The following is a 144,179-nucleotide window of genomic DNA, read 5'->3' as shown; positions in this document are numbered from 1 at the left end:
CATGGGTCTGCACTGAAGTCAGTTTCCATCTTGGCCTCCTGGAGAAAAGAAAGCTCCTCGAAGACAGGCATTATGAGGAGGGTGTGTTCTGGCGCTGGCAGCAGAAACAAGGAAAGCAGACAGTGCATCTTCCTATTAAAAATGCTATTTTTCACTTATGGGCAGATGCTTCTCCTATATTCTAGCAAACACGTTCAAAAGCACCGAAGGAAGTAAGGGTGGAGAGGACACAGGGGTCCACGGAGAGTTTTGGGGGAGATCATGTGTATGATTTGCCCATTGCTCCTAGAAATCACTATGAAATGGAACACACTTTTGGAACTTGATTGAAGACAAAAGGTGCGTGGCAGATGCAGGTTGGATGCTTCAGTTGTGTGCCGTTGTTATTTAAAGAACTGCGTATTGTCTTGAAATTCAAATGTCCTTTAACAGGGAAATTGTATCAAGGTCAGACAAAGCAGAAGGGTAAATTTAAATGTCACAGAAGTATCTAATGCTTGTAAGATCTCTGTGCAGAAATTTCCAGAAAGCTAAAGGAAATCTTAAAGAATTCCTAATTGAAGGCTGTATGTTTAAAGTGTCATTTATCCGTGAGCCTGTGGGAAAGCCTTTCACATTTTCAGCAGTTTTAGTTGAGACTAAAACCACACAATTAGGCTTCGCTTAGTTATCAGTGAGAACACTAGCTATTTACTTTATAGTCTTAATGATATAACAAGTGTAAAGAAAACACAGGGCAGAGTTAAGACTTAAGTCTCGGCTTTGTGCTCTGGGATTTTGCCACGTGAACTATTCACATTAATCGGGGTTTTTATAGTAAAATTTCAGAATATGGTTCTGAAACTACCATTTCCTGCTGACCAGTCTGCCACACTGCAGCTTTCAAGCAACAATTTCTCTTTTTAAAAGGTTATTTCTCACTGTAAATATAATGCAGTCTTATTAAACAGAATCTGAAAAAAATCACCAACATACACCACACACACAAACATTGTTCCTGTCTTTGTGGATTTCTTTTAACCTTTTCCCTGTTATTAATCAGTTTATTTACGATTTGTGTCATTGTAATTACAGTATTTATGCAATTTTATATCCTGCCTTTTTCACGGAATATAGTGTAACCTTTATCCATGTTATTTTATGGTATTTGTAAACATAATGTTTAATGGCCTCATAATACTTTATTAAGTGAATATATTATAGTTTGCTGAATCAGTCCTCTTTAAGACCCATTTGTTGTTTCCCGTTTTTTTGGAGACGTTACACAGCTAGCCAGAGGAGAAACCCTTCTCTAAATTCTGGCTTGAAACTCTTCTCTAAATCTGTGTTTTTCTGCCATTCCAGACTGCAGATATGCAGTGTATGAGTGTGTTTTATACACTCCACCCACCATGAGTCTTGCTTCATATTTGAAAAGCCTTGACTAATTTGATAGATCACAAATGGGATTTTAGATTAACTTGCATTTCTTCTGATTACTACTCAGACTCTTTTTTCTTTTCATATTTTGTCAACTAGTTGTACTTCCTTAATTATGCAAATTTATTTCTCAGTTTACGTCTTTATTTCAGTTATTTTACCTTATTATATACAGAAGCTTAAAATTTGTATGTAGTTTAATCTACACAGTTTCTCGTTTTGGCTTTTTCTAAGCTTTTAAGCTTAGAAATTTCTTTTTACTCTAGGAGTTTGACAGATATTCAGTTTGATTGCCTTTTAGTTTCTTTCTATGGCTTAATCCTTTTATATTTTACTCTTTAGTGCATCTGGCATGTGTTTTGGTGTATGGTGTGAGAAATGGATATGAATTGTTCTTGTTTCCAAATTGTGAATCTATTTTGTTGATTGAATTCCTCTTCTTTTCTGATTTGTGATGTCTTCTTTATTATATATCAAAAATTTTAAATTGCATGTTTTCACAAGATATATACCAAAAGCCATTGGGATTACTTTTATTTATGGCTTTTTAATTTTTTTGTATCATGGCAGGTTATTTTGACTAGACAATTATGTGACTTGCTCTGGAGTAAAAGAAATTGGGTAATTCTGGACAACAGCCTGAAGTATGTAGGGAGCCCCAGGAACGTATAGAGAGAGCAAAATCTGGAGCACCCTGTCTAAATTAGGGGTGCTTATCGGAATCATCTATGGAACTTAAAAAAAAATTATAATCTTGGATTCTGCCACCAGAAATTTTCATTCTGTAGGTTTTAGGAGATGTCTGAGCATCCCTGTTTTTAAAAAGCTGCACAGATGATTCTGATGTGTATCTCAATTGAGAACTATGGTCTAGAACAGGGGTCAGTAAACTATGGACCACATACCAAATCCAGCCTGCCATATGTTTTTATACGGCCCATGAGCCAACCATTTACATTTTTAAATGGTTGAAAAAAATTTTTTAGAGAATATTTCATGGCATATGAAATTAATATGAAATTCAAACTCGTGTCCAAAAATGAAGTTTTATTGGAATCCACCCATGCTCATGGGTTTATGTATTATCTGTAACTGTTTTACCACTACAGTGGCAAAGATGAGCAATTATAACAGACTGTAGGGCCCACAAAGCCAAAAATATTTACCATCTGGCATGTTACAGGAAAAGTTTGTGACCCCTGGCCTAGAGTAGTGAAATGAGACTCAGAATTCCTTGGTTCTAGGGTATTACTGAAGTGCTGTCCCAGAATGATTTGTTGTCCATTTCGGAAGCAAAATTACTATAGTTATATTAAGGTTCTAAAGACAACAAACAGAGCTGAAAGAGATTATAAACTGTAGATCTTCCATTTATGGCAATAAGGTGAATTCTATATCCTGAAATCCTGCTACAATATAGCCCAAATTGCTGTGTGGAATAGAAATAAATCACTCTTTAAATGCATGGCTGAACTGGAAATAAAGTAAGGGTAAATTTCAGATGCATCAAACAAAGAAGAAAAACAAACTATATATATGTATAACTGAGTCACTTTGCTGTACAGAAGAAATTAACATAACACTGTAAATCAACTATACTTCAATAAAATTTTTTTTAAAATTTAAAAAGAAGGAGAAGGAGAAGAAAACAAACCCAGGCAGCTGAGAGTGCTCTGAAGCTGGCAGCTGCCTTAAGGGAATCTTCTGATCTCTGGCGACTACTGGGAGGGAATAGGACACAAAGCCTTGGGCCAAGGCAAAGTAGAGAGTTGAATTGTACTGTTCCCCACACCCCTTACCTCCCATGACACTGGGACTCTTGAGGACAACATCGTTACTGAGAGGGTGACCTAGAAAAACAAGGCACGCAAAGGAAGACAACAAAGAAACTTGCTCTCTCAGTCTTTGGTTCAGGGTAAGGAAAAAAATTCTCCCCTGCAGATTCATAACACAAATCTAGCTCCCATGCAGATTTGGGGCCTGGATTCACACAATGTGCAAGGTATGAAGATTCCAAGAATTTATTTTCAAGTTGGTAGTGCCCCAGGTACCTGGCAGCAGTAAATCTCTATCTTCTCTGAAAGAAGAAAGACTCACCACGTGCCTCCTATAACTACCACGTATAAAGTTCCAAAAGACGTGAACTCACACAACAATAGATATACAAATACCAAAACACGTGAGGGACTAAAGCACCATGAGTGAGAGTCAGAACAAACAACAAATAGCAGAAGGGGTCCCCGAAAGACTTCGGATAAAGGAACTACTGGATACAGAATGTAAAGTAGCCATGTTTGATCAGTTTCAAGAATTAAAAGACTAAATCAAAAGTCTGAGTAAGGAGCAAGAGATCATTCAAAATGACCAGCAGACTGGGAGAAGAATGAGGTAGAACTTCTAGAAATAAAAAAACATAATACTTAAAATAGTATACAATGTCAATTTAATCCACTGTCCCACCTTTCAGGAGAACAATTGACTACCCGACATGGGTGGTGTAGGTAAAGATAAGATAGAGTTGGGGGCTTCCCTGGTGGCGCAGTGGTTGAGAGTCCACCTGCCGATGCAGGGGACACGGGTTCGTGCCCCAGTCCGGGAAGATCCCACATGCCGCGGAGCAGCTGGGCCTGTGAGCCATGGCCACTGAGCCTGCGCGTCTGGAGCCTGTGCTCCGCAACTGGAGAGGCCACAACAGTGAGAGGCCCGCGTACCGCAAAAAAAAAAAAAAGAAAAAAAGATAGAGTTGGAATGAACTATAGAGAGCTCTGAAAGACAGGCTGAAGAGTTTGGAATTTATTCTGTGTGCCGTGAAGAACCACTGACATTTTTTGAGCAGGAGTGGTGGCGGTGGTCATGGGGGGATTCAGGGTCCCATCATATTGAACCCCAAGCCTACCATCTTTCAGAGCACACAAATATGACCCTTCTTAAGAGACTCAGGGACCTTAAATATTGCAGCTAATTTTCAGGGTGAAAATAAGTGGCCATGTGGGGTAAGTGGCAGGTCTAGCCTATCACCAAAGGGACAAAATAGAAATTAATGGATGTAAGCATGGCCATGAAGAGGCAGGAAAAGGAAGAGCAGAAACCCAAAGGAAAGACACAGCGGGCTAAGAGAGTGGAGAAGTTTTGTAGGCAAAGGTGGATTGTGGCAAGGTGAATAGGGACGTCAGTTAATAATGGTTGAAGGTGAAGGTGGGAGGGAAAATAGTAGAGTGAATACGTAGGTAAGTGGTTGCTGACTGAACTTAAGGACACGTAGTATCAGCACCAGGGAGTTACCAGTAAAGCAATGTTTTGTGGCTCTGGGAACTTAAGTGGCTGGGAGGGGAGAGAGTTTCTCATTCGTTCTCTTCATTCTGAAGATCAAAGCCTTGATTTTATGATCATTTCTAAACTTTGTTAGTATCATTTCTCTAACGTTTCTTATTTTTCAAAGTCCCTCATGAACCTCTTTTTGTACATTCATTGCTCTAATTGATGTTGTTACAATTAGACGCTGCAGCTCCCCTGCCCCTAAGTTTCTGCCCCACCTTCTGAAGTCTAATTTTTTAAAAATTTGCCCAGGCAGCTCCAGAGAGGTTCTCTGATTCTTCTTACATCCTGTGTTTTCTGCCTGATCTTTGTAGGTTAATTTCATTGTGAGATGGCATGCAATTAATGAGACTTATTATGTTAATGAGCACAGAAGTTATTATTTAATAATTATGTTAGCGATGAAAACAGTTTTGGGTTAATTGTTACATTTACTATTAAAATAACAAGCTGAGGGTTGAATTTATGTCTATAGTTCAATTAAAAAGAAATTTAAACATAGAATTGTGAGCAAGTGACTGGTATGTAGAAGACAAAAAATGTGTTTATACATGTAAAAGTTAACAGCTATCAACCTCACCAGTAAATGTGGTACAAGAAAGATTTTGACACAAAGAGACTTTGTACAGGGTGATCTTAGGTATTTTTTAAGAAAAGCAAAACTGTGAAAAAAACACTCCAGTTTGGAAGGACACCAATGGATAAGATATTGGGACCTTATGATAGACTCTAACGTCAAGGTCAAGAAAATATCAAATATCAACATAGAACAAAAGCCATAACCAGATCAGGTGACTTGCTTTTTTGGTCACTGAATAGCCATTGCCTTTTTTTTTTGGGGTACGCGGGCCTCTCACTGTTGCGGCCTCTCCAGTTGCGGAGCACAGGCTCCGGATGTGCAGGCTCAGTGGCCATGGCTCATGGGCCTAGCCGCTCCGCAGCATGTGGGATCTTCCCGGACTGGGGCACGAACCCGTGTCCCCTGCATCGGCAGGCGGACTCTCAACTGCTGCGCCACCAGGGAAGCCCAGCCATTGACTTTTGACAGTTCGTTTTACGCTCTTAGTATCTCAGTTTCCTAATCTATCAAAAGAGGCTTTAAGGTCTATGGAAATGAATATTTGTAGAGGCATTGACACCCACACACCAAAGCAACCAAGGCTATTCTCTAGAGTTGGTCTAAGTATCAATGAAGAGTGTGTGTGTATATGTGTATGCATGCTTGCCCATAGACACATGCAGACATGAGACTAGGCAAAATTCTATAATTAGTCTGTTTGCAATGAGAAATCTTTGTCTGTAAATGATTTGTCTTAAAATCTCCTTCTTAAGACATTTGCATTGTGCCTTGCAAAAACTATTTGTCGTTAATGGCAAAGCAGGCTATGAGGGCATGTCTGAGTTCTGGGAAAGAGTGTCATGATCAATAAACCATGTCTGCCATGGCCAGCCCTTTACAATCACTTCTGATTTCTTGCATTTTCTTTATTACTATTATTTTAAAATTTGGTCTAAAATCTTTTTTGGACACATATCCATTTTACATCAGTTTTCTTCTCTTTGTTTTGCTTGGACTCATAGACTTTTGACCTGGGAGGGACCCTAGAGCTCATCTAAGCCAACTGTATCATTTTACAGATGACAAAGCTGAGGACCAGAGAGGGGAACGTATTTGTCCAGACTTACAGGGGCAATTCGTAGCAGATTTGGAACTAGAATTCCAGTCTGTGACTCCTTGTAAAATGGTTTCTCTGCTCTAAGCTTTCCAGGACTCATTATAAGGTATGTCATAATAGTATATCGTTTTATCCTGGTAAAGCATTTTACAATTTTTAAAGCACTTTCATATATATCATCTCACTGGACCCTTATAACATCTAATAAGACACACTCAGGCAGTTTTGTCTATATGTTAGCTGGATGAGAATCCTGAAATTCCCTTGTTCAAGGTCACATGATGAGTAAAAGTTAGCAGTGCTATTAGAAGCCAGTCTCTCCAGTTCTGGCTTACTGCTCTTGCATTGCTCCATGATATAGGAAAAATGGGATGAGATGATTGGGATTTATTTCAAAAACTCAAAAGCTGCTTTAAATTTACCCTGTAAATATTTTTTCAAAATATCAATTCATCACATCTAAGAATTTCCCTTTGGCATATTTTGCACTGACCCTGCTCAATCTCTGCAGTAGCAGGAAGAAGCAGACTAACACTTGGGTTGTAAACAGCCCCACTCTATAAGAACCGTTTCGTGCACTGTTCATGGATCAGAAATCTCAGCCTTGTGATACTGAGCAATGCCACTAAAGAAGCCTTAAGACCTGTAGAGGTAGTAAAAGGCCTGTAGAGGTATTAAAATAAAGGTAAGAATTAGGAAGAATAAAAATGGAGCAAGTGACCCAGGACACAGACGTAAAAGCAGAGGACCCCAAGGTAGGGATGGTTGTGCCACCAGCCAGTGCCTTAAAGGGCTCATGGAGTGTGGGGCTGGGAGGTAACTGGTGTCAGAGGCTCAGAGTTGACATTTAGAATTACTCCTTTTCCCAGGCCTTTATTGACCGATTTCCTGCTCTGTTTGATATGGCCTAGGGTAGTAGCCAAACTGAATGAACCTTCATTTAGGTTTTTCCAGGTCCTGGTGGACATGGCCAGAATTAATAAAAACAGCTAACAGCTACTAAGATTAGCTTATAATGACAAAGCTAACATTTATTGAGCTAATAGTTATTAAAGTTAGCTTTTATATAATGATAAGTAACAGGTATTGAACATTTAGTAAGTGCCAGACCTTTTCTAAATACTCTGGGGGTATTAACACATTGAATTCTCACAATTCTATGAGTAGTTCCCTTTGACAGTTGAGAAAATTGATGTGCAGAGAGGTGACCTATCTTGCTCAAGGTCACACAGCTAGTAAGTGGTACAGTTAGGATTCAAAGCAGAGTCCTTGGGATTAATTACCAGGCTACGCAAGTAAATGTCAAGTAAATAGTGATAGCAGAAAGGATTGATTACTTGGGCCCTCTAATGCCATCGTTGCTTGGTAGGCATGTTGTTGCTTGAGGTGCAGACGGTGTGCCCAAGTGCAAAGTCAGCCACCAAGGGTGACTGTGCAGGCTGGCCATTCCACACCCAATATGTCAGTTTCCTGTACAACTGTGAAAACCACTTAGCTGAGAGGTGTGCAAATCACAGCCTCACGAGTGAGTGGTTCCCTGAGAGAATTAGAATATACCAATCTCAACGGAAGTGTGCAGACAAGTGGGGGTGTGGCATTTTCAAGCCCTCCTTCACTGCTAGCTTCCAGCTATATACATTATCATGCCCTTTCAAAGTGAGAGGGAGAATTAGTCATGATAGGTGTTAGAATCAGGTCAGGGTTATTGGCAGCTTGCTGTGAGGGAGGAAAAAGGGATTAGGAACAAAGTAATTCTCTGTCTTCATTGATTTCAGAGGCTGTTTACCTGCAAGTGTTTTCTACAACTTTCTTTCTCCTTTTCGGCAAATTCACGGTGCAGGGAAGAGATTTGCTCAATGGTGGCTCTGAGAGAGTCCTGCAGAGCTTAGAGCTGCCAAGGTCAGGAAATGGAACACATGCTTTTTGCCAAGGCAACTTTTTTTCTCATCAGATTAGCGGTCATGCAGGGAAAAGGGCGATTGATAGGTCCAGAGGCAAGTGCAGTGGGGAAGAAACAGCCACAAGCCTGTGTCATAGCTTAGGGTGAGAGCAGCGTAAAATTGTCTCTTTAGTTAAAACAGGGGCCTACCTTGGAGTGCTGGCTTCTGAGTGCCTGGCTTGAGGAAGGCCAGGTAGAACCTATGCCATTGCTTCCGTTGCACCTTTTGGAAGCCTTCAGAGGAATCATGAATTCAGTTAAAGCAGAGCCATAGGATTCAAAATAAGTAGAAACGATCTGCTTTCAGGGTGAGGACATGCAAGATTTCCTTTGTTCTCCCAAGATAATTTGCTATTTTATAGATTACAGCTCTGTGATGAGGCTGAGTGTTGTTTGAACCTGTCTAGCTGCCCGGCTCTTTTAGGAGACGGCTGAGGAGAAAATACTCTTTTATTCATCCCTGTGAAACATTTCCCAATTAAAAACCAAACAAGCAAAGAAACAACCCAATAAACCTACATTTAAAGAATCTGAACGTCTCTATGAGCAAAATCCCAATATGTGGGAACATGAGTTTGGAAATGCAGCTGTCCCTCAGTATCTTTGGGGGTTGGTTCCACGATCTCCCCCTGCACCCGGTGGATGCGAACATCTGCAGATGCTAAGTCCCGTACGTAAGACAGCTTAGCATTTGCATATAAACTATGCACATCCTCCCATGTACTTTAAAATCTCTAGATTACTTATAATACTGAAGACAATGCAAATGCTATGCAAATAGCTGTGAATACAACATAAATATTATGTAAATATTTGCCAGCAAATTCAAGTTTTGTTTCTTGGAACTTTCTGGAATATTTTTCCCAACGATATCTGATCCCAGGTTGGTTGAATCTGAGGGTGTGGAACCCATGACAGAGGGCCGGCTGTACTTGTTTTTCAAATCCAAAGAGAGTAGAAAGTGTGACTATCATCTGGCAAATCCAGGGCATTGTTATTAGCTGTAAATATGAAAAACATTTAATAAGTTAACTTTCCCCTTTGAGTACAGCTAGGCATAAAGGGGCAGAGCGGCTGCCCCCAGGGTGCTGTTTATGAGTAACTTCAGCAAAGGAGGGGCTCCTTGCTGCTAAAGCCTAATGGGGTGCTGGGGAGAGGGTTTGCTCTGCTGCTTTCAAGTCAGCGTGACATAAGGACATAACGCAGCTGGATGGCAGCTCACGCGTGTGGCTGGGTCTCCACTCAGTCATAGCCCCTGGCTCTTCCTTTGAAGTGTCTACTTTGGGAAGTGCTAATAAGAGCTGTTACAACCACTGTGGTGCAGAGGAGCATGTGAAAATCTAAGTATCTGTGTGGTAGCTCAGTGCTAAAAAGAAATGGAAACATAACTGACCCTGGACAAGGACCAGTAATCCTTGCTGACTGTTGGGACTCCAGAGTGAGATGTGTTTCTGTTTGAATAAAGTTCTCTGCCCCAGCCTAAAGGTGGATATCTCTCTCCACTAGAGGAAGAGGAGGAGTCTGCAGGGTTCGCTGCTGTGATAGAACCAATGCAAGGGGAGTTTCTCCAGGTGGTTTGTGGAACAGAATGTCTTGAAGTTATTGCTATTTGGAGAGTGTCTCCATGGAGACATTGGCTTTCTGTAATATTGGATGCTGGAGTCTTGTTCAGGGACAGCTGGGCACCAGAATGGCTTTGTCTGCTCTGACAAGGATAAGGCATAAAGCCTTGGCTGACAATGCATTTGGTTTAAGATCTGGGAGGACTTGAGTCTCCTAGGCATTCTCCAAATGGAAACTCACAGATTGGTAGTGTCACGGTGATGTAAGCCTGAGCATAAATGGGGAGGAATTTGTGTTCTCTCCCAACTCTGGTGGAGGGAGAAGCTGGGGCAGAGTCTCTGCACCTGCTCCTGGGCCAGGAAGCCTCCTTGCTGCCTCCTCCGCATCCTTGGTTACATAGTATGGAAAACTATAGCTGTGCATGGATGTGGCCTCTTCTCACCATTTGTAATGCAAATAATTTCTCCATTTTACTCTGTTTAAAGTGTGTGTGTGTGTGTGTGTGTGTGTGTGTGTGGTGGGCGGGGGAGGAGGCTTAAATTAAACCAAATATAGAAATAAAGAGTACAAAATTTTCCAAAATTTGAGTTTGACCGAAGTATTACATAATGACTAAACTGTAAATGAACCACATTAAAAAAATCTGACGAATTAATTTGAATCAGAACGAAAGTAGTACTGTTTTTAACTTTTTATTTTTTTACGTTATTTCAGACTTATAGCAAAATTGCAAGACTAATACAAAGTCTTTGCAGATACCTTTCATCTAGATTCCCCCAACATTAACATTTTACCATTTTTGTTTTATCTCTGTCTCTGTCACTTTTTGACTATTTAAGAAAAAAGTTGCAGACATGATGCCTCTTTGCCTATAAATTCTTCAGAGTGTGTTTTCTAAAAATAAGGAAATTCCCTTACATAACCAGAGTATAGTTATCAAAATCAGAATGTTAATATTAACACAATACCATTATTTGATCTATAAACCTCACTCAGATTTTGCCAGTTGTCCTAATAATATCCTTTATAGCAGAATAAACCCCCAAATCATGAGTTGCGTTCAGTTGTCATGTCTTCTTAGCTCCCTTAATTTTGGAACTGATTCCTAGTCTTCCTTCAAAGCAATATATATTTAAAAGTATCTAGAGTAGATTAAAGGAGGGAATCAAAATATTGTGGAGCCTGTCAATTTTCCTTTAATCTTTGTAATGGAATTACACAGTCATAGAATTTTTTAGTTGGATACATGATCACCCACTTAAAGACTACATTTTCCAAATGATGTCTAGTTGTGACCCTGTAACTAAAATCTTGGGCAAAAGGAAGTGAGTAGTAGTAATGTGTACAACTTCTAGATCAAGCCCTTTATTAAAGGGAAAAAATGTGTCTTATTTATTTATTATTTTTGCAAGGTGGGATAAAGATGTGATGGTGATAGCAGGACGGCTCTCTTGGACCATGAGGCTCATCAACAGGCTGATAGTTGTGAAGCAGCCATACCAGCTGTCTAGATGATTACCCCCACCCTGCCATTCCTCCAAAAAATTTAAAGACTTTAAAAAAACCCCACCATTCTATTTTGTATGAGTCATTATTATTTTGGGTCTCTTTCTTATAATATTTGTACCAGTATGCAATTGTCTAAACCACTATTTATGGAATTGTTCAAATCTCTGGAATATTTCTGCCAAAGGAGGAAAAAAAAAGACACACAAAATTTTACAGTGTAACAGTGTAAGATGAGGTGAACTTGTGTAGAAAATTTTTTATTGGTAATTTTATCAAGACTGGAAAATGATGCCCCTTATGCTTTTATTAATTCTTTTAGTAATTACATTTTCTCATTTGCATTGGTGTCAGTCAAAGCTGTATTCTCTGTGAACTTACAAGACTGTCTTTGTTATGCAAATTTGAAGTCTTACACTTAGAGGAATCTTGGGTTGAATGCTCTGCCCCTGCAATTTCTGTATGTTGGCATCAGGTGGCAGTAGAGTTATATTTGTTCTGAGCAGTTTAGTGTAACAGGACATTCACTGATGATGTCAGCATGAGTTCCTGAGCTAAAACGTTGGATAAAATATGATCTATTGATTTAAAAAAATGCAATACAAACTGAAGAAAGTTATTTCATAGAAAATACAAACAAATCTCACATACATTTTTCATGTGTTCTTTAGCATAACCAAGCTAAAACATGGTCTTGATAGTAAACCTGCACAAGGCCTTATTTCCCATTTTCTGTTTCTCATAGAACCACTATTGTGAACACCCCTTTCTCTTAATTGCTTTTTCAAGGAAGGTAGTTCTCTCTATCTCATAATCTAGACAGAAGGGTAGCCTTTCTGATCAACTAAAAGGGTCTACAATTAAACTTTTCTCTTTAGCTTCTTGCTAAAACCCTCTCTTATTCCTACAAATTTAGGAAGAGGGAGGAAATTGTAAATGGTAGCTCTTTAAGCCTATTAAAATCTTGTATTCATCATGGGTTAAACTACATATGGTATTTTTTTAAAAAATTATTTTTGGCTGCATTGGGCCTTCGTTGCTGCGTGTGAGCTTTCTCTAGTTACAGCGAGCGGGGGCTACTCTTCGTTGTGGTGTGTGGGCTTCTCATTGCGGTGGCTTCTCTTGTTGCGGAGCACAGGCTCTAGGCACGTGGGCTTCAGTAGTTATGGCGTGTGGGCTCAGCAGTTGTGGCTCGTGGGCTCTAGAGCACAGGCTCAGTAGTTGTGGCACACGGGCTTAGTTGCTCTGCAGTTTGTGGGATCTTCCCGTACCAGGGCTCGAAAACCATGTCCCCTGCATTGGAAGGCAGATTCATAACCACTTAGCCACCAGGGAAGCCCCTACATATGGTATTTTGCCATTTAGAATTCTTTCCAAAATTTTCCCTGCCAAGTTAACATACCTTGGAAACCTACTTGACCTAAAATGCATACAATAGTTTCTTTTTTTAAAAAACTTAATTAACAGCCTTGTTTGGTACCTGGGTTACCAAGGTAACACCCAGAAGATAAAAGGAGAGTTGAACCAAAGTGAACAATATTTGGACTATTTTAATAATCTCACGTGATTTCCTCTTTCCCACCAACAGGGGCTATAGGAGAGAACGGGAAAGGATTTTTCTATGTCTCCAAGCAAAGATGTGAAGAAGCCAGAAGTTGTCTTGGTCATAAGGGAGGGTAAGTCTCATGTAATGATGTCACTTGATCTCTTTCCTGTGGCTGTTACGTCATTGTAGATGGGATTGGGGCATCTGCTCCCAGATGCATTTTATTTGGAATTATCAGTGTCAATTGGGCTAGAAATAGTATAAATGTTAGGTGCACAATGCATAAGTTTGGGTTCTGAAATCATTGCAGGAAATTAGAAATTAACATATGCAGCTCTTTGTCCAACCCAGGGGCAAAAACATCCCCGAAAAGTTGCTTCCTTTTTTAGATGGATTTGGGCCTACAGCTCTGTCCAGTCTCAATTATGATTCTTTTTTTTTTTTTTAACATCTTTATTGGAGTATAATTGCTTTACAGTGGTGTGTTAGTTTCTGCTGTATAACAAAGTGAATCAGCTATACGTATACATATATCTCCATATCCCCTCCCTCTTGTGTCTCTCTCCCACCCTCCCTATCCCACCCCTCTAGGTGGTCAAAAAGCACCGAGCTGATCTCCCTGTGCTATGCGGCTGCTTCCCACTAGCTATCTGTTTTACATTTGGTAGTGTATATATGTCCATGCTACTCTCTCACTTCATCGCAGCTTACTCTTCTCCCTCCCCGTGTCCTCAAGTCCATTCTGTACATCTGTGTCTTTATTCCTGTCCTGCCCCTAGGTTCTTCAGAACCATTATTGTTTTTAGGTTCCATATGTATGTGTTAGCATACGGTATTTGTTTTTCTGTTTCTGACTTACTTCACCCTGTATGACAGTCTCTAGGTCCATCCACCTCACTACAAATAACTCAATTTCGTTTCTTTTTATGGCTGAGTAATATTCCATTGTATATATGTGCCACATCTTCTTTATACATTCACCTGTCAGTGGACACTTAGGTTGCTTCCATGTCCTGGCTATTGTAAATAGAGCTGAAATGAACATTGTGGTACATGACTCTTTTTGAATTACGGTTTTCTCAGGGTATATGCCCAGTAGTGGGATTGCTGGGTCATATGGTAGTTCTATTTTTAGTTTTTTAAGGAACCTCCATACTGTTCTCCATAGTGGCTGTATCAATTTACATTCCCACCAACAGTGCAAGAGGGTTCCCTTTTCTCCACACCCTCTCCAGAATTTATTGTTTGTAGATTTTTTGATGATGGCCATTCTGACCAGTGTGAGGTGATACCTTATCGTAGTTTTGATTTGCATTTCTCTGACGATTAGTGATGTTGAGCATCCTTTCATGTGTTTGTTGGCAATCTGTATATCTTCTTTGGAGAAATGTCTGTTTAGGTCTTCTGCCCACTTTTGGATTGGGTTGTTTGTTTTTTTGATATTGGGCTGCATGAGCTACTTGTATATTTTGGAGATTAATCCTTTGTCAGTTCCTTCGTTTGCAAGTATTTTCTCCCATTCTGAGGGTTGTCTTGTTTATGGTTTCCTTTGCTGTGCAAAGCTTTTAAGTTTCATTAGGTTCCATTTGTTTATTTTTGTTTTTATTTCCATTTCTCTAGGAGATGGGTCAAAAAGCATCTTGCTGTGATTTATGTCACAGAGTGTTCTGCCTGTGTTTTCCTCTAAGAGTTTTAGAGTGTCTGGCCTTACATTTAGGTCTTTGATCCATTCTGAGTTTATTTTTGTGTATGGTGGTACGGAGTGTTCTAATTTCATTCTTTTACATGTAGCTGTCCAGTTTTCCCAGCACCACTTGTTGAAGAGGCTGTCTTTTCTCCATTGTATATTCTTGCCTCCTTTATCAAAGATAAGGTGACCGTATGTGCATGGATTTATCTCTGGACTTTCTGTCATGTTCCATTGATCTATATTTCTGTTTTTGTGCCAGTACCATACTGTCTTGATTACTGTAGCTTTGTAGTATAGTCTGATGTCAGGGAGCCTGATTCCTCCAGCTCCGTTTTTCTTTATCAAGATTGCTTTGGCTATTCGGGGTCTTTTGTGTTTCCATACAAATTGTGAAATTTTTTATTATAGTTCTGTGAAAAATGCCATTGGTAATTTGATAGGGATTGCATTGAATCTGTAGATTGCTTTGGGTAGTATAGTCATTTTCACAATATTGATTCTTCCAATCCAGGAACATGGTATATCTCTCCATTTGTTTGTATCATCTTTAATTTCTTTCATCAGTATCTTATAGTTTTCTGCATACAGGTCTTTTGTCTCCTTAGGTAGATTTATTCCTGTGTATTTTATTCTTTTTGTTGCAAAAATGGTAAATGGGAGTATTTCCTTAATTTCTCTTTCATATTTTTCATCATTAATGTGTGGGAATGCAAGGGATTTCTGTGCATTAATTTTGTATCCTGCTACTTTATATGGTCCCTTTTGAGTCTTTTTCTTTCTTTCTCTACAGACTTCCATAAAATGGAAAGGAATTACACACACACACACACACACACACACACGTGTGTATATATGCATCAGTGTAATTCATAGCCTCATTTATATCAAGGAACTCTATTAAAAATATGAGCCAAGATAATAAAATGAGCTATTCATTCATGAAACATTTGTGGAACACCTACTATGTGTCTGACCCTGTATTAGGTGATGTGACATCAAACATAAAAAAGATATGGTTTTTACTTCCACAGCATCCTCCATGCGATACTTCTAAAAAAATGTAGAAAGTAGTCTAATGAGAGACTCAAAATATTATTGATGTGTCAGTTTTCCTTTAATTCCTATTTTTTAAAGATATGAATCACTGAGCTCTTTAGCAACTGCTTAGTCTTTGTTAGAGTTTCCCTTTAATACAAAAACGTTAAGGGAAAAACTTTTAAAGCATGGGACTGAGCTACCATGTGGCTCAGACCCCAAAGTGGGCAACATTCTGGAAATGGTAAATCCACTATAATAGGAAGCAGTTTTCCTGGGACATTTTTGCCCCTGGGGAGCACAGATTTGGCAGAATTTCCCCACTCTCTGTTTTTCTAAATTCTTTTCTTTATATTGAATACGTTTAGAGCTCACAACAATGCTAGGAGGTATTATTTCTGTCCTCATTTTATAAATGAGAAAACTGGTGCATAGCGTGGATTAGTAACTTGTCCCAAGGTTATACAGTTAGAGTGTGTCAGCCAGGAACCAAACACAGACAGCCGGGCTCTAGGATCTGCACTTTTAACCACTTCTCTATACATTTTATGATCTTAAGTGAAGGGGGAAGGGAGTTCATAACGAGAAATACATCCCCCATTTTGGAATTTTATTTCCACTCAACTGTCGAGAAATCAACATAACCAGTCAGTGGTTTAGGCACCAGGGACCCAGAATTCTCAAGAACTTACTATGGAGCAGGGGAGATGGGCGTATCTGCAGATAGGTATGGTGAAAGGCAGAAAGCAACTAGTACTGTAAGAGGCTGAGAGAATACTTGGTCAGCACAAAGGAGGAAGCAACCTGTTATGATTTCAGTGCTTGGAAAATCTCACCTGGAGAGAATTGTTGGTTCTGTGTTAAATAGAACTTTGTTGCCCCTCTTATTTAGAATGGGCAATTCTTGGTTCTTTCCTTGTTGGATAGATTTTCTTTTCTGCCTCATTTTTGGGGTAATGTCTATCAACGATCAGCAAATTCATCGAAATGTGCGCAGGTTGATGTTTCTGTCCTCAACGTAAAGGCCACCACCTTAATCAACTGTCGTCATTCAACTCACAGTCTCAGGGTACTCATCTCATTGTTGGGTAACTGTGAACTGGTTTATTTGGCTTAACCACTGAGCTTGAGCTCTTTTGGGGTAGAGGGAGAGCCTTTAGGCCAGTGGCCTTAAACCTAGCCTGGAGCCAGGCACTCACATACTGAAAAACAAATGTATGTGAAATGAATGAAATGCAAACAATTGATCCTGGGAAAGAGGGAAAAAAACCCACCACCTATTTATCACATTGCCCCATCCAATACACTTTTGACCCTGTTACTGAGGACAAAAGCTATTCATTAAATAAATTAACCAGTAAGTTGAGAACACGAATGTCAGTATAGACACAGGCTGTTAATTTGTTGGTCACTGATGCATCCAGTGCTCGGAGGACCTCAGCCACTGCACGTCCGTTAAACAGCAGGTGACTGAAACATGGCTGAAAGGGACAAGGCCAACACAGAGCTCGCACAATTTGATAGAATTATCCGAAATGAGATCCTCTTGCCCTTTGAAAAATGGATGCTCCTTGGCATCAAACTTTGAAACTATCTAAGTGATTAGGCCTATCCGTTCCCTTTTAACTGTTTTATTTCCATTTTAAAATAGATTGTACCATTTCTTACTTGTAATTTGGCCTAATGCTGTCTTGAAATAAGAGGGTGATAAAGAAAGGGAGAAGAAATCTTTGATCATTTGTCATACTGTGGAAAATCTGACAGTGGCTTCAATTAACAGATGGGACCGCAGAGAATTTCTCAGGCTGATCATCCCCCCAGCACTCCGTCTAATTGAGTAGAGGAAAACAGCCTTAGCAGGGACCTGGATAGCTGCCCAATGAAGCCATTGCCATTTCAGTGAGGCTAAAATCTCTGTCATACTCTGGGCTTTTAAAAAATTTTGCATGCTGATCTGACAGGCTGCTGAAGCATAGTGGTCAAAGGATGATGGCATTAGTGAGATGCGGTGGAAAGAGCACTGGAATGGAACCTGGGAGACTCAACCAGCCTTGAGATCTTAGAGGGGCTCCTTCCCCTGTGTGGCCTCAGTTTCCACGTTTGTAGCATGCATCGGTTGGAGTAGATGATCTCCGGGGTCTTTCTCTATTCTGACATTTAGTAAGCCCTTCTTGCCTTTTCTCCAAAAGGAGCTTAAAAGGATAGGTTTGGAAAATCCTTGCTTGGGGCACACACAACTCTTATCCTAGAAACGGAATTTTTATAAGTGTGTTTGGCAAATATGAAGGCAGGCTGAGACCAGTGGGGAGGATGGAATATGAGGATGTCTTTGCAAATGCAGTTGGAAAACTCCTCATCTTCCTTCCCCTTCCCATGCCTGTCCATCCCCCATACAACTGCTGAAGGGATCTACCTAAAACACTAAGTCATTAATGCAGTTGTTTTTCTTCTGAATCATACATGCAACAAGGGCAGGCACCATATTTGTCTTATACAGTGATGTATCCCTAGCTCTATCCTAGCACAATGCCTTGCCCAGGACAGATACTCCATTAATGTTTGTTGAATGAATAGAATGCATACATGTTTAAAACTTTTCAATGGTTAACCATAGGTTTTAGTTTCCAGGTTAAAACTTAATACTTTAATTCATGAATTCCTTCCTTATCTATCCCTCTCTTATGTAGCCCTCCTGGATATATTCGTCCCTCCAAGTATACTATAATCTCTGCAGTTCTCCCAGGATATCACAACGTTTGACATTTCTGTGCCTTTATCTGTTACGTTTGCCATGGATGCTTTTCTGCTAGTGTTCTGAAAATTAACTAGTTCATCAAAACTCACATCATATCCCAATTACTCTGGAAAGCCTTTTCTGATCTCCCTCCTCCATTATGATTTATGATGTCTCTTCCTAGGTTCCCGTAGCATCCAATGCATGCCTGTATCTGACTATTATGCTATTCTGTAGTTATTACCATCCTTAGCACACTGTCTAGAATATGGTAAATGCTCATTTAATGTTTTTTAAATGAATAATTCAGTGAGTTAAGCTCTCAGCCCCCATTTCAGGCTCATATCACATCTGTATTTTCTCCTTTTCTGTGATTCGTGGTCTCAGAGCGTCAGCCTGCTTCCTTGTCTTGGGATTCTTTCACCCCCCAAAACTTGGCTAAGGCATAGAAGTCCATTTTCTCAACTTTTTGTTGTCTCAGTAAAAAGTCCACAGACCCTTTTTGTTTCATGTGTTGATCATTTCATGGAAATACATGATAAAATAACAAGCTGATTCTAGAAGCTTACGAAGTTCTTACAGTAGCTTTCTCCTACTGCTCTCTCCGTCCATCTCTGTGATGATAACTAGAATCTCAGCTAGACTTTTGCCCTCTGATTTATGCCCAGAGTTGGAGTTCCCCAGTCCTTTGAGCTCCTCTGACCTCATCTTCAGATACCTTATGGACCCCAGTTTTTATGATTGAACCCTCTTGGGTCTGAGGATATGGTTTAGGCAGCTGAAAATAGCGAACATTTATAACCTCACACACTTTCTGAGGGTTATGAATCCAGAAGTGGCTTGGTTATGTGCTTTTGGTTCAGGGTATCTCATGGCTGTCAAGCCTTGGCTGGGCTGTAGTCTCAGAGGCTTGAAGGCTTGACCGAAGGAGGATCCTCTTCGAGCTCATTCACATGGCTGTTGGAAAGCCTCAGTTCTTTGTGACTCCTATGCTGAGGTTCTCATTTCCTCACTGGCTGTTGGCTGGAGGCCTCCCTCAGTCCCCTGCCATGTGGGCCTCTCCATAGGGCAGCTTATAACATGGCAGCTAGCTTCCTCAGAAGTGACAAATCATCACTTCTGCCGTATGCTATTGGCCATGCAGACCCGGTCCTGGTAGAACGTGGGAGGGGACTACATAAGGGTATGAATACCAGGAGGTGGGGGAGTCATTGGGAGCCATCTTGGAGGCTGGCTGCCACAGGCAGAATTGGGGCTTTTTGTATGTGATGGAAAATAGCGGTTTTGAGAACTTCCAAGCTGGCTGGGGCTCAGTCCAGATGGCCTCTGGTGTATTTGGGAATGATTTTCTCTCTGCATTTCTGTATTGATGTTTTGGAATTTTAATCCAAACACTTTTTACAGTGTTAGATACATCATTTCAGCTGATGTAGCTTTTGACTATTTTGAAGAAAGATGAGCATCCCATAGAATTCGGAGTGTAGAATGCGATCTTGGCCTTAAGCCGTCATATTTCCCAGGCTCCAAGTGGTGAATTAGAATAAAAGTTTCTAATTATTGCTTTATAAGCACAGCATTATTTTCAGCACATTGAAGGTGGGTGTCAGGAGGGAAGAGAAGTGCCTAAGGCATGCTGAAATGATTCATTTTTTAAAAAAAATAAAATCACCTACTTTGTGGTTATTTCTACTGCCTATAAATTATACTTATGTATTATTCACATAAGTGAGTTTCTAATTAGTTAGAAGTCATCAAGAAAAGATGGTCAATGCTGTTGTTCTCAGAACTTAGTAGATAAATTGACATGACAGAAACATTTCCAAGGGAATATATTTTGGAGTCAAAGGGTCAGATTATGTTGTCATGAAGTGAGCATACAAACATGCAAGGTCTCCTGGTCCACTCAGTCTGCACTTTCCACAGCTCAGCTACTGGACAGTGGTTGGGGGTGGGTAGGGGGAGAGGGTGATGGTTAAGGCTGGAGCTGCATAGGGAAGTTTCCAACCCCTCCTTTCTTCCCTTTCTGCAAGCAGAGTAGCTCTGTAATTTTTTTTTTTTACATTGGATTCCACATAACTACAATTTCATTTTGAGAAAAGATTTAGCAGCTTCAAAAAGAAAGGAAGCTGCAAACCTCCAGCCTGGGAGACAGTGATTGAAACATCCCGGAAGGTCATGTCTGAGCAGGAGTGACTTTTTTTTTTGCGGTACACAGGCCTCTCACTGTTGTGGCCTCTCCCGTTGCGGAGCACAGGCTCCGGACGCGCAGGCTCAGCGGCCATGGCTCACGGGCCCAGCCGCTCCGCGGCATGTGGGATCCTCCCGGACCGGGGCACGAACCCGTGTCCCCTGCATCGGCAGGCGGACCCTCAACCACTGCGCCACCAGGGGAGCCCCAGGAGCGACTTTTTTGGTGACCAAGAGAGTGAGCAGAGAGAGCAAATGGGTGGTTCCTCTTTAAAATTCTCCTTTGGGGAAACTGAATCTTTTTCTTATGATGTTGCTTCTATTCAAACTGCTGGCACAGCAGAGGAAACCATAAACAAAACTAAAAGACAACCTACAGAATGGGGGAAGATATTTGCGAACGATGTGACTGACAAGAGCTTAATTTCCAAAGTATATAAATAGCTCATACAACTCAACAACAAAAAAACAAACAACCCAATTGAAAACTGGGCAAAAGACCTAAACAGACATTTCTCCAAAGAAGACATACGGATGGCCAATAGGCACATGAAAAGATGCTCTACATCACTAAATTATTAGAGAAATGCAAATCAAAACTACAATGAGGTATCACCTCACACCAATCAGAATGGCCATCATTAAAAAGTTTACAGGGCTTCCCTGGTGGCGCAGTGGTTGAGAGTCCGCCTGCCGATGCAGGGGACACGGGTTCGTGCCCCGGTCCGGGAAGATCCCACATGCCGCGGAGCGGCTGGGCCCGTGAGCCATGGCTGCTGAGCCTGCGCGTCTGGAGCCTGTGCTCTGCAACGGGAGAGGCCACAACAGTGAGAGGCCCGCGTACCGCAAAAAAAAAAAAAAAAAAAAAAAGTTTACAAATAACAAATGCTGTAGAGGGTGTGGAGAAAAAGGGAACCCTCCTACACTGCTGGTGGGAATGTAAGTTGGTGAAGCCACTGTGAAAAGCAGTGTGGAGGTTCCTCAAAAAACTAAAAATAGAACTACTGTATGATCCAGCATTCCCACTCCTGGACATATATCCAGACAGAACTGGATATATGTCCAGTTCAAAAAGATACATGCACCCCTATGTTCATAGAAGCACTATTCATGATAGCCAAGACATGGAAACAACCTATAAGTCCATTGATAGATGAATAGATAAAGATGTGGTACATATATACAATGGAATACTACTCAGCCATAAAAAAGAACGAAATAGTGCCATTTGCAGCAACTTGGATGCAATTAGAGATTGTCATACTGAGTGAAGTAAGTCAAAAAGAGGAAGACAAATACCATATGATATCGCTTATATGTGGAATCTAAAATATGACACAAATGAACCTGTCTACAAAACAGAAACAGACCCACAGACTTAGAGAACAGACTTATGGTTGCCAAGGGGGAGAGGAGGTGGGGGAGGGATGGACTGGGAGTCTGAGGTTAGTAGATGCAAACTATTACATATAGAATGGATGGACAACAAGGTCCTACTGTATAGCACAGGGAGCTATGTTCAATGTCTTGGGATAAACCATAATGGAAATGTAAAAAGAACGTGTACATGTATATGTGTATATATATGTGTGTGTGTATGTGTATATATATACATAACTGAGTCACTTTGCTGTATGACAGAAATTAACACAACATTGTAAATCAGCTATACTTCAGTTAAAAAATATTCTGTTAACAGTTAAATTTGCTGTCAAAAGGCTCAGGATATTCTTCCGAATAACACCTCAATCTTCCGAGGGAGCCTTTGGCATCCTGAAGTCACTCAGGGCTTAGTCAGTGCAGGGTTTCTCGATGGAGGCACTGTTGACATTTTTGGCTGGATAATTCTTTGCTGGGCGGGGGGGCGCCCTGTGCATTGTAGGGTGTTTAGCAGCATTGCTGGCCTCTATCCACAGGATCCCAATAGCACCCTCCTTCCCCCAGTTACACAATCAAATATGTCTCCAGACATTGGCTAATGTCCCCAGTGAAGGGGGGCAAAATCACCCCCAGTTGAGAACCACTGATCTGGTGAGTACTATGAATGACCAAGGTGACCCTGCCAGTTTTGGCCCCCAATTGAGGTTGAGTGTGAAGCACTGTCACTGCTTTTCATGTGGTTGGTTCAGAAACGGACTCTGAAGGCATTCTCCCAAGAGAAGTGCCAAGATATTTGGAATCAAGTTCTGGTATCACTGGAAGAAGTCTTTGATCTCCTGACATAATTTCTTGGAAGGTAGCAGACTCATTCAATTGTACCACTTCTGGTATGTTTGTTATAAACCTGGCCTGGTTCATTACAGGTTTGTCTTGTTCTCAATCCAGGTGTATCTCTCACCCATGAAGAAACCGAAATGGAAAAAAAAAAGCGTAGTGCTATCTGCCTAGTAGTTCTTTTAGTAAAAGTTGAGAGGAAAAGTGGGGGAGGAACTCGGTTTTGAAGTCAGGCATTGGAGATCCTGTCACATGTTTGTGATGCAGCAGATTCCTCCCTCAAGCTTCCTCCTGGACGTTCCAAGGATGTCTCTCCTTAGATATCCGTGCACTCTCTCACTGTCAGTTAATCATCAAATATATTTTATTTGATTACCTGACAGTTAAAAACATTTGCATTTCCTCCTGCCTGTCTCTAGGCACGGTAAGAGCAACAAAAACAATAACAAAACAAAAGCTTTCTTTGAAAAGAATTTGTCCCTAATCTATTGCAGCTGTGACAGCCAACGCCACCAATGAAAAAGCCTGGCCTTTGGCTCTGCCCACAGGAAGCAGCCACGTGTTGACCTATGATCAGTCACCTTGGGGGCACTGAGGGTCGAGGGGCATCTGTTTGAAATTTCCTGTCACAACAGTGCCATTTGCAGAAACGGCCAGGGAGCAAACAAGGATGGCGTGGGCTTTCTTCATCAGATACCTCCTCTGATCGTTTTTGCAGAGGGCTTGTAGGAAAGGAGGTGATTGCTGGCGTCCAGATAGCATGTGCTTCTGAGGCTGGGCTGTCCTTGGAGGGGAGGCCTGTGTTTCCTCCGTGGGGACCAAAGGCAAGAGCAGAAACTCCAACAGAAAAATGCAGGTTAAGACACCTACTGGAGCCCCCAGTTGTACTGGGGTGACAAATAAATAGAAAAGTAGAATTTGTATTAGTTGGGTGCTGCCAGTGGAAAGGGCTGTATAAATGTCTAGAAGAATAAACTGAAATTATTTTCAGGCTACCTTTGTTATGGGTTAATGTCTTCAAAAAATAGGGTTAGTGGGCTTCCCTGGTGGCGCAGTGGTTGAGAGTCCTCCTGCCGATGCAGGGGACACGGGTTCACGCCCCGGTCCGGGAAGATCCCACATGCCGCAGAGCGGCTGGGCCCCTGAGCCATGGCCGCTGAGCCTGCGCGTCCGGAGCCTGTGCTCCGCAACGGGAGAGGCCACAACAGTCAGAGGCCCGCGTACCGCAAAAAAAAAAAAAAAAAAAGTGTTGGTAATGATGGAAACTGGTATGCCTGATAGGAAACAGAACGAGACAACCTATGGAAGTAACCAGAGTTTGGCACCTAATAAATGGTGGATAAAATGATAAAAATAATGATCATCATTATCATTAATTGCACGGGGACTATTACATATACCCCTATACAGATCCAAAGTAAAGGAGAGAACTGAGGTAAAGATGGAGATAATTTAGGCTTTCAAGCTAATTGTGGCCTCAGTTACCTATTACCAAAGGCAAGCTTTTGATTATCTGGGTAATTCTCTGCCCTTGTATCAGTTTCTTTTGGCTGCTGTAACAGAGCACCACAAACTGAGTGGCTTAGAACAAAAGAAATTTATTTTCTCAATTCTGGAGGCCAGAAGTCAAAAATCAAGGTGTCAGCAAGGGCCATGCTCCCTCCCATTTCCCAGAGCAAATCCTCTTGCAATAGCCTGTGTCCTCTAGGGCAGAAGAGAGGACTGGTGGAGGTAGGGAAGCCTGGGGCTAGGGTGGTGATACTGGGCGAGATGTCCTAACAACAGCATTGCCTTGTAGTTGTTGAGACTTAAAAAAAATTCTTCCCTGTGGAAGAGAAGGGGTGAATTGAGAGGCTCTGAGTGGGGGTGATGGGGCTTGGTCACAGATCAGGTATAGGGGTTGAAGGCCAGAGAAGGGCTGGTGATGACTGATTTCTCGCTTGAGAGACCCGTGGTGTGACTGACAGGCGTGAGGAGGTTGGGAAGGTAACCCATGCTGGGAAGGCAGCTGTTGAGTTTGCTTTTAAAGAGTAGATTCTGGCCTCATTCAAGTGTAGAAAGCTCCTCCCTCATCTATAGAGTCACCGTGACTTACCACCATCAAGGCCAATTTCACATGTGGCTTTACTATTACATTGTGTGTGTGTGTGTGTGTGTGTGTGTGTGTGTGTGTGTGTAGGTGGGTGATGTGTCAGAGTTTCACGTCTCTAGGATGTCAGTAGTTAGAAAAGCTCCTTGTAGGCTGTTTTTGATGGGTCTGCAGAGCAATTTGTATCAACTATTTAGAGTGATGTGTGGAGCTTCGAATGATTTATTATTTTCAAAGCTAGGAAAATATACAACTTCTTATGCTTAGTCAATAATCAGTGAATAATCAACTCCACCAAAGAACTTCTGTAATTTTTCAAGTACCAAATGTTTTACTTCTCAAATATCTGTTTTTCTCAGTCGCTGACTGCTGTTCAACCATTTAACTGGTTAATATGAGCACCCAAGATAAATAAATGAAGACCTTTTAACCCGTAGACTTCGAGTGACAGCTTGGACTAAACCATCAGTCTTCCACCCAAAGAAAACACAAAAACGACCCTTAACAAAGTTAGACACAGACATGTTTTAAAGGTCAGGTAATTTATTTTTTTGTGGGAGAAGAAGGGTAAAGAATTAAATTTTATTAATTATATGTATATTTTCAGTCCCTTTTAGTTTTGCAATACTGAAGAATTGCATAGAATGACTCAAATTATTGTAAATTATAGAAGAGGTCTGGACATTGTGAGTTTTCTAAATTCAAGTTGTTTCTCTCTATGTCCTGGGTCTTTAAGTTCTGTCACAAAAATGCTTTTCTCTACAATGATTTTGTACAATTTCATTATTTCTGATCAGATGTAAACACTTAAAAAATATATATAGCTTTTTCCTTCTCTTAGCATAATTTGAAAGCCCTGTCATGTGAATTCATGGTTTTCACAGTCCAGGAAAATGAAATATTGGAATAGCCTCGTGGAGGTTCAGTTTTACGAACTGTAAACTCTCTCTCCTGCACACATGTGTACACACGCACGAGCACATCCATGATATCTGAGAGAGAAAATTCCAGCAGGAAGGTGGAAGAGTAGAAGTGGAATAAAAACGACAGGAGAGCTGAAGAAAGCTCCCAGAGACAGGTTTCCTCATCAGTGAGATGCTTCCTTGTCATTTCCTCAGTTCAGTATTGAATTGCTCCACTGTTCTCATGAGATTGATTTAATAGTTACTTTGGTTGGAAATATTTCTCCCCCCAGTTGTGCTGTTTTGCTTTCTCTCTGCCTCATCATTCCTCCTTTCCCAGAGTGAGTCATGAGAAATGTAGGGTATGAGTCCACACTTGGTTGTGTGGAAGAGTCAGTCATGAAGGGATGTGAAGGGTTAAAATAAGGAGGTGTGCCTGGTTTGCGTTTGCCCCCTGATGTCACCTCAAAAGAGAATATCACACGGAAGAGCCCAATGAAGGGGCAGGCCCGCCGGACGATTGCTCAGAGTGTTTAAGACATCACCAGAAAAATTGGAAATTGCGGCCCAGTTAACTCAGGCCATTATGAGGAACCAGAGAAGCAGACTGTGCCCCCAAATGGAACTTGGAGAATAAAACACCTCCTTCCAATGCTTCCTCTACCCCACTAAGTAGATGCTGTGCTCAGTATCAGTCTGAAGTGACTCCAGACTGTTGGGCTGCCTGGTATGCTTACATGTCTGGGTACCACTCTGGCCACAGCCACTCCGTGTGTTCACCTGCTTCTCTGACCACTGCCCGTCACAGGCCATAGCAGCCCAAGTGTTTCCAGAGCAGGAGATGTGGCAGGGAAGCACTTCTTGCTTATGCCCCAAACGAACCCTTAGCCCTGGCCCCCATCTCCCAGAAATGTCAATCCAGTAGATTTAAAATTATTTTCCCATTAAATAGCAACGACTAATACCATTATTTTCTTCAAGTCTGTTTCATTGTTTCTGCCTGGAATAACTGACCATCATTTCCTGCTTTCCATAGTCATGTTCTGTGTTCGTGATCCTGACCTCACCCCCAGCTTCCCTCTCACCCATCTCTCTTAACTCCATCCTTCCGTCCTCCCACCTGGCCCTCCCATCTCTCCATCCTCCAGACATCCTCACTGCACTGCATCACCAGCTTCCACCTATGCCCCAGACGTGCAGAGGATGAGCTCGGCTGTGGAGTGGAGCTTGGCTGGCAGGCTTTAATCAGGGTTGCATTTTAAAAGGACTATATCCAGACTTTGATAAGAAGCTGCTAGATAAAAAGTGTGCGTTGTAAATTTTTATCTCTTTGTCTGTTGAACTCTGGAATTTTATAGAAACTATGAACAGATATTTTCTTTATAAAAGAAACTTAGAAATAGTCTCAAATTGGTCACAGTAAGAAAAACGAGATGCATTATGTGTGATTATAGAACCCTTACTAAATTCCAGGTAAGTTTGACCTGCTTTGGAAAACTTGAAAGGGCTTGCCATCCACTGAGTGAGGTCTCTGTCCCAGATCTCTGCCTCTCTCAGCTTCAAGTTAGGTTTCAAAGCCAGCGTCACATCCTAGATCAGAGTGATTTAAAGATGCAAATGGTCAGAACCCTCCCCAAGATATTACGTGACAATAATAAGCTTAAGGGTTAGCCCCAGTCCGTACATTTAAATATTCCTGGAAAACTCTTGCAGGTGTGTAGCAGACCCATGAATGGAAAGGAATTAACCATTATTGAGCTATTATGACTCAGGAGTTTTATACGTATTACAAATATCGTATATTAATGCGTATATGTGGAATTTAGAAAAATAGTACAGATGAACCTATTTGCAAAGCAGAGATAGAGACACAGACATAGAGAACAAACATATGGACACCAAGGGGGAATGGGGGCTGGGATGGACTGGGAGATTGGGATTAACATATGTACACTACTATGTATGAAGTAGGTGGCTGGTGAGGGCCTCCTGTATAGCACAGGGAAAGAAAAAAAGGAGGTACAATCTGTTTGCAGGACATATATTAAGTTAACCTTAAAAATGCATTCCAATGTACATTAGGTGCAAATATTGTTTGATTCCACTTATACAAGGTACCTAGAATAGTCAAATTCATAGAGTCAGAAAGTACATTGGTGGATGCTGGGGGCCAGGGTGGGTGAGGTGGGGAGGGAGAGGGGGAGGGAGAGTTTAATGGGGACAGAGTTTCCATTTAGGAAGGTGAGAAATGCAGGAGATGGATGATGGTGAGTTGCACAACAATGAATGTATTTAGTGCCACTGAACTGGACAGTTAAATAGGGTTAAAATAGTATGTTTTATATTATGTGACTTTACCACAATAAAGAAATGTTAAAAAAAAAGAGGTTAAAAAAAAAAGCCTATGTACATGGACAAGTATTCGTATCAGTGTTAAACTGCTATAGCAAATAAACCCCCAAATGTAAGTGACTTAACACGATAGATTATCTTTCCTTTACAAGAAAGGTCCAGTTTGGTTCCAGGACAATGGTATCAAAGATGGGGGTGAGTGAAGGGGGTGGGACTTCTGCTCCACACAGAGACTAGGGAACCCAGGCTGATGGAAGCTCTGCCTTCTACAACGTGGGCCTTCTAAGTTTTCCTTTAATGTCAACCTTCAGGGGGAGGGAGTGAACAGAGTATGCAGAGTGTGTGTGTGTGTGTGGGGGGGGGGGTTATGATTCTGGCTTAGAAGTTACACATTGTCATTCCTGTACCCATTTCATTGACTAAGACTGAGTCTCAGGGACATCCTTGACTTCAAGGTTGGCTGGCAAGTGTAGCCTAGCTGAGCACCCAGGAAGAATGCTCCAGGGAGCATTTGATGAGTAGCTGGTGATCTTTGTCACATGCACTAAATGGTAGAAATGGTTATCCCCATTTTACAGGTGAGGAAGCTTTAACTTATCCCAGATAATTCAGCTAGTAAGTGACTGAGAAAGGATTTGGGGGTTCGGGGTATTCTGGCACCTCCAAAAATTCCTGATTAAAGCACTGCAGTAATTAGAGTTGCCATCTATTGAGCCTTTCCCTTCACAATGATACTAAGATAGAGATTTTATTACCCCATAATAAGTGACAGGCCAGGTAATTGAGGCTCAGAGCTGTTCTGTAACATGTTCAACTAGAGCAAGGTAGAACTGAGATGCAGACTCCTTTCTTGCAGACTCCATATCCTATCTCTGGCCATACACTTAATAATACTTCCTACCCTGACCCCTTAGAGAATCGGCCCTGGATTCATAATGGCAACCCGATGGAGGCTGGGGAGGGCTGGGTCAACTAAGTTAGCTATAAACTTTCCTTGCGTACATTTTGCCCTCTACTAAGCACGACTTTGTTCTACTCCTGCTGTTTTCAAAATCAGTTTTTCCATTTATTCATGCATATTTGCTTGGGAATCAAAATGGCAAAACAGGCCTTTAATTGAATACTATTTACAGTACTACTTCCCCCCACATATTCACAGATAATTTTCTGCAGAAAAAGGAGAGATGGGGATTATCATCATAAACAAATGCTTATTGAGTACCTTATTACAGAGGAACTCACGATGCTGGGAAATGGGGAAATATACTATGGGGTCCCTGTCCTCCCTGGGCTTACAGATGAGTTGGGGAGATGGAAAATGGCTATATAAAAGGATAAATGACAACACACAGTGGAGTTTGCTGGGAGCCACAGGACCAGTGCCAATCATCAGTGCTACAGGATGGCTGGGAGATGGTTTTCGAGCAGTGGCTAAGGTGCTGGCCTCAGTCCTGGGTGATTTCATATGTTATCGCATTAATTCTACAGGAATTCAATGGTAGGAGTAATCACTGGAGACTAGGATGGTCAGAAAGTCTTGAGAGAGGAGGTGAGACTTGAGCTGGGTTGACTGATATGGTGATATTTCTCAGCAGGAATGAAAGCTGGCTGAGCTGACACCTAGAGCATACTTTGTCACTGGCGGGCTCCTCCAGATAGTAATAGCTTCAGTGCCCTTCACAGTGGAATTTTTCTGAGCCTGTGAAGATACGTGAGGTGTGCCCGGCAGGTAAGCATTCTTCCATTTACCTTCCACCCATTGCTTTAATAAATACGCTGTTCTTCTCTTGGTTAGCTCTTCAGAGCCTCCAAAAGTTCTGGAACGTCGCTGTAGAAGCTGAAATGGAAATTATGCAGAGAGGGGAAACATGTCTCCCCCACCCTAGTTTTATTGAGAAATAATTAACATACATCACTGTTTAAGTTAAAGGTGGACAGCATGATGGTTTGATTTACATATATTTTGAAATGATGACTGCAGTAGGTTCAGCTAACATCCATCTCCTCATATAGATACAATAAAAAACAAGAAAGAAAAAAGAAAACTAGTTTTTCCTTGTGATTAGGACTTTTAGGGTTCACTCTCTTAACAACTTTCTTATATATCGTACAGCAGTGTTCGCTGTAGTCATCGTGTTGTACATTACATCCCTACTACTTGTTTATCTTGTAACTGGAAGTTTGTACCTTTTTATCACCTTGCTCCAATTCCCCCTCCCCCTCCCTCCGCCTCTGCTAACCACAAGTCTGATCTCTTTTTCTATGAGTTTGATTTTTTCTGTTTGTTTGTTTTAGATTCCACATATAAGTGAGATCATACAGTATTTGGCTTTCTCTGTCTGACTTACCTCACTTAGCATACTGCCTTCAAAGTCCATCCATACTATTGCAAATGGTGAGATTTCCTTGTTGTTTTATGGCTGAGTAGTATTCCTTTATATGTTTATATATACGTGACAATTTCTTTATCCATTCAACCATCTATGGACACTTAGGTTGCTTCCATGTCTTGGCTGTTGTAAACAATACTGCTATGAACATGGAGGTGCTGATATACTTAAAGTTATAAGATATATATATAAAGTTATATATATAAAGTTAGTCCTTTCCTTTGGATATATTCCCAGAAGTAGAATTGCGGGGTTGTATGGTAATTCTATTTTTAATTTTTTGAGGATCATCCATAAATTTTTCCTTTTTACAAGAGCTCCCTCTTCTCCACATCCACACCAGCATTTGTTACCTCTTGTCTTTTTGATGATGGCCATTCTAACAGGCGTGAGATGATATTTCATTCAGATGGGTTTATGGCAGGAGGCACCCAGATTTACACTATTCCTCTAGGAGTTAAGAAACATAGTCAACATTTATTGAGAGCTTACTGTAAGTTTAAACCCTCCATGTGGATTATTATACTTAAGTCTTACAATAATGCAGGTCCATTTTACAGATGAGGAAACTGAGGCTTAGAGAGGTTAAACAAGTTGCTCAAGACTACAGAGCTAGTAAGAGGTATATAGAGAGATTGGAACCCTTGATCTTCTCTTATTAAACTTTTAAAAAAGTAACAGCTTTATGAGATATAATTCACATACCTTATAATTTACCCATTTAAAGTGTACAATTCAGTGGTTTTTACTTTATTCAGATGTGCAACCATCACTACAGTTGATTTTAGAACATTTTCATTTCTTGACAAATAAACCCTGTACCGTTTAGCAGTCACTCCCCATTTCTTCCCAACCCCTTTCTCCCCCAAGTCCTTGGCAACTACTAATCTACTTTCTGTCTCTATAGATTTGCCTATTTCATATGAATGGGATCATGTACCATGTAGTCTTTTGTGACTGGCTTCTTTCACTCAGCATAATGTTTTCAAGGGTCATCCATGTTGCAACATGTGTCAGTGCTTCATTCCTTTTCATGGCTGAATAATGTTCTGTTGTATGGATATACCATATTTTATTTATTGATTCATCAATTGATAGACATTTGGGTTGTTTCCACTTTTCAGCTATTGTGAATACTGCTGCTATGAATATTTATGTACAAGTTTCTGTGTTGGCATATGATATACCTAGGAGGGGAATTGCTGGATCATGTGGTAACTCTGTGGTTGACCTTTTGAAGAACTGCTAGACTATTTTCCAAAGTGATGCACCATTTTACATTTCTACCAGCATGAAGTCCTCAGTGTTAACTACTAACAAGATAATTTATACCTTGGTCACTTATTTGCACAAAAAGTATCCATACAACTTAGTAAAGCTCTAACAAACCAATTAGAAACCAGAGAATTTTCTTAATGAGAAACCTTAAAGCCGAACTCCAGGTTTGGAAGCTCTGGTGCTTTTTGATTTGAAGACATCAATTAAGCCAACTGCTGAAGAGGTAAATGATGAGAACTGCCATATTTGTATTTCCCTTTATTCCATGAGGCATTACGGGGATTTTCTGCTTGTTTCTAAGACTGAGTGGTTTCTAGCAATACATGTGCAGGTGCTGCAATAGCCCAGGATTGTCTATTATTTTGAAAAGCCACTGACATTTACTGAACGACAGCACACAAAAGAAGACATGCTTAATATCTACACATAGGTCATGCTGGTCTCTTGAAAAGTTGGGTACTCTGGGCATCAAGTTCACTGCCACTTGACTGTGAGTGACATAAACCTCAGAGGGTATTTTTTTTTTTAAATGAAGAGAAAAAAAGAGAGAAATACAGAAAGCAATTCTCTGTTTTTCCTTCTGCTTGCAACAGATTTTTGCAAGGGGCCCAAAAGGTGATTTTCAACAAGGTATATACTTGAATGAGTCTTGAGGCTTGCTATCTGGGAATGGAAGAGCCTTTGTCGAGTGCTTATTCTGAGTGAACCGGGTGGATATGAGAAGAGCATAAGCCATAGTCTCTGCCCTCTGGGAATTTCTATCCTGCGTTGTTACAGAGTAACTCAAGGCTAAATGTGACCATAAGTGCTATGGGGTGGAAAGGAAGGAGGGGTGGTCTGTGCTGGAGTGGAGGCTGAGAGAGCTTATGCAGGAAGTGGAAACAGCCTAAAAGGAAGCCAAGCCAGGACTTAGTTAAACTGGAAAAAAAGGCATGGCTATTCCAGGTGGGGGCAGTGGCATCAACATGACATAAATGAATTTAGGGATCAGTGGACAGATGGGCCCGGCTGGAGGACAAGGTGTACATGAAAGCTGGGGGGAGAAAAGGTTAGACAGCAGCAGAGCATCATGGGAGGAACCTTGGACATGGATTCTGCTTCCCCTTCTGCCACTAACTAGCTTTTGTCACTGGTTCTATGATTTAGCAACTTGGAGCTTCTGTTTCATAATCTCTAGACTATGGAAGTTGGACTAGTTCTGGTTCTGAAACTTGGTTTCACATTACAAGGTCCTGTGTATCTATTTAAAATACAGATTCCAGGATCCCACCCCCTGGAGATCGTGTTTCCGTAGGCATGAGGTGTAGCCCAGGAGGAGTGGTTCTCTTAGTTGCGTGTTGGAATCGTCTGAGTTTTTAAAACTAGTGATCCCTTGGTCCACCTACAGAGTTTCTGATTCAGTGGGTCTTGGGTGCAGCCAGGCTTTGGGAGTTTTCGGAGTTCCCCAGGCAATTCTAATGGGCAGCTAGGCTGAGAACCACGATCTCTGGTCGATTCTGAAGTACTGGAGGGCTGGCTAGAGACTCAATTGGAATGGAAGGACTCTAAATCCTTCCTAACTCTCAAGGACTTTGATGCTGTGAAAAATATGTTGGGATCAGGTTGTAGAGGGCCTTAAATGCTGGATGAAGGGATTTGTGCTTTGTTTTATAGGGGGCAGGAGACATGTTAGATGTTCTAGCAGAGGAATAATTTAAGACCTCTGACCTGTGTACATTTCATTGCTTTGGAGCATGGTATCCACCGTTGGGAAAAGAAAGGAAATGTCTCTTCATTCATGCTTTTAGCTGGAAAGGGGTGACCATTACCAAGTCAATTATGACAGGGTCTAGTGTCTTTGCACAGCACAAAGAGAAACAACCCAAGAGGAGAAGTGGCAAGAGTGAGAACATGGCCTGGGGCAGCAGAGCAGTGGAGCATGGCCTTAGCCAAAGTGTAGGCACCCTTAGCCAAAGAATGAGCCCCACCAGTGGGCCAGAGGCCGTGGCAGGTAGGGTGGATTTTCAATTATCTTTTACATTACCACCCCTCCCTACTTCCAGTTCTCCTTTTAATCCTCAGTTGAATTAGGTTGCCTCTCAGTTGAACAGTAGTATAGCTGTAACAGTCCTCTGACCCTTGCCAATCTCTCCTTTTGACAAAGAGAGAGCAGGCTCCAGGCTTAGAGTCCCAGGCAGGTGATGTTTCTAGCTAGACTTTAGAAGAGCATCCCTCCTTATCTAAATCCACCCTGTCCCTCAGTTTCAGTGAGTTCAGACGAGGAGGGTTGGGATCTTCCATTTACAGTACCAACTCGAAATTTTCTTCTTGAGTAAATTTGAGTAAAAACAGGAGCTGAGGGGCTTCCCTGGTGGCACAGTGGTTGAGAGTCCGCCTGCCGATGCAGGGGACACGGGTTCGTGCCCCAGTCCGGGAAGATCCCACGTGCCGCGGAGCGGCTGGGCCCGTGAGCCATGGCCGCTGAGCCTGCGCGTCCGGAGCCTGTGCTCCGCAACGGGAGAGGCCACAACAGTGAGAGGCCTGCGTAGTGCAAAAAAAAAAAAAAAAGAGAGAAATGTTAATAATAGCATGGATGGCAAGGTGAGGCAGAAAGGAGATAAAATTCTGAAGGATTATACATATCACTGACCTTCAGGAAACACTGGTGGGTTCTTTCCAGAGCCTGGACGGGGAGGAGGAAGCCCCAGTCTGGGTTCTTAGTGCTGGCTGGTTCCTCCTGTCCCTAGTCTGTAACTGTTGAGGACTCCACTGGATAATCTTTGAAGTTCTTTCCAGGTCCAAAACTCTATGTATCCATGACAGTATTTCTAAGTACAGCCCCTTGCCCAGGAAACTGATCATGCCTGGCGATTCACCGGTGGTCATGGCACCATTCTGTTTCCTGTTGGGTTCTGAGAGCTTGTGGGCAGCTCCCGGCATGAGACATCATTCCTGTGGGACCACCAGCTCCAGATTTCCTTGGAAATTGCAGGGCAAGAACATTTTAAGGAATGTGGATGCTACAAATTAAAACATCAAAATCTTTCAAGAGGAGGATAATCAAATCAAAACAAACAACTAATGAAAACAAATCAAGTAACCTTACAGTTAACAACTGGACTTCCCCCCACTTTCGATGTTTTGGGGGATGGGTGTGTTCTTTCTTTTCCTAAAAATGTCAGGGAACAGATGATGAATCCTTTTTCTTTTACTTTTTTTAAAAAAATTAATTAATTAATTATTGGTTGTGTTGGGTCTTCGTTGCTGCGCGTGGGCTTTCTCTAGTTGTGGTGAGCAGGGGCCACTCTTTGCTGTGGTGTGTGGGCTTCTCATTGCAGTGGCTTCTCTTGTTGCGGAGCATGGAGCTTTAGGCACGTGGGCTTCAGTAGTTGTGGCTCACGGGCTCTAGAGTGCAGGCTCAGTAGTTGTGGCGCACGGGCTTAGTTGCTCCACGGCATGTGGGGTCTTCCGGGACCAGGGATCGAACCCGTGTCCCCTGCATTGGCAGGTGGATTCCTGACCACTGCGCCACCAGGGAAGTCCCATGAATCGTTTTTCAAATATGCTTTTTGCCACTACATCTGTGCTTCATTGGACCAACATGGAAGAATATCCCTTCAATTCCCCCTCAACCCCCCAAAATTTAGTGCCAACAGATATTGTTTCATAGATCATTTGAGAGCAGTTTTGTGGTTCTTAAATATTAATGGTATGTAAGAATCACCTGGGGAGATTACTGAACCTGCACGTTTTGGGGCCCCAGCCTCAGCCACCTGACTGAGCAGATGTGGGTTAGGGCCCCAGAGCAAGAATCTTTAACAAGCTTCCCAGATGATTTTGACACTGATGGTCTGCAGAGCACCCAGCCAGAAGTCTGGTGTTAAGGAAAGGTAACAATGTATGCAGCAATCTTCTTAGCATTGTGGTGTGAACCTACACTTCTCTCACCCCTCCTCCTTTTTACACAGCCTTTAAGTGAATATCAAGGGCAACCGTGATGTGATCAATATCTCAACAGCAGGGGAAGAATAATGTAATGGGATAAGGGCGTAAGTTCAGGCAATTCAAAATCTGCCTTCAGATCCTTACTTTCTAGCTTTGTGATCTTGGGCAGCTTGCTAACCCTCCAGTCTCAATTTCCTCCTTATTAAAATGGGGATCACAACAAGGTTAATTGAGTTAACCCATATAAAGCCCCTGGCACGAGGTAAGCATTCAGTGAAGGTTAGCTCTTATTAGTATGGTAGGAGTTGGGAGAAAACAAAAGGAAAGGGGACAGAGGGGCAGGATATGGGAGGTGTGAAAGTGGAGCTTGGATCCCCAGGATTGACCAGGACCAGGGAGAAAGGTGGAGTTCCTTCTAGTGAGGACTGTGCATGTGTAGCATCTCATCCCGTCCCAGGCCAGCCTCCGTGTCTCCCTGGTGCTCTACGTGGCAGCGACAACCAAGTGTAACGTGAAAACGGAGTCCAGAGCGTGGAGCCTGGAGCTGGAGGGAGCTCGAGCTGTCTCCAGGATGGCGCACAGGGGCTCTCTGCTTAGAATTCACACCACAGAGAGGACTCCATGGCAACTTTCTGGGCATTAGAGGGTACTCAGTGGCATCATGGAGCTCACAGACAAGTGCCCCATGAAGCCCAAGTCTCCCATGACTGTGTCCTGGGCTGTTCTCAATGCACCATCTCCTGGGCAGCCTCCAGTACTCTGGGGGTGTTGGCCAATGCCTCCTAGAAATGGCTTTATAGGAATGACTCAGCAAATAAGGGGTTATTTGCCCCCAGAAAGCTAGCGGAGCACTTGCTCAGGGTGCCGACACACACCCTCTGGTTTATTTTTCAGGTGCCTAGCAAAAGTTTGTGCACAAATAGTGCAGGCATGAGGGTGTGAAACAAATTCCCCTTATCCTTTTCTGGTATGCCAAAGTACGGTACCTTTGGCAGAGAGCGCCAACTTTTCTCCCCAAGGTATGTCTGTAGTCTCAGAGCTTGGATTGAGCCTGTTTGAGCGTTTACAATGTTTTGTTTGACTGGTAACTCTGCTGACAAGGAAATATGGATACATTTCAAGGATAAAATGAGGGGAATTTCATACACAGAGGATAGAAGATTCAAGGTAGCCAGTCCAGCTGCTGACGCCTCTTGGTTTTGGTGACAGCAAGGAGGGAACAAGCTGGCTCTCTAAACCTGCCTACCCTCCCTTTCTCTGCATCTTTTTTTCCTTTTTTCTTTTCTCCAACCACTCAGTTCCAGGAAAGGATAAGGAGGAAGAGGACAAACACAAGAGCAGAGCAAGGAGTTGCCATTGTGATATAAACCTCTGATTTTTATCACGTTTGGAATTTCTAAATCACCTTCCAGTCTTGGAATCCAACTTTAGGAATATCTCCTAAATAGTAAGGAATCAATTATTCTGACTTTCAAAGTGGGATGTTAATTTACACACCAAGAATGATGAGTTTTGCTGAAGGTACAATTTTTTAAAAAAAATTTATTCAAGGTACCAGTTGTTAATACATGCAGATAAACCAGAAGGTACCACCTTCAGAAGTCCTGAGCCACGGCCCCCTCCCTTTGCCGCTTTCCTGTCTGGCCACCAGGATCCACTCTTTCCCTGCCTTGCAGCAGCTGCAGAGGTTTTTTCCTCCCACTGTCAGCCCAATATGAATCCAATCAGGGGCCTCCCTCTGTGTCGCCAAACAAACCCCAACTCCTGATGCGGGGGGAAAGATGCAGAGCCCTGACCCCAGCCAATGACAACAATGTTATAACATGTTCTAGATTTGCCTCTTAGGCGCTCAGCTTGCTTTTCCCACCTGCCTTTAATTTTTGCCCTTACCACAAGCCGATAGAGATATGCATCAAAGACTTATCAGATGCGTGTGCTCAACAGAACTGAAATGCTCAGTCCGTCTAATCTAGCAAATTCTAAATAGCTACCTTCAACGAAGTTCAAAGAATGTAGCAAGGTATGAAAAAAATAAAGGAATACAAGAAAATTGAAAGTTAACAGAACATTTTCAAGCGGTAATTTAAGTTTGCACAAAGGCTCAGGGTTGGTCTGTATTCTGATGTCACTGAAATATCCCCGATTTAAACATGAGTACTTTAATAAGTAGTTAGGGAAAGAAAAATTTTCTTTCCCAGGCAAGTGGCAAGGGAAACCTTTCTGTTAGATTCCTTTGATTACAATAGTCCTTTGTTAACAGATTGTAACTTTGCCCAAGGACTGGTGATAAGCTCCTAAAATCCAGAAGACCTGTCTTTCCTGTGAAGGGACGGGTTCACCTTGAAGATGGATTGAAAAGAAAATAAACGTCTAGCGTTTAAACTTTATACTTATTTGTCTTCACGGGTCTCTTTGCCTGAGAAGTCTGACAAAGTCAACATTAGTGTGGAAATAATGTAAAGCCAAAGCACACGGACTGGAAAAGATTATTCACACTTGTTGCTTGGAAACCCTTCTCAAATTAGAAAGTATCGTCATCTTTAGGTATGTCCCTGCTGCTCGAAGCAGAAGTTAGGCAGTTATTGGATTTGTTTTATAAGTAGGCTATCAAGAGAAGAAAATATCCACTTTGGAAGGTCTAGATTATCTCTGTTGATTTTACAATGATCAGTCAGTAAATAATAACCAGATCAGTAATTAGATGGAGGAGGGTAGCCAAGAGTCTGTGGGTCTCACCTAAGAGCCACTTCATCAGAGAGTGGACCAATTATTTTGTAATATTATTATTATTATTTTATAATACTAATTATTTTGTAATACTGTTTCCAGCTGCAGAACCTCGAGGGTTCAAAAATGAGAAGGAACTTGAAAGATGGTTTTGTTGTCTCCCATTTTGTAGTCAAAGAAATAGAGGCTCTAGCTCACACGCCTGCTTGGTCAGGATTAGAATCCAGAGCTACTCATTCCTAGGCCAGTGGATTTTCTGTCCCTTCCTACTGCCCAGTTATTTTTTATTTATTTGTTTTTGCGGTACATGGGCCTCTCACTGTTGTGGCCCCTCCCGTTGTGGAGCGCAGGCTCCGGACACGCAGGCTCAGCGGCCATGGCTTATGGGCCCAGCTGCTCCGCGGCATGTGGGATCTTCCCGGACCGGGGCACGAACCTGTGTCCCCTGCGTCGGCAGGCGGACTCTCAACCGCTGCGCCACCAGGGAAGCCCTGCCCTGTTATTTGATTAGCAGAGTCTTTCACTGGAGGAGCAAAGGAATGAGATGCAGCATAACCTGATCTTGTGCATTTTATTCTCACTCCTCCGGGTACCTTTCTATGTATGTCTCCTTCCAGTCCATTAATTACGGTGGTCAGAGGGAAAAGAGCATAGGGGAAAGAAGACAGGCAGACAGAAAAGGATTAAGAAAGGCTGGGCAAGAAAGCTAAGGAAGGACCCCAGGGCAACGGCCAAGTCAGATGGGATGGGTTCCACTCCACCCAAAACAAGGGAGGAGGGTCTCAGCTCTCCTTCCTCTTTTTTCACACCAGCATTGCTTGCTGAGCGTTTCTTCCACACTTCATCTCCATTTCCCCCTACAGTGGATGAGTGTTTTCATTCCTGTTATGCCTGAGTAAGTTCCAAAAATACACAGAGAAAGCCTGGTTATATGGTATTTAGAGTTGGCCCCAGAACAGAAACTGGTACTTTGAGAAGGAGCTTGTGTGTAGTGTCTGTTTATTTGCCAGGATCCAGCCTCATCGTGTAGGCTCGGAGTTTGAAATAAGCACTTGCGTATTTGCGTTTCGTTCCAGAAAATCTCAAACTTTTGAGTTTTTCTCATTGCCTAGGCCTGTTTTAATAATACTGCAATTAAGAGTCCAGGACGTTTCAAACAGGAGTTGAGTCCTGGCTGGACGCGTATTTAACCATGGGCAAATTTCTTAATCACTGTGTAGGCCCTGCTCTTCTCACCTGCTATGGGAATAATAATAATATATACCTCTGGATAATGAGCAGTAAATAAGATAATGTTAATGCGGAACTGCCACAGCGTGTGGAGTGGGGTCCAAGCCCAGTAAGTGGTGATTGGCATCATCATCATTGTCATCAGTTGTACCCATGCACCAGGGCTTGACATGTATCTGTGTTTAATAAAATGTTAACCTGGATCAGAGGCTTTCATAGGATAATCTAGAATATTCTCTCTGTTTTGTTGAGGGTATAGCTATAAGTATCAGGTGAAGTTTAATTTCCCTTAGATGCATATTTTTGAAGGATTTGGGCAGAAACGGTCTGGGGGGCATGCCGGAACTGTCCCTGCTGGGAATGAACAGGCTTCAGGTTTAATCCATCATCTGAGAGGCAGGGTAATAGGTGTGGGAAGGGGGGTGGGTCAGCCACTGGGTTCACACAGAGGTTCTGAGATCTGTTCTGGGCAAAGACAGAACCTGGAGGTCTGTGGAACCTGGTGGCAATTGGAAAGGAGGTCCTCATCCCCTGTGACAGGGACCACTCCAAGTGCAAAACTGCTTCCGTATGGTGAATCGTTACAATCTTGCCTCCTGACACCCATGCTTAGCATAATTATAAAGTTCATGACTCTTTTTTACTGCTCGTAACTCTCAACTCTAGTATGATGTATGCAGAGAACGTAACTTCCCAAGTGTTGTCATCACGGATTTCTGGGAGTGTTTACTTCACCATGCCTGTGATAAAGCCTGGATTATACCCTGTTTGGGGTTCAAATCCTGGTGCTACAACTAACTAACTGTGGACCTTGGCAGGGTACTTAATCTCCTTGGGTTCCGAGGAGAATGCTTTAGTGGGAGTTAATTTATCAGGATACTTGACCACCTGCGGGCTGGCTGGAGAGGTGGGTGGGAGGGCGTAATTAGATGCTCTTGATAGGTGTTGATGGCGTTGGGTTGACATTGGGTAGGCGAGGGATCCAAAGGCAGGAGAAGGGCGCAGCCGGGAGAACCGCTCAGGATCTCCAGTTTTGCAAGAAAGCCAGAGCCAGGCAAGTCTTCTGGTAGCTCTTCAAAAGAGTGACAGGTGGGACCCAAATGCAGGCTGGACTACATATTTGGGTCTGTGAGTCATTAGGACACGGAACAAATTCCTTAACTTCTCTGATCCTCAGTTTTCTTGTGCATAAAATGGGGCCGATGACTACTTCTCTGCTTGCCTTGCAGCATGTGTGAGACTCAAGGTCACTGAGTGAAAGTGCTTTGTAAAGCTGATAGGCAACTGAAACACATCCACGATTTTTTCTGACTGAGTAATGATATCTCACTTCCTTCTACCCCCCTTTTTAATACCCCTCCTTTTATTTTTTTATCTCCGCTTGCTTGAGCAGGGGGCATTGTGCTCCCCGGTGCAGTGTAAGAAAATGAGTTGAAATGGTCTGATCTTTAAAGGACACATCATCATGCAAGGACAAAAACGGTTCCTATCTTAATTCTATTAGACAAAGGTAAATAAATGATTGAGTTTTGACATTTGCGGTCTGAAGAGGGTTTTACTCTTTCCTAATAACCTTAATACAAAAAGACTTGGAAAAAACTACCTGATTTCATAAGTTATAGGACAGATTTGGGGGTTAGGGAGTGGGGTGATGATGGAGAGCTGGAATTGAAAAATCATCTAGAGAAATCCAAGTCTGGAAAATACCTAGAGAACCTATTCAGTTCTGCAAAGGAAATTTCCATATCAGAAATGCTCATTTGACCACATGCATTATAGCTCTGCCTGCCCCTGGTTTTAACTTTTATTAGGTTATTCCATCTGGCTCCTAATCGCCCTCAGAAAGTATTATATGTGAGGAACCTCTGCAGTGTGAGGTTTTAGTTCATGGGGAATTTTGATACTTCCACTTATCTTTATTGGGCGGCTTGTAAAGAGGTTGAAGCTCTTTACCCAAACACTGTCTCTAAGTCCATATGGAGAGAAGATGATGGGTAAGTGATTAAGTTGTTACAACGGGGAAGATGCAGGATCCATTAATGGTCAGCGGGATGACATCGGGTCGGGTGGTACACTGAGCTATTTGGCTGCCTGTCTGGGCTACTTAAAGAGTGTGGGGTGTGTGTGTATGTGTGTGTGCGTGTGCGCGTGCACATCCGTGTACCATATCCACCTTGGGTAAAATTGTGATGGAGGCTAAGATAGTTCTTGTCATTCCTCCCTCTTCTTTGCTTTATGTTTGTTCTCACTCTTTCTCCCTACTGGCCCAATGCCTTATTATTGTCTCCTTCTCTGCTTTAACCTTTCTCTGCAAAGTCTGCGGTAGGGGCTCTGCTCTCCCACATCCGAAGGGTAATTGATCATTAACAGCTTAGAGTGGTATTAAAGGGGTGTGGGAGGCATTTGCTTTTTCAAGTTTGTGCTTCAAAGAAACTCTTGGGCTGAAAAAGGGTGGAAATGTTGACTCAGGATATCAGGGGCAGGGGTCTAGTGCTTAGAAAAATCACTTCATCCAAGGACCTGATGATACTTTACCTGGAGGAGATTTGAGAAGGAACAGCGAGAGCTGTTCAGGAAAGCAGTAGCAGCACCGGGGGGAGACTTTGGTCCTGGTTCATTGCAGCACGCAGGACTGGGGGTGGTGGCTGCATCTCTAAGGAGGGCAATTTCATCTCAGCTCTTGAGGTGGGGTCCCTTGATGGGAGAGAGTGAGCTCCCGGCCTCTGGAGGGCTGGAGGGCATTCTTCCAGTGACCGGGAGGCAGGGAGGTGACACGCTAAGGCCCCTCCAACTCTAAGTACTATGATTCTGCTGTCACGTTCGACTGGTTCTGAAGGGAGGTCAGCCCCATGGTCAATGTCAACCTGTAGTTTCACTGGGAAATGCAGTTTTCATTCTTCTCTTTTGTATTGGGAAAACAATATCAGGCTTTTAAGAGAGTGTGGCCTGTGTCTGCTTTTCTAGCCAAATGTTATTCTTTGCTTCTTCCTCAGTGTTTAGTTCTATATTTTTCAAGGGTGCTCGGGTAGCTCAAGTTTGCTAATTTAGACTTTCACAATTTCCTGGAGGCTGAATACATTCCTGCCTTGCGGTTCTCAAGTACAAGGTCGCTCAGATGACACGAGATACGGCGGAAAATGGCATCATTCTCGTTTTCAATAAATATCTCTGATTAGTATTCATTTGAGATATTAACAGCCCTGAGAGTAAACACCAGGGTTTTATTCCCTCATCTAAATGGGCATTAACTCAAGGTATGTCCCTTCTGTTTTGTCATGATTCGTAAATCACCGGCCTGTAAAAATCAAAGGCTGAGAATATTTGGTTACCTGTGGCCATGATGGACTTTCTATCAATGACATTTGCTTTCCTGCCCTGGGTTCTTCTTAAGTACTGGAGCCTTTCTCCCTCCACCTTTGACCTGGACTTCCTGTCCCAGCATAAACATCTCCTCTCTTTTATTCTGACAGATGCCTGTAGAAGCGCAGTGAAACGTTACGCGACTTGGGTTTGTTTGTGTTTATTTGGTTCCTCCGCAAAGTGGTCTGGCTGGATGTAATCAATGTGGTCCCTCTGCTTTGTTCAGCGGGCTTCAGTAATGATGTGCAGATGCCAAATGTGATGTGTTTGGGCACAAGGTAGTTTAACGCTAGTCTTATTTGCACCTCATGACTTGATGTCACTGGAGGCTTTGTCTTCAAGAAGCCAGCTCAGATAGAGAAGCGGCCGCTGTAAATGTGAACACATACTATGAAAAGGCTGGGGTGCTCACTTGGCTACAGGTTCCGAGGAGGAGCATTTAAGAACTGAGCTAAACCATTGTGGCCTTTCTTTCCTTTATTTTTTGTTTCTTTTCTTAAATGACAGTTATGAGTCTGTCCCTCAATCACACCATTGGATGTCGGGAGTTTAGAAGGCTGGGTCATTTAAGATGTCCATTTCAAAGGATCTTGAGGTTGGGAGCTTGGACTGAAGCTTGGCCTGTAAATACCTTGTTAAAATTCCTGTGATGGAGTCTGATAAGTGGGAGGTCGGCATGTTCCTCCCTTGGTGACTTCCTGACATTAACTTCCATTCCTACAAACAAGAGTCTTCAGCTGTTCCACACTGGAAATGAATCCTGATGGAAATATTCGTATTAATCAATTTTTTAAAATTGTGGCAAAATATACATAACATAAAATTTACATTTTAACCATTTTTAAGTATGCAGTTCTGTGACATTAAGTACATTCTCATTGTTCTGCAGCCATCACCACCATCCATCTCTAGAACTTCTTCATCCTCCCAGGCAGAAACTCTGTACCCATTAAACATTAACTCCCCATCCCCTCCTCCCTGCAGCCCTTGGTAAACACTGTCTACTTTCTGTCCATATGAATTTAACTCTTCTAGGGACCTCATAGAAGGAGACCATGAACTTGACCATGACTCTTCTAGGGGACCATGAACACTTGCCTCTCACCCCCATGTATAATCACCACTTGTCTCCCTAGAGATGTCCTCTGCCAGTAGTGTGATGCTTTCTTCTGTTTCCTTTCTCTGTATTTACATGCTTACACACTTCCACATACACCTTTCTTTAAAAATATCATTGGGTATACAGTATTCTAACTGTTCTGCAACTTGCTCTTTTCACGTAACAACACGTCTTGGAAATGATTAGGGTTTAATTCTTTCTTTTACTGGCTTCATAGTATTCCGGAGTATGGATCTATGGTAACTTAATTTACATTGCTTCCTAACTGATGAACATTTGTTTCCAGTTTTTCACTATTATCCATGATAAATAGCTATACACAATGTTTAACATCCTCCTTTTGTGTATACGAGCAAGTATTTTTTAAAGCATGATTCCCGGAAGTGGAATTACTCAGTCCAAAGGCATGTGTGCTTACAATGTTTATAGGTGCTGCCAAGTTGTTTTTCAAAAAGGCATCCCTAAGTTACACACTCCCTAACTGAACGATGGCATTGTGATTCCTGGCATCCCCCTCCAGCATTTTATAGTATTAGTTTTTTAAACCTCTGCCAATCTGACCAAAAAAAAAAATCTTAAAATTTGTTATTTGCATTGATCTACTATGATAAGAGAAGAACCTAAAGAAGGAATAAGGAAGAGCAGAGGGTCAGGGTAGGAAAAGGGAAGGGAAGATGAGAGAGTTTGTCCCCGAGGTGCTGGTGCTCTTTTTAGGAATGCGCAGGGGCTGGATTAAGGCCATCAAGAACAGATGTTCCTGAAGACACTTGGCAGGCTCTCTTCTGCTGCATCCACAAGCCACGTGGCCTCTTGCTGTGGCTGAAAGGGGGTGGTGACCCAAGACTGTTGGCCCCCCGTGAGTTGGCCACAGTTGCCTCTGTCCATGGCAGAGGCCAGCAGAGCTGGAGCTGTCCCGAGACTCATCTTGATTCCGCTTCACCCACGGGGCTCCCTCTGCCTGGAGCACTCTCTCCCCATCTCCTCTGCCCAGCCCGCTCATCGTTAAGTCAATTTGAACATCACTTCCTCAGAAAGATCTTCCTGAGATCCCTCCAGTCCAGTACTTTCCCTTCAAGGCACTTGTAACAATTGTAGTTAAATGTTTCTGTGGTGATTGTCGCTGACTGTGGCTGATTGTTGATAAAGCCTATCTCTCCATCTAAAGTATAAGCTCAGTGAGGGTCGGAAATGGGTACATTATAGTCACCATTGTGTCCTGTCACAGAGTAGGCACTCAATAAAGTTTTGTGGATGAATCAAGGAAAGCCAGGCACCTGCAGTGGAGAGCATTGCTACTTTTAATTCACAAATGAGAACACTGAGGTCTGCAGAGGTTCAAACACTTACACACATAGAACCATCCTTGTGTGCTTGGCAGGTTTTCAGCACTCTGATTAGTGCTCAGAATAGTATCTGGTGCTTGCTTGAATCATTTCACCTCAAAGGCACCCTAGGAGATAGTTTTTATCTTTATCCCCATTTTACAGATGGGAACTTCAAGACATGGAGCTCTTCCTGGGAGTGAAATGAGGCTGATTTACTTCATTGTAGCTAGGGCTGGCCCTTGACAACTTCGTAAAAGAAAGGGGAGAATGCCAGTTACTCTTCTGCTCCCTTCTCTGGGAAGGTGTTCCACACTCTGAACTTGCTTGTCTTGGTTTAATTCCTTTAAGGATGGGAGGTGATTGCCTCACTGCTCTTGAGTAAACCAAATAAGCCAAGGTATTCATGCTCTAATTAATACCTACTAGGGCCCTATGCATTTTAAAAGAGGATTCCTGGGGGAAACAGCTTGACTATGAGGAATGGCTCTCGTCTGGTGGAGATCGCAGGCTGGGGAAAGATCTGCAATGTTTCCTCACCCTTCCTGACCGCACATCAAAGAGGGCTCAGTCCCCGCTCTCCTGGGTGAAAACGTCTGGCCTTGCGTGTGGCTGTATTTGTGTCACTCCCCGTCTAAGCTAAAAATGCTCTAACGGGAAATTCGATTGCTTCATGGAGATGGATGAAAGGCCTTAGGACTTTCCTTTTCTGTCTCCTGAGCTCCAGAAGACATTTAGGAATCATATTCCCAGTCTCAAAATAGAGACCAAAACCTACTTTAATTTATTTAATTTACTTATTTTTACCTCAGATTTTCCACAAAGGGAGTCAGCCAAAACTATTCTTGACAGCTTTGAGGCAGCCTGGGAGAATGCAAAGGGCATGGACTCTGAGATCAGACTGGCTGGAGTTTGAGCCCCAGCTTTGCTGCTTATTAATTGTGTTTCTAAGTGTCCTGATCTGAAATGTTCCCTTCTGGGAAATGGGAGTGATGATGTCTACTCTGTGTGATGATTGGGAGAGTTTGTCAAGCACCTAACAGAGAGCAGATCTTGGGCAAACTTCATTTGATAGCTATAATTTTCAGACTTAAAGAAATTTACAAAGTCAAGTTTTTGGGCCAGTAAAATCTCCTAAATCCTGCTCTAATTAAATTTACTAGGTTTTTCAGGACTTTTAGAAGCACTGGTATGTATATGATATTCGTGCTTTCTTTCTACGTCCTCTTAATTCAGTTTATATTAAGACGTTATGAAAAAAACGTGTGATTCGTCTAATAGTCATACTAGTCCTAGGGAATGGTTTTTAAAATTAGTATGTATCTTTCAATTATTTATATATCTTAAAATCCTTACCTGAAATTTCTCTCTTTAGCCACCCATAAAACCATAAAGAATTTATTGAGTCATTTCCCTGGGACCCTAAGCAGGATACATCTCTGAAAGCATGACATTCTCCTTTTAAACTTTTAATGATGTAGAATGATTTTTATTTCGAACATTACGGTTTTCAAATAATGTGTGTGCAATGAATGTAAACAGTGATGCTACGTAAGTATCACATCGTTGGAAAAAATCTCGGTGGCTGTTCAGACTCGGGCCAAAGTAGGTTGAAGATTGAATATGATGGGAACAGGGAATATGGTTCAATTAGAGAACTCTGCCTGCAAAGGGATTGGCTTGACACCTGCCTATCTTATTATTCTCTGTGTTCTCAGGATCTAGCACACAGTAGTTGCTGAATAAGTGTTTATTGTATGAACACATGAATAGGTAGGAGTCATTTCCATATCTGCAAGTCACATTGACCTGTGTGGTTACCATAAATCTTAGGACCTTTGCTAAACTTTTGATTCATTCTGCAAAATTATTGAGTGTCCACTTTATGCCAAGCACTGAGCAGAACCAGACACAATTCTCCCCTGCTCTCTTGGAGCTTACATCCTTAGGAGGGCAAGACATCACCTAGCTAAAAATAAAATCACAACTGCTGAGAGACTGGTGCAGTCTAATCATGGAGAAAACCAGAGTGGCTGGAGGGTAGAGGTAAGTTAGTGGCGTGTGAAGCTTCTGGACAGGTGAGCAGAGAACAGGCCAAGCAAGGCCATTGTTCCCCCCAGATTTATATTGGAAGCCCTAACCCCCAATGTGACAATATTTGGAAATAGTGCCTTTAAGGAGATAACTAAGATTAAATGAGGTCATAAAGGTGGGGCCCTGGTCCAATACAACTGATGTCCTTATAAGAAGAGAGAGAGACACCAGGGATGCACTTTCACAGAGGAAAGGCCATGTGAGGACACATGGAGAGATCAGTTGTCTGCAAGGCAAGGTGAAAATGACCTTGTTGTCACCTTGATCTTAGACATCCAGCCTCCAGAACTGTGAGAAAATAAATTTCTTTTGTTTATGCCACCCAGTCTGTAGTATTTTCCTATGGCATCCCAAGCAGACTCATATAGCCATAAAGCCATATTAGGGAATCTGGTTGTTACTCCAAAAGTAGTGAAAAGCAGTGGAAGGTTTTAAAACGGGGGTCAGCTTTGTGTTTTGGAAAGATTATTCTGACTGCAATGAGAAAACAGAATGGGGGGGAAATACAAGTAGATGTGGATTCCTTTGGGAAAAAAATCCCAGCAGTCATGGTTTAGAGTATAATTCTCTTTCCATGATGCTGTTCAGAGTTGGTCTCAAACAGCATTCCGTCCAGGGAGGATACTGGAAAGAATGATCATAAAGCCCCACAGTTAGGTCACCAATAATGGCTGTTACAGTTGATAGAAACCTCTTCTTTGACTGTCTGAAACCAGCTGAGCAGAAAGTGTCCTGCAGGAAGGAAGACAGGGGACGTGGGTGGGAACCTGATTCATGTGCCGGGCTCTTCTTCAGTCTCATTCCTTTCTCTCTGCTGCTGAGGTTATTTTTGGTTGAAAACACAGGCTGATGAAAGAAGGGGAGGAAAGTCAATGAACTTCAAACTGGAATGCTGCAAGTTACCTTTCCTGTCCAGCCCTCCTACCCTCTTCCAGATTATCTCAGTGTTTGTTTCAGCCCTGAACCAACTAAGAGCAACTCTGATGAAAATAAAAAAACAGAACATTTGGGAAACTATTGTAATCACCAGTCAAGATAAATAGAAATTTGATGAGAACGTTTAAGTGGTAGTTTTAAATAGCAACCATTTCTTTTTCTAGCTCACAATTCTGCATGTTTGCAATTCAGGCTGGGCTCAGCTGGATGGTTCTGTTGATCTAGGCATGGGGATTGACCAGCTTGGTCTGGGGCTCAAGTCATGTGCCTGCCATCGGCAGCTGGTCAGCTTAAGGGCTGGCTGACCATCAGCTGGTTGTCTTGTTCTATTCCGTGGGGTGTCTCATCTTTTAGCAGGGTGGCCCGGACAAGAGGGCGAGCCTCCGTGAGCGTGCACTTTTCAAGCTTCTGCTTATGGCCTACTGGCTAATATCGCCTTGGCCAAAGCAAAGCCCAAGGCCAGCCAGATCCAAGGGGTAGAGAAACAGACTCTGCCTCTTGATGGGACGCACTCTATAGGGATGTGGCAAGAGGGAGGGAAAGAATTTGTGGCCAGTTTTATAATCAACCTCCCTTCCAATTTCAGTCATTCGCTGTACGGTGCTTACAACTTTGCAATGTTCGCCTACCATTCTTGTTAATTTTCTTTAACTCAACTTAAACAAATTGCTTATTTTAGCCTCCTCCTAAGCAATCTTATCTTTGAAATCACAGACTTAATGTGTTGGTTCTTGTTATGGGTTGAATTGTGTCTCTCCAAAATTCACATGTTAAAGTCCTAACCCCTAGTCCCTCAGAATGTGGCCTTATTTAGAAATAGGGTCACTGTAGATGTAATTAGTTAAGATGAGGTGATACCGGTGTGGGGTGGGTCACTAATCCAGTATGGCTTTGTCCTTCTAAGAAGATGGCCATGTGAAGATGGGGACACTAGGAAGCACCAAGGGATGTTAAGGACAGCTGCAAGCCAAGGAATGCGGAAGATCGCCAGCAAACGTCAGAAGCTAGGAAGAAACAAAGGCTTCCTCTAGGGTTTCAGGGGGTTCGTGGCCCTGCTCATGCAATTTCGAATTTCTAGAATCCAGAACTGTGAGACAATATGTTTTTGTTACTTTAAACCAGCTGGTTTGTGGTATTTTGCTATGGCAGCCCAAGGAAACGAATACAGTTATTAAAAAAAAAAAAAAAAAAAAAAGATAATAGCTTAAACCGTATGAAATTGCCACTTTTGTGTTTTTCAGATACAAAATGGTTGAATAACAGCAATTTCACATTAAATAAATATCTGGCTGTTGAGAAAAGTTTGTGGACTACCTAAAATTATTTGTGTGTAATCTTCGGTACATTGCTACACTTTTGAAGACATCAGTTTAAAATGGTCTATTAAAAAATAAGGCATTTAAATTTCGGTGGGAAGGTCAGGCTCAGTTAGTGTTTCTCCCCTGCAATTCCTGCTTCTACATCCTTGCAGAGGCATTAGAATGAAAAGCTGCATAATTAATTTGCAAATTCTCTAAAAAGTTTTTTAGTACTGAACTTGACTTTTTAATCCATACGTTAGTCTCTGACCTTGGGATAGTAAAAAATCAAGGAGTGGATTTTCTAGACCAGACAAAATGTGCCTTTTGGCTTCTAAATAAGAGATGTGGATTGAATCAAGTTTCCTTCATCGATACAGTCCAAATTAACTTGTAACTCTTTCAGTAGAATTAAATTTCAGTTACTTTTGTGTGGAAATAATAATAATAAAAAAGTAATGAAATCTAAAATTTCTGAACCTTGCAAATACTAGCTAATTAAGAGACTATCTGTCCTGATTATTTTGAGCAACTGATTATTTCCATCAATCAACCAAGGAACCCTGATAAGCCAATCATTTTTTAATCGATGTTGAGCCACTGAAAAGTTACCATAGATACCAAATTCTACAGCCATCACAACAGAAAGTCAGGTTAGAATTGGAAGTGACAGGTGTATTCATCACATAGTTAACCAGCCTTTGAAGGGAAAGAGAGAGTTTGTCAGAGTCCTTAGGCTAGGTATAAAAGATCGCAGAGAACATTCAAACAATTCCCAAAGAGCACTTCAAAAGCAGGGGAAAGGATCCGTTTTTCATTAGAAATGCAGGAAGATGTTTGCTTGAAATTCAAGCTCTAAGTAACAAGTTCCTTGAAGTTTTGCTTGGCTGTCATTTACCAGGGGTCACCAGTAAGTTATCTTAAGAGCAGAGTTTCCGGGTTTTTTTTTTCCTTCCTTTTTTTCTTCATCAGAAGCAATAAGGAGTGGTTGAGAACATGGAGCAATGATTACTGTAAAAAGCGGTCCTGATTGCACTGTTTATACATGTGGAAATGTGAACGTATATGCCTTTATATATACGTGCATATATATTTACCTGTGGTCAAAGCTGTCAGAATAAAAGTGTAGAACCAAGAAATACATTTTGAGAGCCGTTGGACATAAGCCAGTGTCTATTACTAGTAAGAATATTGAAGGCTCAGAACTTTAGACAGTAGGTAAAAAAAAAAACACCACCAGAAGGTTTGGGGTGAAATAAATGAGTACATTTCAAAGGTATAGCACACACCTTCCAGTTTCGGGGGGCAGCTGAGGCAAACCCAGTTCCACGTCCCGATGCCGATGAGCTGGTCCTCCTGCTTCATGCGCATCAGCCGTTGGACTGGGTGAAGACATAGTGCCCACCACGGGCCCTGGAACGAGCACTGGGAAGGGAGTCGGGAGCACAGTCCTGCGTGGCTCTGTCACTTACTCGGTGTGAACACGGGGCTCTCCAGGACCGTAGGGCCTAGGAGGGAGCAGGGTCTGCCTCAGTTGCTAAAATTTCATCAGGTGCTAACATTCTTTGAGTGTTGGGGGTTATTTGTGTCTACAGCCAGCTGTGGCTTCTGGGGACTTGTCCACCCTGCCCGATCGTCAGCTCTCCTCTGCCCCCTCATGTGTATCACGTGGAGCCCTGCGGCACCCTTTCGATTTCATGCTCAGTTTTGGAATCATATAAGCACACCGGTTGAAAGAGTTTGATAAGTAAAGGAAAGGGGGTGTGAGGAAGTTCCTGAGGCTCAGAGGCAAGGATGGGAACTCGAGTATGTGTGTCACCACCCAGGGAGGACTCTGCTCATCTCGAAGGAGAGCAGCTTCCCTGGGCACCAGAATCTTGACTGCAATGCCCAGCTGGTCCAAGCACTTTGTATCTCTCTCCTTTACAGTACTCTAAGGGGGAGCTTTATCACAACAACCAAAAGGTCAGTGGAGAAGATCTGAATCCATATCAGAGAATACACAATTTATTAGACAGTAGTAATATGATCTATTGCATCGATATTTATATCTGTCAGTGAAAAATAATAACCCAATGTAGGTCTGATATTAGGTACCTCTAATTTCCCCTCTTTTTTCCCCCCCTATATCTTAGTTCATGGCTGTGATTATAATTGGTCCATGGTGGCTTCTTTCTTGTTTGCTTGCGTGTATGAATGTAGTTCCTTTTATTCCAGCGTCTAAATCCCTTGCCTTCCTCAACATAGCCAATGATTTTAATGCTGTTCAAAAGGCATTAATGCCTTCTATGCCTATATTTCTAATCTATATAAATGGAATTTTGTTATAGATATCATTCTGTTTCTTGTATTTTTTTTCAAGAAACATTATACTTTTTAGATCCATTCTTATTACTCTGTGTCCTCATCTCTTTAATTTGGTATTCATTCAGCAAAATATTCACTGAGAGCAAATTATGTGCCAGGAACTATTGTTGGCTGGAAGATATAGTGAGGACGTCTGCAAACATAACCTTTGCTCTCTTGGAACCTACATTTTACTGGGAAGCAATAGACTATAAACAAGTAAGCACATAAATAAACAAGGTAACTTGGGGAAGCGATCAGCCCTGTAAAAAGAATAAAATGGGGAGAAGTAGTGGTGCCTGGAGGTCAACTGTACATAGACGGCTGGTCAAAGTCGTTCTAAGTGGTGAGATTTGAGTTGTGACCTTGGGGGAGATCATTCCAGGCAGCGGGGACAGCAAGGTAATGCTTGCAAAAAACTTACTTGTTCCGAAGCAGAACTGTGTAACCCATCGAGTGACTGGTGAATCCTTTAGGCAGGACTGAGTAAGGACACTTGGATGCGCTTTCAGCTTCTTCAGTCCTTTGTCTCCCTTCCTGTGCCTCATTCTCCTCCCTGATCCAGGGCAGGGTGATGAGTGGACAGAAGTAATCTGCCATGGGACAGAGTCACTGAGTTCCCACATGCTCTTCCTTGACAACGGTGAACTCTTCCTTCTTCCTTCCTTCCCTCCCTCCCAGCAAATATTTATTGCATACCTACAATGTGCTAAGCACGGGAGGGTACACTGGTAAGCGGGATCTTTACACTCACAGAGCTTATACTCTGAGCATTTTTTCCTTTTGTGTCGCATCTGAGGATGTCCTGCTTCCTCCCTGATCTCTCCAAAAAGTTTAATGCTAATCGGAGAAATGGCTGACTCCCTTCTTCTGTTTCCCATCAGGGAAACTCTTCCCTACCACTACCTTCTCCTCTTCTGGTCACTTCTCATGTTTCACAATCTGTCAAAGGTGATTAGGAAGGATTTTATTTAGTTTTTTTTTTACTAGAGCAGTCAGAAATAAATCAATTAATAAAATTATATTTGCTAAAAAACAAAGTTGAAAATCCAGCTGCGTTTCATGACATTAAGATGTGCTAATCGTGATGCCAATAAACAAAAGTGTTTGTTGGAAGAAATATGTGTTTTGTTGGCATAGAGGACAGTAATCTGATGTATGCAAACAGTACCTTCTCTGAGAATGGGCTGGGTCCAAACGTTCATTTGTAAAGGAGTTGTTTAGAAGGCTGTGTATTTTCCCATGGACACAGGGTTACCATAGAGTTATGTCTCTAATCCTAACTGCAAAACACTGGTTAACCCATAATATACTTGATAAGTTGTCCAAGTCATCTAGGTGTACTACAAAATCTAACCAGCCCTTAACAATGTCAAAGGCATTCACTCCTCTCTGTTCTGACAGCCATTGTTCTGGTTCAGTCTCTTGTCTCTCATGTGAGTCATCCCGATAACTTCTTCCCTGCCCGGCTTTCTCTGTCCCCATGTTCGTCATCCATATTGCAAGGATAAGATTTCTAAAATGCAAATCCGCTTGTAGCCCACCCCTGTGACCCAGCAGTGGTTCCACTGCTTGCAGAATAGAGACCAGACTCCTAATCGGAAGGCCAAGGCTTACATGGCCTCCCTCTCCCTTACCTTTGAGCTCACCTCTCAATGGTTCCCTCCTGGAGCTCCCCAAATGCACCTTGCTGCCTCAGGCCTTCGTCTCTTTGCTCATTGGCTCCTCTGCTTGGATGTCCTCCCTCTCCTTGTCTACTTGGAAATTTCCTCCTTCTTTTTCAGGATTTGGAGCAGGAGTTCTCTCTTCCCTGATCATTCTCTTCCCAGCCTTGGGAATCATCTACTCCTCTTCTATAACGTAACATCACACGGTTTTGTAATTATTGGCTTACATGTTTCTCCTATTGGATACTGAAAAGGTGGTCGACAGGTGTTTACGTAGATGAGTGTTTAGAGCCACGAGGCTGGGACAGGAAGTAAGGGCTATAGGAACAGGGCTCTTCACACCCATCTCAGGGATGAAGACCTGAGGTGGGCTCTGAGACGAGGGACATAGTGATGACTTAGGATGGGCTGGGCTCTGAGTGGTCAGTCATATGTGTGTGTATGTTAGCTCTTGTCAGCTGAACCATAGGGTTCGTGTAGGGCAGTTAAGGGAAATAAGCCTGGAAAGTCAGGTTAAGATCTTGAATGCCAAATGAAGGCATTTTTATTGCTTTCTCTGCAATAGGAAATGCCAGGTTTATTTGAACTTGGAAATGACATAATCCAAAAGGCGCTTTGAAACACTCATTAGCCTGTTGTGGCTGGGCTGATTTGCGAGAGAGTGTAGCTGGAGAGACCAGTTTGAGGATGACTGGGATAAATGGGGTGTGAGCAGATAGGAATCAGCAGAAATGTCAGTGAGAATGGAAGACGAGATCCGAAAAAGTTTGTCCTGGTTATCAGATTATATTTAATATTGACTCTGTAAGACGTTTGACATACCTTGAAATATTTTACTAGTGACCCATCTCCTTGGCCTGCTTTAGAGCTCTTCTGGGGTGAGTCTGTGGCTGCTGGCTCTCCAAAGCCAAGAAGAGTCACATGTGAGGAGGATGGAGCTGAAGTTTGTACCAGAACATACCATTATCCACCTGAGGATGGTGGGCTTGACTTACAGGCTTCATTTGCTCACATGTGTATGGTGCGTCACATGTAAGACTCTGATGTCATCTCCCGCCCTTGATTGGGTGGTTCTTGGGGCTCACCTCTCAACCTGATGACCCCAGAATCTTGATGATATATTGACATCAGATCTATACCCAAAGGTGGAATAGGGGCAACCTGATATTGGGAACTCAGAGAGGTCTCCATTACCTGCTAAATATTGGATTCGCCAAAAAGTCCGTTCGGGTTTTTCCATAAAATGTTATGGAAAAACCCGAACAAACTTTTTGGCCAACCCAATACATTCAAGACCTGATTGCTGATGGATATATTGACCTCAATAATCAACAAAAAAGGCAAAAGTGTTTGGGAGAAGTAACATGTTGGCTTACCTTTCCACTGAGATGTGCAAAACAGTATTGGGCCCCTCTCCTGCCCCCAGCTCTCATCCTCTCTTCCCACCTTGTATTTCTGTGGCACCAGCTTCATGCAGGTGTGCCCCATAGAATCTTGCCCAGGTATACTGTGTATTCCTCATTTGCTTCTTTGAAAATGTGGGATGCCAAAGGAGCCCAGCCAGCACGCTGGAACATGTTGCCTAGAAGTGCAGCAAGTTATTGTCTGCTGTGGTCTGAATGTTTGTGCTCCTTCCAAATTCATATGTTGAAATCCTAACACCCCAGGTGATGGTATTAGGAGGTGGGGCCTTTGGGAGGTGATGAGGTCATGAGGTGGAGCCCTCAGGAATGGGATTAGTGCCCTTATAAAGGAGGCCCCAGAGAAATCCCTTGCCTCTTTGGCCATAGGAGGACACAACAAAAAGTTGTCTGTGAACCAGGAAGTTGGCCCTCACCAGACACTGAGTTTGCTGGAGCCTTGATCTTGGACTTTCCAGCCTCCAGAACTGCGAGAAATAAATTTCTGTTGTTTATAAGCTACCCTGTCAGCATTCTGCTATGGAAGCCTGAACAGACTAAGGCAGGGTCCAATGGGGAGGTCCTTGCCAGTGGGGGACAGGAGCTGGTGGGTTAACCCTGTCCTTTTCTGTCCCTTGGGTAGACAACTCCTTAGAGTTCTACACAGAGTGACCCCCAGTTTCCACAGTGGTGCCCAGCTCAAGAATATGCCCTTGTATTGTCTCTTCTCCCCCTCCCTCCCTCCCTCCCTCCCTTCCTTCCTTCCTTCCTTCCTTCCTGGTTTCACTCTTCAATCCCTTTCTCCTATTCTCTGGGGATCACTTCTAAAAATCAACTACTGGTATGAGATCTTGTATCTCAGGTTCTTGTTTGTGAGGGGTGGGGAACCAGGTTGACACCAGGACTAAGTGGGTTATCCTTCCTATGAGTGGGTTTACTAGAGGTGAAAGGTGGAAAGGCAACATCAGGACTGAGTATGTCTCACCTACATGCCGTGTCCTAGGCTCAGCCATGTCCTAGGCTCAGCCATGTCTGCGAATGTGTCTTCATGATGTGTACAGAGGAATTGAGCAAGAAACTGTGCTTTCCATGTCTTTGTGCACAAAGCCTTTCAATCAAGCTGAAATATCACTCCCCCTACAGCGCTTACTGGACAGTAATCATGTCAGTGTGCTTGACTTACGACCAGAGTCGGTGATGAGGGTGGGTCATGGAGAGGCTGTTGGGCTTTGGCCTTTAGATCATCAATCTAGTTGATGGTTTTGATGTTGTCACTGTGCAATTGTCATATTATGCTATAGTAGATTTTCCCTCAATAAATGCATCTGAATATTAAAAAATTGGGTTTTCTGGTACATATTTTATTTTTGTAATTTTCCTTCTCTTCTCCCATTCCTCCTCTTCCTTTTGTTTTTCCTCATCTTCTTCCTCCTCCTTCCCCTGGCTAGGATCTTAGTGCCTTGGGTATCTCTGACCCTCGGACAGAGTTAGTGCCTGACCTCATATCATGGAGTTGTGATACCTGGTACATCCCCTACCACCTTTCACCACCTTCACTTTATGCTCTGTCATTCCCCCTGGCTTCTTTGTCCTGAGTGTCCTCAACTCCCTACCACTTCCAATCTCTAGTGGTAGCAATAAGACAGATACAAAAATCCTCATGCTCTCTACTACCATTGAAAATATGTTTACCTTTCACCTTCCCATTCTGGGTTCCTGGCTTCCAGCCGAGTATATCTTCCTTAAGAGGAAATTTCTCAAACAGTTCAAAGCAGAAAGTAAAAAGGGATATGAATCCACCTGTGCAAGAGTTAAGAACAACCTTTGTGAACAAGTCTTGGGAGAAGTCCAACTCCTATCTACACCAGACTGCATCTTTAACACCTTTCCCCAGGTCCCCACCTGAAGGATCAGCACCCAGGACTGGTTCCCTTCATTAGCTCAGAGGAGGACTCTAATTCTGGCCTCCTATCTTCTCCAAACCCCAGGTCCATCCTGCCAACTTGCACCTGGAATCCTCTTCCCAGTCCAGCTCTTTTGGATGGTGAATCACTCAATAAATGTGACACTCTTACTGGCAGAGATACATCCTCTCAGAGAACACTTCTGTGCTGGTGGCTGCTGTCTTCCCTGGGCCTGGCTGCCAAGTGGATGAAGAAGCATGTGGAGATGGGGAGTGCAAAGAAGAATTGAACTATCAGCTTTGCAGCTCTTACCACTGTCTCCAGGGATGCTCTTGAGGTGCCTATTGAAGCCAGAGGCTTTCCCCAGGTACCACTGAACTTGCTCTGACCTAGGTGGACATTGGACCCTGGCTTGGATGGAGCAGATGTTCAGTCTACTCTAGGAGAAAGAATCACACAGATGGGGTGAGCTGGACCTCAAGTGATTAGGAAGAGGACCTAGGTCCAATGGCTGGACTATTTTTAGTTATCAGCGCAGAGGTTAACCTCGCCGTGGAAGAAGACAGGGCTAGTAATCTCTAGTGGTGGAGATAAGACAGATATATAAATCATTTATGGTCAAGCAGGTGAAGATTTCACAAGTAAGAGGTCCCAGGCCTCCACCAAACCAAAGCCTCCTCATCTCCTGCCCAAGGGCCATGCCTCCAGCATCAGGATTTTTTCCCATGCCATCTTCTAACTCGCAGGCCATTACTTTTGAACACAAGAATTCTAGAATCCATCCTGCTCATTGGCTCAGGTTGAAGACCTTCAGTACTGACACTGGGAGAGGCAAGGACAGGTGGAGATATTGATTCCCTTTGTCCTTCTTTTATTAACTCCTTAAGGAATATCCAGTGTGTTTTTGGATTGTTACTGTTTTCTTTCTTTCTAATTATGCCCCTGGTTGGGACATAGGTTGGCTAGACCCTTTCTCAGGTGTCTTTGACTCAGTTTCCAGAGGCTGAGTGGGCCCACCGGGGTTAAGTCTTCTGACTCTACAACCTAAGGACTTCCCATTTTACCTATTTATAGCAGTGTGCAGTGTTCATTGAGCATGATGTTCTCTGGAGGTGAAGCTCTTTCCTTTGGCTCACCCCAAAATGGGGAAGGCAGTCAACAGAGCCCAACCCAGAGAGTCTCTGCTGGTTCCTAGACACACCTGGGTCTCGAATCCTGAAAGTTCCCCATAGCAATAGGTCTGACTTGACCAGAGTTGAGTAGTCTGGGAGAAGATCAAGGGTAGAGAAGAAGATGAATTGTGTGAAAAGTGCTCACATTATTATGAACCAAACAGAACGGTTCAAGTGTGGGCCCCGCCTGGACCATAAGCGTCAGCATCACCTGGGAATGTATTAGAAATGGAGCTTGGGGCCTCATCCCATAGCTACTTAGTTAGAAACTCTGTGGGTGAGATCCAGCAGTCGTGTTGTCCCAAGTCCTCCAGGTGGTTCTGATACATGGTCAAGATTAAGAACCACTGCATTAGAGGGACTAGAGCAGTGATTCTCAAAGTTAGCTGCTCTGTTGAAATACCTTGAGAGGGGCTGGTTTTTAGGACTCCCAGTGCCCAGGTGACACTCCATAACAGTTAGACCAAAATCTCCAAGGGTGGGATCCAGGTATCAGTATTTTTTAAAGCTCCCAGTGTGATTCCACTGTGCAGCCCAAGTTGAGCATCAGTGGGCTAAGCCCCAGGCAAAAGGAGATTAATGAACTAAAGTGTCTGTCCCTGACCACATTCTTTCCCCTTCCTCATCTTCCTCCATCTCTCCAAACTCAGGGATTGCTGAAAAGAACTTTAAAAATGCCCCCACTGTTGAGTCATGTATTTCCTGTATATCTGTTTTGTCACAGTCGAAATGTGCGTATGTTAATAACTTGTTATAACTTCTTTTCTGGAAGTGTATGTTTCTGGCTACTGGGCATAGGCTGGCTGGGGGCATTTCTCAGCTAACGCTAGTCTGGCTCTTGGAAGCTGATCAGGTACTGGAGGGGCTTTTGGATTTAAGTGCCTCCATCCTGTAAACTAAGGAATTCCCCACATCCTTTGCCAGGGTGCGCTCGGAAGTTCTCTGAAAATATCTTTGGACTTAATCCAAGATGGTCCTGGGAGTTACTTTATAAAATTGGGTTCTGCCCAGGAGAGTATCACTATATGATGTGGCCCTCATTTGAACCCTTCTCAATCGTGTAACTGGGTATATAGACAGAGAAACGGGGAGAAGTTAAAACTGTTTTTGTTTCTAAATTTGAAAATCACTAGGTCATGAGCACATGTTCTAGAAGGGTCTCCCCCTGAGGAAGCTATCAAAATCAGCCTGTCGGCGCATGCAGGGGCCTTGAGAGCATCCTTTCAAATGCCTTCATTTCAGAGATCTGGCAACCAAGGCCCAAGGCGAGTTAATGCTGGCCCCAAATCACATGGCAAATTAGCGGCAGAAATAATACCAGGAACCAGATCACTTCACTCCCACTTGGTTGTCCCCACCCTGCTATATCATGCTGCCTCTTATATTTAAATTTTTTTTTTCGGCCAACATGGGCTTCCTTCCATTCCCCCCTCACCTCAAGGATTTTTATTAAGGAAATATCTGTTTTATTTTTAAGTGGCTGATGGGACTCATCAATTAGATCATTGAGATGGTTTTGAGGATGCATTAAGTCATTTTTATATGTGCTGGAAAATGAGTCTGTGAAAGTATAATGCAGGGTAATGAGATGTCAAAAGTCATGGAAATAAGAGGATCTGAGTATAATTGCAAAGACTCTGAACTAGGCTTTGGAATTTTCCAGGGTTTTTGGAGCCCTTTCATTGTTTATGTTTTACTGGGTATATAGTAGTTGACATGAAAAACCCAAATCGTCACATTTTTCCATTTGGGCCCATGACGCAGAACACCGAAGATCTTTTTCGAGCATTTTAACCATTTACCACACCTTTAATAGGGAAAAAAATGTTCAGAAATTCCTTTATTTACTTTTTCACATGTTTTATATTTTCGGAATTTCTTAGTGGCAGCTGTGAAAAGGGCTTTTCATGTGATCATTTCATTCAGTAATTTGTCTAAACCGAGGCCTTTTCCCTCTTTTCTAATGCCTGCCCAGCTGTCACTGTCGCCTGCTAAAGTGATTTTTCTCTATTATGTTGTCACTTTACTCTCCCACAGGGTCCAATCCTGCAGGACTTACATGCATGGAACTCACATTAAAGTCATTGGAAGTTTTTAACATGTAAGAATGTGGGTTTGGGGCCCAGAGAAAGAGCCTATTTTGAAACCTCAGGCTCTGGAGTATGGATCCACATTGCAGTTAAAATTGGAGGATTCTGCCTTATCTCTGATCTCACTGGATTGTTGATACACAACTGACTGATATGGTCAATTGTTGGAGGAATTTGGGGGCAGAAATTCATCTATCCATGGATTAGGCTTTTGAGAGTTTTATATTCCAAAGCATCTTGTCTCCACGTCGACTCTACCATTCAAAGTTGGTACAAAAGCTGGGAAATATGGCGGGGGTGGTTTGCAAGGACGATGAGGATGTCTTACATCAGATTTAGTGTCTTCTTTGGTGCTTTCCTAGAGGAGAGGTCTTGCCTGGGCAGAAAATAGAATCAACAATATGAGGAGAAACTGAACTGTACTTAGAGAAGGAAAATACCCGGGCGAGGTGGGAGAAAGCTGGTCAGAATGTTAAGCGTCTGACTCAAATCAAGAGAATTAGAAATGAAAGAGGAGAAGTAACAACTGACACTGCAGAAATACAAAGGATCATGAGAGATTACTACAAGCAACTCTATGCCAATAAAGTGGGCAACCTGGAAGAAATGGACAAATTCTTAGAAAAGCACAACCTTCCAAGACTGAAATTGAAACTGTGATTAAAAATCTTCCAACAAACAAAAGCCCAGGACCAGATGGCTTCACAGGCAAATTCTATCAAACATTTAGAGAGGAGCTAACACCCATCCTTCTCAAACTCTTTCAAAATATAGCAGAGGGAGGAACACTCCCAAACTCATTCTACGAGGCCACCATCACCCTGATACCAAAACCAGACAAAGATGTCACAATGAAAGAAAACTACAGACCAATATCACTGATGAACATAGATGCAAAAATCCTCAACAAAATACTAGCAAACAGAATCTAACAGCACATGAAAAGGATCATACACCATGATCAAGTGGGGTTTATTCCAGGAATGCAAGGATTCTTCAATATACGCAAATCAATCAACGTGATACACCATATTAAAAAACTGAAGGAGAAAAACCATATGATCATCTCAGTAGATGCAGAGAAAGCTTTCGACAAAATTCAACACCCATTTATGATAAAAACACTCCAGAAAGTAGGCATAGAGGGAACTTTCCTCAACATAATAAAGGCCATATATGACAAACCCACAGCCAACATCGGCCTCAATGGTGAAAAACTGAAAGCATTTCCACTAAGATCAGGAACAAGACAAGGTTGCCCACTCTCACCACTCTTACTCAACATTGTTTTGGAGGTTTTAGCCACAGAAATCAGAGAAGGAAAAGAAATGAAAGGAATCCAAATCAGAAAAGAAGAAGTAAAGCTGTCACTGTTTGCAGATGACATGATACTATACATAGAGAATCCTAAAGATGCTACCAGAAAACTACTAGAGCTAATCAATGAATTTGGTAAAGTAGCAGGATACAAAATTAATGCACAGAAATCTCTGGCATTCCTATACACTAAAGATGAAAAATCTGAAAGTGAAATTAAGGAAACACTCCCATTTACCACTGCAACAAAAAGAATAAAATACCTAGGAATAAACCTACCTACGGAGACAAAAGACCTGTATGCAGAAAACTATAAGACACTGATGAGAGAAATTAAAGGTGATGCAAACAGATGGAGAGATATACCATGTTCTTGGATTGGAAGAATCAAGCATTGTGAAAATGACTATATTACCCAAAGCAATCTACAGATTCAATGCAATCCCTATCAAACTACCACTGGCATTTTTCACAGAACTAGAACAAAAAATTTCACAATTTGTATGGAAACACAAAAGACCCCGAATAGCCAAAGCAATCTTGAGAACGAAAAAAGGAGCTGGAGGAATCAGGCTCCCTGACTTCAGACTATATTCCAAAGCTCCAGTAATCAAGACAGTATGGTACTGTCACAAAAACAGAAATATAGATTAATGGAACAGGATAGAAAGCCCAGAGGTAAACCCACACACATATGGTCACCTTATTTTTGACAAAGGAGGCAAGAATATGCAATGGAGAAAAGACAGCCTCTTCAATAAGTGGTGCTGGGAAAACTGGACAGCTACATGTAAAAGAATGAAATTAGAACACTCCCTAGCACCATACACAAAAACAAACTCAAAATGGATTAAGGACCTAAATGTAAGGCCAGACACTCTAAAACTCTTAGAGGAAAACACAGGCAGAACACTCTGTGACATAAATTACAGCAAGATGCTTTTTGACCCATCTCCTAGAGAAATGGAAATAAAAACAAAAATAAACAAATGGGACCTAATGAAACTTAAAAGCTTTTGCACAGCAAAGGAAACCATAAACAAGATGAAAAGACAACCCTCAGAATGGGAGAAAATACTTGCAAACAAAGCAACTGACAAAGGATTAATCTCCAAAATATACAAGCAGTGTATGTAGCTCAATATCAAAAAAACAAACAACCCAATCCAAAACTGGGCAGAAGACCTAAACAGACATTTCTCCAAAGAAGACATACAGATGGCCAACAAACACATGAAAGGATGCTCAACATCACTAATCATTAGAGAAATGCAAATCAAAACCACAATGAGGTATCACCTCACACCAGCCAGAATGGCCATCATCAAAAAATGTACAAACAATAAATGCTGGAGAGGGTGTGGAGAAAAGGGAACCCTCTTGCTCTGTTGGTGAGAATGTAAATTGATACCATAACTGTGGAGAATAGTATGGAGGTTCCTTAAAAAACTAAAAATAGAACTACCATATGACCCAGCAATCCCACTACTGGGCATATACCCTGAGAAAACCGTAATTCAAAAAGACACATGTACCACAATGTTCATTGCACCTCTATTTACAATAGCCAGGACATGGAAGCAACCTAACTGTCCATCGACAGGTGAATGGATAAAGAAGATGTGGCACATATATACAATGGAATATTACTCAGCCATAAAAAGAAACGAAATTGAGTTATTTGTAGTGATGTGGATGGACCTAGAGACTGTCATACAGAGTGAAGTAAGTCAGAAAGAGAAAAACAGATACCGTATGCTAACACGTATATGTGGAATCTAAAAAAAAAAGGTCATGAAGACCCTAGGGACAGAATGGGAATAAAGACGCAGACCTACTAGAGTATGGACTTGAGGACACCGGGAGGGGGAAGGTAAGCTGGGACGAAGTGAGAGATTGGCATGTAGATATATCCACCACCAAATGTAAAATAGATAGCTAGTGGGAAGCAGTCACATAGCACAGGGAGATCAGCTCGGTGTCTTGTGACCACCTAGAGGGGTGGGATAGGGAGGGTGGGAGGGAGGGAGATGCAAGAGGGAGGGGATATGGGGGTATATGTATATGTATAGCTGATTCACTTTGTTATAAAGCAGAAACTAACACACCATTGTGAAGCAATTATACTCCAATAAAGATGTTAAAAAAAAAAAAGAAAAAAAAAGAATGTTAAGGGTCCAATAGTTAAGTTTTGTTTTGTTTTTTCTTCTGAATTGTATGGTTTGGTTCTGCCCTCTCACATATGAGATCGCTTTAGGGTACGGGTGTCAATTATCTCTTCAGGTTCAAGTGATTCTTGGGCCTGAGATGTTCTATTTTATCTTTTCGTCTGAGTCTTACTGTTTTAGGAATCGAAGGTGCTGGTGCTACCTCCTGACAGATGCACACTGCTATACATAAAAAAGAGAAACAGGGACCTACTGTAGAGCACAGGGAACTATATTCAATAGCTTATAATAACCTATAATGGAAGAATCTGAAACTGAATCACTTTGCTGTACAACTGACACATTGTTAAGTCAACTATACTTCAATTAAAAACAGCAGTAGTATCTCCTCCGGGAAGCCCTCCAGGAATCCTCCAGGCCTCCCTATCTTGGCTTTCTTCCACTTCTCAGAGCATGTATGATGGGAAGGGGTGGCTTCACCCGACCCACTTCTGGTTGTAGATCTGGTGGTTCAGTGACGCTTGTGAGTGTCCACTGACATGTGTTATCGTTGGGATAGTTGAGGGGGGACGTTGGGCTGAAAGGGGAGGGAGGAATTTTCTCATCGATAGGGAATTCTCTGAGAGGTGAGAGGACTGACTATCTCTTTACCTAGCCTGAATTTTGGGTGGGAAAGCTGGGTTCCTGAAGACTTTGTGAGACCCTGGGCACACACAGGGTCAATTTAGGGCCTGGGTGACAGAGACACAGCACTGGGGAACATGGCTCCTTTCTCCCAACGCCTCTCCGGTCTCCATGAGGCTTTGGTACTGAGGGTCCCCAAGTGGGCACCAGGTAGGCCCCTGGGGAGGTGGCTGAGCCCAGCAGGACTTCACTGAGGGTCCTGGACCACAGCGGGAGGCCTGAACCCTGCCTAGGGGCTGGAGAACAAGAGACTCCACAGACTTATCTCAGAGTATGGAGGACACCCACGGGCTCCCTGAAGTAACCAAGGGAGGTTTTGAGAGGAGGCTGCAGTGCTGTGAGAACAGATGTGGGCTCAGAGCTCTACTCATTAGACCTTAATACGAACAGGGATGACATTTGCACCACACTCCCTTTAGAGAGAGGGCCAGAGGGACATGGCTTTCCTAGAATGAAGGGTGGGAAGACCTGGGAAGGGTGAGGGGCCCAAAAGGAAGACCACCCCTGCCCATGCACACACACCTACTCTCACCCCCCAATCAGATTGTTTCGCAAGGTCCCTCCTGGGATGGACCCTATCCCTACACGCGCCTGTACGCTTCTAATGGATGCTAATTAAGCACTTTTCCAGAGGGAAAGTTTCTCTGTTATTTTAAATATTTATCCCTGTTTCCGGAGCTAGTGACCATGAACTTCCTGCTCCCGGGAAATCTGTACCAGCGTGAGGTTTGTTTGCACGCAGTTTTGTTTATACATTTTGTTGTGGGCTGTCCAGAGACAGCATGGAACTAGGCTACCCGTGCAGTTAGGTACCGTGCCTCATTTAGACGAGCCACAGGATACGTTTTTGAGTATGTCTTGAGTTAGTACCTGAAATATGGAGAATCATGGAGAAAAGAGCATTGGTCATGAAGTCAGAAAACCAAGTTTAATGGCCCTGCCATTTCTAGCTATATGTCTTGGGGCAAGTCACTTAGACTGAATCTCAGTTTCATCCATCTGCCTCCCAGAGTTTATGTGAAGGTTAAGTATTTTATATACATATACAGTATTATATATATATAGTATATAATATTTAGTATATATACTATATAGTATACGTGTATATTATATAGTATATCACATAATATGTATATATACTTATATATTATATACATGCATATAATATTTATGTATATATGTTAAAATCTTATATATATCAATTTTGGAAAAGCGCTGAACTGCACGTGTACTTGGGATTCTTATTTTTGAAATAATATGGTTCTCATACCTCCTGTTATGTTTAGTTCTGCTGGAGCAGGTTTCCAGTGACGTTTGAATTTTAAACAAGAAGCACTGTGATATAATAGCTCAGTTGTTTTAAATGGACTGTCCCTTCTCCTCTTGGGGAAAATGAAAGCAACACCGGAAAATCATCTAGTATGCGCCTCTTGTTTCCAACTGCAATTTACTATGGAGGCAAGGCGCAAAAAGAAAGGTAAGGCGATCAGCTGTGAAGGGAACGGTGACCTTCATTCATTTTTACTCCCTTTTTCTGTGTGACTGAGGGACAATAATAATAAATTCTCTTCCCTTGCCTATTTCAAGACAGATTTTAGGGGTGTTTTATGACTTCAGCTTGTCTCAAGCCAAACTGCTCCACTAGTGGTGACGAAATAGCCCTTGACGCCCATGAGCATAAGTGAATGTTACTTTGTTAAGTCTGATGGGGTCCTAATCCACGCTGATTCTCCCATCGGCATGGCCTTTGGGACGGTGCAGCCAGGTGCTCTCCCAGATGTGAAAGGGAGAGAGCCCTGCCTGCCTCCCTGCCCTCCACCACCACCCCAGAACCTTCAGCTGCATACTAGTTCACGCCTGACTGAGAACCACTCAAGTGTTTCTTGAGCCATGCTCGCTGCTGCATCTAATAAACCCTCTCCCTCCCCCAGCCCAGCTCTAGGAAAACAGACACGACTGGGAGTTAGGAGAACAGAAGAGGCTGACGATCGTGTCCCCTGGCATCTCTGCCAAGAGAGCAGGTCCTGCAGCCAGGGGTCCGTCGCCATTGACAAAGCTCAGTGGTTTCATCCTCTTTTCCTCTCCCTGCAGAGGGGGTCCTTGTGCCGTGTAGCTTGGCCCTTTCCCTGCAGGGTGTGGGCTACTGAATGAATATGTTTGCCAGCGTGTCTGAGGATGTTGGGTGGGGACAGGAGGGAGGGGACATAAAGACTCGAGATGCCAAGCCACAGAGAGAGAAGAACCACCGTGGGTCCGCATTTAGCTCTGCAGGGGACCACGTGGGGTGGAAAAGCAGCGTCCAGGAGTTAGAAGACCTGAGGTGCAACTCAACCAGAGTGCCCCCCTGGACATTACTTAGCCTTTCTTGTCTCAGAGTTTTGATCTGTAGAAAGAAAAACGATGCTTGCCCTCCATCCTTTCCAGGATTCTTGGAAGCTTTCAGTGGCAGCTTACCTTTGTATGGAATTGCTTCATAATTTAAAAAAGGCACTTAGTGGTAACAAGTGAGCTGTAGTGTCTTTCAGAGCATGGGCCAGCAATCCCCTGAGTCAGAATTCCCCACAAGCCTCCTCCAACAGATCCTGAGCTTGGGCATGTGACTCAAGGTAGGGCAACAAGACTCCCTGTCCTGGAGTTTCCACTGGTCCATGAGCCATTAGAGGGCAGATTGCAGTGAGATCCTGGGTGTCCCCATGGATCTGCCCCAAAGAGACCGTCTTTGAGCTCCCGTTCTCCCCGCAGCCTGGGGCTCTGCTTCCTTCAGTTCTGTAAGTCTCTCCGTATTCTTCTAATAAATGCCCTGTTTGGCTTAAGTTAGTCCCCAGTTCCAACTGATAGAACTTCCAAGCGTTCTCAGCTAGAAAGACTCTCTACTCTGAGGACCTTGTGACTTGGCCTGAGTGGGGGAAATGTTCCCTGTGACCCTGGATTTGGTCTCACTTTGGGCTTAAGAAGAATGATGCCTCCCAGTCTGAGCAAAAGAGAGGAGGCACAGCAGCAGTCTCTGGGGGGAGTCCTTAGTATCAGGGTGTAACATTTCTGGGATGTCATTTAGAAGAGTCACATAACAATGAGGCTGCCATCTTTCAGCTTCTTGACCAACAAGACAAAGAAGTGGTTGAGATTTTGGGTTCTGGAACCCGTTTACTTGGCTTCACATGCTGACTCTGTTGCTTGCTAGCGGTGTGACCTCTGAGGCCACTGTGTCTCAGTCTCTCTATCCGTAAAATGGGACAGTTGTAGTACTACCACATAGGCTGTTACAAAGATTAAGTGAGTTAAGACACATAACATGCTCAGAAAGGTGCTTGGCATAAGGTAAATGTTAGAGATTATTATTATTTTCCTGAGACTGTTTACTCTTCAGTTATTACCAAGGGAGCAAACCCACAGGAGAAAACCTAAAGCTGGGTTTACAGAAAAATAAAAGCCTTTTTAAAAAACCAAAGAATGAAAAGAAGGAACTGCTACTTGCTGGTGCCTAGAGAGATGAAAGGATTTCTTCATAATATTGACTCCAATCTGGACTCTTCCATCCAACGGAGGAGAAGTTTCTAGCCAAGCTTTCCTTCAGCTGTTAGGGAAGCAGCTACGATGGAGCTAATATGGCTGGATGCAGAGATCGCAACATGGGATTTTGCAGAACAGGCTTTGAGCACACGGGACTCTCCTTTTTTGGGGAGAGAAATGGGCTAACTAACGCTATGGGCTTCAGGACACATTGGAGGGCATGGGGATTGATGACAAACGGCGTGCGTGCACCACAACATCTGTGTAAAACATGTCTGCTTGCCCAACAATGACAAACTACTCACCTTGGCAAAACAGGCATGATATTCATTTGGAAGCTTGCTTCTAAGAAAGATAAATCCCGCTGTCTTTGCACAAAGAGATAAGAAAGACTGGAGGACAGTTTTTCATTGATAAAAGATTCTGTCTGTATTTTAAAAGAATTTACTTTCTTCCCCTCTACTGATACCCACATGAGTTAAGGCAGAGATACGCTATCTTTTATGTTTTTGTCAGAATGTGTTATTACTGCGGGTGGCAGTGACTCAATTGCTTCATTTAGTGATCGGACGCAAGTGGAATGTTGCCTGTGCAGGAGCTGCAGGACCCAAACCCCCAGAATTAAGAAGCAAGCTCGGAAGCATTCCTGGTTAGAAGGGAAATTTATAAGAGTTAACCTAACATGGGAGAGGTTATAACTGTGTGTGAAAATCTTCCCTAAGAGAAGTTTTAAAAATTTGCTGCTGACTAAGGTATTTCTGAGAACCTCATTGGGGAGACACTGTTGCACAATAATTAATATAAGATAAGCAGTAATCTAATTAATCGCCACATGAGGTGATGTTGCAGCAACATGGTTGAAAGAAAAGAAGGGAAGGAGAGAGGATCCATTTGTCAATGTCCTGGATGGGGCAACGATGAAAGTCGTGTTTCTCTTGGTTGGTCTAAATCCGTGTGAGTAGGCATGGTGCTTACAGGTAATCCTAAGCAAGGAAACTTCTGATCTTACTTCGGTTTCCCAGGTAGACTTTTCTATTGGGAAGAGAATGTACTGACCAGTTGCCATGAATATTCCAGTCTGCTTATCACTTTTACTATAAACCATAGGCAATCCTCATAACAACCTAAAGACATGGGAGCTTCTGTAAACCCCATTTTATTTTTAAATTTATTTTTCTTGAAGTATAGTTGATTTACAATGTTCTGTTAGTTTCAGGTGTACAGTAAAGTGACTCAGTTATACATATATATGTATATATTCTTTTTCAAATTCCTTTCCCTTGTAGGTTATTACAAAATATTGAGTATAGTTCCCTGTTCTTACAGTAGGTCTTTGTTAGCTATCTATTTTATATATAATAGTGTGTATATATTAATCCCAAACTCCTAATTTATTCCTCCCCCTGCCCCACTTTCCCCTTTGGTAACGTAAGTTTGTTTTCTATGTCTGTGAGTCTATTTCTGTCTTGTGTATAAGTTCATTTGTATCTTTTTTTTTTTAAAGATTCCACGTATAAACCCCATTTTAAAGATTAGGAAACTAAGGCACCCAACTAAGGCTTATCTTTATAGCCTGCTAGAGTAAAAGATTTCATTGTCTTTATTTGACAGATGAAAACACTGCAAGTCAGCACACAGTGGATAAGAACCGGGCTCTGGAGTGAAAGTCTGGAAGCCAGAGCTCCGTCTCTGACAGGCTAGGTGACCTTAGGAAGGTACGTGGCAGATTGCATTGTCTGATAATAGCCACAACGATATTTCTGGTCCCATGTGCTCTTCTAGGATCTTGTCATTGCCTATGAAGGGGTGGAATCTATTTTCCCCCTCTTGAGCCTGGGTAAGACTTTAGGACTGCCTCTGTGACTCCAGTGTGGTGGGAGTGATACTGCATGGCTTCTGATGGTGGGCTGTAAAGAGGACCCAGCTTGCACCTGCCCCCCTTCCCTGGGGACCCTTCCCCTGAGAACCCGGCCACCATGCTGTAAGGGGGTCTTCAGAGAGAGCCTCACGGAGAGGCCCCTGTGGAGGGAAACGAAGGCTCCCAGTTGACAGCCAGCATCAGACCATTCCATCCCCCAGCCTCCGAGTCTTCCAGCGGAGGCACCAGACCTTGTGGGGCAGAGACAAACAGTCCTTGCTGTGTTCTGTCTGAATCTCTGAGCGACAGAATCCGCAGGCTAAAAAATGGCTTCTTTACGTCACACGGTTGGAGTAATTTTCTACAAAGCCACAGTAACTGGAGCGGCGCTTTAACCCTCCAAATGTTAATTTTCTCATCTGCAAAATGCGAGTAATAGCAGCACCTATTTCATGGATGACTGTGAGGACTTATTGGGTGTGAATTGCTCAGCGTACTTCCTGGAACAAAAGAATAGCTAATGCTTAGGTGACACTGTGGGCTAGACACTTCTAGGAACTTTACCTATATCAACATTAAATCCTCGTAACAACCTCGTGATGCAGGTACTACTTTAAAAGAAAATTTATTTTATTGAGGTAGAATAGACGTAGCATAAAATTGATCATCTTAAAGTGAACAATTTAATGGCATTTGGTGTATTCACAATGCTGTGCAACCTCCAACTAGTCCCAGAACCTTTTCATCAGCCCAAAAGGAAACATGGGCACTACGTTTAAATCCATTTTACAGATGAGGAAACTCAGGCAGAGAGGCCATGTAACTTACCTGCGGTCAGACGGACAGTAATGGCAGATCTGGGTTTAGGACACACTTGATGTCCAGGGTCCATGGTCTTTGCTGCCACTCCACACTGCCTAGAGCTCACGAACGTGAACCGCTCCGATGAAGTGATGAGGTGTCCTGCCCAAAGCGACACAACTATCAGGTGGCTTAACCCCGACTGCTGTGCTTGTCAAGCTTGTGTTTTCTTCTGCTGAGATAAAACGCACATTGAGCTTGTCAGTCAAGTTCCACAAACAGTCTCCATATGGACACATGGAGTCAACATTCAGAGCCTGATCACCCTATAAACTCATCGTGCTGAGGGTCAGACCCCAGCCTTCCTACACGACCCCCTCGCCCCCACAAGATGTAGACGTCCTTGAAACAGGCCGATCTGCTAAACATCTTAATTGCAGCATTGATCTATCTGAAGTGGAAAGTATGTGCTACCACCCTGCAGGAAAACGCCTGTTTGGCAGAGAAAAGAATCTCCTGTCCCAAACTCATAATTCTTTTACTCTGCGGCCTACCAAAATATTTGGGTAATCGCTTGGGCTAGGGCCATCCAACTGAGGCGTCCCGAGTCTCTGTGGTTTTTCTGTAGCTGCACTCGCCCTGCGTGCATAGAGAGAGATTTATGATTCTTGGCCCTGGAAGCTGAGAAGTGCGCTGTCCTAATAAGAAGAGAGTTATATCCTCTACAGGCTCGGTGTCGATCTGATGCCTTTCCTTTTTTTCACCGTGTCTGCACTCTAGAACAGCCCAGAATTCTATACGCAGCTGCCACAGGAGTAGGGGCTCGGGTGTTGGGAGCTGTGAAACGCTATGGGCGCAGCAGACGGACCCAGTGAGGAGACAGAAGGCATACCAGTTTAGAACAGAGATGAGAGTCAATTCTGACTGGTATGGGCGGGGTGGGTGGAGGCTGTTTACACAGACCTGGGAACCCACTAAAGCCCTCCAAGAAATGAAGGGGACATTGCAGCTGGGGACTGACATTAAGTGTCAGCTAATGGAAGACAATGGACTTTCCCACCGTTGGGGCCTGATGGGATAGCGGAGTGGAAGCTGTACCTCTTTGTAACCTTGGGCCTTGAACCTGGGCTGTCTACACCCCACGTGACAGGGAGAAGGACGTCCGGGGCCCTAAGGGCAGGCACTCTGTGTGCTAAGAATAACCATGATGCATGTTCTGCAGGGAGACGCCGCTATTCGTCAGCCACCAGCAAAGCATGTGCTCTGAGTGGGTTTGTTTTTTCCAGCAGTGGTGGATTACACAGTGCCAGTCAGCACTCGCTCGACTCAGAGGAAGGAACAGAGATTTGGGATTCATTCAGCTCCTGGTTTGAGTCCTGGCCGTGTCGCTTATTAGTTGTGTTACTAGGTCACAGTCTTCCTGAGTCTGGTCTTGATTTCCTCATACGTATCCTGGGGCTCATGATACTGAGCATGACTTTTTTGGAAACTGACGCATTGAATGCCTGTGAAGTGCGTGGCCTGTAGTAGGTACTCAACATGTGTCAGCATGGCATGCACGTGCTGGGAAGTGGAGACTCCTTGACCATGAGCTGAGCAAATTAATTAGGTCACACACTGAACGTTACTCTTGGCCTTTACAGCACTTTGCTGTAACCATCTGAGCGAGGCATATGCCTACCGGGGATGCCATGATGCTGGGTTGATACAAACTTTTGGTTCAGAGATGTGAATCAACGTCAGTGTTTTATTTTGGTGGCAGTTTGGAACTTTGTAGTCACTTTGTCGATCCAGTTTGCATTCGCCGTTCTGAGACAGGGCTGGCATCACCAGGCTTTATTCCTGCAGGTAACCCTTGCAGTCACCCAGTGGAGCAGCGACTTAGTAATGGAAAAGTGTTTCATTTTAACTATGAAATTTAACGCAAAGAATACAGCTGCTCAGCCCGGCAGTGACAGTGTATGTTAATTTGATTTATATATGTGCGATGTACCATGCCTAACGGCGAACGCTGGAAGACTCCAGCGAGGCTGGTACCAGCATCGTAAATGAGGGACTACCACGATGGGCTGCCTTCACGTGTGTCCGCAGATAAAGCTGTGGGAGCCGGTCTGTGTGAGAGAAGCAGAAGGGAGTGTTCTTCTGCAGGGCATGGGGGAGGGCCCAGCTTTCCCAAACAAAGTGTGTGATTTTTCTGGAGGCATCCATCAGGATTCTCCCCATGCGTGTGATCCATTGGCAGGTGCAGGGTGTTGCTCTCAAGGAAACCAAGAGCCTGTGGAGTGGGGACTGGTTTCAGGCTGCCATACGGCTCATGGGGTGCTCTGCTGGGTAAGCACACTTCAGTTTCCTGTGAAGACGAGGGAGAGAGCTTCCCCGGTTCCCCGGCTCACCAGAATCCCGAGAGAAAACGCTTTCCAAGACTGACACACAGTGAAATGCACGTGGAGATAAAAGCATATGAGCTTGCCTTTGTGTGTGTGTGTGTGTGTGTGGTGTGTGATATGTGGTGTGTCGGTGTGGGTTGTGTGTGTGTGTGCTGTATGTGTGTGTCGTGTGCATAGTATGTATGTATTCTGTGTGTTCATGGTGTGTGTTCATGGTGCGGTGTGGGTTGTGTGTGTGTGGTGTGTGCATAGTACGTGTATGTTATGTGTGTATGATGTGTGTGCACTGTGTGTGTGATGTATATGGTATGCATGTGTGTTGAGTTGGGGGGGGTCCGGTTCTCACACTCACTTTGGACACTGTGTAGTCACCCAGGTTCATCCCAGGCATCTCAGGTCACAGCCAGACCACTTTTCTTCCTCACCTTTCTGCATCACGATGACACCAGTCTATCAACCAACAGGAAATGTAGAAAGTAGAGGGGGAGTCACCCTTAATCCCACAACCCCCTAACGCTGCTAGTTTGAGATCTTCTCTTCTAGTGGTTATCCCCCTGAATAAAGGGCACATTGGTGGTCAGCAGTGACGTTGCATGTTAGGATCACTTTCCATGTTGCTAGTTAGTCTTTGCAACAGTCATGCTTAATGGATGTATGGTATTCCGTCCTGTGCTGGACCGCTACTTAGATACACATGGCTTTGAAGCTTTTGGTATAACAAATAGCACCATCCTGCATGTTCTCCATTCCATCGGGGCTGGTTCCCATCACCGCCTTTAACTCTGACCTTAGCTGTGGCTGGAGCGGCTCATGTCTCAGTGCCGACCGGCTCTGCAGGGACAAGAGGACGTTCAGCACACCCAGCACATCTTCATGAGGCCTCTGCTGGGGCCTGGGGTGGAGGACAGCAACAGGACGGGTCCCAGCCACCTTCGTGGCCTCCCGAAAAGCGCGCAGCCGTGCCCACCCCGCCCCACAGCCCACTGGCGCTCCTGCTGGGTCCTTCCAGGCAAGCATGCTGTGTGGCTGTGTTTACCTTTTGTTTCCTTCTTTTCCCATCATCACAGATTCCCAGAGGCATGTTTCCTTTTTATCCGGAGATGGGCAGGACTTCCCAGAGTTGTGAGAGCCAGCTGAAACGTTTTTCAGGCCGAGCAGCGAGGGTAGACTTCTAAAGGGTTGTGCACAATCTGTGTTTGGGGCCTGGGCCCCCTGTGGACCCTGGTTCTCAGGAGTGTGTGCAGGCTTCTGTACCACTGGAACCTTGCTGCCCCAGCCTTTTGCTGGGTCCGCACGTGTGTTCTGCATTTTCCCTGAGACTCCTGACTGCATCCTTTGTACTTCCCAGGAAGCCTCTCTTCCCCGTTTCTGTTCTAGAGCTAGTCTCTCTGACAATCCTGCAACCTGCCCTGACCCCGAGCTTGCACCTCATCACCCACATCCTGTGTTCCTTCTCTGCATCCTTATTCCAAGATCATTGGTCTCCAAAATCATCTGATTGTGGGGCTATTAAACGACTTTACAGGGTAGGCTCCTGTACACTGCAGCAAGAGGAAAACTTTAGGACGAGGGAGATTGTGAAACTGACACCTTCCCACCACTTCCAGTGTCTTGCCAGGCTCTCAATAGCACAATCAGGAGGGGTTGCCTGGACCGGGAAGGCTGACCTTCCTCTCCCCCTGGTCTTCTTCCCCATTCCTCTTTGGGCTAATATAGCTCTGTCTCCTTTTCATTGGCTCAGGAAGTACATGACTCTTGGATTTACGCTCTCAGCATCTTCTTTCTCGACCTGCTCTCCTCTCTAACTGGTCTTTTCCAACACCCAGTGCCTGTTCCTCTAGGCAAAGCCGCCCTCAGGAATGAGTATAGCAGAAGTAGTCCATACCCTACTTAAAGCGTTAAGGGGTGTTGTTAAGGGTGAAGTTAAGGGGTGCTGTTACCCTTCCTTGTGCAGGCAGCGGTTGTCTGGTCACATAGAGCTGAGTTCAAATCTTACTCTGCAGTGCACTTGTTGTCTGGCTTCACTTTTCTGAACCTTACTTTTCTCATCTATAACATGGGAATAATACATACCTCCAATGACATAAAGCATGTAAATATTTAGCAAAGTTCTTTACATCTAACTACTATTTATTGATATGGATTATTTTATTTGTACCTTAGCACTATTGGGGGGAAGAAAATATTTAAAGGGATTTTAAGCTTCAGCAGCAGAATCTGAAGTGTGTGTGTGTGTGTATGTATGTGTTTGTACATGGATGCATGCATGGGTAGTAATTTAGAGGAGGCTGGGGAATCTCTGAAATCATACAAAGGAAGGAGTCTCCTTCTCTTAGTATTAATCTCATCCTACCCATTTCATGTGGCTGCCAGCTCCGATTTTCTGTCTTCTTTTCGTCTTTAACCAGCTAGTTGTATATTTCTTCTAAGCACAATGCTCTCCATGACCTTACCTCTTGCTTTCCCCATGTCCCTGTCCCTGCTTCAAAATGCCCCCCACCCTCCAGGCAGAGCACATTAGGCTGTGCGTCTCCAGGGAACCCAGAGTACAGAGTCCTGCTTAGCAAACAAGTACAAAGCTGCTGTCAGGGCAAGAACACTTTAGAGAAAGAAGCCTTTTGGAAGACAATTTGGTCATAACTATGGAAATTAAAAATATATTCACCTGATTCTTGCAGCTCTAGGAATCTGCCCTAAAGAAGATTTGCGTACTTTGCATAAAGAAGGATACCTAAAAATGCCACTGCAGCACTTTTGTCAGGGTAGAAAACTAGATATAACTTAGATGTTCGCCAATATGGAAGTGCTTAAATAAATCTCATGTGTGATGGAATTCTATGTACCATGTAAAAGGAGGAGGTTGGTTTATATGTGTTGCCACAGGCGTCTCACTGAGATGATCGTGTTTAGGGAAAAAGGAGGAAAGAAGCAGAGGTGTGCGTGGGTATGTATCTTTGAATAGAGAAAGCAGGCGTCTCACTGAGATGATCGTGTTTAGGGAAAAAGGAGGAAAGAAGCAGAGGCGTGCGTGGGTATGTATCTTTGAATAGAGAAAGGACGGAAGCATAGCACACTGTTGACAGCTGTGCCAGCCAGTTAATCAGGGAAGCAGAAAGAGGAAGAAGGTTGGAATAAGGAATTTATTATAGGAATGAGTCCTGACACAGCTGTGGGAGAAGCTGAGTGAGAAAGGGTCTGTGAAGGAGAGGTGAAGGATCTGCAAGCCAGCACACCCAGCTGCTGGAGCGGGCTTGCAAAAGGGGCTCGTGGCAGGTTGTGGAGTGTGCGTGCCGCCATCTCTGAGTTTGCAATGAAGCGTCTGGAGGTTACCTGGAGTCACTGCTGCTCAGCAGGCTGGTGGTTGGAAGGTGAGCTGGAGATGGAGAAGGAAAGAACAGTGACAAACTGGATCCGGCCAGCGCCTCTGCCCGGTCTCTCATCACCTTTGACCAACATGACCTTCAGAGCACGATGGCTGCTGCTTCACTTTTGCCTCCCAAATCTCATGCAACTTTGCTTTTGGCGGACCCTAACCCGGAACCATACAGGGAAGGAGGATTCTGGGATTTAGGGTGCCTAGAATAACCAAGCTGACAATAGAATAATCCAGCACACTCGTGTTTCCCTGTGAGGAAGGGAGCAGAAGCTAGGAGATCAGAGGTTATGTGTCTTTTATGCTCTGTACGTAACATACCGTCCTGAATCTTTCACAACAAAAATGTGCACAGAGTGCTTGTGTATGAAAACAAAGCGAAACAAACGACAAAAAAATGGAAAGGAAACCAGAGGCTCTTAATTTTGTTGGAAACCCTAAGGGGCTGTCCTTTCATATAGTTCCTTTCTGCTGCCCTCATGGTTAATTTCCCTCTGCCGTGAGATTGCCAATGATTTCACTTGATAAAAAGAGAAACCAAGAAGGTGCGTATCTATGCAAAATGTTTGTGTGTGCAAGTGTGCAAGTGTGCCTGGGTGTGCAGATGTATCTGAGCAGTGTGTGTGCGTGTGTGTGCATGTGTGTGTTGGGTGTGTGTGAACCCCTTCTGACTTACTCCTGGCTCCTTTCCCTTTAATGATGGGCCCCAGATTATGCCAAAGACCCTCAGGGGACGGGAGAGCCCAGAAGGAGGACTTGGGAAGAGAACGGTGGAGACAAAAGCTCCCCGGGAGAGGCAGCTCTTGCAGCGCACAGGGGGCTTTTGTTCCATTAAGTTTTATTGGGAGAGGCACATCCCCCGCTGCTTTAGACCGCCTCTCCCGCGGGCACAAAGCCAGCTGTGTGTGCTCCTGCAGCCGCCTCTTTCGCAAATAACTTGGGAAAGAAAGAGGCAAGGTTGATATGGCTGCATCCAGTATGCAAGTGAGAGCCCAAGACCCTTGGCTTGCTCCTGGGGGTCTAGGAGAGTGGGGAGTAAGTAATGAAGGGCCCGGGGTCTGAGCTTCTGGAACCCCATTAATGAGAAGCACAGGCCCTTCAGATCCTGGCTGGGGGTGGGTAGGAGTGCGTGGACTGACATCATGAAGGTGAGCTTGGTGTGACGGCCTCTCGTTCTTCTTGAGCCTGACGCTTTGGCACCCGTGTTTTAGTAGGCTGAGCATCACCAAAGAACGGGGGAAGACTGAGGTGAACGTTCTCTTTTCTTACTGGGTCACCGGGGGCGTCCCGTGTGCAGGAGGGTTCACCATTTTCTGGTGGTGGTGGGGAAGGGGGCATTGTCACAAGTCTCCGATGCCCGGCCAATCTCTATGTGAAAGAAGAACTCAGTCACAGACTGCTGCCCTCCTCATTCCTTCCCAACTAGTCTTAATAAGGCCAAGGATTTGGTCAAGCTCTCTCAGAGCCCGCTTGTCCCTTCTTGCAGCACTGTCCCCTGGCAGGTGACCAGCTCCTGGCGGCAAGGACCGAGTTTCTGGCTGTGGCTCCCCAGTGCCTAGCATGATGCCTGGCATGGAAGAGAGCTCCCTCCATGTTTTTCAAGTGCCCCAGTCCACCCTGCAACCCTCGGACCTCACTTCCTATTTCCTGCTCCTTTTCCGTTGCTCACCCTGCTGCAGCCACCATGTTCTCCTGCTTGTGCCTGTGGGTGTTTGAACCCACGGTCCAGCCCGAGGGCCTTTGCACTGGCCGTTTCCTATGCTTGGAATGCTCTTCCCCCACAGCTGTACGGCTGACCCCTCACCTCTGCCCACATCTTACTTCTCAACCAGGCTGCCCCCTTGAAACAGCAAATTGACCCTCACCCTGCACTCACGTCGACACCATGTCCTTCACTTGCCTTTTCTTCCACAGCATTTATTAGCTTCTAGCATTCTGTGCAACTTATTTTTTATTAGTTTTTCTGTTTGTTTATACCACCACCACCCCTACCACCATTTTAAAAATAGGCCTTTTGAGGGCAGGGCTCCTGGTATATTTTGTTCACCGATGCATCCCAAAGGTACATAGAAGGTTCAAATAAGCATTTATTGCCATTTGTTGGAACTGATGGATAGTCTTTTACAAAGAAATCACTGGAGATATCTCACATTTTTGGTGAAATTAAGCAGAGGGAACTTCTGGTCAAGTTAGCATTGAAATGAAAGTAGGCTGGTCTTTGAGCATGTCCTGAGACTCCTGCGGTGGATGTGTTAACACAGAGATGGGGCGCTGTGGGAACAACAGTCCTCATAGGTCACAGTAAGGCTTTGGTGCCTGACCGTTGTACAGTGCTCTACAGATGTCACAGGGCTTGTATTTGAGCGTCACAATGATGCACTGAGAAGGGCAAGGCAAAGAGTATTACTCTCAGTTTGCACTTGAGTAAAAAACAGCCTCAGAAAGCTGAAGTGATGCGCTGCAGGTCACACAGATAGTGAACAGCGGAGGTGGAGCTCCAAGCTGGGTATTCTGATCGCTAGCCTCTTCTGTTTTTTTTTACAAGGACTGACTTCCACATACAGCCTGTTCTTGGGAGCCACTTGGGAGGTTCCAGCCAGAGTGGCTGGAGCGAGGAGCAGAGGCTGGGAGCATAAGATTGACCTTGGACCATGGGTTCACCCAAGGCCAGGCTATCAGCTGTCAATAGCTGTCAATATCTAGATGCAGGATTTCAGAATGCAGCAGTGTGGAGTTGTCTGTAGAGGTTCTGTTAGTTTTTAAATTGCTTAAACAGCATAATTCATGCTGGGAGTGTTGACTGAAGCATCATTGTGGAGGGTGGGCAATATTCCCTTCAGTCGGCCTGGTTTTTCTGGGACCTTCTGTGGGCAGACCATTCTTTGAGTGATTTTAAGTGGGGGAAATTTGGGGGACATTTGGGAATGTATGGAAGCATTTTTGACTGTCACACTTATGCAGGGGGTGTCACTGGCATCTTGTGGGTAGAGATCAGGGATGCTGTTAAACACCCCACAATGCACAAGGCAGCCCCACAACAGAGAATTATCCGGCCGTCAATATCAACGGTGCCAAGGTTGAGAAATTTTGCTTTAGAGTGAGGTGGGAATGACTGTCCCTAGTCCCCATGTTGCCCTTGTTTTCCTGACTCTGTAATCCTTTTCCCCCAGAAGGAGTGAGGTGCGGTCTAGAAATCTCTCTTCAAAATGACTCCTCCTTGACTACGTGAAGTAAGTCAGAGAGACAAATACCATATGATATCACTTATACGTGGAATTTAAAAAATGACGTGGAATTTAAAAAATGACACAAATGAACTTATTTACAAAACAGAAACAAACTCATAGACCAAGGAAACAAACTTACGGTTCCCAAAGGGGAAAGGTGGTGGGGGAGAGATAAATTAGGAGTTTGGGATGAGCAGATACAAACTACTATATATAAAATAGATAAGCAACAAGGTCCTACTGTAGAGCACAGGGAATTATATTCAATATCCTGTAATAAACCATAATGGAAAAGAATATGTATATATAAAACTGAATCACGTTGCTGTACAGCAGAAATTAACACAACATTGTAAATCAACTACAATTAAAAAAAAAGATTCCTCCTTGGGAATTAATTGGCAGAGGGAACAAGGAGTTACAACCTCCCACGGCCTCCAGCTTGCCATCTGCTGCGGCATCCATCACGTTCTGCATGCTGGAAGGCGAGGAGCTACCATGTTGGACCGTTGGTGTGGGTCTGTAGTCTTCACACGCACTCCCGGAACCAGGATGAGCCAGTGAACAACTGGGCGGGAGGGTAAGTGCTCTGTGTTGTCAGTTGTCTAGAAGCTCAGGGCATTGCATAACCCAGATGAATTCGCAGGCTTAATCTGGGGCTCTGACAGTTTTCTGGTATTGCTAGAATGCCTGGGGATATTTGTTCTAACTCATCCAATTGGCATTGAAATACTTTGCAACTGAAGGATAACACTGTCAACTACTACTCTGGAAATTAGCATAAGCCAGCCAATGTTTATTTCCCTTACCAATAAAGTCAAGTTACAATCTTTCTCCTTTACACAGTGCTTTCCATTTCTTGGAGAACAGTATTGGGTAACGGATTGTTACATACACACACATATTCACATATACAATTTTTAATAGAACATTATGGCTGAAAAAGAAAAAACAACTTTAAAAATTACTTATTCCAACACTATTACTTAACAGATGACAAAACAGAGACCCTTCTAATGTAAATTATTTTCTGAGACTCCTGAATTAATTAGTAGCAGACCAGGACTGGAACCATGGTCTAGCAAATTCCTAGCTGTGCACTATCTCTGCTAGTTGTTGAAGATTAAATAGACTACTAGAGTTACTAGGAAAGACGTACTCCTTGTTTGGATGAAACTCATTTTGCAGACTCAGTTTACAGATCTGAGCCAGCCGAGCATCATTCATATCACAGAGACATGAGGCTCGGCCACTCCTCTTGCTTGAGGATGCCATGTCTTTGACTTAAGGACTCGAGACTCTCTGCTCTCCTCTTAGATTTAGGGAACCTGCTCTTTAGTTTCCTTTGCAGGCTCTTCTCCCTTTGGCAGTCCTTAAGTCCTGGAGTTCCTTGGGTTGGTTTGGATGTCCTCCCCTTTGCAGTTTGCATGTTCACTGTAGATGATGTCAGCCCTTCCTTGCTATCCGTTGCTGTCTAGTCCATGTCTCTTTGATGACGTGTGATCATTCTATCTCCAGCCCAAGGTGTGTGTGTGGGGTGAGTCCAGGCTCTGTTGGGAAAGGCAAGAATGTTTAGGAAAGGCAGGGATGGGACTTTCTGGGTTGCATGTCTCATTGGGTGAGGGTCTGATCTCCCTCACCAGACCCTAAGCTCCACCAGACTCTTCATTTCCCCAGAGTCTAGCACAGTGCCAACCACTTTATACATACTTAATAAATGATTGAGTGAATGCAGAAGAATTCAGAGTTGCTGAATGATGGGAAGAGCTTCCAGTACTAGTAGACTAGAAATGTGCTTACCTTTTCTAATTATTTACCACCCAGGGAAGGAGCTCTCAGTCTTGGTTATATATCAGAAAAATCTAGAGGAATTTTTTTTTGCAGCTGAAGATACTATCTTAGTCTGATTGGGCTGCTGTAACAAAAATTCCAAAAACTGAGTGGCTTATAAAGAACGGAAATTTACTTCTCACAGTACTGAAGGCTGGGAAATCCAAGATCAAGGTGCTGGCAGACTCAATGTCTGGTGAGGGCCCACCTCCCTATTCACAGATGGCCATGTTTTCACTGTATCCTCACATGGTGGAAGGGATGAGGAGGTTCTCTGAGGTCTCTTTTATAAGGGCACTAATACCATGCATGAAGGCTCCATCTTCATGACCTAATAACCTCCCAAAGGCCCCCGTCTCCAGATACCGTCACATTGGGGGTTAGGTTTCAACATAAGAATTTTCAAAGAACACAAACATTCAGTCTATAGCAGATGCCAAGGCCTCACTTCAGACCTCCTGAATCAGAATCTTGGGATGTGGAGTCTGGACATTTGTGGGTGTAGAAAGGTCTGGTGATGACTTTGTTGTCTGTTTGGGTCAAGAACCAACAACTCACAGATTATATACTGGGTGATTTGTTTTTCTGTGAGAACACATCTTTCGTATTCGGTAGGAAAATAGGAGGCTCTTTGTGGTCATTATTCCTGCAACACATCTGTGGTAGGATCTGCTTTATGACCGAGTGTCATCATCCTTTACCCAAGTGATATAAACTCTTGCTAGCCTTGTAAGGATGTGTCTGAGTGTTGCATTTTTGCTGATCCACTCATGTATGGGAGTCTTGAATATACAACTTATTCGTTATTAAAAGTAAAAGATTAATTTATTTCACATATGTTAAATATCTCTTCCCTCACAGAAATTACATTCCTTGAGGGAGACAGTCAATAAACAGGATAATAAAATAAGGTATATAAAATATGGTTAGATGGTGATAAGGGCTGTATTAGCTATCTATTGCTGTGTAACAAATTACCCCAACACCTAGAGGCTTAAAACAACAAAACTTATGTTCTCAAAGCTTTTGTGGGTCAGGAACTTGGGAGCAGCGTTGCTGGGTGTTTCTGGCCAAAGGTTTTTCATGAGATTACAGTCAAGATGTTGGCCAGTGCTGTAGTAAGTTGAAGGCTTGACTGAGGCTGAAGGACCCACTTCCATGATGGTTCAGTCCTAAGGCTGTTGGCAGGAGGTCTTAGTTGCCTTCCATGTGGGCCTCTCCATAGAGGTGCTTGAGTGTCCTGTCAACGTGGCAGCTGACTTCCAAACCCAGGGCAAGTGAACTGAGAGTGTGAGAGAGGGTGTGTAGGGAGAAAGCCACAAACCTGGTCTTAGAAACAGCATCCTGTCACTCCCTCCGCATCCTGTTTGTCAAAAGTGTCACTAAGAAATGCCCAGACTCAAGAATTAGCCTCCACCTTTGGAAGGGACGCATATCAAAGACTTTGTGGATATGTCTTAAAATCCCCACAAAGTCTAAGGGAAAAAAATAAAGCAGAGAAGGAAGATATGGAGTGCTGGTGGAGGGAGTTGTCATTTTAGGTGGGATGACTAGGGAAGGGCTCACTGAGAAGGGGAGACTTGAGTCAACGTCTGGAGGAGGCCGAGGGCTTGGAGCAGCGTGTGCAGGAGAGGGAATCGCAGGAGCCAAAGCCAGGGAGGTAATGGGGTGTAGTGGGGCAGATGGGGCAGGGCTTTTAGACAAAGTTAAGGCCTTGGCTTTCACTTTGAGTGAAATGAGGAGTTAATGGAAGCCTTTGAGGGTGATGATTTTTCTGTTCTATGGAGGATATTGGTGTAGCTGCTCTTGCAGTGTAGCTGCTCTTGCAGTGATCTGGATGAGAGAGGATGCTGGCTTGGCCTGGAAGGGGCTTGTGTGTGAGGAAGACTAGCAGAAGATGTGGTGAGGAGTGGCTGCATTCTGGACATATTCTGCAGGTAGTGCTTCCAGATTTGCTGATAGATTGGCTGTGGGGTGTGAGTGAAATAAAAAAGTTAAGGCTCACTGCAAGGGTTTTGGCTGATGTAGCTGAAAGAATGGAGTTGGCTGATGTGAAGATGTTAAGGAATTAACATGTGTCTTGACAAGCTTGATGCACAAAACTGACTCAAACTTCTTTAATGAAGATGGACATTTTTCCTTTAGCATTTTAACACCAGCACAAAGACTCAAGAGCAAACAATGGTTATTGGGTCTGTTTTTCAAATTAATATCCAAAGAGTTTAGAAAAGAACATAGACTTGGTTTTTTTTTTGTTTTTTTTGTTTTTTTTGTTTTTTCTGTACACGGGCCTCTCATTGTTGTGGCCCCTCCCGTTGCGGAGCACAGGCTCCGGACGCGCAGGCTCAGCGGCCATGGCTCACGGGCCTAGCCGCTCTGCGGCATGTGGAATCTTCCCAGACCGGGGCACGAACCCATGTCCCCTGCGTCGGCAGGCAGACTCTCAACCACTGCGCCACCAGGGAAGCCCCTAGACTTGGTTTTTATTAACCTTCATTATTGGTAATCCAAAAGAATAGAGAAGATGGTTATTAACAGTGTCTACAAATGCTCAAAGTCCCTGACGTTGGTAAGTGTAACTTCAGTGATGGACTAAACGAAGAAGTCATCAGGGTAGATGAGAGAAAGAAGCTAACACAAGAGACTGCTCCATATGCAGCACCAACCAGAAAAGTCTTACTCATTCAGTTAAACATTCTCACTTTAACTATTTGAAAATTCATTTACCCATCCTACGAACGAATATTTGTGGATTGTCTAGGATGCATTAGGTGCTGTTCAAGGTTCTGACCTAAGGCAGAAGTATTAGGTTGAACCATTGGAAGTTGCCGATATTTGACCATTTTTGGTCTACCAAAATAACAATTTCATATTGTTCCAGATAATGTTTTCTGAAAAATTTTTGATATACAGGCCGATTGCTGGAATCAGCATGTCGCTCTGCCATGTATGTGTATGTTGACATTCAATATTGTAATGTCCATTTCTTTTGCACTCTCCTTACACCACCTAATAATGTTTCCCTTTGTTAATAACTTAGTTGTCCTCGTTTCTTTTTACACCTGTCACACCTGCCTGTTGTAATTTAAACTTCACTCCCTCTTTTCCTGTCCTCTGTGTAAATGGGGCACAGCTGTTTCCTGTCACCTGTGTGTCCAGTGTCCTTTCATGTACTTGAACCTATCTGTAAGGCCATATTATGAGCTATTACCAGGCCTGAGGATGTACTTTATAACTAAGCACATCACATCTCAACCATTTTTGGCATCTGTTTAGAGTGTTAAAGACCGGTCTCAGCCAGTTATAGCCTGACTCTGAGCCCCAGCTGTGTGGGTCTTGCACGGTGACGGTGACGCTGTCTTGCATGTGACATCTGTGACAGGCTTAAGCTGCCAGTGATAGTGTCCCGGCCTTGAGGGTGGGTTAAGCCATGGCTAGTTTATGGTGATGATCATCCACTGATAATATTCATTTCTTATTTCAGAGCTGAATGTCTGTGAACCAAACCAGAACTGTCACTAGGTACACAGGCAGTTTTAGTTAAGATTGCAATAAGAAGTGGTTGTGCTCTTCAGTTCCCTTGGGTTCACCTGCATTTTTTATTCCAATACAACATATGCTCAGCTCTGCGCATTGCAGAAGTCCATCTTATCACTCTGTTGGGAAGGTCCTCTTTTCCTATTATGTGGCTTCGCTGGTGCTTTCTAAAACTTCATTTTGCATCGTCTCTTACTAGAAAACAACATTCTCCCTGCGTTAAGTAATACAATTACATTGAAATAGCTGCAGGATGTGTCCACACTGGGACAGGATGATTGTACTATGTGAAACGGGGAGGCCATTATTTTTGCCTGTCTTCCTTAATTATTATTACACACAGCACGACTTGAGTCCTATCCATACCCAGTTTATTGGAGAGTAACACCATGAGGTGGAAAGAATGTCTGTAGATATTGAGAAAAGGGATTTTTTTTGTGGTCCATAAACTGCTGGATGAATGGAGAGAGCATTACCCAGCACCTGCATTCTGAGACTCATCTGATTTCCCTGAAACTCATTATACTGTTTTTCTCCCCCCCCCTTTTTTTTTTTTATCACATTTGGCTACAAGCACGGTGGCTGTCATTACTACGTCTATTGTTTGATTGCATCCGTTGCCTTTAAAAATCCAGGTCTGAGAGCCCAGCTTTGACTTCAGATGGAATTGGTGCAGAGGGATGGAGAGTGGAGACAAGCAGAGCCTTGCCAGGCACGGAATAATGACTCCATTCCAATCACATTTCCCTTTAATGAGGGTCCTGATGCAGCTCTCTTCCCTCCGCGAGTGCCATGCTGCATCCGGTGTAATGGCTGCACTTGATGGATAATTTATGCTAACAAAACACAAACAAGAAGTCATTAAGCCACCCAACGAGGGTCCTTGACTTTGCAAAACCAAACAGTTATTCTGATCCTGATGAGTTTAATTTTACTTTTGGTTGAGTACCGATGAATACATTATATTTAAAATAAATATTATATTATCAGTATTCATGATCAAACTGAATGTCATCTGGTGTTTCATATTCTTTTTTTAAAGAGTGATATACAGAGCTTGACTTTCATCAAGTCACAAAGTGTTCCTTTAATCCTATCTCAAGTCTGTTTTTAATGGACTCCAACAGAGCTAGAGGTAAAAAGGAGGGGAATCTATTATTTGGGTATGTGTAAATTCTTTTACTTCTCATTTAAATAGTTCTTGTTTTGTATTTGCAGCTCTGGAATGTATGTAAATGTGAATTTGAGAATTTCACACAAAGAAATGGTAAACCACTGGACAACATAAAGGAAATTGGTATTGAATATGATTTGGCTACCTAGTGATTAAAATCCGCATATAAGGAAATTAAAATTAAAAATATAAGGCTTTAGCATGCATCATGCCTTTGTTGTAACTCAAGGGCCACGTAGGTGTACAATATTTGGATGTCAGTTTACATAATGTATTGTGTTCTCGGTGCTTTCCAGATGCCCAGCAGTTTATTTTAGTAATTTTAATTTTATTAGAGCAGTGTCCTGTGACTTGGTTGCTGCATGGTGTTTCTGGGAGCACTCACATGAAGATCATTAAAGCTTAAATGGTCCTGGCAGGTAATCTCACCGTCTTTTCATTGTGTAGATTGTGTAAAGGAAAAGAAGTACTGTTATTCCAGGCACAAGTAACAATGCTGCACCAGATCCCTCCCCTATGGAGGGGAAGAAAGGGAGGCTGTAAACCTTGGAGTGGAATCCTGCAGGCTTTATTAACTGTGGGGGAACCTGGGAGAATATTCACCTCCCAGGAGCAGGTGCAACATGGCACCCACCCTCAGGGCCCTTCAGCCACAGTTATCCCCAAAGGGGACGGAGCCCCCAGCACCTGTGATGGGCAGGGCTCCCAGACCCACAGCTGGGGCTGCTGTCTATGACAGCCACTTGCTCTGCCATTTCAGAGTAACATGGGAAACAAGAGGATCTTGCAGCTTGGGGGCCCCCAGCTTCAGGGAAGGGGTTCTCCAGGGGAGTTCAGTGTGAGGCCAAAATGAGAGAGAATTGGGGAGAATTGCAGGGAAACAAGCTTTTCCCCAGGGAAGGGGAAAAGAGAAAAGAGTACTAGAAATACATAATCCAGAGATGGAACAGATCTCAAGGAGTCCAAGTTCTAGGCAGTGGAGAGGCCTTCCTGTGGATGGTCAGACAGAGCGAAACACCCTTGGCAGCTATTATAGATGACATGTGTCATTAAAAGCTATCACTAGCCCACCTGGGAAGGAGTACTGATTGACACATCTTGAATTTCTTGTTGACGTCAAGGATTTCCTTGTCCAGGAACTCTTAATTCTCAAATATCTTGGAGACTCTACCCAAAATGCAATGTTCAAGTTCTATCTCTATCTCTGCTTCTATGGGTCTAGTGTAGGGTCTTGAGTTTAGATCTTTAACAATAGTCTCAGAGTGGTTCTGATGTAGATAGCCAGTACCATGGTTTGGGAGTCATTGTCTTAGACTCTGAGGTCAGGGATCCTGAAGCTACAGAACTATCTCCAGTCTATAACTTTGAAGTCCTTTTCACTTAACTTACAGGCCTCTGAGGAGAGCTAATTTTCCTGGGCCTCCCTCCTTGGTAATTTCTTTTTCCTCTCAAGGTCTTAAACCTTCACGTAAGAGTTGGAGTGATCTGGATAGGAGATTACTTTTATCTTGGCTTCAGTGCAAACTTCCATCAAGACTTCTATATACTAATCTCTGCCCCTTGTCTATGAGTCTAAAGTCAGGAGACTCAGGTATGAAGAAAAGATCTTTTCCCACTCCGTTTGGGAGAGGAGAGATATTTTTGTATATTAATAGGAGTAAGTTAATGGATTAAGTAGAAAAAATTAGGCATATCCTTGGGATATGGATGTAGCCTTTTAGTTTTACCTTATGTCCCGAAATCATATCTATGTGTATCTCTTATGTATCTACGTATTATTTCGTCTGTGCTTGTCATTGTTTACAATTCTGCAACTAGGTTTCTCAGGCTGTCTTGCTGACTGGATTCTGAGTAGGTTTGGTCAGTGGAAACACTTGCAGAGGACTAGAGGTGGGGGGATGGGAAGCCAGGGTATTTCTCCCTCTCTGTGCTTTCATGCTTCATCACTGGTTGCATTTCTTCCATGGTTGTAGCTCCCCACAGTTTCCTCCGTAGTTCTTTACAGCTCTTGCCAGGTAGCCTCAGAAATGGTTCTGGGGACATTACCTCCTCCCTGTGTTCTTTCAGTTCAAGGACGATAGCAACTTTCTGTTGTTACTAATCCCTGGGTTGCTTCATCTGTTTTGCTTCTTAGCCCTTTAGTTATCTGTGTAACTAATTCCCTGATTAAATTTACTCTGTTTAAAATACCTAGAGAAGAGAGGTTCCTACTTCCTGGCTGGATCCTAAATGATTCATTGACCAAAGATAGACACCCCCTTGCATAGAGCTTGCTAGAATTTAAGGAAGATGGTGTGGTGTAGTCTAATGGATCTAGACTCAGAATACTGGGGGTTCAAGTTTTGACCATAGGCAAGTAATTTCATCTATTTGAACCTTTGTTTCTTTGGCTGTGAAATCCTAATGGGTGGACTCCAAACGTCTCTTTTGTGCTTACAATGACTCTCCCACAGAGGGAATAGGATTTAGACTTTAATAGGCTTATTGAGAGCCGTAGAAATATCATGTATGATCTGCCTCATGTTATAACTTATTATAATTACTCATTATAAATGCTCACTATATATAAATACTCATTATAAGTATAAGCACTCTTTCATGCTGAGCCCAGGCATAGCTTTGCCGATGCTTTTCAACATAATGGTCCTGGCAGAGGATAAGATTTGGCAAGCAAGTTGAAACCCATTTTCCACCCATGATTCCAAGCCTTTAATTTTTTTTAGAGTCAGAGACTGAGGTGAAGAGAGGCTAAATGCATGTCAGATGCAAGGGAAAATGCATTTTTACTTTAAAATTATCTTGATATGTTAGCATAGCTTATATATATATATATATATATATATACATACACACATGTATTTATGTATAGACACACATGTATTTTAAATATACAGTGTATATGTATGGGTATATGTGTATTTAACATCATAGAATTTGTTTGAATGGGGAAGGCAGCTGGGAGACCACCTAATCCAACACATATTTTATGGATGAGGAATATGAAACTCACTCTCTGGAAGCAGGGACATGAATATAAGTTCTTTGGGGAAACTGAAGGAAAACAATTAAAATGGGAGGTATATGTTTTCATTTTCAGCAGTCAGTAGATCCTTTTTTGGTTGGCGAGCGGCCCCTCCACTGTTAGATGTGCTACAATTTTTGTACCTTTATTTTGAGGATTAACACACATATCAACTTTGTATTTTTCACTTTCAGAATTTAGGGAATGGAAAAGTTCATCTACCAATTATCACAGAAAATAGAGGGAATGAGAAACCCACAAATGGCTTTCAATTTCTCATAAATTTGCCATATCTCAAGTCTAGTGAAGTCAGCTTGTGTTAAGTTCCATCGAAGTTCTATCCTTGTTGTCCAACAGAGGGGTTAAAAAACAAAAGGTGGCAGACAAAAATAGAAAACTTCTGGGATTTTTTTAGCAGCTCATTTTTGGCAGAGATGAGATTGCAGAATATACAAGCCTCTGTTTTATTTTCTATAATCTGCCTACTTGCTGATTTTTTAATCGTAAATGGTATAACAGTGATTGCCAGAGATTCCGCATTCATTGTAAAAATGAAAGTGCTTGAAATAAGGAGCAGAGCAGTTGATTTGGTTGGTTCCATTTTGTAGGGACAGTCCATTCCTGGTGTATGTGCTCCAGCTGTTGGTGGACGATAAGGTAGAGCTCTCCAGAATCCCGAGGTCAAGATTTTTCCTTGCAGTTTTGTCCAGTTCATTATTTGTGTGCCGTATGTTCTCTCGAATTCACCCTTCTCCTATATCAATTAAAACCTTTTACATTTTATTGTTATTGTGATTGTCTTTATCTCGAAGCATTTTCATTTGAATGTTTATCGTTCACAGTGAACAGCTCCCGAGCCATAGCCACCAGAGGGAGGGAGGTCGGAGAAACAGGACATCAATCTTACCAGCTGGGTTTACAGCTTCATTGTCTGGTCTGATTTTATGAGAAGAAAGCACATGGGGGTGGAAGAGAGAAATTGCTGTGAGGTAAACGTGTCCTTTGAAATGCCACTCTTGGCTTCCTGGCAAGGTAGAAAGAGGAAAACCTATGGTGGATTTGTTAGAATACAGTGATGAAAAAGAAGCCAGGGCAGACTTTCTGGCAGGGAGCTGAATTTTCCCTTCTCACACAGAGGTCAACTTTCACAGAGGACGCATCTAACACAGGAGTGGCAAGGAGCATCACTGAGTATCTGCTCAGCCGAATAGAGAGTTTGGTAATTAGTGGTGCCACCTCAAAGAGGGTTAGCCAGACTGCAGGGGAAGCTGGAGAAGCTCAGGGGCTTCTGTAGGGTCTCATGGGCCAAGCGTCTTGATTCGTTATTAGCTCTACATCCTGAATATTAGGCCAAATTCAAGTGCCCAGCTGGCCCTCTGTTTATTGAGAATGGTCTCAACCACCAGCCAGCTCTGTACTCACCTGCTTAAGGAGGAAGGGTCCGTACCCTGTGGTTAAGGAAGATGCACTCTAGATTCAGGGTGCCTGTGTTCGAATGTTCCCTCTGTCGTCGACCAGCTCTATGAATTGAGCAGCTTTCTTCATTTCTTTAAACCTAGTTTTCCCATCTGTGAAATGGAGACAAAAATGGCACTTCAAGAAGATCATTTATCTACAGAGATTTGCACAGTGTTCGACGCATATTGAATACTCAGTAAATGTTGGCTTTTATTATTTTAAGAGAGATTTTGACATGCATTAATGGCATTATCTATGCACCAAAGACGTGACCAGGCAACTCGGACCATCCCTCAACTTCCAGGCCTGAGGGAGGTTATACCATGAAGACAGAGGGGAAATCTCTGGTGGGATGCCAGAGGTTTGCTTTTCCTTGATGTCCTGGCTCTCTTTTGAAACAGGAAGTGTGCATCCCCTATTCACAAGGGTGAAAGGGGGTCTAGGGTCTTCTGCTTGAGAGACACCTTTCGCTCTGGAAGGCTGAGCAAGCCCAGGTATAAGGAGACACATAGAAATGCTTAGGGCTGGTTTTGACTGCATCTGAGGGGTGAAGGGGATGAATGGAACCCTGAAGTGTCTGTACCACCCTGTCTGTCTCAGCTGGGCATTGCAGGCAGGGAGTGAAGCAGGAGCCCAGTCAGGACTGATGTGAAGTCAATGGGAATATCACGTGTTTCTTCATTCATGCATTCATTTAATACATATTTACTGCACAAGTGATGTGCGTTGTGAAGTGTCACAGGCAGTGGGGTATGCAGCTGTAAGCCTGACATTGACCTCCCAGCCTAATCATCTCCTCACAGGCCAGCCCTGTGTGACGGCTTGTCTGCAAGATAACTGCATCAGTGCCTTCCCTCCCTTTACTCAGGTGTCAATGCTTTCTCCAGTAGAATATGTGTTTTCAGGCAAGCCCAAGTCTTTTCTGCAGTTGGCACTAGGTTTGTGAAGTTTTTTCTCTAGAACTCTTTTCTCTTCTCCAAGACCCACTTACTTCCAAAGGGCATCTGAAGTCTCCCTCCTCCATCCCATGTCACCTGATGTAAGTCCCCTTCTCCAGCCCATCCAGGGGAAGCCCTTTCCTTGGCTGAGCTCGCAAAGCACTTGGTTGCTGTCTCTGGTGGTGGTCTCTGGGCTGTGCATTGCAGATATCTGAGCACAGTCCTAGACCTGCTAGCAGACTAACCTCCCCAAGCATTGGGGGCTCTGTGCACAAGGAGAGGTGTGTCAACATCCCGGAGGTTGAACCACTTGAGTTCAGTTGAAGCTCAGACTATCTGTTGGTCAAGATGGGTCAAATCTCTCTTAACAGATCTTTTCTCTTCTGCCATCTTCCATCTCCTCTCTCTATGTCTCCAGGAGCCTAGCCCTCCATGCATACCTTGGGTTGCGTACACTTCTCTACCTGCCTTCTAAGGCAGTGAACCTGTCTCCTAAGCTTTCCTTTCTCCTTTGCTTCCCCCAAACTTACCTGTCCTGGGATTTTCCCCCTCATGGTCTTACTCCATACAGGAACTAATCTTATAAACTAGTGTGAGTGGAGGCGAACATCAATAGAAACAGTACCATAAGGGATTTACCATTTGTTGGAGGGATGACTGACTGGTAATGGGCTTAGTGTTTTTGTTTTTCCCCCTGGCCTATCCCAGTTCAGGCTCTCACCATGCTCTCCCATCTATGTCACTATCCACCGGTCCCAGTGGGTTGTCTCCTTTTGCTGACTCTCTTGGCCCTGTAGTCCTACTCATTGCTTCCTGATGAGTTTCCACAGAAGGTTCTGGTCTTTTTTGCTCATCTGGAACCTGTATGACCCTCCACTGGCTATAGGTTGCATTTCAAACTTTTCCATCTATTTCAAGTCCTTCATATTCAGACCCCAGCTGCCCTTGCTTCCTGCGTCTCATGATGCGTTGTGCCTCTTGTGTAACCCCTTGGCTTTGGTCAGACTCACCCCCACAATCATGGGCTCCACCCCCGCATCACCCCCGAATATGCTCAGGGGTTTCCTGTTTCCATGATTTGGGTCATGCTCCATTCTCTTCCTGGCATGCCCCTCTGCTCCTCCCTGCTTGTCAAAAGCCATCCCATCCTTGGTGCAGAGCCCCTTGTCTCCTTGAAGCAGTCCTGGATCATTCCCCCGACAGCCATGTCTCTGGGCTTTGGATGGCTCTGGTCTTTCTCTGCACCGCTGTTTGGCAATTAATCACACATTGGCTTGTGGCATTTATTGTACAGCACTGAGCTGTTATTTGTCTCTTATACATTCTGTCATTTTCCTCTCATTTGTGTCTTATCTCTTCAAGTTCCCTGAGAGCACAGAGCATTATCTTTGGCATTCTTTTTTATCCTCCTCAGTGCCTTGCTTGCTTGTCATAGCTGCTCTGTAAATATTTCTGGAATATCAAGGTTTAACCTTCTTTAGGTGAGTTCTACCTTTCTTTTCTAACGGTGATATCTGAGACCTTAAGCCAGATAGTAACTATTGCGAGACTTTCTCTGACTAGTGGGGAGGTCGTGGGGGATATTTTTTTGGCACCTGGGGACCTTTGGATGCCTTTTAAGTCATCCTATAATAAGAATGACTGACTCATCCTGAGGGCCACCCATGCCAGGCTCTGTGCTAAGCCTCTAATACATTATTTTATTTAATCCGTACAGTAGTCCTATGGGTGTAATTATTATTATGATTCCAGTTTCACATATTAAGAAACTGAGGTGCAGAGAAATAACTTTCCCAACTTTCAAAGGTTGTGTGTGTGCTGTGCCAAGATTTCAAGCCCTGTGGTCTGACTTCAGAGCGCGCAATTTAGCCACTGTTCATAGCACACTCTGGCTATATATGCAAAAACAAACAAACCAACCCCCACCCCAAAAACAGCCCTTATATTTGTACACTGTTACCCCATTTACAAACTATCAATATTTTCATACGTAGAGTCTTATCTAATTGGCTCAATAGCCCTATGAAGAAATTGGGGCACTCCTATTTTATCCCGTTTTTATTATTTATGTTTTGGATCTCATCTTTGTAATCTCAGGCATTTTATGCTGCTGATAATTCCTCTTATCTCTTGTAAGATCAACTTCTCTAGCTTGACTCTGGTCAGTACATCATAGGCAGTTGCGTTGATTAGGAATGCATTTTGCTGTTAGTAACAAAAACTCACCTCACAGTGGCTTAAACTGATAGGGTTTATATTTCTCAATAAACAAGAATTTTGAAGGTAGGCAGCTGCTGCATTGGTTAGTGACTCAACAACATCTGGCCCGGCCTCTCATACTTGACACCTCATGTTGGCAAGATGGCTGCTGCAGTTCCAGCCATCCTGTCCCTTCAAGACGGGGAGAAGAGGTATCACCTCCTCCCTCCCCTCCACAGCACTTCCATTTGTGTCTCATTGGCCAGAATGTATCCCCTGTTGGCTATTTGGAGCTGCAAAAATGTGGGGAAAGCAGATGTTCAGCTTGGAACATGGTGTCTCTGAAAATCAGGGTCATGTGCGCAAGGAGGAAGGGGGGATGGATAGTGCAGAAGCAACTAACTTTCTGTCAAAGCACTTGTTGAATCTTAGGGGAATAATTAAATCAACAAATGAATGAATCAACTTAAGCTTATTTTTAAGTTATGTAAGTAATATGTAAATGCATTCTTATTGCTAAAAAATAATAATCTAGAGTGCCAAAGAACACAAGGTAAAGAGAAAATTCCCCTCTTTAGTCCATCACAACCATACTCCCCTCCCTGGAGATAAATACTGTTATCCGTATGATGAGCATCCCTTTAGGCAAATCTCTAAGCATGGAGAGGTATGTATATATACCAACACACACACATTCATATATTTGCATTTATTTATTTTTATTTAGCCACACTGCGCGGCTTGTGGGATCTTAGGTCCCCGACCAGGGATGACCAGGGATCGAACCTGGGCCCTCGGCAGTGAAGAGCATGGAGCCCTAACTGCTGGATCGCCAGGGAATTCCCTATTTGCCTATATTTAGACATAAACTTGTGATGAGTTTATAGTTTACTTTTCTACATGGAATAAGATGCTTTTTCTATAAAATGGGAATATCTTGTAGGTTTCGGTTCTGTGATTTGCTCTTTTTCTTTTTACAATGTGCCTGTGTGTCTTGGAAATCTTTCTACATCAGCACCGATAGTCTCTCTCGTTCTTTATCCTGAATCCAGAGTATTCCCTATATTGGATATGCCATGGCTCACTTAATTTTCCCCCTGCTTTTGAAAGTTTGGGTTGTCTGACCTGGACTAATAACCCTGTTTTTGGATGAGAAGAGTGCAGCTCGGTAGAGATTCAGTGACTTTCATTGGTCACACACCCGCTCAGGTAGAGCAGTTCAGAGCCGGGTGTCGGGATTCTCCCACTGTGTCCATTTCCCCACAGCTGCCACGTGGCTGAGAAGGGCTGTGGCTGGAGCCGCTCTGCGGGGCTCCACGAGGAACCCGAAGTTGGCAGAAATGATCCCTCTGGAGATACTGATTGGTGTTAAGATCACACATCAAAAGGCTTCTAACCAGATAGCTGCCAGAGACATAAACTTAGTTTTATCCAAAAAACCTACTTCAGAAGTTTTTCTTCCTGAAATGATGTATTACAAGAATCCGTGATTTCTCAGAAGGAAGCGATTCCGATTCTGTTCCGGCATCTGTTTCCTAGGTAAAAGGGTGACAACAAAGCTGAATTTCTTGAGCTTTCCGCCCTTCTGAAGATCACAGTGGGGATGATCATGCCACATTAGGGCCGTTCTGGAGAATCATCAAAGTCTCTCTTCCCTCTTGTCTTGGGGAGTAGGGGTAGATTTGCAAAAGTGCTCATATTTGAAAGTGTAACACATATGTTAACACGTGTAAGAGGCAATGTGATCACATAAGGCTTCTGGAAGTCTTCTAGATCATTTAAGCTTCTGGAAGATCAAATAAAAGCTGCTCCTATCTGTATTTTCTGGGGGTTGGCAGGGAAAGAGCCACTTTGTGGAAGTTCCCACTATATATCTGCTTAGAATGAATGCAGAAGTCTTGATGCCTTGCACGGAAAGGCTCTCTGATTGACCTTAGGAATGAAGTCAGACTTGGATGGCCGAAGCATGGTTTGTCAGCTGTTCCAGATATTAATCAAGGTCAAGGGAGGTGACTGTCGGAAGGCAGGAGATTTTCTCTTGACCTCAGCTGATGCAGACAAACCAGAGGAGGAAGCTCCATTGCGGGAAAGGCAAAACATCACTTTCCCTTCTGTTTCTTTCAAAGGCAACGCTTATTTACATAGACTGAAATGTTAATTTTCTCAGAAATCAAAGCCACTGGCAAGACTGTTAAGTGAGATTCATGTGTGTATGATTAATATTGAATGCCCTCTTGCTCTAGTAGAACCTTATTTTTTTCAAGAAACATATGGAACACATTCATGCTCGTATTACACGTATCTGTGTGTTCATATAGCTGTTCGACTCTGTGTTCAGTGAAATGTCATAATTTCTTTTACAACAGATTCGGAAGAGAAAATACTGCTTAGAGAAGAACCTTATAAATGGGAAAGGAAATAAAAGTGTGTGTGAGTGTGTGATCCTGTGTAGCAAAGAAGCAGTTTTTGTGTGGGATAGAAAATTTCCATAATAACTGGAAGGCAAGGAGCAAATTTTAGAAATGGGATTTGACCATTGATTATGTGATGTTCTCTGGATTTGGTCTGCCATTTGAAGTCCTGTCGATGAATGCTTGCTTTCATATCAGCATTTAATAAGGGACTTTCATGTGTGCTTGGGAACTACTGTCCTTGTTAATTCATTGGTTTGCAGATGTAATCACAGTGAGTTTGGTTTGGGGAGGCACAAATAACAGTTCCTCTATTGCTCCCAGCAGAAAAAAAAAAAAAAAAAAGAGCCCTCTTAAGGATGATTCTCAATGGATAATTTTAGGAAATGACATAAAAAGTACCAGAATTTTCAGAGATTTAATTATTTTCATGATAAATGCCCTTATATTGAAAATAAATAAAATCATACCTACTCTTAGGGAATTCTGTGGTTACAGAGAGTATGTGATTCAGGCAATGAAGCTTTCTTATTACCTCAATAAAAACATCTGATATTGGAATAATTCAGTGACCACTGGTAATGAACTGCCCTGGTAGTTCAGACAGTTTTAGCTGTACTGAGTCTGGGCTTTGACTGGCAGTGCTGGGCACATGGGCAACTGGGGCCGTGAGAACAGGCAGTGTTCTGAGAAGTGAGAGCAGTCTTCCTCTTCCTCCTGGTCTTCATGTTGCCTAAATCAGTGCCCACCAGTGGTTCTCACTTTTCTCGTCACTCCTTAATCTCTTTCGTTGATTCCTTCCCAGGTTTCTGACCTCTAAATATATTGGAGGGCCCCATGCATCGTTCCTGGACCATTTCCCTTTTCCACTCACATCCACTGCCTAGATGATCTTCTCCAGTCACATGGCTTTAATTCCATCTGTCTTCTGATGGCTTCCAAATACATCCTCCAGCTTGGACCTCTCCCTTGCACTGCACACTCATATAGCCAGCTGCCTACTTGATGACTCCAGCTGGTCCACTGAGCATCTCAAACTTGACATTTCTGTACCTGAGCTTCTAATAATGTCCTGTAACCAGCGCTACTGGCAACTTCCTCATCTTGGTTAGTGCAACCTCATTCTTCTAAAATCTTGGCAGTATCCTCGACTCTTGTTCTTGCACACCTTTCATCCAGATCATCAACACATCCTGATGGCTCTTTCCCCTCACCTGCCACCACATTTATCCCAACCATCATCATCTTTTGCCTCCTACCTGGCCTTCTCTCTACAGTCTTTTCTCAACCGGGCAGCCTGGATGATCCTGTTAAAACATGTCACTTGGTTTTCCACCTTATTCAGAGTAAAAGCCAAAGTCCTTATTGGACTATAGCTCAATGTGATCTTGCTGCACGTCACCTCTCAAACTTCCTCTCCTACCACTGTCCTCCTTGCCATTCTCTTCACTCCGGCCACACTGACCTCCTTGGATTTCTAGAACATACCAGGCATGCTTTTGTTCCAGGGAATTTGTACTTAATGTACCCTCTTCCCAGAGTGCTCTGCCCTGAATAACCACGTGCCTTGAGGTCTTCTAGTCCCTTATCTAAAATTTTACCCCTCCTCTTATCAGACTGTCAGTTTGAATCTTTGCCCCTCCAGTTACTAGCTGTATGACCTTTGGCAATCAAGTAAGATGGCTTGATTTCCCCATCTCTTAAAGGGTGATAACAATAGCAGTGCAACCTAATGGTTGAACCATGAGATTTCCATGACTGTAGGTCAAAATGGTAGAGTATTGGTAAATTTCTTATGTTTCAACCTCATACCTACCTCATGAGGACCTGATAAGGATCAGATAAAGTAATGCATGTGAAGTGCATTGTGCAGGGCCTGGCCCGTTGTAAACCTTAAAAATTGTAGGCTATTAATATTGCTAAACAAAGTCCCCAGTGGGCCACAGAAGGGCTTCCAAAATCTGGCCCCTGCAGTTTGTTTGCCCGCACATTCTTTTGTGCTTCATGCCTCACATACCATACTTTGACTGTGGAGAACTTATCAATACTTTGATTTCGTAAATCCAGCTGACTCTTTCATGTCCTTTTGGCTTTGATTGTACAGCCTCTCTTTCTGGGGTCTCTGTGTCCTCCCTTCTGGTCCTTAGGATCTAGCACATTCACCCCCTTCTCCTCCACCTCTGTGCAGGTGTCTCTGTTCCTTCCAGTTTCACCTTGCTCCTTGCTATTTCTGAGCTTTCAACAAGCTCATTGCATGCATTACAATGATTGATTTACATGTCTCTCTCCTCTACTTGACCCTGCCTTCCTCAAACACAAGGATGGCATCTTATTCGTGTCTTCGGCATCTTACACAGTCGGACACCTAATAGTTCCCAATAAATATTCGGTGAATGAATGAATGAATGGACAAGCTGAGAACGTGGAGACCATGTTTTAAGACGGCTCTCACATACCAGAGGCCAAGGATAAGCTAACAGTTAAGAAGACATGTAAACATGAAGGCATGATGAAACAAACACATTTCAAAAATCAAGGTAAATAGGACTTAGGAATATAACAGGGCAGGGAGAGAGAGCAGAGTTGGGAAGCAGAGATACTGAAATGAAATTGATCTGAGAGGATGGATGCTTGCCTTTTGGCCCCTTTATGGTTCCTGATGGTGTGGCTGGCTTTTGTCCCATGGATGACTGTAGGAAGCAATTTCCTGCCAGAGGGTGAGCTGGAGGCCTGCGGGGCTGTACCCTCATTCTGAATAGTGTGCCACAGAAGCCCTAGCATGGCAAGCAGGTTCTTACAGCTGTCCTTTTAGAGGCCCCAGGCTACACTAGCTTAGGAACAGAACCTCAAATGATTTTTAATTCAATGAAACGATGGAGGAAAATTCCCCAGCACAACAGAACATTCTGGCCTGGCATCAATACACTCAGACCTCCACACACACCTGGGTTTTCAGACAAATAGAGGCTGGTGGCTTCGGGCTGAAGGTGAGCAGAAGGGCCTGCTAGGGCTTGTTGGAATGATAGAACCTGAGTCCTTTATTTGTGGGCCACTGACCTCCTATTTGGATATGAAAAGCGTTAGTTTGGAGATAAACCAGCTTGCATGATAGCTGCATTTTCCTCCAGGGCCTAGGAAAGAAGTGAAGTGATAATTATAGGGAACATAAAGTTAAACGATGCTAATATCCTGCTCAGTTAGATTCTTTATGCTGCTAGGCTGTTTCATCACCATAGTGCGTAGGTTTAGATTAGACTGTGTTGTACAGTGAGTACCCTACATACAAACCTTCAAGTTGTGAACTTCCAAAGATACGAACATGCGTTCGCACGTCCAGTCATGTAAGTTAGCTCACGTGTCTGGTGTACTTTTCAAGTACTGTACTGTAAGATTAAAAATGTTTTCTTTAATTTTTGTGTTTTTTTATGTATTATTTGTGTGAAAAGTATTATAAACCTATTACAGTACAGTACTATATAGCCGACTGTGTTAGTTGGATACCTAGGCTAACACTGTTGGACTTAGGAACAAATTGGATTTATGAACGCGCTCTCAGAATGGAACAGCACCTTGCAAATGGATAGTATTCGCTGAATTATGCTACTAAAGCTGGGTCTTTCCAACTACACAACTGGCCAAGAGTGAGGAATTCAGCTGGTCCTATTTGCTGGGCTTCATTTAGGATAACAAGACTGAAAGGGCAGGATCTCTTATAATTTCGTTTTATAGCTTGTCTGTGGAAGATGGGACCACCCAAGATTTTCCAGTCTGGTCTGATTTGGTGGCTCTTAAAATATGTGTTATCACTAGCAAGGGGATGAGAGTGACTTTGCAGCAAATTGGCAATTAAGGGAAATGGTTAAGTGCATGGATTTTTGGAGTCAGATTCCTTGCCTTCAAATCTTGTCTCTGATACATGGTAGGCAAGGAGTTCTCTTTTGAGCCTCTGTTCTTTGTTTGTTACATGCGAATAGTAGTGGTACCTGTTTTTCAAGAAAAAGGTTATTCTGATTCTTGTTCACATGGTAACATTTATTCAGGACTATCTCAAGAAGGGTCTGGCAATAGGGGAGAGAGATGGGGCTCAACTCTGAATATAAATCCCCAACAAAGGTAACGGGATTTATAGCCAAAGAGCAGAGTGGTCAGTGGATGGAATATTACTAAGGGGACACTTCGAAAGTAGGGGGATTCTTGCTAAGCCAACTTAATAGGATTCTTGTTGAAGGCAAGCCAGGGTGATCAGATATCAAGGATGGGAAGTGAGGAATTGGATCAGATATCAAGGGTGATCAGATACCAAGGGTGGGGAATCCTCTCTAAACTGACTTAGGAGGAGTCTTGCTAAAACTGGACTCTGCAAAGCTGGACAGGGGAGCTCAAGGGCTGGATACGTGGTCGAGAAGAAGGCTGAGAGGAGCCTGACTAAAGTTTGGTCAAGGGGAGAGTATTTGTAAATACGTCTTTGGACTAAACAGTTAACCTATGTGAAGTGTTTGGCACAGTACAGGGCGATGAGTAAATGTTAACTAATAAAACTGGGCTTGCTTTCTGTGAAACATAAAATGTGGACTGTTAGCATGAGACCCCTTTTGTCTAGGCACCTCTGAGGCCTCCAGCGGGTCAGGTTCTAAGAAGAAAATCCTAGTGTGGCTCCTGACTGGGAGCAATGAGCCAGGAATCAATGGTCTTTTGTCTGAGTCCAACCTCTAAGATGGCACGTGTTGAGCAGTTTGCTGTTGGAGAGTGGGGAGGGGACAGAGGGGGCGGCAGGACTTTTCCTTCTCTAGAGAGTCTGCTGGTCTTCGGGGGGATGTGCTTGACCTTTTTTGAGTACCCATGACAAAGATGTCCTTATATATACAGGACCTTACAACTTTCAAACAACCCTGTGTGATGAGCTTCCCAGAGTGACATTTGGCTCCCCCTTGCCCAGGGAGGAAGGGGACCTTCACCCCAAAAGAAAAGGGAAGGAAGTGAGTGCTCTAGGAGCCTGGGAGACACGGGGGCTGGGAATCCCTTTGAGGTTTAAGTCTGGGGTCCAGCCTTGCTGTGGAATCCCTAAACCCTGATTACCACAGGGGCTGTCCACTGAAAGGTCTGCCCATGCATCGTGTCTGCAGCTAAAGTCATTTCCCAGGGAAAAACAATGAAAAAAGTCTACAGGGAGAAAAAAGTTGAGGTCCCCCATATCAGTGGTGATGTTCAACCCTTGGCTTCTGTTATAACAGATGCCTGGGACTTTAGCTTGGTGTTTCTGAATCCAACTACCTTTTGGATGGGTTTTTCCATCGGGGTCCCAGGTATGCCTGGGGAACAGAGATGGGAAGAGGGGAGCTCACCCAGGGCCACCCTGTCACGGTCTAAAAGGGGTGGGAGTGAGGAGAAAGAGGACAATGTGCGGGGGGCCTGAGCTGGCATCTAGGGGAGGAGCTGCAGGTGGCAGAAGCCCGTCACGCGTGACCGGGAGAGGTCTCGTCACTAACTTTCAATCCCATGAAAAAGAATCGAGGGTATCAGTAGGCTCACAAAATATTATTATTTATTGGAGTGACCTTTGTTTCTAAGTAACAGCATGATTTTCAGACTGTATTAAAAATTATAATTGGCATGAGCTTAAAATAATGTGCAACAGCATTGGAGACATTAAGCCACACGGCAGGGATGTAAATTAGCCAGAAAGATTCATGGTGGGGGGGGAGTGGGGGGGTGGGGGTGGGGGTGGGATCAGCGCAATTGTCAGATAATGCTGAACCCAGTCAAGTTAATTTCTAACAATTTGTAGAAGGTAGGCCGCTGAGAACCACCAACCCCTTGGAATCTGTAGGAACCGCACAGGTTGAGTGTCAGGCTAGAAATATGGGGCCTCCCCCATGCCAAAAAGCATTAAAACCAGTAGTTGGGATTCAAGGAATGACGTTTTCTAAATTCAGACTTAATCTCATTACAACTCTTATTTTCTTGACTTTGCTGAGCAGAAAATTCAGTAATAACGAAGGGCCAGAGAGTGTCTCCTACCCACAGGCTGCCGGCCTAAAGGCTGTCCCTGAATTTTAACCAGGGTTAGAACACATTCAGGTGTCAGCAACAGGTTAAGTGCTGAGCAGATCATTAAGGTAGGCGCAATTCCTTCTCAGCAGGCTGAAGATCTAAATAAGTGAGGTAGGCAGAACCCCAGGTAAATTAAGATAGATCTTATCCTTTCTCCCCACTGTGAAATGGAATCTTAAGTACAGAGGCCCTCACGGGGAGAGGAGGAAGCTCTGGCTGTGGAGCCGGAGCTGGGGGGTGTGCATGAGAAGCAGGAGGGGCTGGGTTGAGGGGACATGGCTGTCAGGATGCAGACACTGTGGGGTTGTCACTGGCGTACCTACTGGTTAATCCTTGTGAACTCTTGAAACTAGGAGAGGCAAAACAGAGAGAATTTTGTGACTGGGGGCTCTTTGAGATGTTTTAATGTCTTGTCTTTTAATATGTGGCCCATGGCAACTGGAGACTAGCATCTTTATGGGGTTGGTTTGTAACGGTGCTGGGGACAGAATAGGGGAGGTAGGCAGAGGCTAAAACTGGTCCATCGCTGGACCATTCTACTTGCTCCTTCTGCCACCCAGGGATGAGCTCTGTGACTGAGGACTCAGAGGAAGAGCCACTTTTCTGTCTGGGGCACAAACGGCTAAGGCTCACGGATATCCGTCCTTTTCTTGGGCACACAGGGAGACCACGTTTTCTAGCATCAGGAAGCAGCAGCTCACAGCGCTGAAGGGAGCTACACAATAGGCTGATGTTCTTGTGGTAGGATTTTGAGCAGCATTAAAGCCCAGGGGGAGGTATTATTTTTAAAGACTGATAAGTACTGCTGATTTATGATTCTGTGACTTTCTCAAATAAGCCTGGCCCATCTCGCATCGAATTCATAACCTCCGAGAAACTGGGTTTTTGGTTAGACACATCTGTGTTCATGCTGCAGTCTGCCACTTAGTTAGCTATTTCATCTTGGGCAAGTTACTTAAATTCTCTGGGCCTCAATGTCTTCCTGTATAACATAAAGGTAGTCATAGACTTGTCCCAGAGTTTGTTGTAAGATAGGAAGAGTATACAAGCATGCTGCTCAGCGCTTGGCATGGAGCTAGCGCTCAATGAATCTTTTTCTGTATAATTGTTATTATTCATAATGGGGATCCTTTGAGCGGACACTGAGATCAACAACCTCCTCGTTCTACAGGTGAGGATTTGATGACCAAACACCAGACCAGGACTTGTTCTTTTGTGCTCCCTGGAAATTCTCAATCTTTACTGTTAGCTCAGGATGCCCAAATGATGCTTGAGAAGTGTCTGCAGGAGTACAGTTCTTTAGAGTCATGATGATGAAGAAGAGACTGGTGTGTAGGACAGGGCTCCTGGGAGTGCAGCAGCCCCTACTAGGGACATGACCCAGCTCCTTGGAATAGCACTGACTTTGGAATCAGACAGTGTGGTTCAAATCTTGGCTGTCACTTAGCAGCAGTGTGACCTTGTGAGCCAAAGTCTATATCTCTCTATGGAAGGATGTGAAGACTCTTTGTCACAGTATTATTATGGAGACACATTATAAGACAAGCAAACCTGACTTTGAGCAATCCTGAGAATATCCAACCTCTAATCTGATATCAATACAGGAATGGATGATTTTTTTTTCTTCTTATTTTTTCTTATATTGAGTGTTAGCTAGAGTCAAGGATTTCTAACATTTTGTTCTTCAGAATTTCTAAGGATTTAAGAAAATCTGCTTTAAGTCAATATACATATTTTCCAGGTTTATAATAATGTGTTCCTTATAGAACATTTGGAAAACAGAGAAACAGACAAGGAAGAAAATGGAAACAACAACAACAAACTAATTCTACAACCCAGAAATAATACCCAGAGATGCTGACATTTCTGTGTCTTTCCTTCCAGCTTTTCTTTGTTTCAAGCATGTTTAGAATCATACTATCTGTGTAGGTCTTCTTCTTTTCTTTTTTTAAATTTTGCTCTGCATTTTTATATGAGCATACTCTCTGTTGTCAGTATTCTTTGAGAACAAAAATGATTTTTAATGCTGTACAAATGTTCTTTCGTTTGTGGGAACCATATATATTTAACTGTTCTGCAAATGTTGAGCAGGTGGATTGGTTTTTAATTACAAATATCACTTTGAAGATATCTTTCATTTGACCCTTTCCTTACCTTTCCCAACCTGCTTTCTGCTCTGGGAGGCTCAGATTTATGGTTAATCCAACTGTCCTTCTGTGTTCTGACTTCTGGTTGGTTTTGGCCAATATGGGACCCAGGTAATTGGATTATCTACTTCCCTAACTCACTCCCTGCTTGGATGGAAGGTCACAGCACCTCTCAAGCTGGGTTCACTCCAGGTTTTGCCTCTTCTCCAAGCCCCTTCACCCTAGGAATGTAACAACCCCACTGTTACTAGTTCTGTTTTTTTTTTTTTTCCCCCGGTACGCGGGCCTCACACTGTTGTGGCCTCTCCCGTTGCGGAGCACAGGCTCCGGACACGCAGGCTCAGCGGCCATGGCTCACGGGCCCAGCCGCTCCGCGGCATGTGGGATCCTCCCGGACCGGGGCACGAACCCGCGTCCCCTGCATCGGCAGGCGGACTCTCAACCACTGCGCCACCAGGGAAGCCCCACTAGTTCTGTTTTGAGTTTGCTATCTAATTCCTGATAGAACCCTGATTGATGTGACATTTTTATGTGTTGTAAACACAGTTGTATCTTGTAGCAGTCATTGTATATGTCTGATCATTCTTTCTAGCAAATTTCTACAAGCCAGCTTAAAATTTCTGATCCTTAGTTTCCTCACTTGTGAAGTGCGATTAATAATAATAATACCCAAACTCACAAGGTTGTTGAGAGGATAAATGTGATGATGTATGAAAATTCTTTACAACCTATAAATTGCTTTAAACATATAAGACGCAGGTTATTATCACCACCTACTTAACCCTGAGGGAGCCCTGAAGGGCTTTGGTCTGGTTCCAGGCTTAGTTTTAGCAATATTCATCTTTGAAATGTTTCAAAAACCCAAAAGGAGCTGTGGCTAACAGGTTCCTTTGCTTTGTCACCATTAACTTCCCATTCTTGGCTTCTCTACTCCAAGAAGTGACCTTAGGAACCGCTCTGTTTTGTCCACACACTTCCCAGCCCATTATTTCTGTGTGGAGTTTAACAAGGAGATGTAGGAGATGGACTACTTTGGGTGGCATATCCAGTGTGTGGTCTGAAGTACAGCTGACCCAGGAGAATTCACTCACCTCCCCAGATGAGCAGTCTCTTTGGAGCTCCTGAGCTGATCTAGTTCACTGCATTCACCACGGATCTGTTTTTTAAAAAATCCATTCAAGCACGTAAGGTAAAAATTGCCTTACTGGCTTTTTGTCTGAAATTTTGGCAGGGTCTAAACAGATTTCAGCGTTTATTGCCCTTTGAGTCATTTCCAGCTTTGTTCCAGGAAAAATACAATTAATCTTGTAGCAGCCGCTATATCAATCCGTATGAGGGGTGAGTTGTTTCAGCTATCACGTGGAGTCTCTCACTTCTTTGGTTGTGTTCATCTTTTTTGGCTGAGGGTATGTGTAATGCACACCAGGGGAAGCCTCTTGCTTCCATATGTGTACTTGTCTGCAAAGTCCCAAGACTTGTAACTGGTGGGGCCTTTGAACATCCAGCCGTGCTCCCTCAGCCCAGCTAACACATCTGGGAAAGCAGTGCAAGGGGCACCCATGAGTGGATAAGGAGGGTATGTGTTCTGAGAGAATGGGAGCCAGGTCCAGTTGACTTGCATTTGTCCTGGACATGATGCTTTTCGGCTCTTGGCTGGAGGAAAGGAGGAGAGCTGGCGTCCTAATATCTTGAGACAGTGCCATTGGCTCCCTTCTTTGCATGATCTTTGCTCTCCTAGTGGTGTGCTCTAGCACGAAGCTTTATCAGGTCCAGGCTAGCCTAGTGCCCGTGGGCCACTGAACACATTTCCTTTCCTTCCAACAGCTTTGCAGAACCTGGTATTGGCTTGACTGTGAACCTGGCCCCAGCTGGTGTAATTCCTTCACTTTGATTATCACCCATACTGATCCTGGGGCAGAGAATATGCCAGCTCTCTCCCTAATATGTGACCTTCGACAAGCTGCTTAACATCTCTGGGTCAGGGCTTCCTCATCTGTATAAGAAGCTGGCTAGATCACAATTTCTCCAACTTCTTACTGCAGAGACACCTCTGATTATTCCTCCCACCCATCGCCCTGCTCTCCTGCCAAACTGAATACTGTATTCCCCCTTATCCGTGGTTTCACTTTCTGCGGTTTCAGTTACCTGCGGTCAATTGTGGTCCGAAAATACTAAATGGAAAATTCCAGAAATAAACAATTCATGTTTAAATTGTGCACCATTCTGAGTAGCTTGATGAAATCCCATGCCTTCCCTCCCTGTCCTGCTTGGGATGTGAATCATCCTTTTGTCCAGCACATTCTACCTCTCAGTCACTTAGCAGCTGTCTCAGTTATCAGATCGACTGTCTCGGTACCACAGTGCTGTGTTCAAGTCACCCTTAATTTACTTACTAATGTCTCCAAGCACAAGGGTAGTGATGCTGTCAATTTGGAGCTGCCAAAGAGAAGCCACAGTGTTTCCTTTTAGTGGAAAGATGACAGTTCTTGACTTAATAAAGAAAGAAAAAAATCATAGGCTGAGTTTGCTAAGATCTATGGTAAGAATGAATCTTCCCTCCGTGAAATTGTGAAGAAGGAAAAAGAAATTCGTGCTAGTTTTGCTGTTGCACCTCAACTGTAAAAGTAACGGCCGCAGCGCATGGTAAGTGCTTAGTTAAGATGGAAAAGGCATTAAGCTGGTACAATACAATATTTTGAGAGAGAGAGAGATGGATCAAATTCACATAACTTCTATTACACTGTATGGCTATAATTGTTCTATTTCATTATTCATTATTGTTGTTAATCTCTTACTGTGCCTGATTTGTAAATTAAACTTCACCATCGGCACGTATGTGTAGGAAAAACATATTTAGGGTTCAGTACTGTCTGAGGTTTCAGACATCCCCTGGGGGTCTTGGACTGTATCACCTGCAGCATATAAGTGATTGTGATTTTTTTGTTTCCCAATGAAAATCTAATTCCTCCCTTGTTAATTTTATTCACTGAAATGTCCATTTCTCCCTACCTCCTCGGCCACCGACATAGTCAAGCTACACGAGCTCCCTCAATAGCGTCCTACTTATCTCCTGGTCTCTACTTGCTCCCACCCTGCAGATGGAGTGCTCTTGTCAACTCCCCTCTCTGCTTGGCTTACGACCCTTTAATACCTGCCCGTTGCTTATGTGATAAAGTCCAAAACGTAAAATGGAGGACCCACAGGCATTGATCTGCCTCTTCGGTGTCACATCATGCCACCCAATCTTCCCTCATTCTCTGGGATGGCCACCTTGGCCTTACTCCAGTAGGACCTCCATACAAGCTGTTTCCTCTGCCTCGTCTTTGTATCTCGTGGGTCAGTTTTCCAGAGGGGGTCAGATTCCTGTGCTATGGGCTCTACAGCTGAGTTCACTTGCTTCATAGCATCATTTCAGGGGGTCATCGTGTTGGATCTTCCCACAGACCATGAGCTGCCCCTTGGCGTAGCATCCCTTGTATTTAGCACCCGACCTGGCACACAGTAGGTACCTCCTAGACAAACAGTAAAGGAAGAAAGGGAAGAAAGGAGAGAGAGAGGGATGCCCAAGAGCTTGGTTCTTCTGAATAAAGGTCGAGTTTCCATTTGGACCTTTTAAATAGTGAACATAACACAAAATGCCCCATTTCCAGGGTATTTGTAGTCAGGTCGGAACCAGCATTGGCCACTCTTGTGGGTGTGGGCAGAGGAGGAGAGGCATCTTCACCTGCTTCCTCTGGTACCTTCCGTTTTATCCCTGCTGTGGGTGGAGGGAAGTGATGCTGGTGCCAGTGGCGGCCTCTAATCTGCCCCTCTGATTGACGGGCACTGGTAGGGGTCAGGCAGAGCAACCTACAGAGTAGAAATTGACACAGGAATCATTAGTTCTGGCAGCAGACGTGAACGAAGAAGATAACGGGTTTTCTTTTTTCCCTGCTGCAGAGGAGCGTAGACATCACCCATCCCAGCGCTTCCCCAGTCTCCCCGTCTGTCTGCCTCTCCTGGGAAGTGTGCTAAAGTACAGATTCACAGGTCCAGTGCACAAATTCTAATTCTGTAGGTGTATGGCAATTCTGATTCAGTAGGTCTACGGTGAGGGTTTAGAGCCCTGTTTTATTAACTAGGGATCCTCAGGGGTACAGGTGCTCAGCCAGCTTTGGGAAGCACTGACTTAGAGTCCAATCCCTTTATTTTGTTGCATCTTCATTACAACAGCTTTGAACCCTATCAACATGGAACTACAAGTTTTTGTTTTGTTTTCTCTCATTAAGGAAGGTTACATCTTTTATTTTCATACCACATTTAGATTTCCAAAGTGTTCTCACTGCTCTTATCTCCTTTGATTCTCATAAAAGCCCTTTAAAGCCAGTGGCACTGGCACCATCACCCTCTGTAGCCGACATGGATACCAAGGGTCCAGGCTGCCCGAAGTGGCACCACTGGTTCTACAGTCTTGACCCTTGCATTCCTCTCTGCGAGATGCCCACGTGTAATTCTAGGATGCCACACACTTTATGTCCTATTTTGTGATATTTAATTTCTGTGTTAAACCTTTGCAGTTCACCTTAAAAGAAATGATTGATGGTCTTTCCTCATTTTTAAAAAGGGTGCTTTCCAAATGCATAAAGGTAAGACACTGTTAGGGGAGGTTTTATGGCAGGTGTTCTTGGCAGCAAACCCTTTCCTTTTTACGGCAGTCTGGAAATTTTCCTGGGTAATAACTTTCTTTTCTTTTAACAGGCATAAAGTAAAGAGGTTCTAGATAGTTGGATCATTATCAAGTGATTTTCCAAAGACAAAATCAAATGATTTCCCAACAATTGTCAACACCATTTAGGCAAAAACAAGAGCTGTCCACATCTGGAAATTGAATGCATAAATGTTTGAGCTTTCCCTTTTTATTGGGAATGATATTTGGCTACTCAAACTGTGATTCCTTAAGTGGCAATTAGACTGGGGAGCTGGGAGAAAGAAGTTTGGGGAAAGGTATTCATGGGACTTCCCCAAATGGTAATATTTCTCCTGTGAACAGAGAAATGCACATTTGTTCTTCCTCTCCCCGAAGATTGAGAACAAAGCAACCTTCAGTATGGGCTGAAGAGGCAGAAAATTTTAGCTGCGAAAACTAACACTGGGAGAAATTGAAGGACTGAAAACAAAGCAAGCTACTCGTGTTCATTAATTCACTGAAGCAATATTTTGAACCTCAGTTATGTGATTATAAGCTTGGCTTTGTGCGAGGCACTGGAAATTCAGGTGGTCAAGAAGAAATTGTGGGGCTTCCCTGGTGGCGCAGTGGTTAAGAATCCACCTGCCAGTGCAGGGGACACGGGCTCGATCCCTGGTCCGGGAAGATCCCACATGCCGCGGAGCAACTAAGCCCGTGCGCCACAACTACCGAACCTGCGCTCCAGAGCCCATGAGCCACAACTACTGAAGCCCACGAGCCTAGAGCCCGTGCTTTGCAACAAGAGAAGCCACCGCAATGAGAAGCCCGCGCACCACAACGAAGAGTGGACACCGCTCACCGCAGCTAGAGAAAGCCCGGGCACAGCAACAAAGACCCAACGTAGCCAAAAATAAATAAATGTATTAAAAAATAAAAAAAAATAAATTAGCAATGATGATCTTCATAATGATTTTTTTACATCGTACGATACTAGGTGTCTATCTAACATCATTCTCCTGTTAGGCTGTAATTCACAATTCTATTTTTTAAAAAACTATTTAATTTATTTATTTTTGGCTGCGTTGGGTCTTTATTGCTGTGTGCAGGCTTTCTCTAGTTGCGGCGAGCGGGGGCTACTCTTCGATGCGGTTCGCGGGCTTCTCATTGCGGTGGCTTCTCTAGTTGTGGAGCATGGGCTCTAGGCTCGCGGGCTTCAGTAGTCGTGGCTCGCGGGCTCTGGAGCGCAGGCTCGGTAGTTGTGGCGCACGGGCTTAGTTGCTCCGCGGCATGTGGGATCTTCCCGGACCAGGGATCGAGCCCGTGTCCCCTGCACTGGCAGGCGGATTCTTAACCACTGTGCCACCAGGGAAGCCCATCGTTGCTAATTTATTGAGTGCTTACTTTATGCCAGGCACTGCGCTTTATCAACATTAACTCACCCCTTACAACAGCCCTGAGTTGTAGACACAGTTATTGATTTCATTTGATCACTGAGGCAAGTGAGGCAGAGGGAGGCTAAGTGACTTTCTCAAGGTCACACAGACAGTCAGCAGTGGCATTGGGATTTACATCTGTCAGTCCAACTCCTAAACCCCTGCTTTCATCAAGGTAGACCCTCCCTCAAAAATACTTACTGCCTGAATGAATGAATGCATGAATGAAGTAATTGCAAGTATGATGACACTTTTCAAAGGGGAAGCACAATATAGCAGAGGGATTTAAACTAGTCCATGTCTGAGGGTCTGAGAGAGGCATTTCAGCTGAGTCCTAGGAGAAATCAAGTGGATGGACAGTGGGCGGAAGTGGTAGGATGTGAAGGTCAGGAAGTCAGTGGAGACCTTGACACAGAAGAAACCTTAAAGACCATCAGGCACAGTCCTCTAATTTTTTTTTTTTTTTTTTTTTTTTTGCGGTACGCGGGCCTCTCACTGCTGTGGCCTCTCCCGTTGCGGAGCACAGGCTCCGGACGCGCAGGCTCAGCGGCCATGGCTCACGGGCCCAGCCGCTCCGCGGCATGTGGGATCCTCCTGGACCGGGGCACGAACCTGCGTCCCCTGCATCGGCAGGTGGACTCTCAACCACTGTGCCACCAGGGAAGCCCAGTCCTCTAATTTTGTAGACGAGAATATGGAGGTACAGATTGGGAATGTAGAGAGCTGGGAGGACTAATCAGATTTTTCTGGCTTCAGGAAACACACAGAAGTGGTTCACTCTAGTAAAAGAGATTTTTTAAAAGACCACTTGCTCTGTTACACCATTAGGCTGTAGCAGGGCTTCCTAACCTTTTTCCCATCATGACACGCATAGAAAATAGTATTTGGATGGTAAAAGTAGGTTAAATGGAGGCAGCTGCAAGAACTCTGGGTGCTTCAGGCCCCACCTGGACAGGTGAGCACATCTGTGACCATCCAGCACTTAGCTTTTGGGAGAAGACCTGGCTCCAAGACCCACCATGGAGGTGTGTGAATGGCTCACCCTGGAACTACCCATTCCATGCTTTCCTCTCAAACTGTGTTGTCCCTTCCCCTCCCAGTCCCATCCCTTGTACCTTCAGTGTAACAAGTCTACACAGGTTCAACTTCATAGATGCCTCAAAGTCTGGAGTCCATACTTGGAAGTCCCCTCTCCCCCCTGCCCCCAGCATTGGCTAGAACTCCAAACTGACCTTTTTCACCAACCCAATCAAATGGCCAGTCTTTCCCCATAAACCATTTTCTGTTGGACAGAAGTAATCTAATTAAACTGATGTTTAGTTGTGAATGACTACTATGCTGTCTATTCTCCTAAGAGGATAGAGGATTTACCTTGAAAAAGAAGAGTTAATTAACTAAAAGAAGTGAATCCTATAGATCCAAGAGCAACAGGGACGTTGCCTGGGAAGGAGCCAGCCTCCCTCCACCAGTGACATGAGAATACCTGCGGAAGAGAGCCCCTTTCTCCAGCAATGTCAGCAACACACTGCCTCTCCTTCAGCTCCAATGTGGATGCATTTCCATCAACCCAGACTAGGTAAACATCCCAGGATTATGGCTTGTGTTTTCTATCTGGGAATCTGGGTGCTGTTAGTGGCAACTAGGTTCTCTTAGTTGTTGGACTGTTGCATAGGGAATGCTTGATGTGACAAGGGGAAAAGATGTTGACAATGTGAAACTGATCTGGTACCCAAGGTCTAGTTGCATATGGATGAGTGTCTGATTGCAGGCGTAGCAGTTGCAGATGGGGCAGAATGTTAGAGATATGCCTTCATATCCCGGGCCGGGCACCCCTTGCCACACCTCCCTCAAACTTCTCATCTCTCCCAATTCACTACCTTGCTGTCTTGGTGCCAGTTTCTGATTGATAAAGTCACATCTGACCTTGTCTCTGTCTGTGCTTGATTTGTCAGATGGGGCACACACAACTATTTCTGATGGAGCTTTCTCTAGGCAATTAAATGTTCAGGTGACAGCCACTCAGCAGAAGTATGATTTCTCTTAGTCGTGTGGACCTGGCCAACAGTTATCTCTCATCAGCAGTTTGGGTGGTAAGGCCTTAGGTGGAGGGCAGGGCGGGTTAGTAATTAGTCAACGATCCAGCCTGACTGCACTTGCATAATGTAAAGTGTGAGGCGTCCCAGGCGTGCCTGTCACACCTGAGCAAGGAAGGCGCTGCAGCCGAGGCTTCCGTAATTCTCTGGGCTGCGTTCTGAGGCTGTTACTCAAATTTTGGGAGAGGAATCCTATGGGAGGTTTCTCAGCTATGGTTCCTTTAAGCAGACTTCCATGAGAGCCTGGAAGGAAAGAATAACTTGGGCTTCATTTAGCATATGTCACTGTGTTAGTTTCTAGGGTACCACTTTGTGGGGACATTCAGATACTTCTTTAGTCGATATCTTCTCAGGCAAATGAATTGTTGGGATGATTTAAAGTATGTCATCTCCATCAATTTTAACAAATGCCTCAGTTATCTGCCTGGATATGTATATTTAGTCACTGCTTTACCATGCATCCTTTTAAGTCATACAATGGCCTGTAGAAGGAGGGTTTTCTCTCTCTTCTTTCTCTGTCCCTCTCCCTCCCTCCCTCCCTCCCTCCCTCCCTCCCTTCCTTCTTTCCTTCCTTCCTTCCTTCCTATGTCTTTCTATTTCTTTCATCTTTCAATGTATCATACCATAATTCTTTGTGTTCAGCTGCGTGAGTTTCCTAGAATGAGAAACTTCTGGGCATTTGATTCTTGTAATGCCTGGAAGACTGACAGCTAGGACTAGTTCTCATTTACAAATGTGAGAAGTAAAGCATTCATAGAGAAATGTCTTCCTTATCATTCAAAATGTATTATTATGAAACCTCTTGCTTGTTGAATTTCTGAGCAAATCTAGTATATCTTCTGGCAATTGCTGTGTAATAAGCCATCCTAAAACTCAGGGGATAAAACAAAAAGCTATATAAGAATAGCATAATAGTTATTATTATAGCTATAATATATGATAGTTGTTATTACTATAGTATTGTTATTATTCAAAGCCTTATGGATTAGCTGTGGGTCAGCGCCTCTTGGCTGGGCTTCACTGGGTGGCTCTGCTGATACTGGCTGTCTTGCTTGGTTGATCTAAGATGGGCTTGACCAGACTTGTTTTGCTGTATGTAACCCTCATCCTCCTCTTGGATGAGCAGTCTTCGCAGGGTGGCAGCAGAAGTGCAAGAGGGCAAGCAGAAACTTATAAGACATCTCAAGGTTTAGGCTTGGAACTGGCACACTTTCATGTCTACTTCACTGTACTGGCCAACTGGTCACATGGATGAACATAAATCAAGGATTCAAGGAGAAGGGAAGAAATGGGTTAATAATGCAACTCACCAGGGCTAGTGGACAACAAATCCACAAAGTGAAGTTCATTTTCTTCTTGGTAGAATGTTAAGGAATAAATATGGGGGGTGCGGGGCAGGGACATAAGCAAAAGAGATGTGATTCCAAGGCCTGAATTGCACCTTCTTTTGTGTACAACACACACACACACACACACACACACCCCACACACATGCACACACGCACAGTGTTAACTAAAAAGGAGATACAAGCATTTGAAAAGGCAAACAAATAAATCTTTCTATCCTTTTACTGGACACCCCTATCCTCCATTCTCCCACATATTGTCTTGTCTTTTTCTGCTTTCATTCTTACCCTCACTTATTTACTCAATTAAAAAAGAGCTTCAACCATGGAAAACTCTATCACTCATCATTTAATAAGATTTGCTCTGGGAAGGGGTGCATATAATTTGGCAGGCTCATTAACCATTTTTTAAAATTGCGTACCCTGGATACTGTTGGTTTATGTAAATGTTTCTCTGATGTTAATGGTGACCTTGTTTGTCACCTCCTAGGCTAAAAGAAACTACTGCTTATGAAAAAATGAGAAGACAGGTCACCTCTGCCTTAAGAGGTTTTCAGAAAGGTTTGTCACTAGATGAACTAGGAAGGTATGATTCAATACCAACTGGTCCTTTTAGGTTGTGGAAGGAATGTTTATTTAAGTAAGTGTTTGCAGGGATAGACCTTTACTCTAAATGCAGGGATGTAAGTATTAACTTACAGGCAAATTTGAAAAAAAAACAAGTCTACTGATGGGAGAATTAAGTGAAATTCCTTAAACAGATTTTTAAGACTGCTGTGAACTCCTTTTGTCTGTCTTGAGTAAGTGTGTTACTCTTTTTTTTTTTTTTTTTAATTTATTTATTTTTGGCTGTGTTGGGTCTTCGTTTCTGTGCGAGGGCTTTCTCTAGTTGTGGCAAGCGGGGACCACTCTTCATCGCGGTGCGCGGGCCTCTCACTATCGCGGCCTCTCGTTGCGGAGCACAGGCTCCAGACGCGCAGGCTCAGTAGTTGTGGCTCACGGGCCTAGTTGCTCCGCGGCATGTGGGATCTTCCCAGACCAGGGCTCGAACCCGTGTCCCCTGCATTAGCAGGCAGATTCTCAACCACTGCGCCACCAGGGAAGCCCATGTGTTATTCTTTAATGAGATTATTTTGATGTTTTCACCAGGTTTGAGTGCAATGTCTAACAAAGCTTTCTTTCTATTCCTCTCCCCCCCAAGGAAATGTATTTCTGTTGGGCTAACAGTTGATAGCCAAATGATTATACCCAATTGTTCTGATTTATATTTTCCAGGTCTGCCTGTAGGATTTTATATTCTGACTGCCTCTGGGCTATGTCGACACTAGGTAACCAGATCGACCACCTTTTTCCTTTTCCATCTCTAGCAAGTCAGTTGTGTTGACTCTGATGTGACTTGACATCTTTCCTTGACACGTGCACCACTCTTGTCACTGAGATGTAGTAAAAACGCCCATTGGGCTCCAGAGAAAGTGTTCCTAGTTCTGGCTCCCCAAGGAATAGCCTATGATCTTGGGAGGAGGAATTTCACTCCCATAGTCCCAGTTTTCTTATTGCAAAACAAGAGTTAGGTGAGATCATCTCTTTTCCAGCTCCAACACCCTTGGATTGTGAGTCCTCCGGTCTCTCTGCTCTGGCCTGGTGATGCCAGTTGAGTGTTTCAGGAAAGTGAGGAGACTTGCCAAGTATCCAAAGCTGGTTGGAAGCAGCGTAGGGGTGCTCCCTGCACCTCTACCGTCTGGAGCCCCTCCACCCTCTCACCCTGTCTCCAATCCAGGGCCCCCCTCCTCCACAAACCCTTCCCTCTGCTAGTCCCCCAGTTAATGAGATGTCTGTCCCACGCACTACAGCACACTTCTCCTTTCTTAACTTCAGATATCATTTCCTGAAGTGCATGCGAGTTCCTTGCAGGTGGGACGATGGCTTCGCTTCTTATTTTCACCCAACCGTAGTTTATTCAACAGTGAGGGCTGACCATGCGCCAGGCACTGTGCTGTGTGCTGGGGACCCAACGGTGATCGGGAAAGACCCAGACCTGTGTCGTGGCATAAGCTGGAAGAAGGTTTGGTTTCGAGAATAGGCAAAAGCTTTGCCTTAGACCTGGTTTAATGTGACTTTTTTTTTTTTAAATGTTACTTTTGCTTTGATTTCCTTTTGAACAGACACATTAGAATAGAAGATATAAATGAGACAAAGATAGAGGTTGGTGATGACACTCCCCATGTCTCTCATGTTATGATATGGACAAGTGTCTGAGCATTGGTGGGCTTGGCAATCTATGTGAAGGGGGTGCTTTTTGTGTTTTATAACTTCAGCTACTTTAACATCCACAAACTATTTATCTATATCTGTATCTATATCTATATGTATGAATATATGTGTACATGTATACAGTTGACCCTTGAACTATGTGGCGGTTAGGGGTGCCGACCCTCCATGCAGTCAAAAATCCACATATAACTTATATCCGGCTCTCCATATTGTATCCTCAGTTCCTCCGTATCCACGGTTCTGCATTTGCAGATTCAACCAACTGCGGATGGTGTAGTATGGTAGTATTTACTATTAAAAAAAAATCCATGTATATGTGGACCTTTGCAGTTCAATCCCATGTTGTTTAAGGGTCAACTCTACGTATATACATGTACATGTATATATATATCTCTCTCAATAATTCTGACACTCAATGAAGTCTGCCATCCAGGCCTAATACATAAAGCCCAGATTCTAAGCCTGGAAAAATCTTGCTGAGCCAGCACTAAGACAGTCTCTTCAATCTCAGACTGATTTCAGTGTCAAAGGTGTTTTCATTTATATCCTCAAATAATGTTTCCATAGTTCCTGCCCTCAGGGAGCTCCCATTTTCAGTGATCCGTGAGCCTTTGGTGTACTGATCCACAGTGACTACAAGAAAACCCCAAGATTCCAAATTAATCGTTAATCATTTGTTGCTGTTTCTCTCTAAATGGCCATTTTAACATCCTCTAGATAATTTACTGATATTACTTAGTCTTATTCTTTATGTTTTTTTCTACAATTTGGCCAAATTCTAGCTGAAAGCCAGCATTCTTTGTCATGTCGTCAACATCCTACTACACACAGGTGGGTTTTCTCACTACAGGAGGTCCTTGACTTTACTCCTATTTGAGATCATTTTCTCTGTGTTGTTTCTACTTCCTATGTGGATTTATGGAAGGCTGTAGGGTTTGCTTTCTTTTGTTTGTAGTTGAGGATTTTATAGTTAATTTGATAACGTAACTGTTATTTTTTAATCTCTAAAATAAATATTAACAGTCCCAGTGGCATAGGACTCTCACAAACATTTAGTGAAATGATGTCTGTGAAGGAATTTAGCTCTACACAAGAGACATAATGGATGCCTTATCTGATGTCATGTCAAATGTTTGTCACATCTGATTTAATTATAAAGACATTGAAAGATTTCCCATACAAAGATGGAAAAATCTAATAGTCCCATTCCCTCATATGACTCATATTTTCACAGTAATGGCTTTAGGACCAAAGACTTGGAGGTCAAAATACTTGAGCTCTGTCACTTACTAATTGGACAGTTTACTTTAGCTCTTTGTGGCTTGGTTTCCTCATCTGTAAAATGGAGTTCATAATACTCCTTATCTCCTAAGATGGTTGTGAGCATGTGTTAATTTGTATAAAACACTCAGAACAGTACTGGAGTGCAGTGAGCATGTAGTGTTAGCTATTCTTACTCCTTTTAAGTTTTTGTCCACTTCCAGATTCATGTTTATTTCACTGTAATCTTAATGTCTGTACAGTCTTGTCTCCTGAGACTTTAATTTAAACAAGTTTGCATAGAAGTAAATTTTAATTAGTTTTAATGATTTTATAAGTGTCAATCAAACTGATACACTGTCTTCTGCTGTTGGACATTTAGGTTGCCCCCACCTTTTTTTAAAAAACAATATAGATATACTTACAATGTACAAGTCGGTACATTTGATTTTCTTTTTTCTGTATTGAATGATAGTCTTACAATCAATTCTCAGAAGTGGATTACTACATTAAGGGATATAAGTGTCCTATGGATCATTATCTATTGCTATATTGCTTTCCAAATGGATGGTACCAGTAGATATGGATGTTTAAAGGTTTGACAGTGTAGAGAAGGGTTTTGGCAATTCAGCCACCAGGTCTGGTCTTTTAAGCAATCACCTTGAGAAAGTAGGAAATTAGAGTGCAGTCTGCTTCATCCCTTTCTTTACTGGCTGCTCACCCACCCACTACCACACTGCAGAAAACAGAGATGAGACACGTGTTGGTGGGTGACTGCCCTAGACTCAGGTGTTGCCCACCTTTCTTCCCACTGGTCATTCTGTAGCTCCCTCTGACTTGCTCACTCTCCATTTGTTCTTCATTACCTGCCCAGGCTGTTCCCATGCCTTGAAGGCCTGTTTCTGGATTTTGTGTCCTGGTGTCCTGACCTGACTCTTTTTACCCCACCCCTCCCATTCTTTTTCTCTGATCAACTCCTCACTTGTCTCCAGGAGGCTCCTGAAGCCCAGGATAAACTATATTTTCAGCTCTGAGGCCTCCTAGCAGCTTTTCAGCAGAGTGCATGGTCTTTTGACTTGATGCTGGCTTTGTGCACCTGCCCAGCAGATAATAAAAATGGTCTCCCCTGAGCACAAAGAGCAAATGCAGAAAAGGGAGCTTTTCGTATAGGTCCTAGAATCAGTTTCTTAGACCCCACAGAGTCTGGCTTCCACAAATGAACTGCTATTTCTCTAGAGTAGCACCATCTTTAAAAACACATGCGGAAGACAAAAACCATTTAGAAATATCTATTAAAGTTGAATATATGCATATGCTGTGACCTAGCACTTCCACTCCTAGGTATAAATTCAACAGAGAAGAGTGTATAGGTGAACCAAAAGACATGTGCTAGGATGTTTACAGCAACATTATTCATATTACTGCAAACAAAAGAGATGTTCACGTAGGGAGAATGGATAAATAAAGTGTAAAATATTCATCCAAAGCAGTACTATTCAGAAATGAGAAAGAACAAATTGAATGACAAGCAACCACGTTGATGAATCTCACAACTTCAATGATGAATGAAAGAAGCCAATCAAGAGTGTGTACCGTCTAAATCCGTACAGGATTCACCACCAGGTTAGTGGTTCCCAGTGATGGAGAGTGGTTGAGAAGGAGCAGGGGAGGGCTGCTGGTGTTCTTACAATGTTCTATTTCTTGATCTGGGCGCTGGATGTGAAAATTCATTGACCTCTACTCTTAATGATTGTTGTAGTTCTCTGCAAATGTCATTGCCAAAGAGCATTCTTGTTTTTTTTTTAACATCTTTATTAGGGGTATAATTGCTTTACAGTGGTGTGTTTCTGCTTTATAACAAAGTGAATCAGCTATACATATACATATGTTCCCATATCTCCTCCCTCTTGCGTCTCCCTCCCACCCTCCCTATCCCACCCCTCTAGGTGGTCACAAAGCACCGAGCTGATCTCCCTGTGCTATGCGGCTGCTTCCCACTAGCTATCTGTTTTACATTTGGTAGTGTTTATATGTCCATGCCACTCTCTCACTTCGTCCCAGCTTACTCTTCCCCCTCCCCGTGTCCTCAAGTCCATTCTCTACGTCTGCGTCTTTATTCCTGTCCTGCCCCTAGGTTCTTCAGAAACATTTTTCTTTTTTTAGATTCCATATGTATGTGTTAGCATATGGTATTTATTTTTTTCTTTCTGACTTACTTCACTCTGTATGACAGTCTCTAGATCCATCCACATCTCTACAAATGACTCAATTTCGTTCCTTTTTGTGGCTGAGTAATATTCCATTGTATATATGTGCCACATCTTTTTTTTTTTTTTACATCTTTATTCGAGTATAATTGCAATACAATGGTGTGTTAGTTTCTGCTTCATAACAAAGTGAATCAGTTATACATATACATATGTTCCCATATCTCTTCCCTCTTGCGTCTCCCTCCCTCCACCCTCCCTATCCTACCCCTCCAGGTGGTCGCAAAGCACCGAGCTGATCTCCTTGTGCTATGCGGCTGCTTCCCACTAGCTATCTACCTTACGTTTGGTAGTGTATATATGTCCATGCCTCTCTCTCGCTTTGTCACAGCTTACCCTTCCCACTCCCCGTATCTTCAAGTCCATTCTCTAGTAGGTCTGTGTCTTTATTCCTGTCTTACCCCTAGGTTCTTCATGACATTTTTTTCCCTTAAATTCCATATATATGTGTTAGCATACGGTATTTGTCTTTCTCTTTCTGACTTACTTCACTCTGTATGACAGACTCTAGGTCTATCCACCTCATTACAAATAGCTCAATTTCATTTCTTTTTATGGCTGAGTAATATTCCATTGTATATATGTGCCACATCTTCTTTATCCATTCATCCGATGATGGAAACTAGGTTGTTTCCATCTCTGGGCTATTGTAAATAGAGCTGCAATGAACATTTTGGTACATGACTCTTTTTGAATTATGGTTTTCTCCGGGTATATGCCCAGTAGTGGGATTGCTGGGTTATATGGTAGTTCTATTTGTAGTTTTCTAAGGAACCTCCATACTGTTCTCCATAGTGGCTGTACCAATTCACATTCCCACCAGCACTGCAAGAGTGTTCCCTTTTTTCCACACCCTCTCCAGCATTTATTGTTTCTAGATTTTTTGATGATGGCCATTCTGACTGGTGTGAGATGATATCTCATTGTAGTTTTGATTTGCATTTCTCTAATGATTAGTGATGTCGAGCATTCTTTCATGTGTTTGTTGGCAGTCTGTATATCTTCTTTGGAGAAATGTCTATTTAGGTCTTCTGCCCATTTTTGGATTGGGTTGTTTGTTTTTTTGTTATTAAGCTGCATGAGCTGCTTATAAATTTTGGAGATTAATCCTTTGTCAGTTGCTTCATTTGCAAATATTTTCTCCCATTCTGAGGGTTGTCTTTTGGTCTTGTTTATGTTTTCCTTTGCTGTGCAAAAGCTTTTAAGTTTCATTAGGTCCCATTTGTTTTTATTTCCATTTCTCTAGGAAGTGGGTCAAAACGGATCTTGCTGTGATTTATGTCATAGAGTGTTCTGCCTATGTTTTCCTCTAAGAGTTTGATAGTTTCTGGCCTTACATTTAGGTCTTTAATCCATTCTGAGCTTATTTTTGTATGGTGGTAGGGAGTATGTTAGGTGTTAGGGAGTGATCTAATCTCATACTTTTACATGTACCTGTCCAGTTTTCCCAGCACCACTTATTGAAGAGGTTGTCCTTTCTCCACTGTACATTCCTGCCTCCTTTATCAAAGATAAGGTGACCATATGTGCGTGAGTTTATCTCTGGGCTTTCTATCCTGTTCCATTGATCTGTCTTTCTGTTTTTGTGCCAGTACCATACTGTCTTGATTACTGGAGCTTTGGAGTATAGTCTGAAGTCAGGGAGCCTGATTCCTCCAGCTCTGTTTTTCGTTCTCAAGATTTCTTTGGCTATTCGGGGTCTTTTGTGTTTCCATACAAATTGTGAAATTTTTTGCTCTAGTTCTGTGAAAAATGCCAGTGGTAGTTTGATAGGGATTGCATTGAATCTGTAGATTGTTTTGGGTAGTATAGTCATTTTCACAATGTTGATTCTTCCCATCCAAGAACATGGTATATCTCTCCATTTGTTTGTATCATCTTTCTTTCATCAGTGTCTTATAATTTTCTGCATACAGGTCTTTTGTCTCCTTAGGTAGGTTTAATCCTAGATATTTTACTCTTTTTGTTGCAATGGTAAATGGGAGTGTTTTCTTGATTTCACTTTCAGATTTTTCATCATTAGTGTATAGGAATGCCAGAGATTTCTGTGCATTAATTTTGTATCCTGCTACTTTACCAAATTCATTGATTAGCTCTAGTCTAGTAGTTTTCTGGTAGCATCTTTTTTTTTTTTTTTTTTTAAACATCTTTATTGGGGTATAATTGCTTTACAATGGTGTGTTAGTTTCTGCTTTATAACAAAGTGAATCAGTTATACATATACATATGTTCCCATATGTCTTCCCTCTTGCGTCTCCCTCCCTCCCACTCTCCCTATCCCACCCCTCCAGGCTGTCACAAAGCACCGAGCTAATATCCCTGTGCCTTGCGGCTGCTTCCCCCTAGCTATCTACCTTACTACGTTTGTTAGTGTGTATATGTCCATGACTCTCTCTCGCCCTGTCAAAGCTCACCCTTCCCCCTCCCCACATCCTCAAGTCCGTTCTCCAGTAGGTCTGCGTCTTTATTCCTGTCTTACCCCTAGGTTCTTCATGACATTTTTTTTCCTTAAATTCCATATATATGTGTTAGCATACGGTATTTGTCTTTCTCTTTCTGACTTACTTCACTCTGTATGACAGACTCTAGGTCTATCCACCTCATTACAAATAGCTCAATTTCATTTCTTTTTATGGCTGAGTAATATTCCATTGTATATATGTGCCACATCTTCTTTATCCATTCATCCGATGATGGGCGCTTAGGTTGTTTCCATCTCCGGGCTATTGTAAATAGAGCTGCAATGAACATTTTGGTACATGACTCTTTTTGAATTTTGGTTTTCTCAGGGTATATGCCCAGTAGTGGGATTGCTGGGTCATATGGTAATTCTATTTGTAGTTTTTTAAGGAACCTCCATACTGTTCTCCATAGTGGCTGAACCAATTCACATTCCCACCAGCAGTGCAAGAGTGTTCCCTTTTCTCCACACCCTCTCCAGCATTTATTGTTTCTAGATTTTTTGATGATGGCCATTCTGACTGGTGTGAGATGATATCTCATTGTAGTTTTGATTTGCATTTCTCTAATGATTAATGATGTTGAGCATTCTTTCATGTGTTTGTTGGCATTCTGTATATCTTCTTTGGAGAAATGTCTATTTAGGTCTTCTGCCCATTTTTGGATTGGGTTGTTTGTTATTTTGGTATTGAGCTGCATGAGCTGCTTGTAAATTTTGGAGATTAATCCTTTGTCAGTTGCTTCATTTGCAAATATTTTCTCCCATTCTGAGGGTTGACTTTTGGTCTTGATTATGGTTTCCTTTGCTGTGCAAAAGCTTTGAAGCTTCATTAGGTCCCATTTGTTTATTTTTGTTTTTATTTCCATTACTCTAGGAGGTGGGTCAGAAAGGATCTTGCTGTGATTTATGTCATAGAGTGTTCTGCCTATGTTTTCCTCTAAGAGTTTGATAGTTTCTGGCCTTACATTTAGGTCTTTAATCCATTTTGAGCTTATTTTTGTGTATGGTGTTAGGGAGTGATCTAATCTCATACTTTTACATGTACCTGTCCAGTTTTCCCAGCACCATTTATTGAAGAGGCTGTCCTTTCTCCACTGTACATTCCTGCCACCTTTATCAAAGATAAGGTGTCCATATGTGCGTGGGTTTATCTCTGGGCTTTCTATCCTGTTCCATTGATCAATCTTTCTGTTTTTGTGCCAGTACCATACTGTCTTGATTACTGGAGCTTTATAGTATAGTCTGAAGTCAGGGAGCCTGATTCCTCCAGCTCTGTTTTTCGTTCTCAAGATTTCTTTGGCTATTTGGGGTCTTTTGTGTTTCCATACAAATTGTGAAATTTTTTGTTCTAGTTCTGTGAAAAATGCCAGTGGTAGTTTGATAGGGATTGCATTGAATCTGTAGATTGCTTTGGGTAGTAGAGTCATTTTCACAATGTTGATTCTTCCCATCCAAGAACATGGTATATCTCTCCATCTATTTGTATCATCTTTAATTTCTTTCATCAGTGTCTTATAGTTTTCTGCATACAGGTCTTTCGTCTCCTTAGGTAGGTTTATTCCTAGATATTTTATTCTTTTTGTTGCAATGGTAAATGGGAGTGTTTTCTTGATTTCACTTTCAGATTTTTCATCATTAGTATATAGGAATGCCAGAGATTTCTGTGCATTAACTTTGTATCCTGCTACTTTACCAAATTCATTGATTAGCTCTAGTAGTTTTCTGGTAGCATCTTTAGGATTCTCTATGTATAGTATCATGTCATCTGCAAACAGTGACAGCTTTACTTCTTCTTTTCTGATTTGGATTCCTTTCATTTCTTTTCCTTCTCTGATTTCTGTGGCTAAAACCTCCAAAACAATGTTGAGTAAGAGTGGTGAGAGTGGGCAACCTTGTCTTGTTCCTGATCTTAGTGGAAATGCTTTCAGTTTTTCACCATTGAGGCCGATGTTGGCTGTGGGTTTGTCATATATGGCCTTTATTATGTTGAGGAAAGTTCCCTCTATGCCTACTTTCTGGAGTGTTTTTATCATAAATGGGTGTTGAATTTTGTCGAAAGCTTTCTCTGCATCTATTGAGATGATCATATGGTTTTTCTCCTTCAGTTTTTTAATATGGTGTATCACGTTGATTGATTTGCGTATATTGAAGAATCCTTGCATTCCTGGAATAAACCCCACTTGATCATGGTTTATGATCCTTTTAATGTGCTGTTGGATTCTGTTTGCTAGTATTTTGTTGAGGATTTTTGCATCTATGTTCATCAGTGATATTGGCCTGTAGTTTTCTTTCTTTGTGACATCCTTGTCTGGTTTTGGTATCAAGGTGATGGTGGCCTCGTAGAATGAGTTTGGGAGTGTTCCTCCCTCTGCTATATTTTGGAAGAGTTTGAGAAGGATAGGTGTTAGCTATTCTCTAAATGTTTGATAGAATTCGCCTGTGAAGCCATCTGGTCCTGGGCTTTTGTTTGTTGGAAGATTTTTAATCACAGTTTCAATTTCAGTGCTTGTGATTGGTCTGTTCATATTTTCTATTTCTTCCTGATTCAGTCTTGGCAGGTTGTGCATTTCTAAGAATTTGTCCATTTCTTCCAGGTTGTCCATTTTATTGGCATAGAGTTGCTTGTAGTAATCTCTCATGATCTTTTGTATTTCTGCAGTGTCAGTTGTTACTTCTCCCTTTTCGTTTTTAATTCTATTGATTTGAGTCTTCTCCCTTTTTTTCTTGATGAGTCTGGCTAATGGTTTTTCAATTTTGTTTATCTTTTCAAAGAACCAGCTTTTAGTTTTATTGATCTTTGCTATCATTTCCTTCACTTCTTTTTCATTTATTTCTGATCTGATTTTTATGATTTCTTTCCTTCTGCTAACTTTGGGGATTTTTTGTTCTTCTTTCTCTAATTGCTTTAGGTGCAAGGTTAGGTGGTTTATTCGAGATGTTTCCTGTTTCTTAAGGTAGGATTTTATTGCTATAAACTTCCCTCTTAGAAGTGCTTTTGCTGCATCCCATAGGTTTTGGGTCATCGTGTCTCCATTGTCATTTGTTTCTAGGTGTTATTTTATTTCCTCTTTGATTTCTTCAGTGATCTCTTGGTTATTAAGTAGTGTATTGTTTAGCCTCCATGTGTTTGTATTCTTTACAGATCGTTTCCTGTAATTGATATCTAGTCTCATAGCATTGTGGTCAGAAAAGATACTTGATACAATTTCAATTTTCTTAAATTTACCAAGGCTTGATTTGTGACCCAAGATATGATCTATCCTGGAGAATGTTCCATGAGCACTTGAGAAAAATGTGTATTCTGTTGTTTTTGGATGGAATGTCCTATAAATATCAATTAAGTCTATCTTGTTTAATGTATCATTTAAAGCTTGTGTTTCCTTATTTATTTTCATTTTGGATGATCTATCCCTTGGTGAATCTGGGGTTTTTAAGTCCCCTACTATGAATGTGTTACTGTCGATTTCTCCTTTTACGGCTGTTAGTATTTGCCTTATGTATTGAGGTGTTCCTACGTTGGATGCATAAATATTTACAATTGTTATATCTTCTTCTTGGATAGATCCCTTGATCATTATGTAGTGTCCTTCTTTGTCTCTTCTAGTAGTCTTTATTCTAAAGTCTATTTTGTCTGATATGAGAATTGCTACTCCAGCTTTCTTTTGGTTTCCATTTGCATGGAATATCTTTTTCCATCCCCTTACTTTCAGTCTGTATGTGTCTCTAAGGTCTGAAGTGGGTCTCTTGTAGACAGCATATATATGGGTTTGTTTTTGTATCCATTCAGCCAATCTGTGTCTTTTGGTGGGAGCATTTATTCCATTTACATTTAGGGTAATTATCGATATGTATGTTCCTATTCCCATTTTCTTAATTGTTTTGGGTTCGTTATTGTAAGTCTTTTCCTTGTCTTGTGTTTCTTGCCTAGAGAAGTTCCTTTAGTATTTGTTGTAAAGCTGGTTTGGTGGTGCTGGACTCTCTCAGCTTTTGCTTGTCTGTAAAGGTTTTAATTTCTCCATCAAATCTGAATGAGATCCTTGCTGGGTAGAATAATCTTGGTTGCAGGTTTTTCTCCTTCATCACTTTAAATACGTCCTGCCAGTCCCTTCTGGCTTGCAGAGTTTCTGCTGAAAGATCAGCTATTAACCTTATGGGGATTCCCTTGTGTGTTATTTTTCCCTTGCTGCTTTTAATATGTTTTCTTTGTATTTAATTTTTGACACTTTGATTAATATGTGTCTTGGCGTATTTCTCCTTGGATTTATCCTGTATGGGACTCTCTGTGCTTCCTGGACTTGATTAACAATTTCCTTTCCCATATTAGGGAAGTTTTCAACTATAATCTCTTCAAATATTTTCTCAGTCCCTTTCTTTTTCTCTTCTTCTTCTGGAACCCCTATAATTTGAATGTTGCTGCTTTTAATGTCCCAGAGGTCTCTGAGACTGTCCTTAGTTCTTTTCATTCTTTTTTCTTTATTCTGCTCTGCAGTAGTTATTTCCACTATTTTATCTTCCAGGTCACTTATCCGTTCTTCTGCCTCAGTTATTCTGCTATTGATCCCTTCTAGAGTATTTTTAATTTCATTTATTGTGTTGTTCATCGTTGCTTGTTTCATCTTTAGTTCTTCTAGGTCCTTGTTAAATGTTTCTTGCATTTTGTCTATTCTATTTCCAAGATTTTGGATCATCTTTATTATCATTATTCTGAATTCTTTTTCAGGTAGACTGCCCATTTCCTCTTCATTTGTTAGGTCTGGTGGGTTTTTATCTTGCTCTTTCAACTGCTATGTGTTTTTCTGTCTTCTCATTTTGCTTATCTTACTGTGCTTGGGGTCTCCTTTTTGCAGGCTGCAGGTTCGTAGTTCCCGTTGTTTTTGGTGTCTGTCCCCAGTGGCTAAGGTTGGTTCAGTGGGTTGTGTAGCCTTCCTGGTGGAGGGGACTAGTGCCTGTGTTCTGGTGGATGAGGCTGGATCTTGTCTTTCTGGTGGGCAATCCACGTCTGTTGGTGTGTTTTGGGGTGTCTGTGGCCTTATTATGATTTTCGGCATCCTCTCTGCTAATAGGTGGGGTTGTGTTCCTGTCTTGCTAGTTGTTTGGCATAGGGTGTCCAGCACTGTAGCTTGCTGGTCGTTGAGTGAAGCTGGGTGCTGGTGTTGAGATGGAGGTCTCTGGGAGATTTTCGCCATTTGATATTATGTGGAGCTGGTAGGTCTCTTGTGGACCAGTGTCCTGAAGTTGGTTCTCCCACCTCAGAGGTACAGCACTGACTGCTGGCTGTAGCACCAAGAGCCTTTCATCCACACGGCTCAGAATAAAAGGGAGAAAAAGCAGAAAGAAAGAATTAGTAGAAGTAGAAGGAAAGAAAGAAAGAAAGAAAGAAAGGAAAGAAAGGAGGGAGGGAGGGAGGAAGCAAGGAAGGAGGGAGGGAAGGAAGGAAAAAAGAAAGAAGGTAAAGTAAAATAAAATAAAGTGAGGTAAAATAAAGTTATGAAAATAAAAAATAATTATTAAGCAAAAAAATTTTTAAAAAACCCAAAAACCGGACGGATAGAACCCTAGGACAAATGGTGGAAGCAAAGCTATACAGACAAAATCTCACACAGAAGCATACACATACACACTCACAAAAAGAGGAAAAGGGGAAAAAATCATAAATCTTGCTCTCAAAGCCCACCTCCTCAATTTGGGATGATTCGTTGTCTATTCACGTATTCCACAGATGCAGGTACATCAAGTTGATTGTGGAGATTTAGTCCGCTGCTTCTGAGGCTGCTGGGAGAGATTTCCCTTTCTCTTTGTTCTCACAGTTCCCTGGGCTCAGCTTTGGATTTGGCTCCGCCTCTGCGTGTAGGTCGTGGGAGGGCGTCAGTTCTTTGCTCAGACAGGATGGGGTTAAAGGCGCAGCTGCTTCAGGGACTCTGGTTCACTCAGGCCGGGGGGGGGGGGGGGGGGAGGGGCACGGAGTGCGGGGCGAGCCTGCAGCGTCCGCCGGCGTGACGTTGCACCAGCCTGAGGCGCGCCGTGCGTTCAGCGGCCTTAGCGTCTTATTCCCGTTTCGGGTCCGTGCTTTTAGCCACGGCTCGCGCCCGTCTCTGGAGCTCTTTTAAGCAGCGCGCTTAATTCCCTCTCCTCGCACACCAGGAAACAGAGGGAAGAAAAAGCCTCTTGCCTCTTCGGCAGCTCCAGACTTTTCCCGGACTCCCTCCCGGCTAACCGTGGCGCACTAACCCCCTGCAGGCTGTGTTCACGCCGCCAACCCCAGCCCTCTCCCGGCGCTCCGCCCGAAGCCCGAACCTCAGCTCCCACCCCCGCCCGCCCCGGCGTGTGAGCAGACGAGCCTCTCAGGATGGTGAGTGCCAGTTGGCGCCGATCCTCTGTGCGGGAATCTCTCCGCTTTGCCCTCCGCACCCCTGTTGCTACGCTCTCCTCCGGGGCTCCGAAGCTTCCCCCCCTCCGCCACCCGCAGTCTCCACCTGCGAAGGGCTCCTACTGTGTGGAAACTTTTCCTCCTTCACGACTCCCTCCCACTGGTGCAGGTCCCGTCCCTATTCTTTTGTCTCTTTTTTTTCTTTTGCCCTACCCAGGTACGTGGGGCGTTTCTTGCCTTTTGGGAGGTCTGAGGTCTTCTGCCAGCGTTCAGTAGGTGTTCTGTAGGAGCTGTTCCACGTGTAGATGTATTTCTGGTGTATCTGTGGGGAGGAAGGTGATCTCCGCGTCTTACTCTTGCGCCATCTTCCCGGAAGCCCTATGTGCCACATCTTTATCCATTCGTCTGTCGATGGGCATTTAGGTTGCTTCCGTGTCCTGACTATTGTAAATAGTGCTGCAATGAACACTGGGGTGCATGTTCTTTTTGAATTATGGTTTTCTCTGGGTATATGCCCAGTAGTGGGTTTGCTGGGTCCTATGGTAATTCTATTTTTAGTTTTTTAGGGCACCTCCATACTGTTCTCCATAGTGGCAGTATCAATTTACATTCCCACCAACAGTGCAAGAGGGTTCCTTTTCTCCACACCCTCTCCAGCATTTATTGTTTGTAGACTTTTTGATGATGGCCATTCTGACTGGTGTGAGGTGGTACCTCATTGTAGTTTTGATTTGCGTTTCTCTAATGATTAGTGATGTTGAGCATCCTTTCATGTGTTTGTTGGCCATCTGTATGTCTTCTTGCCAAAGAGCATTCTAAAACCCAACATAAGTGGTATTTTTATTACCTATTATTTAGAATTCTTTTTAGGGTATCGGTGTCATCGTTGCTTGCTAGTTAAAATGGAAGGCAATGAGGAGAAGTGGCATCTCTGTGATTCTTCTGGCTTTGGTGTCATCTCTTCGTAGGAAGAGCATTGTGTCTTATGCACCTCTACCTCTAGTGCTTAGCATGTAGCCATTGATAGATGTGTTTAGACAAACTAGTTGCTGAAGAGGGTAAAAAGCCTTCCCTAGATTTAAGTAACTAAGGATTTATTCAAATAACTTTTAGCAAAATTATTAGAAAAAAAAATCAGAAATTGCTTAGCAACCTGGTGAGTATTGAGCAGCCCTGGGAGAGTTGGTTCTCTGGAAGCAGAGCAACTGTTTTCACAACAGTTGTAATGAGGATGAGTAAATCTGAAGGGCCAGGTCCCTTGGTCATGCCTGTCAGGCTGGGAGGAGAGGGCTGCGAGGGTATGAGCCTGAGCCTGTGAAGTTGCAGGGAAGGGGAACTTGGTTGTTTGAAGGGGCTGAGCTTGGCCGTGGGGATTCTGTGCTGGCAGGGCGGCCACAGACAGCGGTGAAGAGTCTGGATATCACTTGCTGGGGCCATTCCGTAGCGTGGGAAGTGGAAGATTGAAGCATGGCAGCAGTCAAGACTTGGAGGTGAATCTAAGTAGGGGTTTGAAATCCAGAGAGTCAAAGAGCACCAATGTGACATTAATAAGTAAAATTCTGAAACATCTTGATTATCAGGGGTGATTTATTAGATACTTTACTATGCCAGGCACTGTGCTAAGTAATGTTTAAATACCTAAGCTCATTTAATCCTCATAACAACCTAATGGGGTAAATATTATTGTACCCATTTTAAGGGCAGAGTACAATTTATTCAAGATCACATAGTAAGTGAAAGAATCTGCGTTTAACTTGGCCTTTTCTGACTCAGAAGGGTTGGTTCTTAACCACCAAGTTTTGCTTCCCAGATTCAAGTGCAGAATTCCAGTTTTTAGGTGGAAATAAGGAGGGAGGTCAGGCCTGGGTGGCAGGGCCCTAGTTTGGTAGGGATTAGAATATTTGGACAGGTTATTAGGGCAGCGGTGGCAAAACCGACAAAGAAGACAGGATCCTGTGCTGAAAATGCATCAACCAGAGGCAGTTCCGAAGTACCTCTGCAGCAGGTCCTGTGCCGGGCACCAGGGATGCCAAGATGATGGATGTTTGGTCCCTGAGACGCAGGTCTTCAGTACCAATGCAGAGCCTGGTTATCAGAGTCAGGTACAAGGGCTGAGTGGGACTCAAGCCAAGGCTGAATTAGTACTGATTTTCTGAGCTGTTGGACTGGGCTTCTTTCAAAGCCTAGGGCAAAGTTAGCCTTCAGGTGGGGTATTAAGTGGCTTTAGCCATGGAAAAAGTACACTTTGGAATATGGGAGGAATAAAGGCTAGGACAGGGCTATTCTGCTTGCCCAGAGTCCACTCTCTGTTCTAGAAAGAGCACCTGGGTTGGGGAAAACTGCGTTTCCTCTATTGGAGACAATCTTGGTGAGTCTGTCACTCAGTGTATCCCACCCTTACCTGGTAAGGGAGTGGGTATGTGATACAATATAAGCTAATTAAAATCCAAAGTGATGTGACAAAGACTGAAAACAGAGAACATTCACTTAGAATGCAGCAACCTGAAAGCTTGCTATATTTTTTCTTACAATCTAGAAACTCATGAAGGATTGGGCTCCTGTCCTTTCTGAGGCTTGTTTTTTTGCCCTGTTCCTAGATTAGGTGAGCTGCCCCTCAGCCGTCCTAAGATTTCCATATTTGTAAGCAAGCTAAAGAAGGTTTCTATTGCTTACAACTCAAAAACCCTGACTGATGCAAAGGTAGTACATATGAAATTAGAGAATTTTCTTTACTAGATTGTGAGTCCCTTGCAAGAAGGAACGTTTTCTTCTTCATCTTTGAATTCAGAGGTCTTAGGTCAATGCTTTGCATGTGGTAAGGGCTCACTAAATGTTGGTTGACTGAATGATTAAGTGAATGAATGAATACAAAGATCATCTTACATCATTCAGCCCACCAAGGTCATGTAGACGTGGCTTAGAACTGGTGACAGATCAGTTGGTGGGGCAGCATTTTCAAGCCTTCATGCCAATCATTTTAATCCAGCCAAGAATACTTCCTGTTATGAAAGTAAACAAGGGACATCTTCATTTTAGCAGCAGCCGCCACTTCTCTTGAGAGAAATGGGGTTATTGGAATTCCAGCTTAGTTGAAATATGTAAGACTTACTCATCGTGTGCATAAAATTGATAACTTGTACATCTGGGACCAACTCTTTCTTTCCTGTTACTCCATTTTAGACTTTCATAAGTCAACTGAGCCTTCAGCTTTTGAAAAGTCACTTTGGAAAATTATTTTTCGTAAGTACTAGTAAATACTGGCACGTGTATTGGCAGATGGTGGAAATGTCTCACTTAGTCTCTGGTGGCCCCGTCAGCAGAATGAGTGGCTGGAGAATTGGCTGGGTTGGATGGCAGCAAAATGTGCTGGTCACTTGTACTTTCTAAGTTTCTTTCCACCCAAATGAGGATGATTTATTTTAAAACTTCACAAAAGAGGACCAGGCAGACTTAAAGAAATGCACACATACATCAATAACCAGAATGACTAGTAGTGGGAAGATTGTTGAGTTTCTTCTTTGGGTTCCTGTATGTGGCCAATTGGAAGATTAAAATGATGTCATGAAGTTTGTGTTTGTGGACCATAAGCATGGCTAAGCTGGTAATGGTTTTTTTTTTGCAGTACGCGGGCCTCTCACTGTTGCAGCCTCTCCCGTTGTGGAGCACAGGCTCCTGACGCGCAGGCTCAGCGGCCATGGTGCACGGGCGCAGCCGCTCCGTGGCATGTGGGATCTTCCCGGACCGGGGCACGAACCCGCGCCCGCTGCATCGGCAGGCGGACTCTCAACCCCTGCGCCACCAGGGAAGCCCTGGTAATGTTTTTATAAACTGTAAGCAACAGGATTTTTACAGCTAGAAGATGACATAGCTCTTGGCAGCTTCAGTGATTGATTGTATCATTGGCCATCTCTCTGTGTTGAAGGAATGGAAATTGTGGCTCTTTAGAAAGTGTCTGACTTTTATAGACTTGAGAGATACTCAAATCCTTCTAAACTAAGCAGGCACCACTGTTTAGAAAGAGGGTGGTGAGCTAATAGATGAGCTGTGTTTGCTCCTGTATGTGGATCTGGTTTTAGACCAGGTTTATACCAACATGGTAAATGGAGGATTAATACAATTGATCCAATAAATAAAGTTAAAAAAATTGCCTTCAACTATTTTGTGGCTAAGGCTTACATTAAGATACAAAATTTGAAAAATTGCTACAGCTTCTGTTTATGTTTTTGTTAATATCAACCTGAACTAATTTATTTGATCTTTGAAGAAATTACATAATTTTTTCTCATAATTGGCTTCTCATCCAGTCTAAATTACTTTATTTACTGCCCTGCTATAAAGTTAGCTAATTTTTCCTACTTCTCAAAATGAGTTTGAGAGACCATGATAAATATATATGGATGCCTAAAGCCGTATGAGAATTGCATGAGGCAGGGGTTACCATTTTAAACATCATGAACATAATCTAATTTGAAATGTATAAAAAGCGAACTAGAGAATTTTGCTTTTTGAAAAGGATTGCTCTAGTTGGATTGTGCCAGGCCTGGCAGGTGGTAGAATCCAGTTTTGGATCTAGTAAAGGGAAATCTAGGGAGGCCTCCAGAGGTGGTGAAGCAGGCAGGGGCTGGACCTGGGGGTGGGCTTAGACACGGTGGCTGTCACAGAGCTAGGAGGGACCTGGTGCTGGGAACAGGTCTGGGTTATTCTGTGAAACCACAAGTCTTAGCCTCAAAGTCTGGGTAGTCAGACAAATGCTGCAAGATCGATACATTTTTCAAGTGGAGCACAGTGAATAGAAGTCAGATTTGTCAGCCAAGAACAGCAACACAGAAAGGAGAGACTGGTAACAGAGCATTACAGTCTTGGGGAAGGGGTTTGGAACCAGCAAGCCAAAATCAAGGCAAGGAGGCTGAGCCCTCGATGAAGAAAGAGTTTGAGGTTAAAGTCTTGTCATCTGCTAAATTGTGTCCCCCAAAATATATGTTGAAGTCTTAACCCCCAGAACTTGTGTGACCTTATTTGGAAATGGAGTGTTTGCAGATGTAATCAGGTTAGGATGAGGTCATTCGGGTGCATCCTAATTCTGTATGACTGATGTCCTTATAAGAAGAGGAAGATGCTTTGTGAAGAGAGAGACACATGGAGAAGTCCAGGTAACCACAGAGGTAGATGTTGGAATGATACAAATGCAAGTCAAGGGATGCCAAGGGTGGACGGCCACCACTGGAAGCTAGGAGGAGGAATGGAAGGGTCTACCCAGAGTCTCAGAGGGAGCATGCCCCCACCCGCCAGCCCTAAAATCTTGATTTGGGGTTTCTAGCTTCCAGAACTGTGAGAGAATGAATTCCTGTTGTTTTAAGCCAAACAACGTATGGTACTTCATTATGGCAGCCCAAGGAAACTCATGCACATCTTCTTGCATATTTCCTATTGTACTGGTCTTAAACCATGGATAGGTCTTGTTCCCCAGATGGTGGCAAGTTGGGACCCCTGACCGAAGTGAGAAATGGGGAGATGGGTGAAGAGCAAGGAGATTCTTGTCCACATTATGTGACCAAAACCTGAGGATTGATGCATTTTTCCTCTGCTATGTAGTGAATCTCGGGTGAGCAAAGCACTCCTCTTCTCAAAGTATGAATAGGAGCAGCACAGTGTAATAACTGATTGTGTAAATCAGCTCTGTCTTCCCCACGTTAAGTTCTTGCCCTTATCACCTTATGTTATCCATATGGCAAAGGAGAGAGTCAGAGAGCACAATATTTGTGTTGAGAAACGCTATGGGATGTTCCTAGAACTCAGTGCCAAGACCAGTGGGAGTCCACATGGCGCCAGAGAAATCCACAGACTCCAACCTTGATTGTCTGGTTGAGGAAGCAAAATAGGGATTGAAGCTGACTGGGCACCACATGGTTAGAAGGGTTGGGGGCAGCGGTAAATTGGAAAGTATTCAAGTAGGGTCTTTCTCTTTAAATACTACTTCATCCTCCCATTTCTCCTTCCTTTCTCTCTCTCTCTCGGTCTCTCTCTCTGTCCCCATCTCTCTGTCTCTCTGTCTCTGTCTCTCTCTCTCTCTCTCTCACACACACACATGCACACCCCTGCTGGCTAAATTCTGTGAGACCATCAATGTCCTGATGCAGATATTCTGGGAGGACTCTGGACCAAGGTCATGTCCTGGTTCCTAAATGTTCATCCATTGCAGCACTGGGGGAAGCCCTAGTGTCCCTACTCCTCTCAGAGGACCCCATGGCTGTGCTGATCAGAGCACCAGAGCTGTCCCCAGACTGGCCAGGGATGGGCAGAGGTGTCTGTCAGGTCACCCCAAGGGGCCTCGCCTTCAGTCCTGGCCACGTCCTCCTGGGCACGTCCTTCCTCCTCAGGAATCTGGATGCCGCCTGCTTGCTTCTCTTCTGCACAGCTGCCAACCTGTACTTGTCCTTCTGCGTTCTTATTTTTCCAGACCAGCTGCAGAAAGGAATGGACACTGGGTTCCCTCCTTCCTTGCTGCTTCACAAGCTCTTACCTCCAGTCCACATTCAGGAAGTTTCTTTTTCTCTCCATTTTTCCATCACTGGGGAAGGACAGGGCTACAAAAGTAAAACTCATAAACAAAGTTCTGAAAACTCAGGAAAAGCTGTGGGACTAAGAATTCCTATTCCTTCTGTTCCTTTCCCACAGTGACAGTGACTGCAGTTCCTGACTTTCTAGGCGGTTCTATAAGATGACTTGGGCCAATTGCTAACCTTCCATCCTTAAGAGTGGCATTTATTAATCCCTCCTCCCACATTTTCTTTAATGATGGAAAGACCAAATGGTATAATCTTGGTAATTTGATAAAATGTTGCAGATTCATTAGCACTATTGCTACTGAATGTATAGACAAGGCGTTAAAAAACATAACCTTTTGAAAGTGTCACCTGTGGGTCATGCTGCAGGACTATAACCTCATTGCGGACACTGGCGAATGTCCCTCATATGTTTCCTCATTTAGAAGGAAAGTCAAGTGTACCAAGAATGTGGGATGACAAAAGGACAAATACTGTGTGATTTCACTTATATGAGGCACTTGAGCAGTCAAAAAAATTTTTTTAGTAGTTAAATTTATAGAGACAAAAAGTAGAACAGTGGTTACCAGGGACTGGGGGGAGAAGTTATGGGGAGTTATTTTTTAATGGGTACAGAGTTTCAGTTTGGGATGACGAAAAAGTTCTGGAGATGGACAGTGGTGATGGATGCACAGCAATGTGAATGTACTTAATGCCGATGAACTGTACGCCTAAAAGTGCTTTAAATGGTAATTTTTATGTTATATATATTTACACACACACACACACACAGAATGTGAACCGCATCCCCTAAAGTAAAAGTGAAAGGCACAGGGTAAGGTCCTGCAAGGTCCTACAAGGTCCTGGACCTGGTATTGGCAGCCGTCCTCTCTCACTGAAGTCATCTGAAAAACAGACGACTCCAGGATAGTGTGTCTTGGTGAAAGTGATATTCCACAGACCTCTTAACGAGTGTCCTGCAGCTGCGAATCTGCACTGTGAAGCCTGTGGTTTTCTCATATTAAAAGAAAAAAAATAACGGTAACACGATACCACTCACCAAATAATGCAAAACGAACATTCTTGTTTTCTCTGGTTTCTCAGAGCCAGCCCAAAGGTTCTTTATTTGTAATGCAAATACAAGAAAACAGAGAGTATTCTTGAGTCCCTTTTGAAATTTTCTTTTGATACTAACATTTTCCTGGAGAGATTTATTAAATTCTTAGAAACTGCTAAGCAGCTACTTCTTGTATAATAGAATTTTGCCTCAATGAAGGCTCTTAAATACTTTGGCTTTCAAGAATTATCGGTGAAAAAAATATGAATATACTTTCTCTCCCATTAACAGTGAGGTCCATGTCACATGAAAGTACTTTCTGAGAATATTAACATTATATTATCATCCTGAAATTTTTCATTAAGTAAAAGTCATTCTTCATATACCTACAGCAATTAATTGTTCAACACTACAATAAGCTATTCCAATCTTATTCAAATAAGCTCTGAAAACACCAACCTAATGTTAACTTATTCTGGAAAGAGTTCCCTGGGATTTCAGAGAATGTGTAGCTTCTTTAGAATCATGGTTTAGAAAGTTAGACATGGTTAGCACTGGACAGAATTGGTTTACAATCTGGTCCTGTGACTTAGCTTATATAACCTTGGCCAAATGACCTTGAACTTAATTTTCCTGAGCCTCAGTTTTCAAATTTATAAAATGGGACCGATGATAATTCACATATAACAGCATTGGTAAAATAATTAAATAAGATATGAAACTCTGAAGAGGAGGAAGTGGCTGGGCACCTACCACTGTTTCTTTTTGCTTTTTGTTTATGATTTGTTGTCTGGGTCATATATAGTGTTTCCTGTTAGGTTTTGCCTGAACAAAAAATGAGACTTTTGAACATCACTGTGATAATGTATGAAAAGTGCTAAGTATAGTGCTTGGCATATATAAGAGTACCTGCTGTGGTATATTCATTCATTCATAGCCAATTCTTCCATCCATCCATCCATCCATCCATTTATTCATTTATTAAAACAAACATTTATTGAAAAGCTTCTCTATGTCAGGAGCCCTTCTAGTGGCTATGAATGAGATAGACAAAGGTTTTGCCCCCATGGAGCTCCCATCCTAGTCAAGGGAGATAGATAGTAAAGAGGGAAACCAAAACTTCAGTGAGTTATCAGTGCTAGGAAGAAAATAATCATGGCAATGGATAGGGAGTAATGGAGGGAGAAGTGAGGCTTATTCTTCAGTGGTTCTTCAGAGTGGGTGGAGGATTCCTCTCTGAGGACTTGACATTTGAGTGGAGACCAGAGCAGTGCAAAGTCAGGCATATAAAGCTGTGGGAGAATGGTGTTCCAGGTCCTTAAAAATCCAAGCGAAATTAATTTGGAAATCCAGAATTTTAGGGAGAACTTTATGCATTAAAGCTGTGGCGAATTCTGCCCACCTAGTTTTTTAGGCTCTAGGGCCCCAGGCCTGACTCAAAGGCTGCAGGTGCTGGGTGTGGGCTGTGTGCTCATGAGCCCACCATCCCTTAAGCATCTACCAAGTTGCTTGCTCCTGGCTCAGCTCTTGTACCCACAGAAGGCTCTATGGTAGCATCCGTTTTGGGGGCAGCTGGAATTCAGCCTTGAGTTTTGGGAGGTATGTAGATATGGCTCTTGAAATAAAAACACAAATGATGCTGTGGTTGATGTCAGCAGAGAGAGCCCTCCTTTTTCTATATCTCCTTCCAGCCACATAGGATGCTGAGGCTTTGGTACACCAGAAACAACAATAAGGGTAGGGACCAAAATCAATGAATGAGTAGACTGTGCTGGCAAAGCCAAGGCAGAATGGGAAGATTTGTGCAGCAGATCAGAACAGGAAAAGTAGGTAACAGCTGGGGTACAAAGCTGTGATGGGGGGAGGTTAAGGGGCTGGATGAATTCTCTGAGTCACAATGACATTACCATACATCTTCTAAATAGGGTGTCTGTGGCCTTGGTCTTGGCCTTGGATGGGGAAGCTGCTGGTTCAGTCGCTGAATGGAGCTGCTTGTATGGGAAGTCTTGGGTCTCTACCAAGCTAGATGCTGAATCGTCACAGGGAAGAAAGAGGATGAGGTGAAAGCGTTTACTTGTTGGGTGTGTGAAGGCTCTGGGGAATAGTCCAGGTAATTCAGAGAGTATTAACTGAATGTGTATTATTCGCTCCAGATTACAGTAGACATTATATGGGACACATTTTAGGGTCCTCTATAGAAATAATGGAATCTCCTAATTTCAGAGATCTAGAAGGCCTTGTGATCTAACCAGTTCTTAGAATCCCTCTCTACAAGGATTCTAGGCTAGGTTCTACCACTTGCTTGTAATGGAAACCATGAGGCTATTACTCGACTCCTTAGAAATGATTTCTTCCTCTGAAAATTAGGAATAATCCCTGCCCTGTGTGAAAATGTGTGTGTAAGTACCTTATAAACCATCAAAGACTCTACAAATGCAAGGCTTTGTTTCTTGTGGTTAAGAGAGGAGCAAAAGACACCATGTGAGTAATGGTTAGGGTTGGATGGTACAGCATGAATGTGGCCATGAGAGCAGGGTCTTCACAGATAACAGGACCTTGATGAGGTTGAATCCTCACTCATATTTGGAAATTTGGAATCCTCAGATTTTGGGGTCTTCAGATTGAGTTCAGAATGATCAGGCCCTGGAAAATTGACCCATGGTACTCAAATTCTAAAGAGACTGATGTAACCGCACCACCAATGGTTTATTCAAATGCCACCCCTCCCCCACTCCCCAGCATTACCATGCTAAGATCCTTTGATCCTGTGATAATCTTCACCCTGTGATCTAATGTATTTTACCAACAGCCTAGTTTTGGATTAAAACATGCGACTTATTGTTTGCACTTTTTAAGCTTGGGAACTTAAGCTCAATCCCTCTTTTTGGTCAAGGAGAAAAGAGATAAACACAGGTTAAACGACTCCTCACAGGTTGTATAAGTTTTCAGGGGTGTGGAGGAGAGAGCAGGGTGAGACCTCCCATGTGCTCAAGTTTTACCACTTCTTGGGGAGGCCTGGTATAAGAAACTAATTTTAGAACTCTTTTACTAGTCATTGTTCTCCCATTAAGTGGCTTCAAAAAAATACCCTTACATAGGCCCGATTCAGACATTTATAAGGTGTTACTACGTTTTTTTAAGAATACAATTGGAGGAATAAATTTGGCTTGCCTGTTAATACTAATATGTGACTCTTGGCATACTCATTTGTAGAAACTCCCTCATGTATCTGCATTGCCATTTGGATGCCTACCTGCCCACCACACTCACATTTCTCTGTCGATCAAGAGGGAAAAATAAAATCCTAAAAATTTACCAATTACCACTTTACTGTAGAAAAGGTGTGTAGGAATCCCCAGAGAAAAAGAAATAAATGACTAAAGTGTTATAAACATGAAGCTAGATTTTCCTTCATTTGCCCCAGGAAACACAAGGGACTCCTTCGTGTGCTAATTTAATAATATGCCAGGGGTCTGCATCTATATGCATAGCCAAAGACTCACTGCATTTTCAGAGGGTGTCTCCAGCTAAACTGGTTTTTTGATAAGACATTTTAAGGGAATATTGGGGATCAGAAGAATGACCTTTACAGATCTCTTCAAACCAAGAATACCATCCCCAGTGGGGTTTGAAGGATCAGGTTGGGAATGTGAGTCCCCCTGTAGTTGCTTTGCTGACCACCCAGCACTGTTCTTTTTTACACCATAATTATTAATAATAACAACTATGTTGTATGGCACTAATTATCTATAATAGTCTACAAAACACCCTCACATTTTAAAAGAATCTTATTGAATTCCTTGAAGACTCTGGAAAGTAGAAATGATCATCATCCTCCCTTCATTATTGAGAAAACTGAGGTCCAGAGAGGTTCAGCAAGGTTTCTAAGGTTACCTGGCAGGTCAGAAAAAGAGCTGGACTAAAACCCAGTTCTTGTGACCATGGACCTTCCTTTCTTGATTACATCTCATCTGTTGGGGGAGGTAAAAGCACACTTCTTAATGTAACACTTAAAGAAAACCTAATCCAAATTCACAGAAAATTCAGTTTACAAAAAGATTCACAACAAAGTTCTTTGAATTATCAAGATCTCCAATGTACTTAAAATCTGATCTAATTTACAAGCCACTTTAGAAGAAACAACTCCAGCATGAATATCTGTTCATACAAGGGGGATGAGGATGGGAAGGGAAGCCATTTTTGTTTTCTTTAATGGTGGAAAAACTGGCAGATCTCTAAATAACCTTTGGGTGGTGCCATTTGACCAATGCCCTTCTTGTGAGGGTGTGGTCTATGTTCAAGACAAAATATTTCATTGCTCAGATGCTGAGAACTTCAATACTCCGAGTTGTTTATCTTGTTTTAGGAATGATGCAAAAATTCAGTAAAAATTTGAGTCTTTTATTGCTGCTGTTACTAATGCTACCTTTTGAATGCTGATGAAAGAAAGCATTGCAATTGCTCAAGTTGAACTGGACCAGAGAAGGCATTTAAAAAATCAGATAAAATAATTCTATTAACAAGATTAGTCCAGAGGCTGATGACTAAAGAAAACAGAGCAAACCTAAAAGGAAAGACCAAAAGCAACTTCATTAGAGTAAGCCCATCTTATTAAAAACTCAACCTTGCGGTCTTACTTATACAGTCACGTCAGTGAAATTGGCTGCTTGCAGGGTGTGATTAAATCTATGTCTATACAATTGCAGAATACCAAGTTGAAAAGTGAAAGAGTCAATAAATAAACTGTTTTGTTTTTTTCTCTCAAAGATGCTGAACAGCTGGTTTTGTAGCATTTTCCTCATTAAACTGACAGAAGCAACCAGTTGGTCTGGTATCACAGGGATATGTCCATGAAATCTTTTAAGGTTTCTTCTCTTTCCTTTTACATGTTCATTTGCAGACTTCTCTTTTCTTCCCGGCCTTTTCCTGGGGTTCTACAACAACCCCTGTGACTTACGAGAACACTGTCCCAAAGTTTTTCATGGATCTCAGGGCAGCTTAATTAATCATATCCCAAGTGTCCTGAAAGAAATAACTTTATTCAGTGATTATCACAATTTCTTCATTTCCCAATTTTTGCTTAAACTGATCCCATCTGTGTGTTTGAGGATCAGTGTGGGTGGGAAATGCAATTACATCAATATTTTATTTTCAGAAAAATAGCAGGCAGGAGGGTCCACGGAGACCCATTACATTTTTCGGAGTTCAGTACAATTGAGTGCTGTTAAATAAACCATTGGCATACAATCAACTACCATTTATTTTAGTGCAGAATGATCTGTTACAGTGGATAGAAACCATTCAATACCATCGACAAAGAGATAGTTCTTAGCCTTAAATTAGTTAGCCTATTTTTGTCATGAATAGAGACTTAATTCGAGTTTCCTCATCCTGGGAACATGAAACAAAATTATATCATACAGTGAGTAACGGTTTGAAAAAATTTTAATTTAGTTTGGCACCGCGCGTTCTTCTAATTACTGCTGACTCTTCACACAGCAGAGACTGTGACCCCAAGCCCAGGAGCAAAACAGCTGCTTCTCACCTGCACACTCATTATCGAACTAATTATTCTTCAAATAATTTTATAATATTCATGCTGAACCTCATTCTGAACTTATAAATACAGGCTGAAGTCATTTACAGTGTGCTGCCCTCCTCGTTCCCGCGCCCCTCCCCCACCCCGCCGTGTTGGAGACTGCGCATGCCCCAACCTCCTGGGAGGGAAATGTTTTCGGTTTTGAAAAAAGGTGGTCTTGTTTTGAAGTAGCTTTCTCAATTCATGTTTCCAAACCCAGTGTGGCCAGTTTTTGCTTCTGGGCCAAAGAGTATTTATTAAAACCTTCAATTAGTTGTCAACATTTGGAAATTGGAGATTTTACGTAAGAATCAGCATTCCTGACTTTTCCTAGAGTTTGGACAATCTGGCAAAGCTGAACCCCCTTTTCCGAGAGACACCGATTAGCTGGGGCTAAGTCACGAGTTCCCCTTTCGGAAAGGGCATGTGCTTGCTACAGCTCCATAGCCAATGTGGGGACCAGGTGTCAGTTTCTGATCATAATTCTATACCTGTCTCCGTTCATTTTCTTTCCTAGCTGGTTCTAAGGATTTTAAGTTCATGGGCTCTAAGCATTCTTACTTTTAGAGGTCCCATTTCACATCATATTAAATATATCTAATCCACGTGCTACATTAAATAGAGATTTTGGGGGGCGGAGGCAAAAAGGGTTTGGTAAGGATTTTATAGTTTTTCTTTTGAAAATAATTTCAATTTTTCCATTTTCATATTTTGGAGTATGTATCTGTATTTAGATATAGCTATAAGATATATAATATACATATGTATGTATACATATATTAGGTACATATATGTGTAATATGTATATTTAGTAAATATATAATACAAATAATACAATTAAATATATAATAATATACCCCCCCCCAAGTTTTCAGACACTATCATAGGCCCTTTAAAAGTGCATCAGCCTGAGACACTGCCTGAATTGCTTCATGAGTCAAAGGGTCCTGCAGATGCCCATAGGAATTTGAGGTTGTGACCTCTGGCTAGGCACAAATTGGCATTTTAGAGAGATTAGAGGAGCCTGGACAGTGTCCCAATGGATGAGGGAGGCAGAGTCCGCTGGCACTGAAGTGGGAGGAAGAGTGTGGCTTTCCAGATCTTGTTGAGGTTTTGAGTTTGGAGGTTTCATTCAAAGACAGCCCTGGACCTTGCTTGCACACTGCTCCCAGGCTTGCAGTGGGATAGCGCTGGCATGGGGGTTGGTTCTGTCTACCAGAGACATTTTAAGACCTTCTTATCCTTGAGCACGTTCATTTTGGAGGTATCATTACATTCAATCTAATTCATTTATTTTAACTTACAGTTGCATTTTACATTTGTAGACTTTTAATTGAACTATGCATTAATTTTAGATTTCGTAGCTTTCTTTTTGTGGCTTGGACCAATGTGTTTATTTTCTTCAGCACCCCAACTCTTTAATTTATTCTTGACATTCTCTTAGGCCCGAAGCATGTGCCTTTGTTGACTTATGAGGATGGCACATCCTCGCTAAACAGGCTCATGGTGTCTCTGGGGTCTGTAGGATTTCTGGCCGGATGGTGGATGCCTCCCTCTGACTTTCTATGGCTCAGCTTCTCTTCCCAGGTTTTAGTAAAAGATGCCCAGAGAGAGCTGCTTTTTAATACAGCTCTCTTGAAAAGTCCTTGGACCCAAGTCTGTGGTAGCATTGTAGGCCCATGGATGGGACGAGGAGGAACTTAGCACAAGGAAAATGACTTCTTAATATGCCTCATACAACATCCATAAGTCACTCTTTCTCTCAGTGTTGACCATAGTACTAAAGGGTAGAATCGGTTGGGAGCTTATTGTAAAAGCAGATTCCCAGGCCCCCCCATACTTTCCGAAGTTTTAAGCTGGGAAAGAATTCAGGGTACCTTTTAACTTGATGTTTAAAAAAAATCTTTATTTTCTGTAATAGAAAGATAGAAAAGAAAGAAGGATAGCATTTTATTTTAATTATGATAGGAAACAAACCACAATAGTGTAAGTGATGCCTGTGATTTGTCACCAGTGGAAATCACAGATATTTTCATATGACATTCCAGTGTTGGTGGATATCTTAAAATGTCTTTTATGCCCCTTCCTCCTTCAAAATCATGATAGTTATGAGACCAAAAACGAGGTATTATTACTCACTACAGTAATAAAGAAGTTTATGTATTATTGTATCACCTGTTTGTTTCTTTACTATTTTTTTTTTTTTTTTTTTTTGCTGTACGCGGGCCTCTCACTGTTGTGGCCTCTCCCGTTGCGGAGCACAGGCTCCGGACGCGCAGGCTCAGCGGCCATGGCTCACGGGCCCAGCTGCTCCGCGGCAT

Source organism: Monodon monoceros, unplaced genomic scaffold (genome assembly GCF_005190385.1).
Source record: "Monodon monoceros isolate NGI ecotype Baffin Bay Population unplaced genomic scaffold, NGI_Narwhal_1 Super_Scaffold_16, whole genome shotgun sequence".
In the NCBI taxonomy this organism is placed as follows: domain Eukaryota; kingdom Metazoa; phylum Chordata; class Mammalia; order Artiodactyla; family Monodontidae; genus Monodon; species Monodon monoceros.
Note: the sequence above shows the minus strand (reverse complement) of the source record.